Source organism: Populus alba, chromosome 19 (assembly GCF_005239225.2).
Source record: "Populus alba chromosome 19, ASM523922v2, whole genome shotgun sequence".
NCBI classification, from domain to species: Eukaryota; Viridiplantae; Streptophyta; class Magnoliopsida; order Malpighiales; family Salicaceae; genus Populus; species Populus alba.
The window spans coordinates 7307187-7450138 of record NC_133302.1 but is presented as its reverse complement, the minus strand read 5'-3'; the positions used below and the strand labels follow the sequence as shown (position 1 = coordinate 7450138).

Below are 142952 nucleotides of genomic sequence, written 5' to 3'. Positions count from 1 at the left end.
TTCATGATCATAGGTATAAAATTAGGATAATTTTATAGAAAGAAAAGCAAGAAAAAAAATTAAGGATAAAATTGAAATAAAAAAAGTCAACATATATTAACCTTTCAAACCTATGATTCTAGTCATAAACTCGAGATTAACCATATAGAAAGCAAACTATAAGAAATAAGAAAGCAAAACTCTAAGAAAAACAATAAGAAATAAGAAAACATGAGCTTAAAAAAAAAAAAACAAACTTCGGTGAACCTCCTAAACATTATATAATTTCTAAAACTCACAACCCATTAAATCTTACACCCAGGTTCATTTAAGAAACTTAATTCCCAACCAATTTAGTTTTGGATGATTAAATCATGAAAAAAATATCAATAAAAAAACTTGTCAAAGCAAAAAAGCAACAACAAAAAGAATGAGAGTAAAATTTGGTATGAAAAAAAAAAACTAAGAGAAGATGAAATTGTAAAAAAAAAAAAAACAATTTAACAAATGATCGAAAATAAAACAAATAGAAAAAAAAGACCAAATTTGAAAAACTAAAAAATAGTAAGGGTTAAATAAATAAAAATTATAATTTGATAGATTATTTATAGATTAAAAAATAGTAGGGTGAAATTGCAAAACATTTATAATTTTATAACTTATTAAAAAAAAATAGTAATAAAAATGATAAAGATCAAATGTGAAGGCAAAATAAATTGAAAGGGCTGGTCTTAATTTTTGAAGGGATGGTGTTGAGTTCGAGGATGGGAGAAAGAGAGAGAAGGAAAGGGGGGAAATGATCACCGATACCAAACCAGATGTGTGTCTAGTCAACATGCCACCACATCATGTAGAGGGTGTCGAGACCTTCTAAACACCACCCTGAAAAGTAGCTTTAGATTGTCGAATAACCTAGCATGCACCGCCCTTACAACACTAGGGCTATCCACATGTTGGCGTGTTCATAAATTTTTTTTAATAATATTTAATTTATGTCAAATACAGTAATGCCCCTAAGTAACCTTTAAATTTACAATAAAACCAATGTGAAATGACAAACAAAAAAAAGCTCTTGTGAGAGAGTTATGTTGATTTTGTTTTTAAAAGTATCAAAGTAATCACCATATTTTGAAAAAAGTTGAAAAGACCAACTTTTAATATTTTAAAGAAAATTTATTATAATAATAAGTGTAAATGAAAGGCTTTTCTAGAGGTGTTCATAAATATAATTGAGTCGAGTTTGGATCCATAATTATATTCAACTCAACTTTTGATATTTTACAAAATTATAGACTTGACCCATTTAAATTTTTTTATACTTGAAGGGGTTTGATATTTCAAGTTGGGCTAAGTTTTTCATGGTTATTACAAATATCCACGGGTTGGACTATTAGAACCAAGGTTGTCAAAATCGTATTTTTGATACGGTACGGAAAATGCAAAATAAACTCAGATCGTAAAAACAGATTGTAAAATTGTAAAATCGCAAGGAAATTTTTTTTTCATATAGAATAAAAGCACCTAAAAATACAGGGTTCAAATAAAAATTCATGCATAGTTCAAATACCTTAAAATACATGGTTCAAATATAAATTCATACATAATTTAAGCAACTTTTCATTAACTAATAATTAACATATTTAAAACAAACAATCTACTAGTGTTGAAGCAATTCAAGAACCAACCATTAAATATTTAATTATTTTTCAAAACCATTAAATATTTACAAAGAATCTTGAACAATTAAAATCATGAAAACTAGAAGTTGTATCTATATTATGTCTATTCTCCGTGTAATGTTTTTTACTAATTAATGAAAAAATTTATGATTCTTATAGGAAAATTTTATTTTGAGTTGGACATTTATTCTTAAAAAATAAGATACAATACATGTTTGATTATTTCCACACCAACCAAACATGTCCTATGTGTTCTTGTTCCAACAATCACACGGTGTGGTGACTGTGGTCTCCACCTAGTCAAAGAGAAAAAATAAAAGATCTAGAAAAGTCAAGACCATCATTCCCCGCCACCCATTACATAGGCTGTTGCTACTATTGAATGCGTTGCTAACTTGCTATTGGCTCAGTTGTTAGGACATAGACGAGACTAGGCTGCATCGAATGCCATGGTTGTTGTTCTCAAATAAGCAGTTATTGAAGACGGTGTTCGGGATTTACTTGTTAGCCCTGAGATAAGCATTTCTTTAGCTTCCTTCTTCGTGAACTGTGTATTTCTATTCTACATCTGGTTCAAGTTTTTTTGACAATCTCAGATATTACGGAGAAAAAAAAAACTCTTAAAAATCAAATCCATCGGCATCACCAAATTCCACACCATAAGATTCTGTATCAAACACCATGTCTGCAATTAAAAAAAACACCCACCAAAAGCTTCTCCTAACAACTCAACCCCTCAACCCATCCCAAATCTATTATTCTCTAGGTGACTGTTGCACGTCATTGGTGGTGGGTGGGTGCCCATGAACATGGGTGTTTTGTATACTGGAGGTCGCGAGACAAACAAGATGGAGAGGAGAGAACTGAGATGAGTTGGTAAATTTTGTTAATTTTGTCCAACTCGGTCCGAGTTTATCGAGTTTGATCAATTTTAACCGATTTTAAACAAGTTTATAGATTTTCGAGTTTTTTACCCAATTTAATATGTTATATTTGTGTTGACTCGTAAAATCATACAATTTTACGAGTCAGCTCGCAAGTTTGACAACCTTGATTAGAACTAAGTTTTAACAAACAATTTAGGCTTAATACACCAATGGAATAAATTAACTAAAATGGAGTAATTAATTGCTAAAGGAGGACCAACCATATAAAAACAAACTATGTTTATTGTTATAAGACTTACAAGTTGGATCAGGTTGTCCGGATTTTAAAAAATTATGACCCATCACCTGACCCGCGATATCAATTTAGTAGGTTTTTTGACTCGCTATCATTTGTGATATCTATATTATCTAATTTAGATGAATTGAGTCAGGTCAAATAATACCAATATCATAGATGTGTCGGTTTTTTTTCAACACCGCTTTCTAATTGAAAATGCATCAAAAATATTATATTTTTATATATTTTTTTTATTTTTTTATATTATCACATCAAAACCATAAAAAAAAATACTTGAAATGCATGAATGTGATTTTTTTCATACAAAAAGTAGTTTAAAAAGCACTTTTAAAAACAGGTTGAACCACATTACTAAACACAAAATTAGTATGGATGAGAAATTAGTAGGAAAACACACCTTGAATACAAGAGAGAAATATAAAAACTAGTGAGTTTTGCATATTATCAAAGTACTGTTTCTTCACATGACAAAGATTTCGAAACTTTTAATCAAAATTTTAATTTCCCATTTGAGGTTTATGAGGTGCCTTGGGTGTCAAGACTTTGTTTTATTTGAGTATTTTGTTACGTTCATCTCCATGTATCATGAAATGAGAGATTCAATCACTTAATTATTGCTTATAGCCGCTTTCCCTTGACATCCCAATTAACTTGTTATTGAAAATAGCAAATTTGTTTTAAAAAATTATATAATCATTTTAGGAAAAAAAAAGAAAAAGAAAAAGAAAAAGGAAACAGCTTCTTTAATGTCAAATTATTGGCAATGCAATCTTGCTTGCTTGCAAATTATTAGCACTGCAATACTTGTCAACGAACAAAGGTATCATGAAATGCATAAAGCGTTTGTGGCGAAGATATGTTTCTTGAGAACCCATTTGGAAAAGCGGCAGTTTTTTATTTTAGATATTTGTTAAGAGTATTTTTATTTTTAAAAAAATATTAAATTTAAGGTTTTTTTTTTAATTTTTTTCAATGATTTTAATAAGTTGATGTTAAAAAAATAATTAATTATTTTAATCTATTTTAAAACAAAATATATCATACACCGTAATATTAAACACGCACTTGGTAATTAAAATAAATAGGAAATTGTTGTTCTTGATACGGTAAGAAATTGGTTTTCAAGTTTGGTAATATTTGTTTTTCAAGATGTTTTTTTTGCTTGAAAAATATATTAAAATATTATTTTTTTTTATTTTAAAAAATTATTTTTATATAGCATATCAATTCAATTATTTTAAAAAAAAAATTATATTGAGCCCAGGATGGGCAAATTGCATGCCCTGCACAGGTCTGCACCAAGATGTTTTTCAAAATTAGCGAGTGTTAACTCATGGAGATGGCTGAAATGTTCGATGATAACTTCACTTATCATAACCACTGACACCATTCGAAATATTCAAAAATCTCAATTTGAAGATTCCATTTTCAAACCTCACTTTCACTCACAACCCTTCGAAGGATAAAATCAAATTTTATTTATAGATAAAATCAAAGATTACAAGAACTTTATCATAAAGAAAAATAATCATAATAGCTTAATCCTGTCAGGGCTATAAATCCCGATCTCAAAAGAATGAGAAGCAACCAAGCTCTTCGCAGAAAAACATTGTTCAACACTAAAATTAGAAACTCTGGATCAATATTTGATGGCAGTGAAATAGGCAGAGGCAACATGCTTTTCTTCCATTTACCTATAAAAAAGATCACCAAATAGTTAAAAGCCATGAAAAGATGAAGAGCCATCCAATTCCACATTAAATAAATAATAAATAAACAGAGGAATCAGTGAGAAAAACTAGTTTGAAGATTAAGAGAGGGAGGGAGGAGAAACACGATGGCTACCTGTAATTCAATATCATCTTCACGGTTTCAAAATGTACAAAGGATAGAAGGACATCCTTTGCGTTAGGATGCTCCCACTCCACTACTGTCTCCCACCATTCTTTTGGATGTATCTCAATTCTTCTAAGAGAAGGGGGAGGAGATGGCTGGCCATTTTCAAGCAACGGAAAACAAATTGGAATCCTCTTCAGCTTCTCACATGTGTCTACTTCAATTTCTTCAAGAGAATCGCAAATCACTCTTGCACCACAAAAGCTTTTCAATTCTGGTAAATATATCAATCTCAGAATTCTTAACTTTGGGAGGATGAATTCTGTGATCGGATTGGAGCTGCTGCTGCTGATTTCTTCATCTGTTGTTCCTATTATCTCCTCCATTTTCTCACATTCTCCAACTTCAAGATGTTCCAAGTTTTTGAGGTTTAGCAGCAAGACAAGAGGGAGCAACTTCTTCATATTCTTACACTTACAGAAATAAAACTCTTTAAGACCAGAAAATATACCATTGGAAGATGGCAATGGAAGTGGAGCAGAGCAGAACCTAGAAGATAAAACCAAGCTCTCCATGTTACTGCACTTCCGAATTTCGAGCTTCTCTAGTTTAGTTGCATACATTATCACCGATGAAATGTCGAATAAAGTTGTTGCATCAGTACACTTAATAATGGACAGTTCTTGAATGTCATTTGGGAACATGACCTGAAAATCTCTATCTCCGTCGATACTCAAGTTACTCAAAACAATGGTTTTCCTTCTGCTGCAAAATCTCCACATTGATAAATAAGGAACGTCAACATCGAGAAGCCCTACAAAGATTTTGTATTTGCTTAGTGATTTGGTTTGATATCTAAGAAACTCCACAAAGTCAGAGTGACCTTCAAAATGGCATTCCAAAGTCTCCAAGTTCCTTAAGCATCCTACTTCCTTTCCTTTAACCATTATCTGAGCACTAGATACAAACACTTGCAAGTGTAAGAGTTTAGGTAATATCCCACTGGAAAATTCCTTTTCACCAATTAAATGGAGTCTAAGATACTCGAGGTTGGATAAACATTCTATTCCTTGTGGCATCTTTCTAAGTTTAGTATTCAAGAGATCTAACCTCTTTAGTGCCCTGAGCTTTCTTAATGATGGTACATCCCTTAATTTAAGACAACCACAGAGCAATAATGCAGTGAGAGTCGCCAAATCGGAGATAGAGTCAGGCAATTTTTTAATTCCTGTGTAAGACAGATTGAGTACCTTGAGCCCATGTAACTGCATAAAAAATGAATCTGGAATAAATTGCAACCTTGCATTCTCACAAAGAAATAGAGTTGACAGATTGGGACACCTTGGTGAATGACTCGAGGGAATTTCTTCAATTTGATTACGCATTAGCGAAACTCTCACAAGATTATTTGTCCACTCCTCTGCATCCGGCAATTCTTTTAATTGCACGCCTGCTTTAACCATGACTTGAGAGTTCTCTTGCTGTATTTGGATGGCCATGTCCCTAATCAAGTCATGCATCTTGACACATCTACTACCACCATACATTTTAGCACTTTCCAATAGGCAGACATTTTCAAGTTTATTGAGTATTGTGTGGCCCTCGTCAAATGTTGCTTGACTGCTCCTCATTCTTTTCATTATTCCCTCATCGATCAAATAATTTATGAGTTCATCCCTTTCAATTTTATGATCTTCAGGAAATAATGCACAGTATAAAAGACAATGTTGTAGTGCTAGATCATCTAACTGATCATAACTAAACCTCAATAACCGGAATACCTCATCTTCCATGTCCTTAAATTTTGATTCTCTCAATTTATTCAATGTATTCCTCCACTCATGTAGGTCATCCACTCCCCTTAAGCTTCTTGCCACTATAATAATTCCCAATGGCAAACCAGCACATTCCCTTGCAACATCTACCGCAATTTGCTCAACTTCAGGAGAAAGTGCTTTGTCATCTCCAAGTTTCTCCATGAACAAAGTCCAAGCTTCCCCCTCACAAAGTGGCTTCAATTTGATTTTGTGTTGGCTATACATCTGGTTACAAACCTTTTCTAATCGAGTTGTCATAATCAACTTGCATCCTTCCAAATTGACAGGAATTCCCACTACGTGTAGCTCAAAAGAGTTCCACAAATCATCTAAGATGAGAATCCATTTTTGTTTCTTCACTAGTTCTTTTGACAATTTGACAGCTCTACGCAGATTATCATCTTCTCCTGAAAGATTTAAACCAAGGCATGTAGCAACAAGATTCTGCAATCTATTAATGCTGCAATCTCGAGACACGGTCACCCAGTAAACACGACAAGAAATGTCTCTTCTTTCTAGAAGCTCGTTATGAATATGTTGTAGCATTGTCGTTTTACCAACTCCCCCCATTCCATAAATGGCAATGGTTGAGAATTTATCATCCATTAACAGAGACCATATCACATTCTTATTCTCTTCAAATGCTCGACCCACTAACTTTGTAGAGCTAAGAGGAATTGGATCTCCTCTACTCCCACTTGTGTTGTATTTAAGGCCTCTAGAAGAGCTAGCTCCTGCGACAGGCTGCACCAACCTTCCTCTATTGTCCTCCACATCATCCTCCTCCTCCTCCATTGAAAAACCAGCTGATTGATTCACTAAATCAATTCCTTGTGTTGCTTCTCCTCTATTCTCATGTGCATCAACTGTGTGTCTCCCAAGAGAGAAACTCCTGTCAACATGCTGAATAGATCCTTCTTCACCAGTGTTTCCCATGCCATTTTCCGCTTCCAAATGTGAACAAATTCTGTCTTCCCCCTCACCTTGTTCCGTGCCCTGAACTCCCACTGGTATCCTTCCAGCATCCCCTGCCAAACTGTCATGTGCTGTCCTCGCTGTAACCATGTTCTGCACTTCATTCTTCATGACATCATTGTTTACTGCTGGTTCGGATGAATCTCCTTGAGGCTCACCAGCTTGATTAATTGATGTCCTCTCATGAGAGCTACCTCTCTCCAGATGCTGCACCATTTCTGTTCTCGGTACAGTCTCCAATGCATCATGCAGAAGCTCTTCAAGAGAACTACATCCCAACATAAGCTCGATCTCTTTATCAGTGATGTCATCAATCCAACATGCGAGCTCTCCAGGGGAAAGAGCTGCTTCATTATTGCTCGATCCTGCTTCATTTTTATTTCTTTTTTCTGGAGGGCCATCAATAGCTGCACGGGCTGCATCTTGAACTTCTTCAGGAACGTTCTCACATATTTTAACACCATGCCTTTTCACTCCTGACAAATGCCATTTGATCCTCGAAATGGAAGTATTCTGGGAAAATAAATGCCCACAAAATTTACACTTCATGCCACCATTACTCATATCTTCAACATCATTCCAGAATGGATCGGTTGATCGAACCATTTTTTCCTATTGAAAAAAAAAGTCACAGTATCGAATAAAAATTAATGGAAGTTACATTAATTGGAAAAAGAAGGATTAAAACAGAAAATAATTATATATATATATATATATATATTGAAAACTGAGAAAGATCGATTGATTTATTTTTTGAAACTATTGGCAGTGACAAAGCCAGAGTTTTTTAAATTAACAAGTACTATATTATATAGACATGTATTAGAAATTAATTCGAAACAAAAATACTAACTTATATAAAGCAAAATTAATTTAAAAGTACTTTTACAATGAAAAAACTTATATTATAATTATTCTTTTTGAGTTTTCATAATAACAAAATTCAATTGAGTTACATAATAATTGTAAATCTTCGATATGAAATTCATACTAAAATACATATTAATTCATCAAAATCCATTTCACACCCAATTACCATGTAACATGTTGTATATAATACACGGATATGGATCAGGATTGATAGTATAAATTTATCATGACAGATCATTTTTAAAAAAAAAAAAATTTTCTTTCCTTTTTTAAGAAAAAACCAACATGCACCGATTAAAATCAGGTTTGCACGCATGTGTTAACTCTTCTCCAGCAAAACACAAATTGTTTAACGAAAACAAAAAAAAAGAGAAAAAAACAAATAAAATATGAATTATTTAATTATCTGTCCTGATTATTTTATAGAAGGGCACAAGGAAATTAACATCATAAAAAGGACCAAACTCAAACTAAAACAATTTTAATTTTATAAATATCAATCTTTACTTGCTGACAACAATTTGAATGTTTGCTTGTTTATCTCGTGAAAAAGTTTAGTTTCATATCATAACTAATTCAATTAGAAATGATATAACCTTTAATTAATTCAAAACAATTAAATCAATGCCTATTGTTCAAAATCTTGTAGTCTAATCCACTACCATTCATCTTTAATTGATTCAAAATATTATATATATAAAAACCTCTAAATTATTATAAACCCTAACATTTTAAATAACTAATTATAAAAAAATAAAACTATAATAAAATAAATAAAAAAGATGAAAAAATTTACTTAAAGTTGCTTAACTGAATTTGAAAAAAAAAATTGTATAAGAAAGAGAGCAGCTAAAAACAATAGAAAAGCTCTTGAATAATTAACAGGAAAAAAGAAAGAAAAGGACAAAGTTTGGAGAAATGAGAAATGAGCTGGGATGCTGCATATATATTATATATATTATTTATTATATTAAAACACAAGTCAGTGTATCAACCCTCACCGTATTATTATATTAATATAAAAAATATAAAAAATATTTTAAAAAAATTAAGGGGCAATTGGACCTTTTGCTTTTGCTTTTACATGGCTCCGCCACTTACTACTAGTGATATTTGTCCTTTACTTAAAAAGATTCAAACAATAGTTGGAAGTGAAAAACAAAAAACACCAACAAGATGAAGTATAAATACATACCTGGATTCAAGATGTTCTGCAAGAGCTGATTTGCTGCCTGAGCAGTATTCAGACAAAAAGAGCAGAAAGCACGGGGAAGAGAAGAGTATATGTGGAAGAGGTTAGCGCAGAGAGAAGAGTATAAGGATCCATTAATGGAGAAACCCGTTGGATCAAAATTCCAAAGGCAATGTCAAAAGTCGTAAAGGAGAAGGAGTGGTAACTGATAATGACTCGAGGACTCAGAAACTAGAAACTATGTGGCTGTGATGTCCTAGTTGTGGTTTTTTTAAAAATATATTAAAATAATATTTTTTTATTTTTTTAAAATTGTTTTTTTATGTTAGTATATTAAAATAATTTAAAAATATAAAAAAAATATATTAATTTTTTAAAAAATACTGTTGATGATTTATACCAGTTAACTTGTTTCAGAAATTAAAATAAGAAATTTGTTCTGAGAAACGATAAAAGCATGTGTATCATGAGATTGCATAAAGCTTTTGCCGTGGAGATATGTATAATTTTGATAAGTTGATGTTAAAAATAAAAATAAAAATATTATTTTAATTTATTTTTAAATAAGAAGTACATTATAATACTAAACACTGGTAATTAAAATAAATAGGAAATTGTTGTTCTTGATATGGTAAAGAATTGTCGGAATTGGTGCATAGGTGAAGTCAAAAGTATGCTTTCTCGATCAGATTAGAATTAGTTTTTTTTATTTAGTTTAAATGTTTAATTATCTAGGATTTTATGTTTATAAATAAGCCTGTAATCAAAAGAACAATATGTTGAGAGGAATATAAACAAGAGAAAAACTTGCTTTCCTCTCAAATCTTCTTCTTAACATTGTTTCGCAATTGCTACAAGAACTGGACTGAAAGGGCACAGCTGAAGCAAACCTAACAGCAAAATGTATATTGAATAAGAGTGTTGCAGCAGGAAAAAAACTCTATGAACTAGAGATTTTCACTTGACAGTGGGGCGCCTGAACTTGGGAAACTTGCTGGTGAGCTTTGAGTCTTGAGATGAACCTGTTTGCTTTAATCTCCAGATGAAGTTACCTTGGCTCTTCATCCAGTTCAACAATTGCAGAGTGCTTTCCATTGCAATCTTTCATCTCGTGATTTTGCTTTCCTGGATCACTCTCAAGAACGGTTCCACAGTCCTCCTAGCCAGAAGTCTCTCCAATGTCTGACCCCAAATCATCACTCAATGATGAATGTACCTCTAGCGAAGTATATCTCATCCCAGATTAGATTAAGAGATTGAATTTAGCTTCCACGTTAATTCTGCATTTTAACTAAAATATTTCAACCTCCTTCCTCATCCTTGCAGGAGTGAACTCCATCAGTTGCCTTGAACTGCATTTAATACTTTCTATAGGAGATGTGGAGGTACAATATAACATCTTATAACTATGATTCAAACCAAAAGCATATGAGATTTCTAATTACTTAGAACAAATGCTCCTTCTCCACTTTCGATAAGATAAATTTTGTAACAGTGTTCTTAGTAATTTGCAATGTACAGATTGTTTTATATGCATTCACCAATATACCAAGCGTTACAAGCTAGCTGAAGATGTTTCAACATACCAATCACTGGTCGTCTATTGTAGGAAAGAAAACATCGCAAGGATCTCTGCAGGCACATTTCTCTCATTGCCTTGTTGCCTTTGCATTACCCTCGATGTTTTAATCAAGTTCAGTAATTCCAGGGCCTTCCGTATTATGCTCTCCCATTGCATGACTCTCTAGATCAGAATGACTGGAAAGGGAGGTCCCATCATCCCTCTTGCTAGAGGTCTCCTCATAGTCTGATCCCAAATCTTTATTCCACCATTCCAGTATTTCTAATGAAGTGTCTCCCTGATAAATCAAACATGTTAAATGATCAACATAAGAAAATGTAGCAGGTACTAAAGATATAGGCTTGCAGATGATTTGTTATGGAAGTTTTTTAACGAATAATCAAAGCAACTTACATGTTTCACCTCTTTAATCACGCATCCAATATGAGCAATGAACCAGTTATCCTTGCACATCTTGCAGCAATAAACAGGATGATTTGGGTTCCTTTTATCCTCGCAAATCTCACAGTAATATTCTCCAGAATCATCTTCGACTACATTTTCCATGAGAGTAAGAGGATCCAAATGATGGTCTTCTTGCTGAACTTTAAATGGCAATGGAATGCACTCAAGATGTCGATTAATGTTGCATTCAACACAACGATAGAAGGAGCCACTGCAATCATTTCCACAGGTCTCGCAACAAAAATTGCCTTTTGAAGGTTGTGGTTCTAGCGACTGGATAAAGCCCTGATCCCCTAGATCCGATGCTACGAAGGAATAGAGTGTGTGCTCACGGTGGAACTCATGTTTGAGAGTGGAAGTTAAGTAAGTAGCGCATGTAAAATGGAGAGCAAAACCGCAGATATCACAGTAATAGGCAATATCCCAAATTTGCAGATTGCAGGCTCTGCAGTTTTTTGGATTTCCATCAAAGTCCCGACCAAGAAGGGGGTGCTGCAGGTGATACTGGTGTTGTATTTCTTGTGGTGTTTCGAGGCAGGATTCATGGAGGAAGAAGTTGCAGTTAATGCAGCAATATGTTGCACCGGAGATACGGAGCTGACAGACCTTGCATTTCTCTTTAATTCCTCTTGCAGTACAGTTGGCTCTTGTTAATTTATGCTTGTGGCAAAAATATATAGTTTTGCTTTCTGTCTTCTTCAATTGCTCGCACTGATCATCAGGTAGAGAAGCACATTTCATATCAAGGAAGAAGTGGCACTCACGGCAATGATAAGTGGCAACATCATGGCAAAGATCTCTACAGCCATCGCATATAAAGTACTCAAAATAATGAGGATAAAACATAGTTAGGGTGTGCTGTGAGTGAAGAAAGTGTGTCTTTTGAGGGGGCGATTTAGCGCATGATATATGCCACTTTCCCGAACATTGTTGACAGATATAGCCTGGACCAAAAATCTTGCCATCGCACCAAGAACAGTAAGCTCTCCTTGCTTCTGATTCCTCATCGTCAGGGACCAGGATATGTTCATGCCTGAAACCTTTAAGCTGCATCTTAGAGAAAGAAGAGAATTAACAAACCAAACTTACACGTCTATTCAATATAATTGGAGGGTAAAACATTGTGAGCAGCTTTGAATGCATCAGTGCCTTCTCTTTCTATGTTGATTCAAGTAAATTGCTGTAGTATTCAAGTAATTAAACGCTCCAAAAATAGACCTCATAAATTTAGAGTAAGCATGTCATTCAGCCTAATAGCTGTTGAAATAATATTTAAAAAATAATATAAATCATATTTTAATATTTTATCTAATATTTTAAGCTTTTGGGTTGAATTAGTTCTTTGATATAGTATGAGAGCTTTTATGACCAAACGATCACAAGTTCGAATATTATCATCCTTATTTATTTGATAAAAATTAAACACAAGATAGTATTAACCTATGCTTCAAATGGCCTAACCTTAATTTGATTCTCAGGTGGGATAGCTGTGTACTTGACGAGAGCAAGGCACTTCGTATCACCCTTTACATCTCCACCATCAACCATCTTGGCAGAGGTACTCGCAGAGTTGAGCTCTGCTTTCATTAACTGTAAAACAACCCATGTTATCGCCTCCAGTGAAGTTTCTTCCACACGAAGAAAGTTCACCATGTCCACCAAATAAAACATGAGAATCATTACACCACAAACAAATGCAACTCAAAGCATGAAAGGACGAGTCCCGCATGAAGTTCAGAGCATTATGTCTGATTAAGAGATTTTGAATATGTATATATAGCAAAGCAAATTGAAGTTGCATGATACTAGTTGAAAATTAGACAATAATGCAAGCATGTTTTCACTTTTTTCCTCCATAAGGGCTTAAATTTGGCCTTACCTCCAACATCAGGCATTCAATATGAGCGAGATATGGATTGCGATCAGGGCATTGATCACAGTAGTAAACATGATACGTTGGATCCCTTTCTTTCTCACAAAGCTCACAGTAATACTGACCCGAGTCGTCTTCAACAAAGCAATCCTTGAGGGTGAGGTAATGGGAATAGTCGCGGGAGTGGCCATCATTCTCAACAACTCGCGGTAAAGGAATGCAGTCCAGATGAACATAGTATTTGCACTCTAAACAGATATAGTAAGAGCCCTTGCAAACCTTGCGGCAAGTGTTGCATAGAGAATACTCGTTGAAATAGCTCGCCGCAAAATAATAGAGATCGTGCTCATGGCCCTTGTATTTCAAGGAAGATGATACCTTTAGAGACCTGTTAGCACATAGAATATGCAGATTGAAGTCGCACTCAGAACATCGATAAAAAACCTTCCTAATTGGCATGTGACAGGCATCACATTCTGAACCATATTCAGCAACTTGAGCACGGAGAGGGTGCGGAGGGTGGTATGGATGTTGTATTTCCGATGGCATGTCTTTACATGATTCATGGAGGTAGAATTCACAGTCCAAGCAACCGTAGGCAGGGCCTGAAAGGATCAGTTGGCATCCAGTACAAGTTTTTTCAACTTCCTGCTTGGCATTGAAGGAAACTAGCAGGTGCTCATCACCGAAGTAGGGAATCTCGGTATCTTTCACACCTTTTCTTGATCTCAGATCCTCGCCGTCGGTTGAAATCGCACATTTGACATCAAGATTGAACCGGCATGCTTTGCAGTGGAAGGCAAAGCCAGGAGACATGTCTCTACATCCATCACAGACAAAGAACCCAGCAAGGCTAGGAGGTCTCACAATGAGGGTGAGAGAATGAATTGAGTGAAGAGAATGCTTCGTTAGCTGAGAGGGCAATTCAAAGCATGATTTGTGCAGCCAAAAGTCACCACAAATTTCACAAAAATAGGCTGGACCATGAATGGTTTCAAAGCAACCATAGCACAAGGGAGATCCAACCTCCTCCCCGGATAGCTTGGCAATCGTCTTGAGCTTCTCCTCACTCTCCTCATAAAAAGTCAACGCATGGCCATGGGACTCATGGCTGAACTGTTCATTCTCCATCTTAGAAAGAGAGAGAAATGCAAGTGATTTATCAAGATAGTATATTACAGAACATGACAGCACTACAACTGTTAAAGCAAAACTCGAGACCTTGGAGAGTAAAATAATGAAACAAACAATTAAAAATAAAGAAACTTGGAAAGTGATAGATAAGCATTAAAAAAATATTGTATTAAGGCAAGACAGGTAGATACCGTTGAACAATTAGAAGAAATAAAGAGAAATATAAAAATAAATAATTAGGAAACCTAATACAATTAAAATAATCAAAAGAAATAAGTTAAATCTAAAATACAAAGAGAAGAGATTATATATTGTTTAAACAAAAGAAAACTAAAAAGAAAATATAAATACTATTCTACATTTAATAAATAATAAAACAAAATAACTTTATATTTCTTAACATCTCCTTTTAAACACACGATGCAATAACTACAAGTATCGAGAGTCAATCATCGAGAGTTTAGCAGCTAGAAAACAAAAGTGAAAAATAAAATGCAACTTGATAAAGATATCTGTAATTTACAAAAAAGAATGAACAAAGAGCAAAGTAATGGTGTCATGCTTGAGATGATGACGAATAAGATGACAATCGATCTTAATGTACTTAGTTTGTTTATGTAAAACCGAGTTATGAGCAATCTGAATAGAGTTTTAATTGTCATAATACATAGAAGTGAGAAGAGAAAGAAACTTTTCATATATGCAAGTAACTAAACAATTTATTTGGTAATAAATGCCATAGTACAATAATGTTTATTCTTATTATTAAATAGTGGCGTAAAAGGTGGAAGGTCTAGAAGTAGAAATAATTTTCTTTTTTGAAATAAGACTAAAGACATTTTTTTTTCATTTAAAAACTCACTGGCAATTAAGTTAATAAAAAAAAATGAAGAACGATGAAAAATTAAACATCTAAATCCTTAATATCACTTCAAAGTATCGTTAAAAATTGTATCAATCGTTCTTGCTCTCTATGAGCAATATAGGACATCACATGCTTTTAATTCCATCAATTTTGTAACAACTAATTGATCTCAAATATATGTCATAGTATAATAAAACTTTTGAATACTTATATTTTTCTAGTGAATAACTCATATATCATTTTCTAATTGATAATGCTTTGTAAAATTTGATTGAGTAAATAATATTTGCAGATGATCTCAAACCTTTTTTGTTATCTCATACTTCACCAACTATGTACCTATAAAATATTCAACAGAATTAATCCAAACAATAATTTTTGCATTGTATGCTTCCTAGGCATTTATCAAGGCAACATAACCATTATTAGTATTTCTAGGTTCCATAGAAGTTCCACTAACATATCCACACATCCTTTTACCTTTAAAAAAAATTATCATCATATAATTCCAATACGAATAAGTTGTGTTTGAGATTAAGTTTCATCTCATAAAACCTAGCTCTGATACTATGTTAAACAATCCAAAAAAAATAAAAAGAAATACAAAAATAAGAAAGAAGGAAGGTAAGGTTTCATTAATATTGCATAAAGCAATCAAAATAATTAAAAGAAATAAGTTTAATATAAATATAAAAAACTATATATAGGCTAAATAAAGAAAACTGGAAAAAAAAATAAAGACTATTTTTACCTTTAATAAATAATAAAATAAAATAACTTTATATTTGTTAATAGATACATGCCTAGAACTTAGAAGAATATCAGTCTTTTACAACAAGAAGCTCTTTTACTTTCTTTTCCGTACAGGGGAGAAGCAGTGACAGCATATATATATATATATATATATATTGATTCTAAAACCGTAAATCTAATATATGTGCACTTAATTATTTTTTAAAATATAATATGTGAAATGTATATTTGAAATATTAAAAAATAATAGTATCAGTTAAAACTAGTTCAAAATATCATTATATATATAAAATATGACGTTAAAGGAAATCACCTGATTTTGAGTTAGTATTTAGGAGTGTGGCGATTGTTTTTAAATAAATTTTTAAAATAAATTTCATTTAGAAAATAGTGTTTTAATAGTTTTAAATATTTGATAATAAAAATTAAAAAAAATTATATTTTAACATATTTTTAAACTAACAATCATTTTAAAAATAACCTTTCACAACAATCATATGCTAGGCCAAAGTGAAGGATAAGAACTGCAGAGTCCAAAAGACTTCTTGTTGTAAAACCTCATTAAACCCGAACTGAGAAATTTGAAAAGCAAGCAAGGAAGAAAGGGAGAAGAAGATGTTGTTTCAAGTAGGAGGACAAGGGACACGACCCACCTTCTTCGAGATGGCTGCTGCTCAACAACTCCCTGCCAGTCTCCGTGCTGCCCTCACCTACTCCATCGGTGTAATTGCTTGCCCATATAATTGTTTTACATACCTGCATGTCCACATCTCTCGTTTTGCATTTAATTGTTTGCCCACCCACTTAATTTTTCAAGTTTTTAAGGGATGGGAAGCTGATATTTTTGTGACCCTCTTGAGATTTTCATCTGGGTTTCTCTTAATTCTCTCGTTTTTGTTTGAGTTTGTCAATTTCATGTGTTAATCAAGTCTCTTTTTTTAAATGTTTTTTTTATGTTCTTGGTAAGATGCAATTACTTGACTTACTTTTATTCAAAAGGTTGGCTTGTGCTTATGTTTCTTTGAATATTTGCATTATTGAATATTGTGGATTTGTCGTCTTGAAGGTATTGGCATTAAGAAGACCATTTCTGCATAAGGTGTTGGACCATGAAGATGAATTCTTTTCATTGCTTATGTTGGTCCTAGAGACTCATAGCTTGCGGACTACAGGTTTAGTTTCGTCTTTCTATGGCCTTGCTGTTTCTTTGATAATTCCATTTGCATTTTTTTATATAAATAACTTTAACTGCATTCTCGCATTAACTTTGGCTTATGTTGTTGCCATTGTTACCAAGTGAGTGAGTTTTCGATTGTGTTTTCTCTTGTTTTTTATTTGATTGGAGATTCTATCCTTCTAGTTTATATACTCATGTTTAGTGTCATTAACTGCTTCCTTTTTTATTCTTATCTATTTGATTTTTTGTCATACATTTAATATTGAACCGCTGCAACACACGATGATAATTTGTCTTTTGTTTCCCCATGCATCAAGAACTAAACGTATTTCCTTCCCCTTTGACATGTTATGTGCTCTGTGAATCAGGTAACTTGCTTAATCCCATTTGTTTGTCCCTCCCTGTATTAGTTGGAGTTTTAACCTCTCTTGGAGATATAGAAAGTAAATTTTAGAGATTCAATTTTTTTTTTTTTTCAAGAATAGATGATGAGGTTAATCCTCGTTTGGTTAAATGGGATCAAAGATGTTTCCAAATTGACATTGGAGGGTTGGTTGTGTGAAAGCAGTTAATAAGGCTTTGTTGGGAATGTGGTGGTGGTGATGGTTGGTTGGTTGTGTGAAAGCTGTTAATAAAGCTTTGTTGGGTACATGGTTGTGGTGATGGTTTGATTTAATTTTGTTTCTTAAATTGCTGCGCTGTGTCTCTAAATTTGAGCATGCTGTTTGTTTAAGTTGGACTACTAAGGTTGTTCCTTACTTGTTGCATAGGGCTCATTAATATGTATGTATATTCCTCTTCAGATGCTTCTTTTTCTGAATCCCTATATGGATTGCGAAGAAGGACAGTGAAGATAAGAGTAAAGAAGGAAGATGCGCGTCCAAACTCAGGGGATGGAATTCAGCACTCAGGGTTAGAAAAGCACCAAAGAACTCTTTCAGTTGTATTTTTGGTACCATCCCCTCCTTCCTTTAGCTGATATATTTTTCTTCCCTGAAGTTGTTTTCCTCGTAACATTGTGAAGGGTAGTTAAAACAAGTTTATAAACAGTAAATGTTACCTAGTTTCACTCTATATAAATGGTATCATAATAAGTTAATTACTTTCAAACCATTATGATGTAAGTTAATTACTTTTTTTATGCATCTCGCTAGGTTGTGTTGCCTTATTTTAAGTCAAAATTGTATTCAATATATAACAAAGAAAGGGAAGCCAGGCTTCAAGCAAGTTTGTGGGGAAATGGTGATGAAACAGTTGAAGATGCTGAATATTTTAGTGGAGGGGAGGCTTCTCTTGTTTCTAGAGAAACAACAATTAGAGCACGTTTGATGAAGAAAATTCAGAAAATTATGTTTGTTTGCTACCCATGGCTGCATGCTAGTAGTGAAGGTAAAGTTTTCATTTTGTCTGCATTCGAATAGTACTTGTTAATCTAGTCTTTCAAGTCAAATGTAAGAGCTTGCAATTGAGGAAAGTTGGGATGAGTTAATTCATAACATGATGATGTAAAGTTTACATGTCTGTATTCTTCATGGAACATAAACATCAATCATGAAGAAGTTGTATTCAAGTTTCATCTATTGCAATAACATTCAACATATTTCCTTATGCTCCTTTATGTATAGATACTAAATAATTTTAGAAGCACGAATGCCGTTGTAACTTTTTGTGTATTGTGAGGGAATTCTAATGTTTAGCAATCCAATTAGGGTATCTTCTGACAAATTTGTGACATGTTTCCAGTATTGGGTACTGAAGTTGTTCTATATTTTACTGGTCAATTGGAAGATCCTTTCCCTTAGCTACTTACTGAACCCCAAGCAAAGCTCTGGACCAACAATACAGCCTTTTTTAATCTAATCTAGAATATTACAATGCAGTACCCTGATCATTATTCTGAAACTTTTATAGCATGCTGTTGTGTGCCAAACCGGTTTCTGTCTTCATGTTTGGTTGGAAATAGTTTGTGTTTGTCAAAATGTCCAATCTGATCTGAAGTGTTGCAATGCAGGAATGTCATTTGCTTATCAGCTCTTATATTTGCTGGATGCTACTGGGTTCTATTCTTTAGGACTACATGCGCTTGGGATTCATGTTTGTCGAGCTACAGGGCAAGAGCTGGTACTAGATTTGAATAGAATAGAGAATTTACCCTTGTATTTTTATCAATAAGTATTCAGATATACATAAATTCAGAAATACAAATATTCAAATATAGCGCTTGCTGCTATTTTATTGTCCTTTGAAAAACCTCAGCAAATGATACATATCTTAGTGCTCTGTCCAATTGTTTTGATGTCAAGGTAGATGGACACTACTTCTAGAATTTCAAAGATACGAAGCAATGAACGTGAGAGACTTCATGGCCCCCCATGGTTGAAGGTATAATAATTTAAATTATTTAGTTGCTTGAGTAACTTGATGGGGAACCTTTTGCTATTCCGTATTTGTATGCAGAAATTGACAATATAGTTGTATAGCTGTTTTCCACTGTAGAATATTGACATACCATCATAAATGTGCAGACGTTACAAGGAGCATTGCTAAGCTGTGCGTATACAATGCTTGACTATGCACAAACTGGCTTAATTGCAGCAGTGTTCATCTTTAAAGTGAGTGGGGTTTACCTGCTTGGGGAGTTGTCCATTATCAAGTAATATTGTCTGCAAAAACTGTAGCTACTTGTAGATGTCATGTTGTTCTTGTTGTCGTTGTTTCTAATGCTAGCAATGCTCAATTCTCTTCCCCTTCCCAATCAACATTACCAGTGATCCTTTACAGTTGCAGGTTTTTACTATCCTTTGCTGAACAGTGCTTTTTGTTTAAAAAAAGTTTGACCTTTATAACCAAATGTGAACTGATTCCTTGTTACAAAATAATGGTAAAATGTTTTTGGCATCTAACCTATTTCAGCTGGACAGTATCAAATCTGACACTCCCTAAAGTTCCACTGTACTCATTTACATGCCTTTACTTGTCTTGAGACCCTAACCTCTCAGAACTAAGCTTATATCTTGTTATATCATGTTCATTTTAATGTCGAGATAGTAGACTTCATGCAGTAGCAATGATTTGATGGTCCTATTTATGTTTTTCATGCATTAATTTTCATTTCTCTTTTTACATCTTTGCTCTTTACAATAAATATAGACTGGCATTAACTTTTTGTTATTGTGAACCACGCAGATGATGGAATGGTGGTACCAATCTGCTGAGGAGAGAATGTCAGCTCCAACAGTGTATCCCCCACCTCCACCACCTCCAGCCCCAAAGGTGAGAAAGGAGCTTTTCAGTCTTGGATTTCATGACGGGGTACCCCCCCCCCCCACTCTCTCATCCTCTTGCAAACAAACTCACACATACTCGTGTTATATTAATGGTTTCCTTTTCCTATGTAAATCTATGAAAGCATCTACTTTAAATAATAGAAAATTATGCATGAGCACCTATATTTTTTATTTGGTCAATAGAGCTATGGTATTTTAATGATAGAGATGATGGAAAATATATTATGTCATGCTGTTGATAATGAAGTTTAATCATTACTTTTCATGTAACTGTCTCTCGCATGTCAAATTTCTACAATTATCAAATATTTTTCAGCTCTTCATGACCTTAGTATTAGGTTCTGTCAGACGTGAAAATCCAAAAGGTTCAAAGATACATAATGGTCTCCTTAATATTAAACAGGTTGCCAAAGAGGGGATTCCACTGCCACCCGATAGAACAATCTGCCCATTGTGCTCCCAAAAGCGTGCAAACCCTTCGGTTGTTACAATCTCAGGATTTGTTTTCTGTTATGCTTGCATATTCAAATATTTATCTCAGGTAAGGAATCTAGTTCCATTCTCTATCAATATCCATATTTCTGCTTCAAGCTTGGTTTTCCTCTCAATTCTCCCGCCCTACTTGGCCAAAATATACTTATTCCATGATCCCATTTTATTTCATTGCTGCAGTATAACCGCTGCCCAGTCACATTGATGCCAGCAAACGTTGATCAGATAAGGAGGTTGTTCCATGATATGTAGAGACGTGGAGATACTGTAGGAGATAAATCCACATAGTTTTATACAAAAGGTTCAGTGAAGCAGGCAAAGCCATTGCAAGCTAAGCAAAATAATGTACAATTTGCAGTCGTTCTAAACCCCCCCATTCATTTCAGCAGCAATCCATGTGACATATCCTACCAGGACCGTACTTGACCCCTCTATTTCTGCAGGCAAATAATAGAAGTCACCTATTTACAATTGTAAATTATCAAGGTCTTTTTCCCTTTCTCTCCTCTCTTTTTTTTCCTTTTTTTTCACTCTGGACATGTATCTCAGCAACTCAGTGCTAAATAAAGCTTGATTCTACGTCCATTGATTAAGTTTATAACTGTGTTGTTGGCCTTCATCCATATAATTTTGACACGGCTTTGTATCGTGTTGTCCGCCAGAAGCTAAAGCAGCATTGCTTATGCTTGCAAGACTACTGTTTCTCTAGTTACTACCACTTGAAAGTGTACCTTTTCTACAACTTTTTTTTGTACAAAAATGAGGCTTCCTTGTAAGCAGCAGCGTTTTCTTAACTGCAAAAGCTTGATTGTCTCCCTTAATCCAAACTGTGGCAAATTTGACTATCAATCGTCACAAGGCCAGATTTTCTCGAGGACTAGATTCGTTAGTGTATTCGAAGTTTCAAATTCGTTCTGTTCAGTTCAGCAGCTAATTGGAAACAGAGCAACTAGCATTCTTGCCATGCATTGACAGCCAATGTCCAGATATAGAAAATAGTATTCTGAATAATTTCTCGTCCTCGACAAAACTGTTACTGCAACAAAATCTCAGATTATTGCACACAGTGGGGGTGGAGAAAACGGATGTGTTTCCTCACTCAACCCTTTAAAGCCAACACTTGCTAGAGAAACTAGATGAAGAACTCATATAGCACAGGCCATCAAAGCAACACAAAAATTACAGAAGGCGTGCTCCACATCAACATTTGCCTTGCCTTCATGCTGCAATGTTCAGGCTGCTCTTCCTTTGGCTACTATCATCAACTGAGTTAGATTTTCTACTGGATTCCGATCAAAAACATCAAGCTGACTCCTAACTCGAGCGTTTCTATCGAACCCACTTACCTTCTTAGTTTCCTCCATTGGTGGAGATCCACATTTTGGCATTGGACTAGTCAATTCCTTGTCACCCAACCCAGCTCCATGCACTTGTTCTATTGAATCAAATGATAATGAAAACAATGACTCAGATGACTCTTCTTGTATCGAGACCTTAACATCATCATTTAAATCACTACCTTCCAAGTCTAAATCCACATCTTGATATCTGTTCTTTGGAGGATAAGATCCTGCATTTGATGTGACCACAGCAGAAACTGATTTGCTCACGTTTGATGGTTTTTCTTCTTCTTCTTCTTCTCTGTTTCCACACCCTCTCTCTCCTACATTGTTCTTCGCTACATTATTGGCAACTCCTTCCTCAGATGATAACCCCTCGAAGGTTTTGACATTCAAATCAAAAGTCACCTTCTTTTTCTCGTTGCAGCTCAATTGCTTCTCAAGCTTCTCTCTAAGAAATTAATGATTATTTAAGCTTCTATTAATTATTATATACAACCATAAAACTCAAACTTAATATCATATAAAAAAATAAATATCTTAATTCTAAATTTTTACCATTAAACCACCTATTAGATGATTATATTTAGGAGTCATATGTCTCCATTTCTCATTAGTGATTTTACTCTTGGTTATAGTGAACATCAACATTCAAGAATGAACTTCTTGTACGAGGTGTCTTGCTTGATCATCATCATTCAAGAATATGAGCCAAGAACAAGTGGCATGATCTTGTGTTGAGATTTTGAAATAAATAATTGCAAATTCACAACACAATGTAATATGAAAATCACAAAAATATATATTTATTAATTTAAATACTTAATAATCAACATCTAATAATAAGTGATAATGACGAGTCTCTTGATCATGGATTGGGTTCTCAAAGTAAATGAGAGCTTACACGCACCAAACACAATCAATTCTAAACAATGTTCTTTGATCCTAATCCAAATCTTTAAACTTTTTATACAAGATGGCATTTTGGATAAATAAAATTGTGTTAGCTCATTGATATTAATATTTGATTATAAAATATTTTTATAAAAGTATTTTTTAATCAAAAATATATTAAAATAATATTTTATTTATTTATTTTTAAGATTATCATATCAAAATCATTAAAAAAACACATACAAAACATTAATTTGATATTTTTCATGTGAATAACAGTTTGAAAAACACTTTAAGACGTTGTTTCTGCTTTTTTCATTGAACCCACTTATATATTTGTGTTTTAAACCTTAATTTTGTAAAAATTAAAATAATATATTTCTTATTCATTGAAACTTGCATTTTATTTATTCTACATGCAAAAATTCATCTTTTAATATTTTTAACTTAACAATTATTTTTTTTTAAAATCACAAATAAAAATATTTTTTAAAACTACAAATAAAAATTTATTTTTTAAAAAACAGCAAAATTAAATATTCTCTAAAAGAGCGCTTTTTAAGATGCAATGCTTAGAAACTACGATATTCTCCCAAGTATGCCATCTCTCAATAACTTTTTTCAATTTCTAACACTGTTATGATATATATATATATATATATATATATAATATAATATATATATATATATATATATCAGCCGACGGCCGACCACCTCGGTAAAGGCCTGTGAATCACTCTGGAAATGGCTAGAATCTCATCCCTAACCACCAACCATGCGGGCCCCTATTGTTTTACCTGATCAAAACAATCAACAGTCCAGATTAAAGAGGGAACACGGCTCTAAAATGCACATCACCACAGCTGTGCTTTGCTACAATGATGGCGACTTGCTTTGCTTTTCCAACAATTAAATCCAAACATATCTTTGTTGGCTTTCACTTAATAAAGTATTCTTTGCTTGTCAGGCACTTTAGTCTACACTTGATTTATGCTTTGGATTGCTCATTATACTTTACTCTCAATTACCCAATATTAACGTGTCTAAATTCACGACCATGAGGCTTTCTTGCAAATTGATGTAGATTTTGACTTAATAATTGAGGAAAATAATTTAGAAAATGTAATGAGGAGGAATTATAAAAATATATTAAAAATAATATTTTTTTTATTTTAAAAAAATTATTTTTAAAATCAGTGCATTAAAATGATCTAAAAATATAAAAAAATATATAAATTTGAAACAGAGAAAAAAATAAATATAATTTAATTTTTTTTAAAAAATGCTTTCAAAACGCAAAAATAAAAAGGACTTACTCAATTACTTTTTGATATTTGACTTGGAAGGTAAGTAATGGATTCCAATCTAAAAAAGTATAGAAATTTAGAAGTTAATAATATGTTATAAAGAAAATAAATTTAAAACTATATGTTTGAGAGTGTTGTGGATGTTGTTTTTCATTATTTAGAAATGCATCAAAAATATATATTTTTTATTTTTTAAAATTTATTTTTAATATCAGCACATCAAAATGATTTAAGAATATCTAAAAAAATAATTTGAAGCTTGAAAAAATTAGAATTTTTCAAAAGTATAATCCAACAGCAATTTCAAATTCTGGATATTATTTTATTCTAATTATTAAGATTTATAATTTTTATTGTGAGGTCTCAAATTTCAATCCTTAAAAAAATGGTAAATGTTAAAGATAAAAGATAACTATCTCATTGTTTTGTTTCGAGACTCATTAAGTGTATCAATTTCGCCTGTCATAAGTGATAAATGCATAACAATTTTATTTTTATTTTGTCAATAAAGCTCCCAATAAATTAATAGATAGCAACCTCCCCTAGAAACAACCCCCGCGCACACACACGAGAGAGAGAGAGAGAGAGAGAGAGAGTTTCATGAATATCTGCATCTTGAAATAAAGGGAGTGCAGCCCTTAGGTAGTGTTTGGGTCGAGGTAAAAGTTTTAGATGGAAAGGATATGTGTGTGTGTGTGAGAAGAAGAAGAAAAAATCCAAGATTATCACTATTTTTGGAATAAAATGAATGAAAAAGGGGTAAAAAATCCGTAGATTTTTTTGAAAAAAAAATTAAAATTTTAAGTTAGTCGAGTTGACCTTCTCGATCCATTATTTGAACTGTTTATTTAATCGACATCCAAGTTAAATTTTAAAACTATAATAATAATCGTCGTTTTTATCTATACATTGACTCGTGTCAAACTTTATTGACCCTTCTAACTTGTGACCCCGAGCCTTGAAAACTACAATAATAATAATTTTTATCTTTATATTGATCCTTTGAATCAGTGATCGAGGCTTTACCCTAAGTTAACCTCTAAATCAAGTGTTAAAACTATGATAATAATCATTTTTATTTTATATTGAACCGAGTCAACTCGAGTTGATCCTCCTAACACGTGTATTGGGCTTTATCCTGGGTTGACCCTCGAGTCGGGTTTTAAATATATGATAATAATTATTTTTGTTCTTATATTGACCTGGATCAATGGTTAACCTCACCCATGACTTGGGCCTTGGCCCGGATTGACATTCGAATTGAGTTTTAAAACCATGATAATAATTATTTTTATTCTTAATTTGACTCAAGTCAACCTGACCCGTGACCCGGGCCTTGATCAGTGATCCAGAATTTGTTCTAAATTGACCCTCAAGTTGGATTTTAAAACTATAATAATTATTATTTTTATTATTACATGTCTCCGTTGTAAAATTTTGGAATTTAGAGATTTTAACAAGGATATTTTAGAACTAAAAATAATAAATATTATCTCTTGAAACATATTTTCGCTATACCTCATATTTTAAAAATATAAAAAATCACTCTAAATTTTTTTTAAAAAACAGATTTATTTTTATACATTTATTTTTTACTCTACAACAAAATACATTTCTGTTTATATTGTCTCCCCGTTCTTTTTATTTCAAAATGGTAATCAAATATTATTTTAAAGTGACTAAAGACACTAAAATTAAATTATTTCATCTTTAGAATATGAATATATGATGAATTGAATTTTTAGGTAAAAAAAAGTTTGAAGTTGAATTTTGTGTTGATTTTTGTTTATCAATGATATTTTTATATAAAAAAAAAAACAGAAAATTTTAGTTTTTGAACAATCTCACAACCAGCATATTCTCGCCCACCAAATTTTATTTACTTTTCTTTCACTTATCATTTTCTATTTTTTTATAATAGTTTACTATATTAAGTTCGTATTTTTTTGTTATTTATGTTATAACTATATTAAGTGTATTTTTTTTTTGTTATTTATGTTATACAAAAATAATACAATGAATATATGCTTTTGTGTTTTATATTTGAATTATTTAAGAGTTAATTCATTATTTTTTTAATAATATTTTACTTTATATTTATATACTATCATATTATTAAATTAATATTGAACTAAATTATTTAATAAAAATAAAGTATACACTTATTATGTTTTTTTTTTTATATAATTGAATTTTATGAAAACAAATAGAACAAGTAAGAAAATATAAACACAAGTAAAAAATAAAAAATATGTATAATATAATAAAAATTAAAAACAAAATCCATATCCTAAGCATATAATACATAAGAGTATGCATAAAGGTAAATTAAATATTTTCTATATGTTTTTCCTGTCTCATTTTATATAACTAAACAAAGATGAAGATGAGAATTTATTTCCAAATCAAACACAAAATGATATTGCTATTTTCATTTTTTTATTATTATCACTTCCACACATATATATTTTTATTATTATTATGTAAATTATTTTTTAACTAAAAATATATTAAAAAAATTTAGATTTTTTTATTATCATTTCCGCATGTATTTTTTTTATATTATAATGCAAAATAATTTTTAAAAGTATTTTTTGATTGAAATATATTAAAATAATAATTTTTATTTTTTATATTAACACATTAAAATTATAAAAAAATATATTAATTTAATATTTAAAAAGAAACAATTTTAAAAATTAGTTATAACGCAAAAGCAAACATTGACAGCATCTACAACCTTTACCTCATGCTTCTCTCCCAAACACTACCTAGTACACTCCATCACTATCACCCAGCTCACCAACCACTAATCCACTAAATAATCATGCTTTAATCTTGCTCAACTCAACAACCCTGAATGATTAGTCCAAACTCCATATACTATATATTCTCTGTAATTCTTGGCATTTTAGATATTGACAGTTGTTGATGATCCATTATGATGATAATGGAGCTTTAAAACCTTGGTCCCACCATTCTATATATTCTACATTCACCAAATAATCCATGATGAGATACTTCTCTACTACCACTGCACTTGACAATGGCAGAAACTTGACCTAAGGAAGACACCACAATCACTTAAGTCAGCGTGAGTTAAAGGATGATGCCATGCCTCTGTGTTTCTGCAGAAACTGAAAAATGAGATTTTACTGGTTGGCTTCCCAACGTACTTTCTGATCACATACTGACAATTCTGGCACTTTCTTTTCTCTTTCGGCTTTGGTTGACAAAAAGGGTTTATTCTTTGATATTGTTTTTATTGGTAACAGATTAAATTGTGTGTTTTTGTCAACTCCTTGTAACGATTTAACGTTTGGGGATTTCTGGTCGGTTCTTGTGGATGTTTATCTGGTGGAAAACTGTCAAGCTTCGGAGTGGGAAGCCAGTGTTTTGTGTCAGCATAGTATGTGTCTGTGTGCATGGCATTTCTAATGGGATTTTAGCCCGGCTGTTAGTGCCTTTTTTCTGTTTTTCCTTTATTATACACACTGGCAATCTGTATTTCCATCAGATTTTTCAACAAAATGATGATTTCTTGATGGTTTCTGAGTTTTCCATGTTGGGTTTTGATTGTTTAATATTTATGTAAACTGTCTATTTCTCTGCCCAAATTTATGTTTTTTTTTTTTTCATATGTTTTTGTGTGAATTCTAATCAGATTTCTTTTTTATTTTGCAGTTGGAGGGACATGGAAGTGGACCACAAAATTTAGAAGAAATTATGGGACTGTAAAAAAAGAGTGGTTGAGGCTTGAGAGGGACAGTTCTTTGAACTTTGTTCTTTCTTTCCGTACTTTCAGATAAGCCATACTCAAGTTTTCTTGTACACGGAAAAAATCGAAGGAAAAGGAAACTTGGTATTTACACGAGCACGGAAAGTTTGGTTTGGGAGTACACTTTCATGTGAGTCATTGCTGGAAGTGGTTGGTTGTCATGCCACAAACTTAGAGCAAAGGTTTCAAGTATTCTTTAGGGCTTTCTAGTTTTGGGTTAAAAAAAACATGAATATGGAGCCATTGAACCAGAAATCGCTTGAGAGAATAGTGTCACAGAAAGCTTTGCAAATTGGTAGTTCATTTCCATGTCAAATTTGTGTGGTGGGTTTTCTCAGTGGAGTTTGCCTCACCTCTTTGTTTTTGGCTCTTCTTACTTCTCTGGGGACTTTTGAGTTTGGTGGCATTTCATTCTCTGCCATCTCTCAGGGAAATTCTCCATTGAATTCTTCAAGTTCTGGGTTTATCAGTGAGTATAAGCTACCAATGTTTGTTCTTCACTTGCTGTTTGTCTTTGGTACCTGTCCTGCAAGTTTTAACTGGTTTTGGATTGATGAACAGGGATTTTAGTCCAGACAAGTTTTGCTATTAAATTCACAAGTCTTAACTGGTAGTTGAGGTTGATCGGAGTAATTTTAAATTGGTTTTTGGTGAAGATAAGGCACAACCTCATGCATGCAAAGTAAGGCCAGGAATGATCAAAGGGTGCACTTGAAGCAACATAAACTTCAAGTGACTTGTTAGATACATTTGTTGGTTACTTCTCCAGAACTTCTAGATCACTGTTTACTAGTGCTTTACATAATCAGTCTATCCAAATTTTCTCTAATATACTTAGAATTGAAGCAGCCTATAACCCTACTGTTTTTGAGGTAGTAATCGATAAGATGATGCTTCAGAAAGAATTGTGGTCTTCAAAAATTAGCCTTCATGAAGAAAAGAAGTATCTAACTCAATTCTGCTGTAGTCAGTCTTTTAAGTAATCGCTGTCGAGTGCATCCCTTAGCTATAGCTGCTGTTGATTAGTTGTTGATGGATTGTTGATCACATGTAACTTAGTGCTTTAATTCTATACCTGAAAGCCCTTCGATGAATTGAATTGCAGATACAGTTGCAAATGTGGATTGCAGATTTAAAAGAAACGAAGTTGTTGCAGAGAGGGGGGTTGATTCAAAGAGAAGTAAAGATGGGACTGATGATGAGAGAGTTTTTTTATTGCATTCAGCTTGGAGTGCCTTGTTATCAGAATCAGTTGACGGAAAGAGTGCTTTCTGGCACCGTGCTGGACTTGACAAATCCGCCGTGCCAAATGCCCCTCATTTGGAGAACTGCAAATTGAGTGGACAAAAAAATGAACGTCTTGATATGCGAGCGGAAAATGAGAGGTTACCTCCTTGGACAACTTGGAAGGGATTGTTAGACACACACCCTGCATCCATGGCCAATGAGCAGCTCGAGTACTTCAGGCACCAAGCAATATCTGAAGGTTCTTATCCTCCCTGGGTATGTTCCTGGTGTACTTAAACGGAAAGTAATTATAGTTGTAGTTCCATTGTCGCATTTGGCACACACTTAATCTTGGAATTAGTTACTCAACACCATTTGGATTGACAGAGATGGAGCTAGGTGGAGTGGAGAGAATTTATAGCCTCTTTTTGTTGAAATAATTTGATGAGAAGAGAAGAGAATTTCAAGTTGCAACATGATTGTTTATACTAATTCCATGTAACCTTTCGAAATGTCAAACAAACTGGGCTATGATCATACTAAATATTGCCAAACATTACTTTCTTCTCACTTCGGTCATGATTTGTGATCTTTCATGTTGCATCTTGTTAGCATGATTTGTGATATGTAATATTGCATTTTGTTTCTATTTTTTAGCTTCCTTACTTATTGTTAAGGTTCCCAGATTACTGGATCGGATGAAGAAAACTATCCTCTTACTAGGAAAGTGCAGCGTGACATATGGCTACATCAGCATCCTGAGAACTGCAGGGATCCTAATGTAAGATTTCTGGTTGCTGACTGGGAGAGGTTACCTGGTTTCGGTATTGGAGCCCAGCTAGCTGGAATGTGCGGGCTTCTTGCGATTGCAATCAACGAGAAAAGAGTACTTGTCACCAGCTACTACAATAGAGCTGACCATGATGGTTGTAAAGGTATGATTGAAGAATGTTTCTTCTTACTGTTTACCTATTAATGGATAGCAGTTCTAATTGATTATTGTATTAAATGGATATGATGGCAAGTGTAAACATCATCCGATGTGTTCCTTGCATCAAAAGTTATGAACTCATCGCCACATTTTGTGTACCTTGTGTTTCAACATCTCAAGAATGCGTTAGTTGGTTTGAAGCCTTGGAGATAACTGCAGACAACACTTTGAAGAAAACCATGTTGTTACTGATAAACAACCATCGACTTTCTGCAGGTTCTTACAACTCCAGTTGGTCATGCTACTTCTTTCCAGAAACATCCCAAGAATGTCGAGATCGTGCATTTGAGCTATTGGGTAATAAAGAAGCATTGGAAAGGGGAATTATAACTACAAAAGACAGTTATAAATCAAAAGAAATATGGACTGGAAGGACTCCAAGGCAAGTGATCATTGCATGTGTAATCAGAATTAGCCCTTGTAGTTGTAGATAATTGTTGTCTTTGTTCCCAAATGACTGACACTATTTGTTAAACAGGGTATGGGGAGAACCCTGGAGATTTCTGCAACCAACAACAGAAATGAATGGGAGTTTGGTCGCTTTTCATCGTAAAATGGATCGAAGATGGTGGAGAGCACAGGTAAAACTTAAACTTAATCTAGAAAGGAGTGAGACTCACTTTCGTGCTGTTCCTTGGTATTGTTAACCTTCTCAGATTTTACTTTCTTGCCAACATTCCATCTCCCAAACATGGAGTTGCAAGTTGCCAGCATCTCTCTTTATCATATATTTGCGTCTAGAGGAAAGCTAGTTTATGATTTTAATCCAGATACAACCAAGATTAGTGAGAGATGATTAGCCATAGCCATATAGAAAAAGGAGTGCGAGCGTGATGGAGGCTGAGGGCAGTGAACAAACTTCCTCTATGTGGTGTCTTGCTTGTTTATTACAATGATATCGCTGTGGAATTAAAGCCTGTTGGCGTCCATGTTCTGCCACCCAAAACAACATGAGATTTGTTCCTTTTTTGCGATTGAGATATTGTTTATCTGTCATCAGGCAATAAGATACTTGATGAGATTCCAAACTCAGTATATGTGTGGCTTGATGAATATTGCCCGAAATGCTGCTTTTGGGAAGGAAGCCGCGAGGATGGTTCTTACAAGTCTCCGAACAGAATGGCCAAAGGTTCTGTTAATCCTTGATCTCAAGTGAACCCCAATTAACTACATTGGTAGACATTCACTATAATACCTGAAGTGAAATGATTCTTACAATGACACCACCCTCTTCTAACAGGATTTTCAGAAGCGCAGGTCAGACATTGAAGAATTCGTATGGTCCAGTCACAGACCATGGATTCCTAGGCCATTGTTGAGCATGCATGTAAGAATGGGAGACAAGGCATGTGAAATGAAGGTAGTTGAGTTTGAAGGTTACATGCATCTTGCTGACCGGATCAGACAGCATTTTCCTCACATCAAGACTGTTTGGCTGTCAACTGAAATGCAGGTTAGAGCTTCATACTCCATGCTTTCTTCGTAGTTCTTCGCGTTCTTAGTCATTTACTTCCACCCATCTCTCCTCTCGTCACTGCCGATGATCTAATGATATATTTTCAGGAAGTTGTCGACAAGTCAAAGCAATACACGAAATGGGATTTCTACTACACGAATGTAACACGACAAGTTGGGAACATGACAATGGCCACATATGAGGCAAGTCTGGGCAGGCAAACCAGTACAAACTATCCCCTTGTTAATTTCTTGATGGCAACAGAGGCCGACTTTTTCGTCGGAGCACTGGGTTCGACATGGTGCTATCTCATAGATGGTATGAGGAACACCGGAGGGAAAGTAATGGCTGGTTACTTGAGCGTTAACAAAGATCGGTTCTGGTAGGATATTATATGCCCTAAGAAGAAGATTTGTAAGTAAACAAAAGAGTGATATGGTCAGGGATTTCTCATCTGTAAATGAGTTTTAATTTTTGCTCCATAATGTTCCACTTGTGTATTCTCTGTATAAAAAGTAATAAATTTGATTCAATTGCCCTTGTTTTCTATAATATAATAATATAACGAAATGAAATGATATATTTGTTTAGGATTTAAATTTCTGCATTCCAATCAACTCAAGCACAAACATTGACTTGAAGAACGATGGGAAAGAGACAGTTCTATCTTAAACAATTGTTGAATGACAAGTAATTCAAGTTTCTAAGTGAGACAAACACTTGATGACTCTGAATTACGAGTCATTTAGGGCATTAACAAGTCACTTAAGAGTTAAAACCCAGAATCCTGCATGGATTACTTGAGCAAAATCAAATTCCTCCAGGTTGCTGCCTTCCTGGGACATGCATGTTACAGCTGTTGTCTGGCAGCAATGGCAATGGAATCCACAACGGTAGCGAAAGGTGCTGACTTTGAGACATGGAAGTGACTCTGGAGATGCAGAAAGCTCAGCTCAAAACTGCCTTTTTTTTCACACCATCCCCTCTCCAGTGGCCCTGAAATGATGATGACGATGACTGGAATTTCTTCGCATAATCAAGCTGTAAACCGATAATTCATGTCCGAAAGTAGTATCTTTTGCAGTGGTCGATTGGACTGATCATATATTCAGTAAGTATGATATCCAAAATGCCTTCACCCCATGAAAATTTATGAAAGCATGAATTTGGATAAATTGTTTATGGATGTATCGATTTGTTACTGAGAAATTACGAGAAATTTAAATATCCTTGCAGGAATCTAAGCTTGTCACCAAGCCACGATCCGTAATGTAGTAAGTTGATGGGAATATTAGATTCACACCGTAAATTACATAAATATATAAATAGAGACAATGTAGAATAGCATAACATGTTATTCTTTGATTGAAACTGAAACCATATAGGTCTATTTTATTATTTTATTTTATTTATTTAAATTATTTATGTTAAACAGATTTAATTGATGAGTTAAGTCCAATAATTTGATATTTTAAGGTTATGTTATTTATATATTTTTCTTTAATTTGTGAAATAATTTTTTTATGATTAAATAAAAATAACAAACTTTTTCCTTCCTGAATTCTTTTTTCTTCCTAGCTTTTTCCTTTATTTGCTTTTAATCCTTAGCTTATTTCTTTAAAGTTTCTTTCTCTTTTGCTTTAATTTTTTTTTGTTCATTGTTCTGCATCAATTTTGATATCAGAGCTTTGAATTTTTTAATTGTCAATTAATCAATCTAAACTACTTGATATTTTTTCCTTTAAACTCCCTGATGTTTTACCCTATATGCTTGACATTCAACATGCCATATATTTTGTTCATAACGCCACATTACCAAACTTGCCTCACTATAAGATAAACCTTAATGAACATGCTAAATTGCAAAGGCAAATATGTGAATTGTTACAAAAATAATTTATATAAGAGAGTTCGAGCTCATGTACATTACATGTCCTATTAACACCTATGAAAAATGAATTATAAAAAATGTGTGTAGATAGTCGAGCTATCAATAGAATTACAATCAAATATCATTTTCTCATTTCTCGATTGGATGACATGCTAGATATAATGGCAGTAGCTCAAATCTTCTCTTAGATTAACATGAAAAGTGGGTATCATCATATAAGAATCTGTTTAGGAGATGAATGTAAAATTGCATTTATATCTAGATAGATTATATAAGTGGCAAGTCATGCCTTTTAGCCTTTCCAATGCACCAAGCACTTTTACGAGATTAATGACACATGTGCTTAGGTCATTTATGGAAAAATTCTTAGTGGTGTAATTTAATGATATCCTTATTTATAGCAAAACAAAGAAAGAGCATTTAGATCACCTTATACAAGTTTGTATGACCTTATTCATTTGTTTTGAAACATAAATCTGGAATGGGGAATAAGGCAGCAAATGCCTTAAGTTGTCGAGTAACGTTGTTATCTATAATGAGTATTGAAGTTACTGGATTTGAGAGACTCAAAGAGAAGTATGAATCTTAACCAGAATTTGAAGAAATATACATGACTTTAAAAGATGAGAATAATTGTATTGTAGATGGTTATCACCTCCAAAGGGGTATTTATTTAGAAATAATAAGCTTTGTATCCTGAAGACATTAGTGCGTGAATTTTTTATATGAGAGATTCATGTTAGAGGTCTTTTGGGACACTTTGGAAGAAATAAAACCATTAAAAAGGTAGAAAGTCTATTTTATTTTTTATTTTTTTTGTCTAGTTTGAAAAGAGAAGTATCAATGTCAAACATGTCAACTAACTAAGCATGGAAAACATAATACTAGTCTTTACACCCCGTTGCATGTTCCCACTTGCCTTTGGTAAGATGTAAGTATAAATTTTATACTCAAGCTTCCACATACTACAAAGAAGCATATTTTTGTGGTTGTCGACCATTTCTTTAATATGATCCATTTTATCCCTTGTACTAAAACCATAGATGCTTCTAGAGTTGTGGAACTCTATTTTGACAAGATTGTCAAGTTGTATGGTCTTTTCCAAACCATAGCCTCGGATAGGGATATTATATTTATGAGTTATTTCTTGAAAATCCTTTGGGCATATGATGAGAACTAAGTTGAAGTTTTTTAGTGTCTAACACCCCCAAATTGATGATCAAAGTGAGGTAGTTAATAGGAATTTAGGCGACCTTTTGAGGTGTTCAGTGAGTGATCATAATAGGAATTGAATTGGTTCTTCCTACAGCTCAGTTTGATTATAATAGTTATTTCAATAGGTCAATAAGCATGAGAACCTTTGAAATTGTTTATAATTACAAGCCTAAGAAACCTTTAAACCTTCTTTCTATGTCTCTTCATGCTAGTGTATCTAAGTCAGTTGAGTCTTTTGTAGAATTCAGAATTTGCATATTGAAATCACTAAGCAGATCCATGCAAATAATGTGCAATATAACTTCAAGCTTATTTCCATAGGCGACATAATGAATTTAATATGGAAGATTATGTTATGATACAGATTAGATCCAAGCAATTTCCTTTAAGAACTAATCAAAAATTACATGCACGTAGTGCAAGACCATTCAGAGTGCTATAATGGGTTGTCCAAATGCTTATGTTCTTGATTTATCCCTTGATTTAGGCATTAGCTCTCCATTTAATATTAAAGATCTAGTTGCATACTAGAAACCGCATCATATTTCAAATAATCCATTTGAGATGCCACTTAACTCCCCTTTCTATTGATCCTATTGAAACCTCTACTCCTTTCACGTTAACCTTAACACAAGGATAATATTGAAGCTATTCTAGATGAACAAATTGTTTTTACCAAGAATGGTGGGGTTTAACTGTTTCTAGTTTGTTGGGTAATCCAACATGATTCAGATTGCATTTGGATCATTAGAAATGCTTTGCAATAGATTGATGCTTATCTTTAAGAGTATTATTAGAATTGCCCAGAGTCACACTCAACAGGATTGAGTTTCTCTAACCTCAGCAAAGTTAGTGGAGATATCAGACTCACACCGTAAATTACACAAGTATACACAGAGATGACATAGAATGGCTCAGCCTGTCATTATTTAGTTAGATGACTGAGCCCATTTGAGCCTATTTATTGTTTTATTTTATTTATTTGAGTTTTTCATGTTCAACAATTTTAATTGATGGATTGAACTCAATAATTGGATGTTTAAATATTATGTTATTTATATTATTCTTTTTCAGTTTGTGAGTTAGTTTTTCATGATTAAAATAAAAAATCCTTCCTAAATTCTCTTTTCTTCCTGGCTTTTCCATTTCTTTGTTTTTTAATTCTTAGCTTCTTTCTTTAAAACTTAGTTCTTTCTTGCTTTATTTTTATTTTTTTTTTTCCGTTGTTCCGCAACAAACAAGATAAAAATGAGCTCTTGAACTATTCAGTATATTCAACAGAGAAAAGAAAGACAGGTTATAGAAAGATATAATTACAGCAACGGCTTACATACTTGTTTCTTTTCTTCTTTAGCTCCCTCCAAAGTCCAACCTGTAAATAAGATGATGCGCTGTCTAGAAATCCCAAGTTGCTTTAAACTATTCCTGACTAAAAAATCTCCACCGAGTCAGTTCATAACCACATGCTAGATACAAGTAATTTGCTTTGACACTTCAAGCCTTTAAAGGTGTGTGAATCAACTAACTGTAAAAGTTTGCTTCAAAATTCTGGATAAAGAGTAGTTCAGTTGATGATCAAAGTTCAAATCACATGCAACCGCTAGTTATTCTCACAAGCAATGCAAGCCACAAACATTTTATAAAAGTCAAAATCATTATAGCTTTAAGAAACTGTCAATTTAACCAGGAGGGAAAGAATGACAATCACAAAAATGTAAACTTGGTAAGCGATAGCTTAGATACAAGGATTGATGTCTGGGGGGGAAGAAAGTGAGCTATTAAAGGGGGGAAAGGAGATTTTGTGCCTCCCCATTTTGACATCACACAAAAATAGACAGAAGAAGCAGCAGTCTTCCTAATGAAGTAATCGCCTAACAGATATCCTGTAAATCATCCACTGCTTCATTCCACGAAGATCCATCACAAGTCACAAGTGTATGTGCCAGCAGAGCCTTACCTCCCTTTCCTATGATGCAAAGGATTTTGAAGTGGCCAAGTACCTTGGACTACTTGTTTCTATTATTCTTCCACATCTTCACTCAAATGATGGGCCCGCCCATCCTCACCTCTTGCTGCAGCCTGTGATGCAGGATAACCTCTCCTATGTTTCTTGTTCCTAGCTTTCTTGGCTTTCATGCGGCGTTTCTTCGCATTGGCATCAACCCAAGTATAGTCTGATGGTATGAGGAAAGGGTCAATTTCATCCTTGTACCGGTGACTATCACTATCACTTGATTGTCCACCTCGACTCCCTTTCATCCATGAAATCCATGATGAAGCCCCCTCGGATTCCTTGGACTTTGCATCTTGGAAATGCGCTGGGCTGGAGAGAGGTGTTGAGAATTCTTCTGAAGGCTGTAGCTCCTCAAACTTTGTAAAAGTAATAAGCACCCGGACAGTTGGGACAATAGGGATGGCGACCTGCAGCAGTATCAAAGTACAGTGAATATCAGCTAACATATGGACACCATTATACTACCACAAGCTTACGTCCCAACTTCATCCTTCTACACATGGCTTGTGGTTTTTGGATGACAGTAAAAAATCATGAGAAAACAGACACTTTGATCAATTCTATGTGCAGCACGAATGATAAATGAGGCAACTTGAATGGCCAAATCAGAAATAGAAGTGCATAAAGTGATTTCTGAAATGTCAAAGGCAGCATGATAACCATCTTTGACCAAAGTTCACTTTCATACTGTTCGGAAACTTTCTGAATGAAAGCACGTAAGAGGAAATTTTATAACATACTAAAAAGACATGCAATACGCATACAACGAGAATAACATAATTGTTGATCATTATTAATTCTAATGGCCATACCACCAACAAGTAGAAACTAAGATGCACTAAAAAATGGAGGCATAACAAGTCTAACTGGTAGAATTTCTCACTCATTTTAATGAGAAATCAATGGAAACAATATAATACTTGACAATTAACATAAACTTCCGACAAAATGCATGATGCAGTAGAAGTATCATTGAAAGGCAAACCCCAACTAGGTAAGACCACCTGATGCATTCATGAATGAAGGAGATAAGAAAAGTGATGAAAAAGACAGTCATATAAAGGCCAAACAATGCAAAATGATTATTGGATTACTTCAATAACAAAACCATTCTCTTTTTCTGATTTCATAATCTGAATTAATTCATTCATCAATTCAAGGTTTGATCTCTCACAGTGGTCAGCTAGTTCTAACTTCCCCTGTACTACCTAAAAGTCATATTATCTCCAGTGTATTAAAAAAATCTTCATCGTGATAATGATAACTCATTAGTACTACCTCAGCCTCGAGCCACTTTTTCCAGTTCAAAAAACAAAAAACACATGCAGTGGCTTCCCTGAAAGATGCTCGTAGCCCATATTGTTTAATCACTCTGGCCCATGAACAAACATGATTGAGCTCAGTGAAAAAGTAAATCAGATGTGCCACTAAGGAGACGTTAAAACATGGAGAACAGTCCAAGATGCTTGAAGGAAAACCATTGGAGATTTTTCTGTGAGCCAAAAGCGACTATCCGCTAAGATTTCCACAAAAGAATGCCAAGCCCAATTAAAAGTTCCAACAATTGAGTCATTGAACAATGCTTTGGTGATATTCCTGTTAAACCCCAGAACAGAAGAACAGAAGGCATCCAAGAACCTTAAAAACCTATAGCTCAAAATTTTTAACTAATTATCTCCTCCTTCCCAGGAAAAAAAAGGGGGGGGGGTGTGGTTGAGGAAAGAAAGCACCAAAGATAAAAGAAAACCTCTTACTGTCGAAAACAAGAGCTGATTGCTTGGTATCACGACAAAAGCAGAAAATAACATAAGCAAATACTGGAGGAGAAACTGTAAATTGACCAAACTAAGATATAAAAAACAGAGCAGGCAGTGCAACCAATTAAATAATGCAAGAGATCTGAGGATCTGGTTTACCTTGACAGGAAATGTTCCAAGAGGAAGCTTTGTTGTCAAAAGCTCTCTGAGTCTCCTAATAGCCTTGACTTTATTGGCTAATATGTCAAGTAAAGGCAGGAGCTCCTCAGTTTTCAAAGGAAAATCTGGTGTGAGCCACAAGACAGGTCTCAAACCCTTCTTGTACTCACTCTCATGCTTAGATTCACTACTGGGCCCTTTCTTCTTTTTCTTCTTGCTGCTTTTATCTTTTCCTTTCTTGGCATCCCCCGTATCCTCCCTGGCAGATTCTGATGATTTTTGGTGATCGTCAGATTTCTGGGCACCACCTTCTGGGGCCAAATTTGAAAATTTTTTCAAGATCTTCGAGTCTTCAGGATCGTCATAAGTGTTCTTAGAACCTTTATTCTTCCAACCAAACCAACTCTTCTTCTCCTTAACAGCACCATTAGATTCACCATTTTCATATACACCTCCTGAGCCATTTTCTTGGTTATCAACAACACCAGGTTCCTCATCGTCACCAAGACCATCAGAGTTCCCAATACAAAGTGCAGATTCTAACTGTTTCCTCTCCTCAGGAGTCAACACGTCATCAAACTCATCATTTTCAGCAGCATTTCCTAATCTCTCTTCCTCATCCACTGCAAAAAGCTCTTCATCAGTCATAGCACCAGGAACCCGTCTTGACTTCACACTGACCATCACATGAAGCATGTCATAGACTTTGGCCTTCCAATTTCCAACCATTTCAGTCCTCTCTTGCCTTCTCCAATTCAAGTTTGGAATAAGCTCTGCCTGAGTGACATCAATGCCTGGCCTATACATATTAGTTTTAGACATCAAAGCCACTTCATGTGCAACTTCCGCTTCAGTTGGTTGGGCGCCAGCCCCCTCCAAAGCATTTGTCACCTCTTTTTCTTTATGAGCAAGAACAACCAAAGAACCTGGTGCCAAAGATATGTTGCCATCCTCTGAGGAGTATCCCTCCCCAAGAAATAGAAATGTTTGATCTGACCTCTGAATGCGAAAACCATCAAAGCCAGCAAGAGTCATATCAGCGCGGAGGTTAGAACCACGCTTCCAAATGCGGTAAGTATCTGATGGGGCAATGCGTCCAATAAATGGGATGACAGAACTCTCAAAATGAAAAGTGATCTCCATGTAAAAATCACGGATACGAGCTGCTGAAGCAACAATTCGCGGAAGCCTACGACACCATTTTGCCCAAGCAAGAGGTTGGTAGTGCCGAGCAATTACAATGGCAATTGACTCTTCTCTCGTGCAAACTGCTTCTTGAAGCGCACTCCAGCCATTCTCATTCTGCAGACTCCAATCAGCACCAGCCGCCATTAAAATCTCTGCTGCAATTGGATCCCGCAACCTGACAGCCAGATGCAAAGGAGTCTCTCGGCCAGGAACATCCCTGCGGTCAATGACAGCTGAGACAGCATCAGCCTGTTGCTCAGCAGCAAGAGACTCTTCTTCGGTATTAACTTCACCAGCCTTGGCAAGCAGTGGGAGAGTTGAGATAATTCCCTTAAGAGTAGCATAATCTCGGCATGCAACTGCCAAATGAGCAGGGCTATGGGCATACTTGGAAAAATCTTCCATTGATTTTCTCTCCAGCACTATTTCTCTTCCAATCTCTAGGCTACAAACTTTGTTCCATTTCAATCTCCATTTCTCTTCCACAAATTCTAGGTTTTCATTTCACCCGGCACAATTAGGGTTTTATACAGTTCAATCCTCTTCTTCTCCCTCAATAAACTTGTAACTCTATGAGGGAGAACCAAAATAAACCCAATCCAAAGAGATCAACAAATTATCAAAATCTAGTACAAAAAAATATAACCCTGGCTCATTTTTCTTGCCCAAATATCCTCCATTATCTCAACCTTCAAAACACTAATCCCGCTTCAATAAAGCTCCATTATACTGTAATCAAGCTTTCACAGAGCTCAAATCTGAAATAAATTAGAACAAAACAATTAGACCCCATAATTAATTCCCAAAAAATAACTTTCTAGGTTACCAGCTAAAAAAACTAAAAATTTTACTAAACATAAAAGATCACTATCCTATGTGTTTGGCTACCAACTACTTACCAAAAAAATATCCTTCCTTTTTTACTTTTTTTTTCTTTTGCTTACTTAAAAACTAAAAGCCTAACAAACCCAATCAAATATATAACTTTTTTTATCTAACTCAATTTTCTTTTCACTTTTCAACAGTAATACTAAAAAAATTAATAAAATTTCAAACACCCAAAAAAACCAGTCTTTTTTACTTTTCCTTCATTTTCCCAGCAGCCAAACAGTAAAACTACCATCTTTTCACAACCAAACAATATAATTACCAGAAAAACCCGAAACCACAACACAAGAATAACCGCAAAACCCGACCAGACCAGGCCCGACCGCTCCTTTGGATTATCCGCTTCAAATTATTTCCAATACGAACGGGGGGGGAGAGAGAGAGAGAGAGCGAGAGAGGAGGAAACGAAGAAGAACCGGACGATTGATATCGGCACGATCTAACGGTCAGGATCGACTCTAACAAACAGTGTTAACTCAGTACTTTGACGTGACCCTGACTCGGTCGCGGACTCAATTGGATCTCTCTCTCTGTTTCCTTTCTCTTTTGCTTTGGCTCTTTTAACTGTCTCTTTTCTCTGTCCGCAAAATTTTTTCTTCAGAAAGTTGGAGAATACGAAGATGCCCTTGGCTACTGAAATATTACAAGCATGCCATTATCCCCTTTTCTCCAATTGGCTAAACTGGTCCTTGCTGACTTGTAGGTGTAGCAGTGGGTGGCGCCTGGCCCCCTGGGTATCTTCAATAGTTTGGAATTTACTTATTTCTATGGTCAGGATCGACCGGATGTATTTACTCTTACAGTTCAATTTTTTTTTAAAATCAGTTGTAGTATTTACTCGAGAGTACCGTAGAAACTGTTTTAAAAATAATTTTTATTTAAAAATATATTAAAATAATTTTTTTATTTTTTTAAATTTATTTTTACTATTAGTATATCAAAATAATCAAAAAACATTTTAAAAAATAATTTAAAGCTAAAAAAACAATTCAAAAGTTTTTTAAAACATGGTTGGACTACAATGCCAAAATAAAATCTTAAATTTTTTTTAAAAAAATATTATTTTAATATATTTTTATTTAAAAAATATCTTTTTTTACTAAGCAGTATGTACTGCATTACTGAGCACATACTAACAATTTTGTGTTAATATTGATTGGTGAAAACCGTTCAACTTAATTTGGTTTTTAATGATCAAATTTACAAAAATAAAATAAAAATAATGTCATTTTAATATAAAAACTTAACATGAATTAACTGATTATCTAGAAAATGACTCAATAATCTACAAGCTGACCTTGTGATCCAATGATATAAGTATTTATTCAAGTTGGTCTTCAGATCACATCCAATAAGTATGATTTATACTTTTTTGAAGTAAGAATATGAATCTAATCTTGAAGTTTTGATAATTTATAATTTTTTTTGCCACTAGTCTAAGTTGGAAAGATCCATTTGATATTATGAAATGACTTCATTTTTAAAAATAAATAAATTTTTTTATATTTTTTTATTGTTTTGATATAATAATATTTAAAAACATTGTATAATATTTATGTTTAAGAGATAATGATGCTTGATTTTTTTTATTATTATTATTCTTATAGGTATCTTCGTATTCTTTTTAAAAAATAAGACTAGTTTTGTTTGGGGTTTCATAATTGCCCCTTCCTAATAAAGTGTATTTTTTAATAATTAAACTTGTATTTTTATTCTCATAATAATATGAACAATATCTTAACCGCTAGACTCAATACTTCATAATAGTTAATATTCTTGATTGTGCCCCTGCATTTTGAAGCAAAAACGCTAGTGAAAATGAAATTAATTTGTTTTTTTATTAAAATTACAAAATGAGAAATATCTTGTTTTGTATAAAATGAAAAAATAATCTATATATGGGATTTGAGAAGAGATTAATTATCCTTTAATAAATGCAACTAAAATCTAGAGATTTTGGGCTGCATTGTTGTCGTCGATATAAAGAAAGATTTTCTTCAAGATAATTTTATTCTTTTTATGGATTTTTTTTTTTAAAATCGTGAAGGCTTCCATTTAAATGGATGGATGTAATTATTTTTATGTATAAATGGCAAAGGATAACAAATGTTTTTAAGACATATTAAGTATCATTTAAATACATTTATTAGATTTTTTTTATTGGGTTAGGAAAAAAGAAATAAAAATTTAATATTCAAATAAAAAAAAAATTTTGTTAGGGGTTTCTAAAAACAAAGTTTAATTGATAAAGTGAAATGTTTTAATTCATATAATCAATAAATTAGGATTCATGGAATAGGATTTTACTCGATTATGAAATTGAAACATTTTATTTATATTAGTCAATGTATATCATAGAATACATGTTAGAAAAACCATATTAAATAATTACTATTTTATATGATAATTTTTTTAAAATATATATTAAATTGATACAAATGATGTATTTTAAAATCATTTAAAAAAAAGGAGGAAAAAAACAATTTAATTTTAATTTGATTTCTAAATTGACTAGAGGATATTCTTAATGATGAATAAAAAACAAAAGAAGGGTTATAATTACATTGTATATGTTATATTAGATATCTTTTTTCTCAAATATATTTATTTTGATCTTACCTTTTCTTTTACTAAAATATATAAAAAAAAGTATAAGTTTCGGCACACATTTTTAGTTGAAATGTAAAAAGAAAAATATAGTAATTCACGAAGTGGGATGAATAATTTTCTTAAAATTTAATAGACTTTGTTTCAATACATGAGTATTGATATAAGAATATATTAACTATTAAGACTTAAAAAAATAAAAAATCAAGCCTTGAGCATTAGTTGATAAAAAAAATCATATGAGATTGGAAATGCAATGATCATTTAATTAATTTTTGTGTTTTAAAAAAATTGCATAATCAAGGTCTAAAGTGAAAGATTGTTGATGAGCAGATATAACTATTTTTATCTAAATTGATAAATATTAATCCAAATTAACATGAATATATAGAAAAGTTTTAGACTTGACCGAATATAAATAGTAAAAAACTCAATCATGAATATCTAGTGTATTTTAGAATTCTAATACAATTTCATAAAAGTTTTGAAAATGTAGCATATGTTAGAAAAAATAACATAGTTTAAACACAATCATTATTAAATCAAAAACTCATGTCCCTCTCAATGTAATTGATATGTATAAAAAGTTAACCCTAAATTTTATAAAGATTCAATAGCTAATAAATGAGATTTAAGATCTAATAATCAAGAAAGAATGGGTTATTGGGGACACACTAAAGTTTCATTTTTGACACACCCATTACCGTTAGAAAAATTTCGACGGGACGATTATAACCACACTATGAAATACCATCAAATATTATTGTAGTTTATTAGGGGTTTTGTTCATAGTTAATTTATGGTTAATTCTGACCTTGTTTGGTGCTTTTCTAGTGTACAATTAGAATTTTCTCATCGAGTCTTTCTGACGGTATCGAGCATGTCAAAAATAAAGTCTCGATGTATTTCTAATAACCCATTCTTTCTTTTATTTTTCTTTCTCAATTTCTCTCTCCTTTCATATCACCTTATCTCTTTTTTTTTATCATAATTATTGGGTCTTAAATCTTGTTTTTTGACCATTACATTTTTATAAAAAAAAAATTATTGATTTTTGTTTAGGTTAATTAATTTGCAAAACAAGAATATTTTAAAACATTCATTAAATAATCGGTATTTAAAATAATAGTTATACAAAAAAAACATAATATGAGACGCAATCACTATTTCAAATAGTGATTGTGTATACAAATTATATTCTAAAATATAGTTTTGTTCAAACCGAGCTGTTTTCTAAATATATTTTTAATTTGTGTTCGTGTCCTCCACTTTTGGCAAACCATGCTATTTTTTAAAAAAAGAAATCTGAAAATCTATTAGTATCTCTCTAGGTGAATCATAGCCAGCCACCACCGCCAGCCAATCAAATGGTCCTCAAAAATTCAAGTGGCTAAGCCTGGCAGAGAGAGAGAGAGAGAGAGAGAGGAGGAGGTGGTGGAGGCAGGAGGGGAGGGGAAGACAGCATCATCAGCCTATTAGCTGCCACCTTAACCTCACGTGACTTCTGATTGGCCTTTGTACTTTTTAACAAAAAATATTCAAATAGGCATGTGAGGTCAGAGTATATACTTCCATTTATTTATTTAGATTTTTGTTTTAGATATAAATAAATAAAAGACATGAATGAGTTGTTGTATCCGAGAGATTTTCTTTTGTCTATCACTCACTCCCTTGTTTCTTGATCTTCGAAAAATAAAACAAAAAACTAAATTCCATAGAGATGCTTGTTTTGTATTTTTTTTTATATTTATACCCTTTTCCATAAATAATTAAATAAAAATAAAGGCAAATGTGATTTACTTTCTCTTGTCATATTTATTTTTTTAATAACCTCATTTAATTAACAAAAACTAATTGTGTTGTACGATTGACTAATGTGATTGTTGTCGTATGATATTTGATGTGGATTTGTATGGTGTATTTTTTTTGTTGATTTACTCTTTTTATATATATATTTTTAGTTGATTTGTTTTGTAATTGATCTTGTATTTTGTTTTCATTTTTCTCTTTGAGACCTTTTCATTGTTGGGTTTTGAAAAATTTGATAGATTTTTCATTTTCAAAAAGATTTGAACTAGCATAATTGAAATTAATACAAAGAAAAAATAAAGGTTGTAAGAAAAAAAAAAAGGATTTGTGAAATTCATTGGGAGGAGAAAAAAAAAAGTTATCAGCACCATGTTCATGGAGTGTTAACTTACATATGCCACCCTAGGCATAATACGGATGTCGAGATGATTCGAGTGATATAAAAAAAGTTTCTATTTGTAGGCAAAATAAGACCCCACGCGTTACCAGAATGTGAGGGCTCTTTCTACTCCGGCGCATAATTTGCTCGTGCTAGCATTTCTTTCCTCTTTTTGTTCACTTTGGTCCTTAATTCAATTGTACCACTTCAATTGAGTTTCAAATCTCATTTAATTCGTTCAATTTTTCACTAATAAATTTTCAATTAAGACCCAATCTCATTTAGTTTAATCTCTAATTTGATAATGACTCATTAATTAGGGTATGGATCTCACCCCACTGGATACAAAAGCCATCCTTTTCTTTTATTTTTTCAATTTAGCCCCGTATTCTCTATTAAATCTTCAATTGAATATTGATTTACACATGACCTAAACCCAAATAAGCCCATGCAACAATATAACAGGAAAAGGTAAAGGAAAGAGATAGTCGACTGACTAAATTAGTATATTATTATTATAGTCATGACTTAGGTCACATAATTGATATTTACTTTAATTGACTATGTGATATTTAATATCTTATTGTCTTAATATTAAAACAAAAAAAAATATCATTGTTTTTTCAGGTCTACCCATATTTTTCTCAATTGCCCAAGATAGCTTTGTACATGCCAAAAAAATATTTAAATAATTCACATTTTTAATTTTATGTTAGTATGGAGAAGCAATCAGATTGGGATTTTTTAAGGTTTGTTTTTTTGACCCAAATTTACTGACACTTACAATTTAATCCCATCTTGAAAAAAAAAATTATTGTTTTTAAACTGGACTTTAGAAATCAGGAAGAAAAGAAAAGGAGTGCTTTTATATTTTTGTGTCTTTAAAGCCGGTTCACGTGAGCAAGCGAAAACCCTGCACCAATAAGAACCAAACAACTGGCATCTTTTTGTAGCTTCGTAGTATTTTAAGACAGACCTTCAGGAGACCATAGACCCACACATGCTTTGCTCTCTAAACTAATGTCTTTGGTCCCCTCCCCCACCCACGTGCCCATGTCTCCCCGAAGTCACTACCTTTTTTGCTTGATGAATGCCTTAAAGCGAACATTCGACGGAATAACTTGAAACTCGAACAATTTAATCCAGGTTAATTTTTTAAAAAAGTCAACTTAAAAATAACTTGATTTGATAAAATCAATTTAATGGGTAAATCTACAACCCAGTCAATTTGATTAAAATTTAAAAATAATCTAATTTAATATGATTAACTTAAAAAATCAATCTACAACCACTCAATTTACTTAAAACTTAGTTTTATTATTTTTTCAAAACAATGCTATTTTGATATTTTTGATTGATCTCTGTTAATCTTGGTGAACTTATATAAATTCATAAACTAAATTAAAAATTTTCTTCAAAAATCAATCCATGATCTAGGTTTTGAATCAGGTTATAACATAAATACATACATATGTATACATAAATATCAATTTAATAAAAACTTGATTTGATTTTTTTATTTAAAAACGATATTGTTTTGATATTTTTAAATGATTAGTGTCAATTCTGATGAACCCACCTGAATTTATAAACTAAATTGAAATCTTCTTCAAAAATCAACTCATGATCTATCTAGGTTTTAAATTGTATCATGACAGTCTGGGTTCAATAACTTTGCTTTCTATTTATATAATATGGATAGTTGTTCAAATCTTTTAGAAATCTCATGTTCTACGAAGTCACTATCAAATTTTGTGGGCAATAGGACTGACTGAGGTAGATTGAGGTACAATTCTGGCAACTTTCACCATTGATGACGAGTATGCGTCCATGGAGAAAGATATGATTGTAGCAAGAACAACCCTTGTACGTGAGGCAACAAGCCATGATTGCAGCAGTTTCTTGAATTCTTGGAAAATGGGAACTCTTTTCTGATGAATCTGTTCTTGTGTTCGTAATGTTAATGATATATGGTTGTTCATAGCCATAATGGAAAACATGCTCTTGTCTTGACTCCAAAGAGTACTTGAGAGGAATAATGGTGGAAGATACATTAGAAGAAGCATGATAACTATATGATCATCTTCTTTCTCTATTTCATTTTGTTACTTTTATTTAAATCTCGCCAAACATTATCTTTTATTTATGTAGATATTGATCACTAAGATATAATAAGATATTGAGATGTTGGATGAGATTGTGAATTCAATTTATAGTTTAAATTATATAAATTACCATGATTAAATTGGGTTTGATGGGTTAATATGTGACTAAGCTCGGGTTCAGTTAAAAAAATAAAAACAAAAGGAAAATTGATATAATATAATCTAGTTAAAATGTTTTATGTTATAATCAAAACCCGAGGTAAGTTTTTAAATAAATTTTTTTAACATAATATTGTTTTGATTGATTGGACTAATTTCGGTAACACATAATCTAAACCTTGTGCAGAGCCATGAGTTAATCAAATGCCATTAAACTAATGACTCGGTTTTCACATAAATATCAAAGCCTTTACAAATACAAAGACAAACTTTAAATACCAAATTTAAAAGCCTTATCCTTGAAAACAAGTTAAAAATACATTTATGTGATGAAATATTTAGACATTGGTTTAGTAAATAATATATACAAGTTATTTTTTAATTGAAAATATATCAAAATTATTTCAGTTTTTTTTTTAAATTTTAACCTTAATACGTTAAAATTATCGAGAAACATCTGAAAAAACATTATACAAAAAACAAATTAAAAAAAATAATTTAAAAATAAAAACTAGTTGTAGAGCAGGACATCACATTAGAAAAAGGAAGACAAAATGAGTATCTCTAATAGTTTTTTTTTTTATATATATATAAAACAAAGCCTGTTGATCTCTGTACATGAAAAGAACTATTTGAAAATCTTTAACCTTAAAATTGTTGAGAAATAAAGAATATTTGAGAAATTATTCAACACATCTACTCATTTTTTCTCAACCTTCCAAGCAACGGGACACTTACAGGTGAACCCAAAAGAGTTTTTCCATGTGTTCTAGAAGAGTAGACAGATTTTCCTGTGTCAATAAGGTGCTGGGGAATCGTTTCAAGGTTCAAAGCTCTAAGAGCTATGATTCTCTTTGTTGTGAGTGTTCTGTCAATCATGCTTGTAGAATTCCATGAAGGACTGGCTAATCCATCGTCATCAAGTGTTGAGAGTGCAAATGGCGGCTCCTGCAAGCAAGAAATTATTCCATGGACCTAACTAATTATACCATCCAGACTCACAGCACTGACCAAAACGTTCAGCCTCTACTCTTATGCTCATCTTCCATTCCAAATCTCATTTTCAAATGGGGAGCACAGGAAAACGAAAAGACCAGAAAAATACTGCATGGTATGAGCTGCTTCTACAAAAATGATGACTCCATGTGTTATGACTACAGTCTAAGAAATGTCTGCATCTGTATCTCTGGGATTTTCACCTAATCCAAGTATGTCTCGCAAGAGAGACTCAGAAGCCGGGGAGGAAGCAACAGATAGTAAAATCCAGGAGCATATATGATTCCATCAAGCAGAGAAATGAGTGTGAATCCACTAACATATGCATCGAAAGATAGAGATCAATTGCATTGACAAAATAAAATGACTGTATTACATCTTGGTACAAAAAATTCAGACGAGCTTTAATGGCCTTTGAGCGATTATATCCCAGTTAATCAATAGAAGTCAATAACCCACATGATTGGTGGATTCAAAATTTCCGCGCAAATAGTTCACAAGTGATTATATTATTCATTGATGCTGCAGAGCTCCCAGAACCTAATACTGGAACGATGTTAAATATGGGTTCTTTCCCAATTTGAGCCGTCTGATCCATCTCAGCAAGTTCGTTCATTGCATTTTTGAATAAGAGTGACAACGTCTCCAGTTTAATGCTGCTGTTCGTTGGGAAGTAGATCCTTAAATTCTATAAAAGAAAACGACAGGGTAAGGCTATTATAGCAGAAGGACAAGAAAAACATAAAGGAAAATGAAAACAGCTCTGGTGTATGTGTGTGAAAGCATTTTGCGTTTTCTGCACAGTATTCACGTGTATATGCACAAGCATTCCCTGGTCATGATTCCAGGGAGCTTCAAAAAGTTTAAAATGTACAGCATCGTTGGAACATCAACAAGGTTTTGCAGCATATGATTGGATATAGTCAAGGGCCAAATATCAGAAGTGATCTGAATTTAAAAAAACAACTATAGTTAAAAAAAGATCAAGGAAACTCACCATTGTGTCTTCCCAAGAAAAACCATTTTCCATAATCCCTTTATCAAGAAGATAAACACAAAATCTTGATACTCTTTCCATATCCCCTTTTGCGACAGAATTATGATAATCCACATCTTTAACATTGACACCAAGGGACTCGGAACAGATCTTAGCAACATGATCTTCTGTGATAGATAAAATAACTGCACATATCTTCCCACTAACAACGCATTTCTGAATGCAAGAATCATGCCACTGTGCATGCTGAAATCCCCAACAATTAGCCACTGTAAAAGAGGTTGGGTTTTGAACACTTGTAACTGCTGTTTCTGTGTCCTCTGGGACAAAAAGGATGGGCTTAACTTCTACAAATGCCCTGAAAGTAACCAGAGGCAATGAAAAGCATGTCAACAGAGAAGCTCTTCCAATTAAATTTCGGCATGTATAATTTAATCTACATATTTATATGTACAAGTCATTATCTGCATGATATAGTATTGATTCATGTTAAATAACTGGTGTTGGAGTAAATGCGCCAAGCGTCACCTATGACATTCTTCAAAATACTTTGTAAAATGCTAAGATATTCTATATATAACTACGTTTAAATCCAATAAAAATATTCTTATTGGCATGCAGGAAATACCATTTAACACACAAATGGCAGGATATACAACATTCTATTTAATTGTTTTTATACCAGTTCCAAATACATTTAGCAAAGCCTTATCCAAACTTATTATACAAGCACCATTGCTTACTCAAATACACACAATTGAATCCTATACAAGTTATGTTAATTTATGTTTATAAAAAAGTATACCTGCAGTAGCTGATATGCTCTTTTATTTAAACTTTAGAGTGCTCTATTTTTCTCCAACTGTTTCAACGACCAAATTACTTAAATTTGAGTTGATAGCTCAGATCCTAATCACCATTGTTGTTTTTTACCGATTCCAATAGGTGGTCTCACAAATTTATACATATCTCTCAAATAACATTATCCAAGTTGATGTTGTTTGTTTCACCAATCTCATTAGGTACACTATTGAATTTACTATTATCTGTCCTTCTGTTTCTAAAATTATTTTTAATTTATGTTGAGTTGGTAAACATAGTTGGCAAACAAATATAAACAAGGGAAACATGTGCCTATAGGCTAATTTATTTGGTCAGGTTTTCAAACTCAAAGATATGAAATAACGTAACTATGAGATGGTCGATAGAGTCATAGAGATTCCTGCTTGGAAGGACATAGAGGAATATCATAGAGGTGTACAGAAGAAGTACCTTTTTGGCAGATCAGGCACAAGAACATATAGAAATATTGGATAAAGAACTTTGCACTTGCTTCCTTTTTCTAGTTGCAGCAGTCTCATTTGCTCTAGAAAAGAGTCCTGCTTCTCCTGAATCTTGAGTCTTTCAGGCAGTGGAGTATTTCTAGAACAGTAGATGGTAAAAACAATAGCAGAGATAGATATTGAGCAGTTAAAGACATTTGCCACTGCTTCACTATTTTCTAGTGCTTGTTCCATCTCAGCAGAGGGGCCTTCATTGCATAGAGTCATAGTGGCCGGGTCAAGCCCCAACTGTCCAGCCATGTGCAGTATCTCCTTATGCAAAGTTGCCTGAGAGCAAACAGTAAAATAAAATAAAAACATTCAAATCTCCATGTGATTATGCAAATATTTAAAGCAGGGTAATCGCAAAGGTACTCAAATATAATCATGCCCGTCAAGGGAAATGATAGACAGATACAGTCATCTTGTTCAAGACTAAGCAGAGCAATATCACCAATGCAATCATTTCCTAATCAGGAATTTTCAAGATCCGAGCAGAACAAACACAAGCAACCTCAAAAACTTAGTGTCAATAAATCATAAAATCCAATTCCCTGCAAAATATCTGTCTCGTATAATTGTTGTCTTGACATGAGCTCATCCAACATAGTCTTGGTAACTAAATAAATCTTACTGACAGAAACTGGAATCCTGTTTTTTTAAAAAGTTAAAATTTCCTTCTATATATTATTCAAACTTCTTTCATCACTATTTGGTAAAGAAAAACCAAATCAATGAGCAGGAAGCATAACACCACCAACAGAACCAAATAATTAATAAATGGATTCAAAACAAGTAATTTACAATACCTGGCTATATGGTCCAATGCAACTGGGTGCCCATGAGGAAATACTTTGCACATGCAACACATTTTTGCTGTTATCATTTGCCACAAGAACTTCAATATAAGCTCTCCCCAAACTCGCTTGCAACATAGGCAGTTCTATTGTACTGCGTGATGGAACACCAAAAGGGCACTTGTCCTGGGTAATGAATCTCACATAGGTCTCATTTACCGTAGCAAACTCATTCATATCAGCAATATAAAGATGAATATACAGGACATGCTCCCAACCAAAACCATATCCTGTAAGCTGTGATTCGATGTGCTTCAGAACAATTGCTAGATCTTCATGTGAACCTGCCAATAAAAACCGGTCCACAAACCTTGATACTTGTAGAGTAAAAAGGAAAAAGTAAATGAAAAGTGAAAGGTGCTTTGGGCATAGGTGAAGATATATACTTCTGGGGAATGATAGGGCAAATGCATCATTCTTCTAATGTTTACCTGCTGAATTTTTGCATGATTCTTGCAACCAGCAACAGATGGAAAATATATTGTCCTTCTTCGTTCTAGAGATGTAAATTCTATCATCGCTAACTTCAGCTAAATTAGTCCTTTCAGCATTGGACTGGCATGTAGCATCACTTCTTTGTGGGCAGTCTCCTTGAACTTCAAACACAGAACCATTTTTTCCCAGAGAGGAATAGTTGGTTTTATCATTATTACTTAATGAAATGGCTGTCTCCTTATTTTCCAAATGAAATGTCAAAGGATGAACGACCCCAACTGAAGCTATGGAGCCTGGAGAGTGTAGTACAATTTGAAATTCATCGAGCACAATTCTGGCATTCTGAGAATTGGAAACAGTTATATGGATGATAGAACTTAGAAGAAAAATAAATGAATGGACAATTCTGTTAAAAGTTAAAACACAAGCTACCTTAACCTTTCAGATAAAATATAACAAAAATACGATACATTGTACTATCAGGAATAACTTTTCCCATTGTATACAGAGATCATAAACCAGAAACTTTTATCTCCAGGGAGAAAGGATGAAAAATGAGTAAAGTATAACCAGAAGCACTCTGCACAGGGGCGGAACTACAGTATGCTTTGGGGGGAGCATGTCATCCCCAAAGTTTTAAAATAGTTTAATTTTGGTCCTTAAATTTTCAAATTTTTCATTATGTTATGCATTTGGCCCCTCCAAAGATAAAATATTTGCTCTCCAACCTTATAGTTTTTATGATGGCACCCCCATTTAAAACTTTCTACTTCCACCTGACTCCAGACCTCAATCTTCTTCATCACATACCATAAGATTACCAGGCAAGATGATGAAGACAAAAAGGATGGAGAGAATGAGATTAGGATTTAAGATTACAACTCGAAAATATAAGGTACACTTACAACAAAAAGTGGACAGTCAAGTGTCAGTGTTTCATATTCTCCTCCTTCACCACAAACATTTATCCCATACAGCCTACCAAAAGAAAGTCAAAATGAGTAATGTATGCAGTTGTGCTTAAACAACGTAAAAACACTACACAATAAAGGAAGAAGAAGAAAGAAAAAACAGACACATACTCTTTCAACTTATGCAGATGGGTGTTCAAGAATGCTATTTCTTTGCCCAAGTGCTTTGAAGGTTCTAAACCAATGGCTGCTACCTATGGCATTAGAAGACTATTAACCTTCATATTTTAGTCCACATTCCATCAATGTAACCTTGAAAAGATGTCTCACTTCATACCTTTACTGTAATAGCCAAAATCCCATTTGTTATCTGGTTGGACAGGAAACAAAATTATCCCACAAGAAGCTCAATTCAGATCTTGATTGACTACAACTCATATTGAGAAAATACAATTTACCATTTCTTGAAGGAGCAACGACTGATCTTGTTTCCACAAATATGCTAGAGAAACAAGCCCTAACCTTGAACATACACTTTCCACTCGTAACCTCTGATAATCAGATGCAATAGCGCCAGAAGATACAGCTGTGATAGAGGGAATCTGTCTTTTGACTTCATTCAGTAAAACAAACATATCTTCCACTTCATCACCTGGGGTTGTCTTGTAGTTAAGTGTTTGATGCCTATAATCCAAAGGACAGGAAGATAATATTCACATCTCTCTTTTTACCCCCAAAACATAATATGCCATAAATGTCATCAATTTTTTTTTGCACCTTTTAGTTTGGAAATTGTTTATCAATATAGGATAAAAATAGAATTTTCATATAACTTTAAATTTACCAAGAGCCTCCAAAGCCTTCATGGAGTTAATATATGGTAATGGATTTCACATTGCCTCAGAAGACATTAAATACAAGCCTAATTCTAAACAAACATTACCCAAAATAAAACAATTGCTTTTACCAATAACATCCTCTAAAAATGAGCTTGCCTTGTGGATCCTTGTATTCGCCTTCTGAATAACGGCAATCCCATGCATTCTGCATAGCTGACAATTATTTGGTGCCCAACCTGCAAAAAATTCAAGGATTTCAACCATACACTAGAATAAATAACACAACTTGCAAAAAAATGGAGGCAAATAAGCAATTAAACACAAGAAACCTTTCACTGAAAGACAAACATTGTTAACCAGAAAAACTTTAAAGTTTAGATCTTCAACAATGCTTCTGCCTCATTACAAATAAACCTTAAAATTCCATTAAAAAATCATCAAACCCAAAACCTTAAACCTTTAAACTATTATGTAACACACAAAAAAATTCTAAATCAAAATACATATACTTACAGTTTGATACATGAAGCTATCTAACTCATCAACTGAATCATCAGCAGGCATCAAATTTGCCAATGCAACAATCTATCAAAATTAGCAATTCAAAAAAAAAATCGCATTACAAAGACAAAAAAATAAAATAAAGGGTTGTGTTTTGAGGGTGATAAAGTGCAGTATTTTTCTCAGGAAACAAACAAAAGAAAGACAGAGAGACCTCATGGCCATATTGGATGCACTTCATCATAGCATAACAACTGTCCTTGCCGCCGCTTACTAGAGCCACCACCTTCATCTTCGTTTTCACTGCTAGGGCTTTAGAGGATGGTTGATGGCCAGTCTTGCTTCTTTGACTAGTGTTCTTAGTGAATAAACTCTAACCAGTTGGAGTCGCTACTCTTTCTCTCGGGGTGTTCGGCTCTTCTTCTGTCTTAAGAACCCGCGTTTCCTTTTCTTAGAAAAAAAGAGAGAAAATATTCCCTTCAATTATTATTATTATTATATAAATACATAAATATCATTAAATATCTCATAATTCAATATCACCTGAGGGAATAAATTTCCTTTGAATGAAACTAAAAAACAATAAAAGATAGGAAATTGAGGATGGATGGTCTATTTTTTATATATAAATAAATTATCTTATTAAAAGCAAATTAAAAATATAAGAAATGGATGAAAATACACTTTTCATTTCAAGAAAAATATACAAGAAGGTTTTTCTAAAAAATGTTTGAATAAAACCTGAACATTTAAAAATTAAATAATTGAGGCTAGTTAATTTTAAAATATTTAAAGTTATTAAATATATAATTAATTATTATTATATTAATATGTATAAAAATATATGTTTAAAGCTAATTAATTTTTAAATATTTAAGGTTATTTTCGTTTTTTAAAATAAAATAAACAGTTTTTCATCTAAAAAAGCTTCACTTTCATTAGGGATGGAAAATGGTATTATAATCTAATCGGTATCTGTCAAATTCGATGTGAATGGGTAGATTATTTTGTTAAAAATTAATTTTGATTATTATTTGGATAAAATCTGAAAAAATATTCGTTTTCGTGGCATTCAAACCAAAATCTAAACCATATCTATTATTATATTTATAAAGTATATTTAATTGCGAAATTATAATTATAAATAATTAATATAGTGTAATTATAATTTTACCATTACATATAATTTCTTGCACTCTAATTTGTTCTTAACATGATGTTGAAACAATTTTTGTTGTTGTTATGTTTGTTAGCTTTATAGCTACCTTATATTTTTTATTTTTTTTAACTTATTTGGTTATTATTAGTAAAATGTTTATATATTAATAATATTTTTGTCTGCATATGGTTAACAAAATTTATTAAAATTATTTATTATAAAAAAATTTAAAATTATTTATTAGATTAAAAAAATGGACAATGAATATTCAAAATCCTATGGTTTGAATGTTGTTATTCAAAATTCGAATTTGATGTGTAGTGTATATATTATGGTATTTGATTTTTTATTATTATTTGGAATTGGTTATGATTATATTATCATCTAAATCTATGAGTATCTATTATCCTTACTATGTTTTAGTATTTTAGAACACAAGAGACGAAGATAAAATTGTACTCGATAGTTATATGCAAGACATAATAATTATATTTATTTAATTAATGGTAGATAAAATAAAATAAAATATAAAAATATATTTTTTACTTTTAATATATATTATTTTTAAATTTATTTATTTTAAAATAATTAGAGATCATCTTTTTTTATATATATTAAGTGTTGAAATTAATAATAATATAATAGCTCTAATTATCAAACCCAAAATAACTTAGTTGGTTGATCCAGGGCCTAAGTTAGTTTCAAATTTAAGAAAAAAATAAGAAAAAGATTAACCTAGTCAAAACTGATTGATTTTTTTATGAAAAAACTTTCTATCAAAACAACATGGGTTTGATCGTTTCTTTAAAAAAAAAATGAATCAACCTAGGTCAGGCTCTTTCAATGTCCCAGATTGACTCCTAGATCAAAAATTAAAACTATAACAATTATTATTTTTATCTTCACATCTTAGTTAGATAATTTTAAAATTTAAAAGTTTTTTACATAGATATTTTAAAAATAAAAAATATCTCTAAATACCTATCTTCCATGTACTTTTTATTTTTTGAAAGTATAAAACTAGCACTGGAATAGTCAAAGAGACATTTATTTCTATACTTTTTTAAATAACTATCTCTATTGTATTTGTATTTTTTTTTCCGGAACAACAACCGAACACCACTTAAAACTTTTAAATCTTAATCATCCGCAAGGCAATAAAAGCTATACAAATAGATGACCGAAAAGGTTTGAAATATAGATTTAAATTTCATTCGCACCTTTAGAAAAATAAGAAAATAACTTTTACTTCAAATTTCTATTTTTTCCATTCAATAATGTCTACCTCTTTCATTGGTCAAAAGCAATGTAGATAAAAAGAAATCTGCATCTCCTAGAGTAGCTGGTAGATTTCGAATCCTGCACATTTCACCCTCTCAAACGAAAGCTCCAGTTTAGAATGAAGACCTTGAGGCTGGGACATGGTTTACTCTCACATGATTAGACCATCCATCCTTTTAATTTTTTTTATCTAATTCAAGTAAGAACCGGGTTAACCCAACCCGGGTTATTCTGCCCAGCCAAGTTAAACAGCTATGCTTTTATTAGTTCTTATAGTAGCAAATCAAATTTGCATTACCTCATGTTTCAGTCCGTAATACTTCTGATCGACCAACTCAGCTCAGATCTGCGACGGAGAATCCTAGTTGATTCGGGATCAAGAATCTGATAGGCAGTTATATTCATCGTCAGATTTGTAGTTCTACTGACTTTGATGCTTATAATCAGATCTTCGCTATGCTTCACACATCTTAACCAACATACTTCCTAGAGATAAGAATTCTAAAAACGCAATGAACTGCACAAGCACTCGAAGTCCTAGCATGGAGTTCATAAAAGAAGAATAATCTGGAAATTAGCAGTCATCAGTCATCAATCGAGAACGACGAGCCTGACAAAAGAGGATTGAGGGGATGGAGAGATGGTGTGTGAGTTTTCCACACGGACAGCTTTCCATGTGTTGTGAAATGCCAGGGAAACTACAAGGTACATCTGAGGGTTCAAAGTTCTCGATCTAAGAAACTCAATTGAGAAAATTAAGTTTTTCATAAAGACAAACACAAAGCTACATTTTGTGTACACGAAGTGGAAAAACTAGGAATATAGTAACAGATAAATGACAATCCAAAAATTGACAAAGACAAAGGAAGCCTACCCAGCACCCAATAGATTACCGTACAGAAAACATATCAAAAGAACCGACTGCTAAATTAGAAGACGTCGACATAGATTATATCTTACAGATTGATAAATAAAAAATGCAGTAAATGTTCTGAGCTACTCAACCTGGACTTGATTAATCAACTCTTGGATACTACCTCTCCTTTACAGGAAGTTCAACTTCATGAACCACTGCTCTAGTGTAATGCTCCTTGGTTTTCGTCAAATTATGCACACAAAAGCTTGAATATGTCCCCTGCTGGCACATGAAAAAAATGCATTCCATCCTGCCAAGCCTGGACTGTCTCTTTAGAAAGGTAAAAACTGTTGCACACTCCTTAAAAGAATGATCCCTTTGAGTTTACTGTTTTCATGTCTCATGGCCTCTGTAGAAGAAGAAGCTGGAGCTTTTTGTGCGAGCACCTTCAGCAAAAGCAAACTCGTAAATATCAAGTAGAAATTCAAACACAAAACTAGACCCTGAAAAAAAATGAGAAAGAAAAATGCTTCATTTATTGAGGTCCTTGTTAAATCTCCATTCCACAGCACAAGTGCACGGGCCAGAACAAGAATAAAAAGCACAACACAACAAACATAACCAGCAACACAAAAACTGAAGTGGCTTACCTAATTAAACTCAGAAAGGAGCCTCTAGTGATTCATCCCAAACTTCTGCACTGCCATTAGAAGCATCTTCAACATCTTCTTCCATTGAAAGCCTAATATATTCTCTATGCGCAAAGCGATCCCAGTCTGTCAGTGTTGGATTCTCACGCTCCTGTTTCATTGCAATGCTTTTTATTAGCGATGCTAGGTTCACTTTTCATATTGAGCATTGAACATAAATTAGGAGCTACATTACCTGACGAATGAGAAATGGATCACGGGTTTCAAAAGCCATAAATTTATTAAGGTTGAAAAGGATGTTGAAAACGCTTCCTGAAAGTTTACAACCTTTGAGGTCACGAAGGGTGATATAGCTCTCATCCTGCAGCAAGAAAAGTTGAACAGTAAAAAACCCAAAACATCTCTAGATGGTGGCGTGCAGGGAGTCACAGATAAGTAACTGGTCATGTTTTCTTAAGCTATCCCATTGGGAGTAGCTAATTTGTTAGAGACAGGTACTGAAGAAGGTGGCAAAAATTTCAGAGCATCTTAAAATGTAGTTGTCCTTGAACATGCTTCCATGTGCACTTCAAATAGATTTAAGGAGAGAGGAACTACCAGCAAGATTACAGAAGAGCAAAGGGCAAACCTCTGGTCCAATCATATCAATTATCTGGCATAATATATCTTCAAAAAGCACAGGCTCCTGAGCCATGCATTCCATCCTATGCAACTGCTCCTCATAAAAGAACTGCATCTCATTCCGTGTCAGGATTCCATTTCCATCCAAATCTATGCATTTGAACCTAAGAAAGAAATTGAACATCACAACGCATAGGCAGTTGATTAATAAAACCAAAACACTGCATCACCATCACTGCTTGAAAGACAAGTGTTTGTAGGTCTGTACAATGTAAACTCCCTAGAGAAGCACTCAAGAATCATTATATGATATATTCTACAACAATGAAATGAAAACAAGTTTTATTTTTATCTGCTTCACTAGCATAGCCAACATGGAATAATGGCCAGTAATTGACTGGAAATTTCTCCAACATTCAGGGCCCACATATCACTCTCCCTTATCAATCATGTTTTAGAAGTTTCACCATTTCAGAAAAAATTTCCCTGGTGATTTTAAGTCTTTCCAGTTCCAGTTGGGCTACGTGTTCTGTTCATGCACTAGTTAGTATTTTCAGCTTGAACAAAAGCACACCACCTATGTAACTTATTGAACAAGGAATATATTCAAAAAACTTAACAATGGTTTGTTATTCATGGTTACACTAGCGTAACTTGTGGAGGAAGCATCTAACAAATGAAACAAATATAAAATGAATATTTCCATAATATTTCATAAGTGCACAATTGTAGTTCAACTCCTTCACTCTACAGGATGATAAATGTACACATACCAATACTCAAGACTTGGCTCAGATGACTTGTCTTCCTCTGACAAAATGAAATACACAAAATCTTCATATCCCATCTTTCCTTCAGTCTTGCTAGTAAATTTTCTAGCAACCTGCAAGGTATTTACATCATAAAAACATGACAGTTCAGGTCTTTGACTAGCAAAGAAAAATTTCTTGCTGTAAAATTGTAGGTAAATTGACCCAAAACACAAAAGCATCATTCAACAGCCACAAACCTGGGAAAATACTCTATCAACAATCCGGTAGGTAAGCGCATGGTTCCCATATCTAATAAGGTTCTCTTTGTCGATAAGAAAATCATGATCTGTGTCCAGCTCCCAAAACTTGCAGTATATCACATAAAAGTGCTCATAAGAGAAGTACCTGCACATGAAATCATAAGCAAAATAATTAGGATCATTCAAAATTTGATACAAAACTTTACAAGCCTAAATTTCATTCCAATTACATAAAACTAATTCTGATTATCTGAAATATTAATGTTTCATATTTTTACAAGTTTATGATAGGCACAATGTTCCTTCGAGGAAAATTCATGTTGCATCTTCACAGCAATACTTACCTCAAAACTTTATTTATGTCCTCTTCTTCATCTGCATGTTGCATTGCATCAATTAAGTTCCCACGCTTCAGCTCCCTGAGGGTAAGATTACCATTCCCAGATCTATTTATGTAGTAAAAAATTCTGTATATTACAGTTTCAGCTGCCAATTGCAAAGGAAAATTCATGTTAGGAAATCACACGACATTAAATGCATAGCAACTATCACAAAGCAAGAGGAGCCTCTTATGGCTTATTCAGGCTGTCAGCCTCCAGCTATACTCCTCACCCAGACAGTATAAACAGCCAATCAAACAGGCAAAAGAACTTATGGCTAAACACACTGACTTAACCAGAAAAAAACCAATTCAATTGAACTGTCCATCAATTACAGGCCACTCTCGAATGAACACCACACCAATCAACCAAAGGAAAAAATCTGGCAGAGTTTACACATCACAACATTACAAAAGTTTCCATCTTTTCTGTACTTATAAGGTCATGCTTTCCACACAATGAGAAACCAGTTGAGAGTTTATAAGAATATAAAGAGCAGAACTTTACTTCTTACTCATATGACATAGCTTTTAATAACTCTGTGCCTTCCTATAAGAATGGACATAATGTGCAATGGGTGCCCAAATCCATAAGGGCTGGTCAGATGTCTGCATGACTCAATACATTGTATGAGCTATTCTCACACCAGATAATTTCACCACTAAAAAGCACATGCATCGTGCATGAACTTTTCTGTTAGTTTTACTTTCAAAAACACATTTTTCTTTTTGCAATAAACCAAATGTCACTAATTTTAGGGTGCCTTTTAGGCCCATAAATACTGAACTGTGCCATCTGATCTTATTAGAACTCATCATTCAAATGGAGCCATCTATAGTTTGGCAATTTTGAAACACGTTGCTCCAGGAATAAAGAATACCAGCATTCTTGAAACTACAAAGAGTAGCTTTAGAAATGCTTGGCGTCAGGTTCAAGAGAGAAGCTTGATAATTGCTCCATTCAACAACATAATACAAAAATCCTCTATAAATTTTTAATGATAGATTCCATTTTCAAGGGAGGGACAATCACACCATAAATGGATTCTCTTCAAAGTACCCCCAAATTCAAGTTTAGATGCTTTGCTATAGCTTGTTAACCAGCAAAAAGCACCTCATTCATTTGAGGAATGATAAAGCTATACATGTAGTTCTCATCAGAATGAAACACGTTTACGAATATTTAAAGAAACGAATCAATTCAGATGATTTCAACACCATCAGTAATAAGTGATAAATTTTACCAATAATCAAGCATGTATTATAATGGACAATGCATCTTGCAAAGTTAAGGAATCAGAAATATGAATAATTGCTTTGAATTAGAAACAACCAAAAGTTGATAAAAAGGCTGATAACGAACCATATCTTTCCTGAAACTCGGGTGTGCTCTGTAAGAACTCCAATCCTGGATGAGTTGCCAGTAGTTCTTGAAGCACAGGTTTAAAGTCTTCCTGTTATCAATATGAAAATCATTTTAGAAATGAGTGAAACAATAATTTCACTAATGAATCATACATGAAAAAGCAGCAATCCATTGATAACAAGACCCAGAAATGATTATCCTTATACACAAACACCCCTACCTGGGTGAGGTATTTGAGATCTGGTTGTTTCAAAATTGTGAAAATTTGGGTAGCTATATCCAATGTCAACATGTTGCCATTTATCCAATAATCAAGAAAAGCATCCCTGCACATAGATTAGGAAGAAGTTATGCAACCAAATAACGCAAACATTTTTTTGTGCGGGCAACAGCAACTAAATTGCAACATCATGTATCCTTGAACTACTCTATCAAACTTAAAATGTTGATTTGTTTCTTAAAATGTAGCTTATTTTTATTTTCTTTCATAGTTTCAAATAACAGCAGCAAGCAGCCGGAAATGTCCCTTGTGCTAAGCTAAAGGGTGTACTATTTACACATCTGTAGAGGCCTGTATAAACCAATATCCATAGCAGCCATTAAAGCAGTTACAGACAATCCACCCCTTCTTAGTTCCCCCACTGGAAGAGTGGAACTGCAATCTTCATCATCTCCTTTTGCTTTTCCACCAACACTGAATCTCCTCATTTCCGCTTCTATAACAAAATGCACCACACTGAATTTAAGTGACAATTGCTATTTTCATACCCCAAAACAGCTACATCAAGAGAAAAGAACCTTGAATTCTAGAGATCCATTCCAAACAACATATAGCATAGCACCTGTCCTCAGAATCTTATAACCCTCCTCCAAAAATCCACAAAATGCATCAAGAACAAGTCCACTCTACTTGGCAAATTCCACTGTTACCACATATAGCAAAAAAAAACATGTTCCACCTATCCTAGAGCCCCACTCTATCTCCAAACACCATAAAAGATAGCACCTCTCCTCAAAATCTTATAATCCTTCCTCGCTAAATCTACCAAATGCATCAAGAAGCAGTCCATCCTAATTGGCAATATCCACTGTATGCCACAAACAGGAAAAAGCATGGTCCGCTAAGGTAACAAAAAGCATCAAGAGTTAAAGGTAAATATTCTCAAAGTTGAGAAATTATCAATTACTGAATATAAAAATCCTCCCCTTTTGATTGATTTTTCTAAACTGTTCACCAAGACAAATTCCTTAAAAGACTAGAAAATTTCATCCATGCCATGACTGCAACTTAAAAACCATATTTGTTTTACAAATACCAATCCACCTTAAACAAACCAGTTTCTAACAGTCAAAGCCTAACGCTTTTGAGAGAGAGAGAGAGCTGCAAATGAATTTTGACTTTGAAGCCACAATCCCAAAAGGTTTAAGCTAAAAAAAAGCTACAGAAATTCACATACTAAAAATCCAAATAACAAATTCTTGGTTACCAGTCCAATTGGCAGTGTACAAAATGTATGGCAGTCATTCTTGTTAACTGGCATATAAATGTTAAACTGGCTCATAACTACAATTGTTGTTGTTAGTGTGTGTGCATGGGGGGGGGGGGGGTTGCAAATCAAGGGAGGAACACTAAACAACACAATCCAGAATTCCTTGCATGGCGACTTTGTAAATCCAAGCGATACATAGCAAGAGCAAGGCCTTGATCTGTGAAAATCAAGGAGCTTAATTCTAGGTTTACTGTAAAACTAGAAACAATGATAGTTAGTAGAGTAGGGCACTTTATTTCTATAGCTGTCTCTGATCCTAGAAATAGGAGAGTGTGATAGAAAACCCAACGTCTATTTCTTCAAGTTTCTACCATAAACTCTCAAATCACCACTCAAACTGACAACCACTCTCCCATCATTCTATTTGCCCGAGCATTCATAACAATCCAGACAACCATGTTTTAAGTCCTAAAATTATTGTTCCAAAGTTAATGAAAATAGTTAAAAAAAAAAAAGATGTGATAGAAATTTCCAGATGTGGTAGAGAGTCATCGGGTATCGAAGAGAAATCTTGAAATAATGATAACCGAATCAGGTAAACAATTTTAAAGTATTTACAGCTTGAACACCAGGAGAATTATTTTCATAGGTCCAATAAACTACCTAAGACAAGAAGTACATACCTTGTCACGAAATCGGTGCTATTAACATCAATCCTTCTAAATAGAACCGTGGAGAAGAATGATGGCAGCTTGCATACTTCCTTTGTGACCGATTTGAACTCTAAAAACAAAAGAAATAACAAACAGATTAGTTCATCAAGTATCACAGAATTTGATATATAATCATTGACCTCACCATGTATTTGCAATCCATCCAAGCGGCCATAGAAAAAGTGATTGATCCGAATCAAGCATTGTTCTTTTAGTTCATTTGGTGTGGGGCGGCCATTTTGAAAATAAAACTACAGGCATCACAAGTATACATATTAAAAAATATATAATCCATGTCACTCAACAAAAATTTCGTAGATAAAAACATGAAGAAAAGAGTAGAAGAAAAAAATGGTGGATCAGAGAAATTTCTTGTTTCAGTTATGCTTTAGTTTCGCTATCTCTTTTCAGAGAAAATGAAAGGAAATAGTTGCCACTGCAACATAAATTTCATCCTTTTGTTTTGTGTGTAACAAGAAAAAACATTGGGGTTTTGTTAAACCTGTGGTATCAACTCCTTTACTGGCTCACTGACTACTTTCAAAGGCGAGCCTAAATTAGATGGGCCAGGCCTTTGCTTTGTCACACGAGGGGAGCCAGTTGAACTTCTGGGAGAAAGAGGCGGTGTGCTTCCCGCAGGAAACATGGAAGGTAAGGAATTAACAGTGGCAGCATTTGCACTAGAAGAGTTTCCAGAGACATTCAATGGAGCACCTGTCTTGGCATCATTAACAAGGGATGTCACCTGGACAAATATGAAGAGAGAAGAGAAATAAGCAATCATATTATATAAACAATTTTACTCAAAGGAACATCACCTATAAGAACTTACAAAAGAAGTGATCGGCAAAATAAAAATCATGAAAGAAAGAATTTTAAAACTTCTCTTCTATAACCACATAAAAGAAAAGGTCTCTCTAAAAATAAACCATCAGTTGTGTTTCCTTTCAACAGAAAGTACACAAAAAATGTTACGATGACATTGTCATCCAAGCCATGGAACAATGTTCAGACACAAATATTACAAAAAAGCAATACTGGCAATAAAATGCATTATGGGCAATGAACATAAATTCAAAGAGAAGGGGAATTAAAAAAGAAAACAAAAAACTAAATCAATTCCCTGTTCAAATTTACACATGCAGACTAACAATTCTACAAGACTCGGACTTCTGCGTTGATGCCAAACCCATAGGTATCAAGCATCACCGTTGAACTGCTCTCCTTAACCTTAAACAGGAAAAAAAAATCTCTCTAAAAATACAACGTATACACAAACATTTATATGACCATAACAACAAAGCAAAGCAACTCTATCAGCATCGAAATGTTAATAAAAATGAACTAATCCATGAGTTTTCAACCTAGCACAGCACTAATTCGAAGCATTAGCATGTTAATTAATTATATTATTTTAAGAGTTATTTGGGTGTCAAAAACCCATTTTTTCCGTAGCACTAAAAAAGAAAAGGCATCAAGTTAACCCATAATTAATTCATCAAATAGCAAATCAACCGCAAGTGTGTTTCCATATCTATCACACGCACTCCACAATTCAAAATAAAAATAATTGGGATAATAATTTATTAAACTAAAAAGTAAAAAAATGAATCGAAATGAACACAAAACTGCAAAAGAAATAGGAAGAGATATCGAAAACGGCACCAGCTTATTGGGATCGGGAAGAGAGAGCCACTGATCGAAGAGTGTTTGGGGAAAGTGAGGGTAAGATTTGAAAGCTAAAGGCGAAATCTCTGGTAGCTGAAGCAACTCCGCATCTAACATGACAACATCGCTCGTCGTTGTTTCCATAATTACTAAAATCAAAACAAAACATAGATCGCCAAACCCTAGATTCTAATTATTGCTATTGAATCGAACCACGCCTTCTTCAATTCAATTTATTTCTGAATCTTTCGATTCGTCCAATTATCAAGCAAGCATGGATCTTTTGAGGAGAAGAATTTTTTTTTCTTTTTGAGTGAGGAAAATGGATGCGATTCAAGGGGGGGTGAAAAAAATTTGCAGAGAGAGAGAAAAATAGAGAGAGGGAGAGAGATTTTTTTGGGAGAAAGTTGGAAAAGGAGAGTTGCAGATTATTTTTAAATAAACTTTTGAAAAAAATAAAACAAAGAAATATAATCACAACCTTGACTTTAGTTGTCAAACCGGTTCGGGTCTGACTCGATTTCGAGCTTGGATCGTGATTTTCATAACAAATAGTGAATCACCGAGTGAATATTTTGTTTTTTTCTCAAAATACAATTCTTAGTTTTGACTGATTGTTGGCAGTAGCGTCCTTTTCAAAAAACAATTATTAGAATTATACTGAAATAATATTATTTTAATTTTTTATATTAATATATTTAAATAAATTTTTTAAAATAAAATATTTTTTTCAAAACTATTTTTTTAAATATAAAAATAAATATATTCTAAGTTAAACCGAGAGCAAGCTATGTTAAATAACTTTTCTTTAACCTATTTTTTATATCAATTTTATCTTTAATACTTAAAGAATTCTATTTACAGATGAAAAAAAATCTAGATAAAATTAAAAATATATATATAAAAATTATTTTAAATAAAATAAATAATAAAAAAATGAAAATCAAATCTCATAGATAAAAATAATTAATTTAAAAAATTAATAATAAAAATAATAAGAATGAAAGTTGATATAAAAATTAAAACTTAAAAAATCAAAATAAAATATATAACAATAAAAAAATTAATAATTAAATATGTTATAATCCATTAATAAATGATATTTTTTATTTTTCTACAACTTCTGTAAAGATCCATGAGAGAAACAGGGCATAAGAATCCGTCGGATGCATATTGGGACGAGAATAATCTTGAAAGTGAGGTCATGAAGCACAGCAAGTCTCCTGTATTGCTAAGCTGTGATTTTGGGACTGCATCAAATTCCAGGTATTTCTCTCTTTCTGCTCCCTCAATTTTATATAGATATATTTGTGCATCTGTTGTGTTTCCATTCATTTAAATCATTCTCAATCTGTTGCTTAGTTTTACCATGAACCCATGATCGCGATGCTTGTTCCTTGTATTTGCATGCAGGGAGTTAAGAAGCAGCATATGACTATGCTGTTGGAGTGTGTTTGTCAACCGCGTTCGCACAAAATTCAAATTTTTTTTTTATTTTATTAAAATTTAATATGATTTGTATATTTTATATTGTTTTGATGTATTGATATTAAAAACAATTTTTAAAAAAAAAAAAAAAACATTATTAGCATGTATTTCGACACGAAAAGGTATTTGAAAAACAACCGCTACAATACTGTCAAATATACTTGAACTTCTGTCGTCAGCCCTTCTCCTTCCTTCCATGCTCTCCCAAAAGCTATTCTTTCCTGTTCTTAATATGTTGATGCTTTTATTGTTTATGCTTTTGAATGTCCCCCAAGATATATATATATATATATATATATATATATATATATATATATATATATATATATATATATACACACTTCAAAACCCAATTCTTATGGATGTATGAACAAATTGGCAGGTGGCGGGTGATCAAGATGATTGCTGGAAAATGTTCAGCTTTGCGAGACATCGTGGGGAAAGAATCTGAGCTAGTGGAGAAGATATAGAGCTGAGGTTTAAATCACAGTATAAATTCGTGAAGCATATATATATCTTCCCATGATGACACTTGATAGGGCTTGAGAACCATATTTGCTGCCTTCTGTTTGTTTGTATCTCTGCTGGTGATCATCAAACTAATGATTTTTGGAACACAACCTTTGATGAGATATCCCCTAAACTGTATATGTGACGAGGAATGCACAAAATTGGGTGTGGTGCTCTTAATATGGTTTCCTGCTCGCTTGTTTTGCAGAGATAGAAAAAATGAATTATCGTGCATGGAATCACCGCTGCTGGTTAGTTTCGTACATGACGAGACAATACTCACGTTGTATCTGTTAAATAATATTTATATAGTCTTATTTATTAAGGGTAGAATAGTATTTTCAGTTTAACTAATATATATTTTATTTGTATTTAGATTAAGTCAATGAAGTTATAATATACAGATTATTTAGAATTCTAATTTTTTTTTTTGTGTTTGATCTTAATTATTTCAATATGGTATCAATACTTTTAGAATTTTTGAGCCAACCTCACCTGTTAAACGTGCATTGTAATATTGTATATATGCTAGCCTTCATACGTTAGATTATAACGAGAGTAAACTATCTTGGCTTTTTTCTGCCTTTTGATCAGTTTCCTTGATATGCTAGATTTCGAAAAAATCAATTTGTAGTAATTTTACGTGTTTTCGTACATGACTAGACAGTATCCTACGTTGTATCCGTTAAATAGTCTTAAGTCTTATTTATTAAAGATAGAATATTATTTTCAGTTTAATATATATATATATATATATATATATATATTATTTGTATTTAAGTTAAGTTAATAAACTTATAATATATAGATTATTCAGAATTTTAATTTTTTTTTGTGTTTAATCTTAATTATTTCAACATGGTATTAATGTTTTTAGAATTTTTGAGCCAACCTTACCCTGTTAAACATACCTTGTAATATATACTTTATTAAAAATAAAATAATATTTTCAGTTTAACTTATATATATTTTATTTGTATTTAAGTTAAATCAATAAAATCATAATATATAGATTATTTAGAATTCTAGTCTTTCTTTCTGTATTTGATCTTAATTATTTTAACATGGAATCTATGCTTCTAGAATTTTTGAGCCAACCTCACCTGTTAAACGTGCATTGTAATATTGTATATATGCTAGCCTTCATACGTTAGATTATAACGAGAGTAAACTATCTTGGCTTTTTTCTGCCTTTTGATCAGTTTCCTTGATATGCTAGATTTCGAAAAAATCAATTTGTAGTTATTTTACGTGTTTTCTTTAGCTATATATGAATCCTCCTTGTCTGCAGGTGCTGCATGAGTTGAAGAAATCCAGAACTTGGCTGACAATTCTTGCTCTCATTGTCGCACTGTGAGTTTTGATGTCATACTTTTGACTTGATTGAAGAGGTCAGAAGAAAGAAAAACCACTGAGAAGGCGAAGAAACAAAATGGGAAAGGAGGGATAAAAAAAGATGGAATCCAATACCTATAATTTGGAGAAAAAATGTAGACATTTCTTGATGAGTTCAGCGGCTGATGCTCGTGATCAGGGAGGAGCACTGCCATAAATAAGAAGATGAAACGTCTGGTGACAATGATGAAATTTGTCGAATCTGGCAGGAACAACGTTTCTGCACACTGTTCATCAGCCAATGCTCTTCATTTTCTGAGGGCTTGCGTGCTCTGTTTTTGTGTATCTGGTGCATTTATGATCATATACTGCTAATTCCTGGTATCTTTCCAAATACAGCAGCTCATCACTAACACAACATTGGGCCACATGCTTAAGAAATCCATTACTGATGCATCTGTTCTAGTTGTTTTATCGATCCTTTCTTAATCCCCAGCAGCGAAACAAGATTTCCAGTTTCTGCAACAATCTTTGATGGTTCCCGACGAAGGTTGTCAATTCCGTTTTGATAGGTATTTTGTTTTTTCAATTGGAATGAAATGTTTCAGTTTTGAAGTGTTTCGACGTGCCGTTTCGGGGTTGTACTGTTCATATATATATATATATTCAACAAATATAATTCAAATTTAAGATAAATTAATTATAAATTATGCAATACAAACATAATACCAAACAAATATAATTTTAAAATTTAAAATATTTCTAAATAGTCAAGATTAAATAGATCTTTAACTTAAAGTAATTCAACTTAAACAAAATATCAAAATATTATGAAAGTAAAATGTTTTAACAAAAATATTTTAAATATAAAGTTAGGTCAATATTATAAAGACTAATGGAATCTAAAGCATCTATTATTTTGTTCAAATTCTTACAAAGTATAAACATGAAAAAAAAAATGAATATAAACTATATATATTAGTGATAAATTTAATTTTAAAAAATTAATAGCATTGTTAATGAAAATAGTAATAATAAATTTCAATATTATTATTAATATCATTGTTATCGAAAATAGTAATAAAAAAAAACTTTTTATAATTAAGTGGTTTAATTAATTAAATTAAATAAGGTTTAATTTAATTCAATGGCTTTTTAAGAGCAGAACGGAACATATGAAATGAAATCAAAATGTTCTAGATAGAATTTAACTGAAAATTTTAAAACAGGTCTAGATTTAAAATAAAATGAAATTTATTCTCTTTTGTTTATTTTTTTAAACTAATATTTCAATTATTCTAGACAAAACGGAAGAGAATGGACAACCATCTTCCTAACACCAGTGGTCAACTTTCTGCCGCCCTTCACTTGTACCTGCTTATACTTTATTTTCTATCTTTTACAGGCTCTGTGGCTTCATCGTCTCCTTGTGTTGGATAGGGCATTTCACAACTAATCTCAGTGATACATCCAACCATGCTGTCTGTAAATCCAGCTTAAATGCTGACCTTGTTACCTTGTGATGAGCAAATTTGATTTGGTTCAATTTTTATAAAAAAAAATAATTAAATTGAAATTTTTTATAAAAAAAACCAAAATTAGTTCAAACTGTCTTGTTTCGATTCAGTTCGGTTTTTTAGGGAAAAAATCAATTCAAACCGGTTTGGCTTGGTTTTTTCAGTTTTGGCTCGGTTTTTTCCGGTTTTGGCTCGGTTCTTTTTTGTTTTTTTGTTCGGTTTGGTTTTTTTAGTTTTAAGCTTATAAAACCGATACCGAACCGGTTGGTTTTTTCAAAATTTTAATCGATTTTTTTCACGGTTCGGTTTTTTTGATTATTTTTTTATTGGTTTCTCAGTTTTTTTACTCACCCCTGCATTCAAGCACAGGCAATACATATTCTGAAGACCATGCTGAACATGGCATGTCCTCAAAGATCTTCTCTTTGAAGCTTCAATAGGGTTTGAAAGAGATCATAACTCGCTAGATAAATCTCTTATACAGCCATGAAATTTCAAATCAATTGAAATATAAAAAGATTTAGAAAAACAACCAGAATCAATCATATAAAAATACATACAGAATAAATTTTGTTCAACAACCTAAACCTAGTACTCCATAAAAATTTAAAGTAGAAGTTTTACAAGGTTTCACACAAAATTACTTTCTCATTCAAAATAACAAAGTAACTCAACTTTTTAACCCTCATAAATATGTTTTTTAACCCTAAAATATTACAACTTTAGCTTTTTATATATAGATTAATTACATGTTTTGTTTTTTCAAGACACAATTTAAAACAATCCAAACATGTTTCTACCATATTATAAATGTTGCCTGGATGGTATACTTTCAGCTTTTTATGGAGAAATACCTTGAGAACAAGAAAAAAGTAACCATGAAGCAGTCACTCAAGAGGGGACGTGAATCCAAGTTCTAGCCCCTTTTGCTTTACAAGTCTATTGGGATGTAGCATTTGAATCCTCAGGGCTCAAAGCGTCGTGTCTGTCCTGTCCTGTCGACCTAGCAACTTTAGGGGAAAGCTTACCTATGGTAGGCCGGTGCCTGACGGGATATTGGAGAAGTGTTTTTTATTAAAAAACTATTTAAATAATTTTTTTCAATATATTTGATATTAAAATAATCTAAAAAATTAATTTTAAAAAAAATCAAATTTTTATATAAATCAGGATGAATCACACCAAAACAAGTTGAAAAAATAAATTATATAAAAGTTGATTTAATGTAATTCGACTGATTTAATAAGTTTAAAAGCATCTTGAAAAACCAATAAAAACATAGATTACTAGAAAAAATTCAATCCGACATCATTTTATTTAACATTGAGACTACAATATATTGGATTAATTCAGATTAACTTGAGTTAATTTATCAAATTTACAACTCTGGGTTATAAAATTATAATAACCTCTTATAAAGCAAATCAAAATAAATTCTGAAGGTTAATATTAAATCAATCTAATATTAAATGATGAAATTAAAAATAAAACCAGTTAAAAAAAACTTAACTTGAGTTAACCTGTCAAATCTACGACATAAGTTATAAGACTAGGATAAATCCAAAATGATTGAAATAAATTATAAAACTTAATTCTCAATCAATCTAATGTTAAAATAAAAAATAAAAAAATCAATTAAAAAATAATAATAAAATAATCTGATTTGACTCGGGTTATTCACCAAACTTATGATTCCAGTAATGATACTCGAATAACCTAAAAAAAAACCAAAAAAAAATAATATGGGTCAACCTAGGTTACTTTGTCAAACTTGTAACTCAAGTCATGAGACTTGTATAACTTTAGGTAAAATAAATTGAAACAAATTACGAGTCACAATTCTCAATCAGCCAAATGTTGAAGAATAAATTAGGAAAAAAAATCAATCTATAAAAAGATAATAAAACAACCATAGTCAACTAAAGTTAATCTGCAAAACTCTTGATTCGAATCATGAGACTATAATAACCTAATAGAAAATAAATCAAAACAAATAATAAATATCAATTGCTAATTAACTTAATATTAAAATGATGTATTTTTTTAAAAAATATCAATTAAAAAAAACTTAAATTAACTGCGTTAATCTGCTAAATTCACATCATGGATCATGAAATTAAAATAACTTTTAATAAATTAAATGTTAAAAAATAAAATTAAAAATTAAAAGTAAAAAAACAAAAATATTATTATAATAAATAATGTATTATGAGGTGTTGCAGCCTCTTCTTTTTTTTTTTTTTTATGCCTACAGCACTCAAGCGACATGTCACGTGCAGCAAACTTTAAACGACATGCATCTTCCATTTCTCTAAACACCATGACCATCACTTAAACCACCATGAAACAAGCTATCTGTGGGGCTTTAGTGATGTCCAAGACCAAATATCCTAAAGACCTTGTATGCTGTGTCCCTTATCCATATCGCATGCACTGTGATCCGATTGGCTGACTCCAAACACTTGCTTTTTTCCTTTGAAATTGCTCCACAAGACTCAATATGTTCAAAAACAATCTCTAAAACACTACAAACAATTCCCAAATTTTCAAGTTTCTCTCCTTTTCCCTGCAAATTTACAGGTACTCTCTTTACTTCTTCGGCTATGGCTGGTTCTTTTGTAAAATGATAATCCATGAACATTGAACGATAACAAAGCCATTAACATGACAGTGTTTTCCACTGAGTTTATCTCTCATAGTTATAGCTTTCCCTTCACTAGCAAACATTTTAAACTCTCTTTACATTCACTTCAAAGCAATGTAGTTAGCTGCATAAACCCTACTAATAATGACACTAACAGTAACCTTGGAAACCCACCAAAATTAAGGAGGATTTTACCCGAAACAAAACCAACCCATGTTTTATCTTATGGTTTCAGAGAAACCCATTTGATGAAGCTGCTTAACAGGTCTTGTAAAGCAGGCAAGTGTAATGAGTCACTCTACTTTCTTGAATGCATGGTTGCAAAAGGTTATCAGCCTGATGTTATTACGTGTACTAAGCTCATTAAAGGGTTTTTTAATTCAAGAAATATAGAGAAGGCTACTAGGGTGATGGAGATTTTGGAGAAGCATGGTGAACCTGATGTTTTTGCTTATAATGCAGTGATTAGTGGGTTTTGTAAGGCTAATCGGATTGAAAGTGCAAAAAAAATGCTTGATAGGATGAAAAGAAAGGGATTTTCGCAGGATGTTGTTACTTACAATATAATGATTGGGACTTTTTGTAGCAAGGGAAAGATTGATTTGGCTTTAAAGGTTTTTGAAGAGTTGTTGAAAGATAATAATTGCAAGCCAACTCTTATTACCTACACGATTTTGATAGAGGCACAAATTCTTGAAGGTGGGATTGATGAAGGTTTGAAGCTTTTGGATGAGATGTTGTCAAGAGGGCTTGAACCAGATACATTTACTTATAATGTAATTGTTAGGGGGTTGGGCAAAGAGGGGAAGGTTAATCAAGCTTTTGAGCTTGTTAGGACCTTGAATTCTAGGGGTTGTAAACCAGATGTGATTACATATAATATATTGTTACGAGCGTTGTTGGATCAAGGGAAATGGTATGAAGGGGAGAAACTGATGAATGAGATGTTTTCGAGGGGTTGCGAGCCTAATGTGGTTACATATAGCATTTTGATCAGCTCACTGTGTCGTGATGGGAAAATTGAGGAATCGGTGAACTTAGTGAAGGTTATGAAGGAAAAGGGGTTGACTCCGGATGCTTACTGTTATGATCCATTGATTGCTGCTTTTTGTAGAGAGGGAAAACTGGATATGGCAATCAAGTTTTTGGATTACATGATCTCTGATGGTTTTTTGCCAGATATAGTCAACTATAATACAATAATGGCCGCTCTTTGTAAGAATGGAAATAGTGATCATGCTGTGGAAATATTTGGAAAGCTAGAGGAAGTGGGTTGTCCCCCAAATGTCAGTTCTTATAACACAATGTTAAGTGCGTTGTGGGGTTCTGGAGACAGATACAGAGCCTTAGGAATGATATCGCAGATGCTTAGCAAAGGAATTGATCCAGATGGAATTACTTATAATTCACTTATTTCATGTTTGTGCAGAGATGGAATGGTGGATGAAGCTATTGGGCTATTGGCAGACATGCTAAGTGGTAGGTTCCAGCCAAACATAGTCAGCTATAATATCGTTCTTCTTGGTTTATGCAAAGTACATAGAATTGATGATGCTATTGAAGTGCTGACAGCAATGATTGAAAATGGTTGCCAGCCAAATGAAACTACTTATACGCTGTTGATTGAAGGTATTGGTTTCTCGGGATCAAGAGCTCAAGCTATGGAGTTGGCTAATTCTCTTTATAGTATGAACGCTATTTCTGAAGATTCATACAAACGTTTGAACAAGGTCTTCCCTTTGCTTGATGTTTACAAAGACCTCACTGTCTTTGGACACTAAGAACTAGTTTTTGCTGTTCTTGGATGTGTAATGACCATATCAGATGCTCTGATCTGGGCTGTCTGTTCTTTGTATGGCCTTAAAACTTACAAGAAACAAAAGAGAGCAAGGAATTATCTGCCCGAGACTCCTGATATGTAGTATATTTCATGGTATTTTGAGTAAAAAGCATTTCACTCGGTTGTTGAGAGTCCACAATCGAAGAAGCAACCTATCAGGCACAACCTAAGAGCTTGAACCTTGAGGTGATTTTCTATGTCCTTTGGACTAACCTGCCACATTCTATCTTTAATGTCAGTAATATGGAGAGGAGATTCATGTCTTGAGTCTTGACGAAAGATTACAATAGAGCAACGTCATAGTTCTGTAAATAGCAATATGTGTAGATCCATCTTTCTGTACTAACCGGGGATTTTTACAGAATGAGATGGTAACAAGCTTTTGTGTTTGAACTTTGAACATGTGCCCAAGTTTTCTTTCATTCGGCTGTTTCTTTTTTGGAGAGGAATACCTGAATTTTCTTATTATCTTATCAGGATGAAACTCAATAGAATCCAAGTCTTTGTTTCTATTTTTTATCCAGTCAATAGCTCATTACCTTCACGTTGGTTTAGTTTATTTATTTGGACTAGAACTGCATGGATTAAATTGGTTCTTCTGATCACTGATGGAGAACAACTTATTTAAAGGAATTGCATTGTCAATAAAGGCTACATTTCATGAGATCCGAAGCCTAAAATTCCCGGGCCTTGCTTGATAAAAATGAACTCTCAACAAAGCAGACATTCAATTGGATTGCTAGGGCAATGCAAAACAGTGACATTCAGTCAATGTTACGGTTGACATTGCTGCCAAACCGGCGTTTTGACAAAATTCAAAATTTTTTTTTTTTGCTAAAATTGAGTTACGGTTGTACTTTTTGGATCGTTTTGATGTGCTGATATCAAAAATGATTTTTAAAAAATGAAAAAACATCATTTGCATGTATTTCGGCATGAAAAGCTATTTGAAAAGACTGCCAAACACGCTTTAGAAGATAATTGTTGCTTCTCCTCCTCTGGCTGTTCGTTTGCTAAATATAAGATCGATCATTCATGGTAAAATGGACAGATCTTCAGAACATATGGGTGCTTGCTCATTGGATTTTGTCCGTCTTTGTTTTTTTTCCAGTATTGTTCTACTGGCAGAATTTAAATCTTGAATTTGACTAGAAGCTAGGAAAGACTTAGGATTGTGGTAGTAAATACAGATTAATTTTTTTATTTATTTAAAAAAAATATTAAAAAATAATTTTTTATATATTTTAAAAATTACTTTTAATATTAGAATATTAAAAACACAAAAAAATTAAATTTTTTAAAAAATATAATTTCAACCATGTTAAATTTTACTCCATTTGGCCCTGCATATGAAATATCTTTTTCAGAACCATTGATCTGACAGCAAAAAATGCAGGACGAAATATAAAACAGCTAGTAAAGAAAGGTTCAGTTTGAATTACACGAACAAGTTTCAACACATCTAAATCTCCACAAAAAACAAGCAGCAGTAAGTTGACTTCAGAATAAAGTACAACAAAGCCACCTAATTTGATAAATCTACTACTTGCCTTACAAGGGAAACATATGCAACATAAAACCTTATCCCATTTCAGCCACCGATGTTTCCAAGTGATCATACATCATCACTCCTGAAAGAATCCGTGCCATGAGAAAACTGATCGGAAAACCAACTCAATATGACATTAAGGCACCGAGCTTCCATTATGTGTCTTCTGTATACTTTGCCGTGAAATAGCTGGCTATCTCATTTTGCCAGAAAGAACTAGCACGAGTTTTAAATCTTCCATGCAATCATGGTTTGTCCAATATGGTTCTAAGAACCTTTCTTTCTATCAACTTCTGATGCAATTCATCTGCCTCTTCAACCATACCAGCATCAGCAACACTTTTAATTAAAGTAGAATAAATCTCTTCATCTGGCTTGTATCGACCCGAGATCATCATTTCCAGAACTTGTATTGCAATATCTACCCTCTTATTTCTACATAGTCCATTGATTACCAATCTGTAAGCACTACTATTGATCCTGTGGTCTCTTTCTCCCATCTCCCTCAATATCTCCACAGCATCCTCAACTTGATCCATCCAGCAAAACCCCCAAACCAAAGAACGATGGGTGATACCATCAGGAGCTATCCCTTTTTCTATCATTTGATTGTATAATTTCAATGCTTCATCCATATAGCCCCTTCTAGTCAATCCATCAATCACAGTGTTGTAAGTTATTAACCCAGGAGAACAGTTGCTATCACTCAAGAGGACAAATACTTGAAGGGCCTCATCCACCATTCCCTCTTTGCATAGAGCGGTAAGGAGAGTATTGTAAGTTATAATGTCAGGAGAACAATTTTCAGAAACCATTTGATCGAAAAAGTTAATTGCCCGCTCCACAAGTCCACATTTGCACAACCCATTAATCAGAATGTTGTATGTAACCACAGTTGGAGGATGGGAAGTTTTTTTCATGATTGCAAGGATCTCATCTACTTCATCCCATAATCCACAGCTACAAAGAGAATGAAGAAGACTGTTATAAGTTATGGCATTGGGCTCCATCCCATGAGACAGAATGTTGTATATAATCAAAGCTGCATCCTCATACTTTCCCTCTTTACTAGCAAAATTAACCAATGAATTGTAGGTAACGAGATCTGGATAACAACCCTCAATAGCCATATCTTCCAATACTTCCAAGGCCCGCACAGTTCCACAATGCTTCCAGACTAGCTCGATGAGTATCGTGTAAGGTATTAGATAAGGAAGACAACCCCTCCTTAATTGCCCCCTCCAGAATTCCACAGCCTGATCAAATTTTCCGTTATCAAACAGGCTGCGGATTATTGTATTGTAAGTGATCACATCTGGGGGACAACCACTCAAGCTCATGTCTTCCAGCAGATCAATGGCAGATCTTAATTGTCTTCTCTTACAGAAACCTCCTACCATCATGTTGTATGTAATAACATCCGGAACCAAACCAGACATGACCATAGTTTTAAGAACCCTTGAAGCTCTTTCTATCCGACCAATTCTGATAAGGCCCCTTATTAAGTTCGTGGAACAAGTGGAGTTGGGAATTTGGTTTACACGTGACATAATATCTATCAGCTTTGTTGCTTCCATCAAGCTCCCCTTTTTGCACAAATTCTGAAGAATTTCATTGTTGGTTTCCTCATCATTTTCAACAAGGGGTCCATCGGCAAACAAAATTGAAGATCCATGATTCCTTGTGGTCATTTCCACTCTAAAATCCCTCCCAGAACCTGATACATGACTTCCTATGCTCCAGTCATCCTGATCATTTTCATCGACTCTATCAACGCTGACACTTTGCACTCCTCTACACTGCAAAGAAAACAAAGTTCTTCCAGACCTGAGAAATTCTTTCCCATGCCAATACAACTGATTTCTGTAACTGCAATTTATTGAACAATTTAGATAAAAAGTTGACCCCTTCAATGCTGAGCAACTAACTACACCGAAACTCGGCCCAGCTTGATTAGAGCACCTTTGCAAGCCTTGCAAACAATGAACCTCAACTATAGAGTTCTGCGGGGAAACTGTAAAACCCATCTTGTTCAACCCGCTTAATAAAATTATCTTTGTGATTTTGCAAGGACATACAAAATAAGCATCCAGTAACTAGCACCTTCTTTTTAATAGTTCATCAAAGAGAAGGGGCTTGGTTTCTCGCAAAAAAAGGACAGTTGATCAGTTGCTTTACACATTCATCAACAGGGGACTTTCTCCAAGATTTTCTTGCCTGCATTAGTTCAGCAGTAAAAGTCAGCATTACTAGCAACAAATCAAGAATCTCAAACATAATAAAAGAATACAAGGAAGGTAAACCAAAAATCCAACAATAAATAAATAAATACAAGAAAATGGAAGTACAATCAGAATGAAAATTCATCATACACTTGAAAGAAACAAAAAGCTTAAAAATCCATTTACTAGATCAAACTCGCAACCATATCTGTTTTCATAAAGATTATATCAAACACTAAGCTAAGTCGAAACCAACTTCAATCATAGAGCAGTCATTAAACATCAAGCCCGTTAAGGCCTAGAAAAGCATGTCTTGCCTCATGAACATATCGAATTCTTAACCTTCACATTAGAAAAAAGATATAAATGGATTATTTACACCATAAATAAGAATTAACAAGCAGCCCCAGAACATGAAATCCCCCAAGCTCCTTGAACTCTGATAATTCTAAAAACCAGTTCACAGAATGTCAAACCAGAATCATAATCATTTCGAGTTCAGTGCCAATACAACTTAACTACACATCAAAACTGAAACAAAAAGCCATAACACACAAGCATACCGAGAGAGAGAGCCTTAACCACTAAAACCCCACAAAATGTAAGAACCCATTACAGAACAGTAGCTTAAAAACCATTAAAGCTTAAAAATTTGATTGAATTTATCACATAAATCATAAACAAACCTTAAAAAACTTAGTTTTGTGGTCTCCTTGTTGTAAGCTGTGACAGAAAGAGGCTTTCTTGTTCAGTTCAGTTTTGTGATGATGTAGTCGGAACAAAAATAACGTTACTACCTAGGGTTTAATAGTAATTGAAATTACAATTCGGTACTTTCTGTAGATAACATGTTCATGTTAGTCCCTCGAATGAGTGGAAATTGCAAAATGACTGGTTATTTGCTTTTCTTTGTTACCCTTGTCGACATAATATATATAACACACATCTAATTTACTTTTTTTTTCTTCATCATCATTTTCAAAATTATGATTATTTTTTTTAGTATCCATTATATTATTATCTTTTTTTATTAAAAAATTATATAAATCATATCTTAAAATCTTACCTAATATTTTAAACTTTTAGGTTAAAATAGTTATTTGATAGAGTATTAAAATCTAATTAATCAAGTAATCACAAATTTAAAATAACATCAATTTAAATATATATAAATTTTAAGTTCAAAGGAGTTTTCACATCAAGTTAAAAAACATATTAAAAAATTATATAAATTATATTTTATAATTTAAATTACTAGATTAAGTTTTAAAATTAAAAAAGTTCTTTAATATTTATTAGTATATTTCTTTTCAACTTCCTGATAATTACTTTTTTAACATATCATCAATATTATTGAGTTGACAAGCTCATTAATTATGCAATAACATAGAGAAAACAAATTATTTTTAAGAGTCTATAAGTATTTTAATACTAGATTTAACTAATAGTTTTATTAAATAATAAGCTAAAGGGTATAGGGAATTTACTGTTATATCTACACATCAACACACTGTGGATTGCAATAGTAATTCATAGTGGATTCCTTCTTCTTTTTTTACTTTTGTTTCCTTTTTTTGTTTTTTTTTTCTAAAATTATTTTTATCAATTTTACGTTTTTAGCTGGTTAAAAAATTTGTTTTGTGATTTTTTTTCCTTAAAATGCTATGGATTGCTATGATATTTTTCCACATGGTTTTTCTATTTAATTTTTTTATTTTCTAAAATTATATTTGTCGATTTTTTTTTAATATTGAGCTAATTGAGAATTTAATTTTGTAATTTTTTTCTTTAAAACATTGTTGATTGCTACAGTGTTTCTCCACATGGTTTTTTTGTTTTTTTTATGATTTTCTCCAAAATTATCCTTTTCAATTTATTAATAATGAGCTGGTTAAGAATTATAGTTATAATATATGAGGGAAACACTATAACTTTCCTCGCAAATTATTGTGGATTGTTGCAGCCTATAGTGTTTTTTCTCACATAGTTTTTTATGTTTTTTTTCTAAATTTTTCTTTGTCAATTTTATTTTTTTAATGTTAAGCTGGTTAAGAATTACAATTACAAGTAAATACAAGTAAGACTAAATCATGTGAGGAAAACACTGTAACTTTCCTCACAAAACACTATGAATTGATACAGTTTTTCCTCGCATGGTTTTTTTTTTTAGTTTTTTTTATGTTTTCTTTTTTTGTAATATTTTTTTTCAAAATTATATTTGTCAATATTTGTTTTTGATATTGAAGCTAGTTAGAATTTAACTTTGTAATAAAGCTTGATTATGTGGGGATAACACTGTAGCTCTCCACACAAACATTATAAATTGCTACAATGTCTCTCCATATATTTTTTTTTTATATAATTTTTTCAAAATTATCTTTATCAATTTTATTTTTTTAACATTGAACTGGTTAAGAATTACAATTATAAATCATTACAAATATGGCTAAATCATATAGGGAGACACTATAACTTTCATCATAAAACACAGTGAATTGCTACAGTGTTTCGAGCATAGTTTTTTTGTCTCTATTTTTTTGTTTTTTTTAAAAAAAATTGTCTTTGTCAATTTTATTTTTTTTAATATTAAGTTGATTGAGAATTTAGTTTTGTGATTTTTCTCTTTAAAACAATGTGAATTACTGCAGTATTTTTCCATATGATTTTTTTTATATATAATTTATTTCAAAATTATATTTGTCGGTTTTTTTTAATATTGAGTTGGTTAGAAATTATAATTACAATAAAACTAAATCATATAGGAAATCGTTGTTACTTTCCTCACAAAACACTGTAAAATGCTAGAGTATTTCTCTAAATGATTTTTTTTTTTATGATTCTTTCTAAAATTATCTCTTGTCGATTGTATTGGGAAAAATACTATAGTTTTCCTCATAAAACATTATCAATTGCTACTACGTTTTTTCTCATGGGTTTTTTTTTTTCCTTTAAAAATTATCTTTGTCGATTTTTTTTAATATTAAGTTAATAAATAATTTAGTTTTGTGATTTTTTCTGTTTTTTATTAACAAAAAAGCTAAATCATGTGGCAAAAGTATTGTATTTTTCCTCACAAAACAGTGTGGATTATTACAAATTATTTTGTTCAGTCTCTAAGTTTTTGATCACCAATACAATTTTTTTTTCCATCATGAAATATTACCTCCATCATAATTTTAGTTTTTATTATTTATCTAGTGCTGGTTTATAATTATAATATTATTAAATATATTTATTTTATAAATCGCAAAACACACGAACATGCCTATCTTGTTAAATTTGAAAATTATAGATTTGGGTTTCTGAGTTTATTTTCATATTAGTGCTCGTTTGAAACTGCGGCAGCAACAATGACAAGAAGCAAAAGCTGAATGAAAGTGTTTGGTTAATGGAAACTATATATTTTTTTCACATGGGTCCCACCTAATAACTGAGGTCGAACCTCAACTCAAGAGAAGTCATTTTTATTTGCTTCTCCTGTGTTTTTCTCCTGCCTACGTCTTGCGTTCTTCTTCTATGGAGAGTGAATTAAATTCACTATCCACCGTTCACATGAACAGTGGAGACCAAACCCGGTTCAAAGCTATAAAAATACATTAAACCGGGTCTGACTCAGTAATTTTTTTTTTAATTTTTAATTGTGTTTTATTCAAAAAATTAGTATTTCACATTATCCAATAACACTATATAAATTAGAAGGAGATCACCTGATGACGTAACATCTATAGAATTTGATCCTAATCCCAATTTTATTTATGATGATATTTTACTTGATGTTGTTGCGCGCTTACGAAACTAATAAAACTGTAGTCCTTGTCGGATGTATTTCATACGTGATAGAATTGTAGATAGTTTAATGGAACAATATAAAATATTTTATATAAAGTATTATTTATTTTATGATGTAATAATAATAATTAAATCTATAGTATTTAAATTAAAAACCATCAATATATATTAATTATTTTATAACCTCAATTTGAAAAGTATTTTTTTAATCAAACACATTAAACTACTTTTTGCTCAACCTCAATTTAAACCATAATTTTAACCAAATATATATTTTTCCAAACCAACCTAAGTTAAAAATACCTTTTATAAAATAATTTTTTTCAAATTATAAACAAAAAAAAAAAAAACTGCAATATCAAACATATTCTTTTGATTCTTGAGTTTATTTCTGTCCTGAATGGGAGGGGAAAAAAAAACAGAGAGCTATTTTCTAAAAGAGGTTGAAGGATAAAATTGTAATTCTGATTACATGCGAAAAAAATCGGTGTGGAGATAATAATTTCTAGCGTGCTCGTAACATTTTCCGGTATACATAACAGACAAACAACACACCTCACTCCTCCCTTCAAATTTCCACATCTCCGCCACCGCCACCGCCTCCTCCTCCTCCTCCTGCATTTTTAACGGAAAGCAGAAAACAGAGCAAAAAACCTCAACTATTCTAAATAATCAAACTCCCAAACCACTGTTAAGCCAATCTTCTCTTGTTAAATCTGTTACTGCCTTCTTAAATGATGCAGCAGCAACAGCAGACAGGGGACGGCATCCCCGATCTGGCACAACTCCAGTCCACCATGCACGCCATTGAGCTCGCCTGCTCTTCTATCCAGGTCCTCTCCTTTTTTCATTCTCCTGTTTACTGAGAATCTGCAAGAAAATAGCACCTCAAATCAAAACAACGCTGTCGTTTTAAAAACTTAACACAAGGATTTTTTTAAGAAGAAATATAAATAGGTTTAATCAGGTTTTTGTTTAATATCTGACTGAACGCCGTCGTTTTTAGTGATAGGTATCAACAACTTAACCGGCGATTAACACTAGTTGTTGTTGATGTCAATCAGTGATTTTAATCTAATAGTAACGGTTTCTGTTTGAATTATTTGCTGTTAGGCATTTGCATAAACACGTGAATCGTGTGGATGGCGTTTGTTAACTGTTTACCTTTTATGTATGTATGTATGGCAGATGCATATAAATCCAGCGGCAGCTGAGGCGACCATTCTGTCGCTAAATCAGTCGCCTCAGCCTTACAAGGCATGTCAATTTATTCTTGGTAAGTGTGCTGCAGTAGTTTTTGATTTTTATCTTGTTGATGGTTTCGGAAGGTATATGAATGGATGATTGGTATTATTAGAGTTTCTATACGAAAATCAGATGTGATGTTCTTGATGATTTTAACTTCTATGTATCAGAGAATTCTCAAATGGGAATGGCAAAGTTTCAAGCAGCTTCTGCGATTCGCGATGCAGCTATTAGGGAATGGAGTCTGCTTACGAGTGATGACAAGAGAAGCTTGATAAGGTAATTCTGCAATATTGAAAAGTTATGCGACTTGGTTGAATTTTCTTTTAGATATTAAGTCTGTGGATGCATGTGTTAATACGGGATTGCAATTTTTCTGGTGCACACTACACTTTTATGTGGAAATTTTGATATATCTTGGCTTGCTTACACGAGTATTTTATCTTTGGTCGGTGATCATGGTTTTGATGAGTGTGTTGTGCTTGCAGTTTCTGTTTGTGCTATGTTATGCAACATGCTGGTTCGCCAGAGGGCTATGTCCTAGCAAAGGTTTCTTCCGTGGCTGCTCAATTGATGAAAAGGGGCTGGTAAAGTTGCATGTTTTCATCTTTAAATGCTGAATAGAAATTATGTAATGTGTGCAGATGGACACTTAAGTGGCAACAAGTGTATTTTACTTGTGATATTGATGCTCCATGTTTCATAATCATAGACCACGAGAATTGTCATGGAAAGTTCACGTGCCATGGAATGCTATGCATTAACAGTGTGGTTTGGGCGTTAGTTTTATGGTTTGTAGGGCAATCTGCTCTATCTTGCCTGTGATATTACTGCCTAACATTTCATTGACATGGGCAATAACCTGGACAAATATTGAAGATGACATGGCTTGTTCGTGAGTGATGTGGTACATGAAATATAAAGTTTGTGATTTTCAAGACGTTGTTGCCAACCAGTCTCAGTAACATAGCAGAGCAATATAAAATTATTTATGTTTGTCTTGAATGAACGCAGATCCAATCAATGTGAGTGGATAATTAGCCTTTGGCAGAGTAATGGCACATTTGTTCATTTGCCAATTATTTTGAAAAATAAAACAAAGATGGTGGAGGAATCCACTGTCTGGGAGTGGTATTTGGTTTTGGAGAATAGTGAAGCATTCCTATTATCTTAATGACTGGTGAGGTGGTGGATGTGTTAGCAGAAATCATGGTTAAGGTGATAGTGAAAGTAATGATGTTAAATTGTACTTACTGATGACTCCGGTGATGTGGCAGCAGAAATCATGGTTAAGGTGACAGTGAAAGTAATGGTGTTAATTTGTACTTACTGAAGAAGGATGGATGATATGTCAAAGCAGAATTCAAATTTTACTTCCATAAAGAGTGTGTTTTCGAAGATGCTTAAAATTTGAGGCTGAGCAATGTTGAAAAGATAGCATCTGTTAGTTCCATACTACTCATTTCTAGGACAAGTGTTGTGGTCCGTCATTATGGTTTGGTGTTGGTAGCTTTCATTTCTAGTTTTACTGAGATTTTAGGGCCTTTGAAATTTTATTTCTAGTGTTGTACTTCAGTGGTGCTGTGATTTATAAATGAATTTCTTACAAGTTTTGATGTATTAATATCATCTATTCTTATGTTACTAGATCACTTGTGTAACTTATTGCAAACTTTTACTTGGGTTGTAACTGTTCTTTTCCTTGTTTGTGCTTGGTGCTAGTTTGATGTGGATTTGAAGAAAATTTTGTGAAGCTTAGGTTTAATAGGTCCCTAATAAAGTGAAGCACATGTCAAGAATTTTGCCAATTTATGTTGTGAGGAGTTGATGGTCTTTATTAATTAATCATTATGTTCTTTTTGATTGTGGACAAGTTAATATCTTGGGAGTAATGATGGAAAATAATTTGTATACAGGATCGATTTTACAGCTGCTGAGAAGGAGACCTTTTTTTATCAGGTATTGCAGCTGTTTAATATTCTTCTCTTGAAAACTTGTTTAGTATCACATGCTTCATTTTGGTCAGCCTTGCCTGACTATTTTTTCCTTGCTGGTTTGAGGAAATACTCATTGTTGCTTTACGCCTCTCTTTGTGCCAACAAGATTTTTCCTTTTTTCACGGAAATAACCTGCTCTTCGTATATGTGCTCTTCATATTGAACATCATCTCGAAATGTTAGGTGCATTCGTACAGATGAGAAATTTTATATTCCGAAGGCATCTAATTTTTCTTATTTGTCATCGAACTGTAACATTACTGAAATTCATCTCCTACAGTGTAATATTATACTAGATTGTTCTGCTATTAATTAACAATAAGATAAGTAAGGGTTGTCTCTATGGGCTTATGAAATGACGAGTTCCCATTGGTGACTGTCAATTTTGCAATAGGTTAATTAATTAGCAACTGAACTCAACAGAAGAGGAAATGCATGTTCATGGACACATTAAATCTGTTATTCATAACATATTAAAATTAAAGGAGGATACCTTTTCTGACCATTTCCATTGCCCATATACCAGCATAAGCCATTCATTGATTCACCCTAGATATTAGCAAAACCAATGTTTTCTTTTGCTGTTATCTTTATGCTTAATCATTTTGAACTGTGAACAGTATTACTTTTGGTGATGTCGAAATTTTCTTCTGTGGCATACCAGTTGTTGCAAGCACACCCACTCCAGCATGCAGATACACATTTAAATTGAGTGCATGCTCATAGATATTCCGCATGCTTGTCTAACAATTTTTCACCTGCAGATAAACCAGGCTATTCTTGGCATTCATGGTGTAGATGTGCAGTTCTCTGGAGTCAATTTTCTAGAATCTTTGGTATGTACTTTTCTCAAGTTATTTCATTATGAGCATGTTTTTTCTGACTGGAATCTACTTTATTTTATTAACATGTTGCTAAAATATGGGACTAATAATTCCACCATTGCAGGTATCAGAATTCTCACCTTCTACTTCAACTGCCATGGGCCTTCCCAGGGAATTTCATGAGCAATGCCGTATGTTGTTAGAAAAAGACTATGTCAAGGTTCTCCCTATCCTGCTTAATTCTATGATATTCTTCTATCTATTAACTGTGGAGTTTTCCCTGATACAATGATATTTGATATTTGTGCATATGATTCTTTCTTCTCACTGTCTTCCCTGTTCAGACATATTTAATTGTTGTTTTGCTACCTTTTGAATCATAGACATTCTATTGCTGGGCACAAAATGCTGCTGCAAGTGTCACAAGGAGAATAACTGACTCCAATACTGAAGTACCCGAGGTTAAGGTTTGTACTGCAGCACTGCGTCTCATGCTTCAAATCCTGAACTGGGATTTCCGGTACAACACAACTGGCACAAAAGGTGGAAGAAATGCCTTTTTACCTGGAGTTAGAGGTCACAGTTCACCCAAGAAGTCTGACTGCACCATAGTGCAGGTAACAAATTTATTATCTTAAAGTTTCCATGGTTAGTGATGTTTTGTTTTGTTCTTGTTTATATTATGGAAAAACTTGGGTGCAAAACTCATGCTTTGAATCTATCATTAGGGTCATATCTATTAAGATCACATTTAATTGATTCATTGATTGTCAATCTATACTTGTAGCCAGGTCCTGCATGGCGTGATGTTCTGATTTCAAGTGGCCATGTTGGGTGGCTCCTGGGTTTATATGCAACTCTAAGGGAGAAGTTTTCTCGTGGTGGCTACTGGCTTGATTGTCCTCTTGCAGTCTCTGCTCGAAAACTTATCATACAGTTCTGCTCCTTGACAGGAACTATATTCCTTTCTGGTTAGTATTATTTCTCTTAACTTTACCTTTTTTATTAGATGATTTCATTCTATGATGCTAATAATCTCTTGATGTTTGCTTTGGTTTAATTAGTAACTATGAGGTTCCTATGCTAAAAATGGTAAGCATATTGCTAATTGTTGAGTTTTTTCTTTAGTTACTGTTCTTACCGAAGAACTTGTTAACAAGAGGTTTAAGATGGAAATTTTGATGCATGCCTTTTCCTCTTACTCCTCCAAATAAAGCTAATTCCTCTGGTCTGTCCAGATAACTACCTCTATTCAACATTCACCATGCTTCTTGAGCCAATGACCACGGGGAAATTTTCAATTAAAATGTAGCTCCAGCCCCATAAGCGACCTCTATCCCAAAATTGTACTACCCTGAACTTTAAATAGATTCTCCATCTTTGTTGACACAGAAGCAGATTGCCATGCCTGTAGCTGCTCTAACATTGCATGTAAATCCAAAGTTTAAATGGATTTCTAAAACTTTTAGATGGTCTACTGGTGTGATCTTTAGTTTTGGAAATGAAACAGTAGATTTGTGATTATGATAATTGTTTCTGTAGTTGGGTGATTTCAACAATGAAAGTTGGACTTTGTTGGAAAGTTTTTCAATGATGGTAACAGGAATTATTATTAGAAAAGTATTGAAATTAGATTGAGAAAAAAATTGGAGTTTATTCATGAGATTGAATGGGGTAAAAGCTGCAAACGTTTTCACAGTTGGATATGTGTGCAATACCAGCATTGACTACTGGACTGTCAGAACAAATAAAATTGCTTGCACATTCAATTTTTTTTTATTTCGCAACACCTTGAAATTTTTGATCGGAGAGCAACTCTTTGTTCTTTCCTACTGAGGAATGGACTGATCCATTAATAGACATGCTAAGTATTCTGTTCAATAGTGCAGATGATGGACAAATGCAAGAGCATCATTTGCTACAACTGCTTTCTGGGATAATTCAGTGGATTGATCCTCCTGATGCCGTTTCACAAGCAATTGAAGATGGGAAAAGTGAAAGGTCATATTCCTACATATTATACACTTTCAATCACCTGTTTTGCTTCCTGCAAAGTGTCATATTTATTCTGTTTGTTTCAGTGAGTTGCTTGATGGATGCCGTGCACTTTTATCTATCGCAACTGTCACAAACCCTATTGTGTTAGACAATCTGTTAAAATCCATAAGGTTAGTGGGAGAATATATCCTGTATTAGCACTTCCACTTTTTAGATCTCTTTTGAATTGGAGATATGCTATTTCTGTTTTGTGTTTTGTATATTTGGCAAGCATTGCATCATGCCATATAGTCTTTAAATAATTGATTTTTTTTTGGCTCGATGTTCAGGCCCTTTGGCACTCTTGCCTTTTTATCCACCTTGATGTGTCAAGTTATCAAAGTCCTTTTGACTAAAAACTGTGAGGAGGGGACATGGAGCTGGGAGGCACGTGATATCCTGCTAGATACCTGGACCACCTTACTTGTGGTATTTACACGTTAGTTTGTTCTTGTGAAATTATGTGTGTGATTAAAGGATCACCTTTGTCATTCATTAATTCATTCATCATTGCTTTATTGATAATTGCATGTTTAGGTTTGTTATGGTTCCAAATTTTATGTATAGTTTGCTTTTGCTTGCCGTGGTTACTTCTATTTTTTAGCAGAATGTATTTTTATCCTTTTAAAATTGTTTGTACTTGCCATCAGATTTAGCATTAGTCTTGTCTTGTTATTCTTCTTAGGATAGTACTGGTGGGACAGAGTTGCTTCCACCTGAAGGGATCAATGCTGCAGCCAGCCTTTTTGCCTTGATTGTAGACTCTGAGCTAAGAGGTAAGAATGGAGCTTTTTAATGATTGTCTTACTGATTTATTGACTTTTTGATTCATTCATCTTTTTTAGAACTGGTTTAAATAACTATCTTTGCCTGCACAGTGGCTTCTACATCAGCGATGAGGGATGATGATGATGATGATGACTTGTATTACCTTCAAGCATCTATTACTGGTATGGGAAAAGGTTTCTAAATTTTAAGTGTGTGGATTCACTTTAAATTAATCATCATTTTGGTTACTATTGAAATGCTTGTTTTATATTTTTCATTTTAGCACCTTGATTGATGCCCTCCTGTCTTTGTTACATGTCATACAGCCATGGATGAGAGGTTAAATTCTTATGCGTTTATTGCAAGAGCAGCAATTGATGTTGCGATTCCTTTGCTCACGAGGCTGTTTTCGGAGCGCTTTGCTGCATTGCATCAGGTACTCTTGATTATTATCTTTGAAGAATATTTTTGAAGGAACCTTTTTTTTGTGTGCATCATTGGGAGGAATGATGAGTTTCTTTTGAACTTACAATATATCATTTTCCATTAGCCATCACTTATTTGCATTGCACTCAACTGGTCCACTTACGGATTGAATGTTTCTGATAGATCACCAGGACTTGGACTTTTAAAACATTGGAATCTTTAACCCAGGCTTATACTGACCGACTTTTGTTCTTTCAAAGCTTGTCAAGATTTGATAAAATGAAACTGCATCAATTTATTTGTCAATACAATGTATTTTTCTTCATCAAGTTATAATTGGTGGATTTCTTTGATTTGAGATTTAAAAATGAAAATTTATACTTTTTTAGCATGTAGCACTGAAAAATATTTTCAGAGGCAGGATGTACAGAAAAAAGAGCAATAATTTCTTCTTTAGTTATTAATGATGTTTGCTTACATCTCATGTTCTTTATTTTGTAGGGCAGGGGTATTGTTGATCCAACTCCAACTTTGGAGGAACTTTACTCATTGTTGTTAATAACTGGGCATGTACTTGCAGATGAAGGAGAGGGAGAAACACCCCTGGTACTTGGTTACTTGTGCTTAGTTCTAGGCTTTGTTTAGCATATATGAGTAATATGATGCTTCACATGTAGCATGTTTTTCCCCCTTAAATACTCTGAAGTTTACATTAAGGTGCTTGCACTCCCAACATGGATCTCATTTTGCATTATCTTCTTACTTCCTTGCCTTGATTGCTTATTTTAAGAGATGAGAGATTGCTATACTATGTCTAATCTGTAATCTTGATTAAGTAAACTTTTGATGAGAAAATAAATACATAAATTAACATAATAAGCTAGTATGAATTTTCCAATATGAGCTTCATTCTTCCAAAGCTAAAATATGGGATGAGGCTCCTTGGTCCCAATCAAAAGATATTCAATCATGGAAGTGTGCCTTTGTCTATTTTGATACAGAAAGATATCACTGTTTACTTGTTTAAGAGAGAAGTGCCATTGGATATCTCTTTTCTTATCCTCTTTATTTATAAGGATATTTGTGTTAGTATCACAACTTTTTAAGTAAAATAGTTTCCAGGCCACTTTTGAAATATTGTCTCTGTGTGTGTCTGTTAGTTGGTATGCTAGACTTGTTAAAGTTGTTTGTATTACAAACCAATCTTGTGACTTAACATTCTAATTATGGGGCATATTGTTTTGTGTTAATTAGGTGCCTAACACAATACAGACTCATTTTCTGGACACGGTGGAAGCAGATAAGCATCCTGTTGTGGTACTCTCCATGTAAGTTTTTTACTTTGCATTCATGAAAAAGTACTGGATATGCCAAATCTAAGTAGAATATGAGTTCAAAACTGTTCCTTCAAAAAATTCTGCAATTTTGGTTTGCAAGAAGGAAACTAAGAAGAGGAAGAGGAACTGCTTACTGTTGCCTGAATGCATGCCCTGTAGCTTATTTTACAAATTTCTTGCTAAATCTTTTCCTCTCTGCAATTGAATCATGCAACACATTCACTGTTTTGCTTAATGCAGTTCAATCATAAATTTTGCCCAGCAAAGTTTAGGTCCAGAAATGAGAGCTTCAGTTTTCAGTCCCCGGCTCATGGAGGTAGTGAGGTTCATTTTGTCTGAAGTTACTTTCAGCTTTCTGTTTTTTGGACTTTAGTTCCTTTATGCATTATCGGTATAGGTGTGAATACATTGTACTGCTTTCTGAATGTTATAGTTAGTTGTAGTAAAGATCTGTCTGTAATGATGTATGGATTGTAGTCATGAGAACTTAAAGAGTGGTATTTTTAAGGTGCAAGATGCATGTACTCCTTGAGTTGTTTTTGGCCAACTATTTCTGTTTCTAGCTTTGTCAACTTGGGCATGTTCCTAGTATCTGGTCAGCATACATTTTTAACCATAGGCATTTAATTGGCCTATGCCCTCTGTGCCTTTTTTGTTTATAACAAAGATCAGATTGTTGTGCTTCACTGCTTTGATACCCTGGTTTCTTTATTGACGCAGAGTATAGCGAAGATAAAACTAGGGTTCTCAAGCCCTAAGGTTTCAAGCTAAACTATAGAGAAATCTAGAGAAAATTCTCTAGTATCTTTATTGAATATGAATAATAGTCATGATCTCCATAAAATAAACTAGACATCTCTATTTATTGTAGCACTAAAATCCTTCATAGGAAATGATTCCTAATTAAAACTTACCTAGCTAATATAATCCATCAACCATTAGGATTTCTAAATAATAAAACACTAGTTCAATTAGAAGTCCTAAGCTAAGTAGGAAATAAATAATTAAAATCCAAAATTAATTAAGAAAATAATTAAAATAGGAAAACATTAACTTTAGGCTTTATATCAGCTGTTTTCGGGTTTCTTTGTGGACTTCTTTTTAGACTTGGTCTTGTCAATATAGTCCATAAACTCCTGAGATAATTGTTTTGTGTCAGTCTTCCCTACTTTAGAAAAACTCGTCCTCGAGTTATCTGTCAGAAATTGAACCTTTCCACTCCAAATGAACAACTACTTCAAATATATTATTGTAGCTAGCTTGCTTGCAAAGTAGCATGTTTTTGACATGTGAACTTCAAAATTTAATTTATAGTGCGTGTATAATAAGGAAAAATCAATATTTGATATTATACTTTCTATTCCTATGAAGTCCACTTGTAGATTCTTCCCACATTTTTCTACTTCAAACTTGAGCTCATCATCATCTGTCCAATACTTCAACTGTTGTATTTAAAGGAATCCCAAAATAATCTTTCATAGTATCTCTACAAGACTTGTTAGAAATTATTGATCCTTTATGTCCTTGTTTGCATGATCATCATCATATAAACATTCTTCATCATCTATAAAACATCCTCACCATTGTAAGATTCTTGCTCCTACTGACCTTTAATCACGTTAATCAATTTATGTCTTTTGGGTTGTGGTTGTTTGTCTTGATTTGACAAGGTCTCGAGGTCTTCATTAAATTTATCGTCACCAACACCCTTCACAAAGACAAGTGGTTGTGTAGATAGAATTTTAGGAATAGGTCTAAAGTTAAGTCTCCGAACGCATTCCTCTCCTCTTTGAAATTCCTGTTTATGCTTCCTATAAGCCAAAATAGATATTCTTCATCATATGAATACCTATAGTCATATTGACCATGAGGATTTGCATGGACTCGTTCAATGACAAGTTGGCAATAAGCGTCATCCCCGACACATGCCTCTCTTCTTCCTCTGTGCATGTGTGCGTGCAACCCTAGTGCCTCAAGCTTAGTTGTAAGGTCATCAACTCTAGTATTAATGTCGTCAAACCTAGTTTGCATTTGCCCCTCTAAAGCTGCTATCACAGAGATGTTTGCCACCAGCTACTCCACGATTCTCTTCACGGTTTGCTATCGATCTGGATGTTGACCCTCTTTGATACCACCTGAAGCGGCGTATAACAAAGATAAAATTAGGGTTTTCAAGCCGTAAGGTTACAGACCAAACCGAAGAGAAATCTAGAGAAAATTCTTTGATATCTTTATTGAATATGAATACTAGTCTTGATTTTATAAAATAAACTAGACATTTCTATTTATATTAGTACTAAAATCCTTTATAGGAAATGATTTCTAATTAAAACTTATCTAATTAATAGAATCCATCTAGTATTAGGATTTCTAAATTGTAAAATACTAGTTAAATTAAAAGTCCCAAGTTAAGTAGGAAACAAATAATTAAAATTCAAAATTAACTAGGAAAATAATTAAAAGAGAAAAACAATAACTTCATGCTCTATATTAGATGTTACCAAGTTTTTTTGTGGACTTCTTATTAGGCTTGGTCATATCAATATGGTCCATAAATTCCTGGGATAATTGTTCCCCGTCACTTATTATCCTAAGAGTTTTTTGATTGTGCATCTTACAATGAGTAGATGTGAGCGAACTTTTACTTTCTGTAATTGTCTCCCCCCATCATGATCTAGGATTAACTATTTTAGCTGATATTTTGTGTAGGCTGTTATATGGTTTCTTGCAAGATGGTCTCGTACATATCTATTGTCAGAAGAAATTAGAGACAGCACCCTCAATTCAGGGTATCAGCAGCAGCAGCAACACTCCAGAAAAGCTTTGCTCAGCTTTTTTGGAGAAACTTATCAGGGAAAATTTGTGCTTGACATTATTGTTCGTATCTCAGTGACAACTCTCTTGTCTTATCCTGGGGAGAAGGATTTGCAGGTACAAGTTATGGGAATTTTATGGTTTGACATTTGTGCTTGTTCTACATTCCTTGATCTTAACTCCCTTGCATTTATTTATTTTTTCTCAACTTCCACAATCTACAATCTAACAGCGTAGCCATTTTTCCATCTCCTACGCTTGAGTAGTTGCCAAGCCAAGCTTCATCTTTGGATACTAGTTCCCAAGTTATTACAAACTGGACATAGTGTATTGTCTGTTGTTTATTTGGTACTTTTTATTACTGGAAATACAATTTTGTATCCAAATCATAGATTGAACTTCTTATTGGTGATTGTATTCAAATTATGTTTTGCTCCATGAAAACATTGTTAACTTTTTCTTAGTGTACTTGCCAAACTGATCTGTATATGGCTTCTGATTCTGCGAACAAAATCCTACATCCACAACTTAGGGCGCACTCATATGCACTCAGATTCTTGTAAATTGTTATATTTTATCTAATGTAGAAATTGTTGTGCTCAAAATAATAATTCAAATAATGATTATATAATTTGAGATATTCTTGGTTGATTTCTGCTTAAGAGTTCTTGAATTCATTGTCTTTTTATAACTACATATTGGGATTAGGTAAGAGCATAGAAGGCCGTTGAGTTATATTTTCTCATAATCTTCTTAGAATAAAACTGGCAATATTTGTAAAGGTTTTGAACTCTGGATGAATTCATCCTAGCTAATGTAAACTTATCTAGTAGAAATCCTTATTTCCATTTCCATCCTTTTGGTTACCTGAAGAATCACATTGACATATTAACAGCATTAGGAACCTCTCCCCTGTAGTTTCAGCCCTTTGATAATCCATGGGCCATGTTAGGTCTGCTGTTCCTTAATAATGCTCTTTGTTCACATGCAACAGGAGTTAACTTGCTCCAAACTACTCCATGCTCTTGTTCGGCGAAAAAATATTTGTGGTCAACTTGTTCAACTGGTAAGTGACATGCGTTTACAATATTTTGACTAGCTTAAATATCAATATCGATCATAGTGGTCTCTTTTAATGATATTCAGCCTCGTAACTATAGGCTGGCTCCCTTCATACATTTTTCTGGCTGCATTTTTTCCTTTATTAGTATTATCTATGAATCATGATAAATGATCAGAAAGGTACTTATATCGATAATATGACATTCTTTTGGAAATCTTGAAGTAAATTCCTGAATTACTTTATGGTAGAATAGGATGCAATGTATTGGAGGGTTTTTTTTTATTTTTTTATTTTATTTTCTAACAGCATTTAATTACTGTTATTTGATCTGTTTCATTTTAAAAAAATAATTTTATAGGACTCATGGCGTGAACTAGCAAATGCATTTGCAAATGAACAAACATTTTTCGTGTTAAATTCTTCTAATCAGGTGAGTTTCAAATGTTGTCATCTGCTATTATATTCTTGCTGTCTCCAGTTTTAACTATAAGTTATTTTTCTTGTTTAGCGTTCACTGGCTCAAACACTGGTTCTTTCTGCTTCTGGAATGGGTAATTTAGGAGCTTCAAATCAGTGAGTCTTCTGTGTGCGCGCGCACACACACATATTTTATTATTATTATTATTATTTTCTGATGTCTGCGTATCCTTTTATTAAAGATATGTAAGGAACCTTATGGGTCATATGACAAAGTATCTGGTGGAACTATCTAACAAGAGGGACCTCAAAAATGTTGCTCAACAACCAGATGTCATCCTACAAGTAAACATTGAGTCTTTCTGTTCACTAATTTTTTTTTTTACTAGAAGGATAATCATTTTCTGATAACATTAGGTGAGTTGCTTGTTGGAGCGACTACGTGGAGCTGCCAGTGCCTCTGAACCTCGAACACAGAGAGCTCTTTATGAGATGGGACTCTCTGTGATGAACCCGATTTTGGTTCTTCTTGAAGTGTACAAACATGAGGTACCATAACATATCAGTCTAATGACTGCGTATTCTCTTCCAAAAGCTCAAATTGAAAACACATTTTTATATCTCCTAGTATCCAATTCCTAGTTTCACCTCCTTAGTTACCTTAAACTTTATTTCTTAAAGTGCAGAATTTTTAGGGAAAGACGTTGATTGACTGACTGACTGTTCTGTGCATCCCATCCTCAGTCGGTCACAAACTTTGTTTGATGAATATAGCACATTGTTCATATTGGATTTACTTTTAAGGAACATGTTGCTTATTCCGTTTTGGTTTTCTTACATGATGTTCATCGTTACCTGTTGTAATTTCTTGGCACTAATCTCAGTTTATATTTTAGTCTGCAGTTGTTTATCTGCTACTTAAATTTGTTGTTGATTTGGTGGATGGCCAAATTTCCTACCTGGAATCCCAAGAAACTGCTGTCTTTGTTGATTTCTGCATGCGTTTGCTTCAGCTTTACTCATCTCACAATATTGGCAAGGTACTTTTCGTGACTGCCTGGTGCCGATTAAGGTTATTCATGCTAATCCAGAAAAAATAATGGTGGAAGAATCTTGCCCTTGCATTTTCATAGAAATGACTGTTTTCTCATAAAACTGCCATCAACTTGCCTCTTGACATCCAAGGCTGTGGTAGAACATTACTTTCATAGGATGCTTTTGGTTGGATTCTTGTATGAAAGATGTTCTCTGGCTTTGGTTGAAAGCTTTAGACCATGTTCATCTACATAAACAAATGGAACAGCAATTTATTCTCTTGCTCCTTTTCTTTTTCTTTTTGGTTGGCTCTCTTCTGGCTTGGGCATGGCCCTTGTGCTGTTCCCATTAAATACTTAACATCTATGCTTTTATAAATCAAAGTTGAAGACAGAGTCAACTCATCCCTAATGCAGACTTTTTTGCCATTTGTGCTTGGGCTATGGATCCACTCCAAGTCCAACAATACTTATATTTTGGACCTAACTTATATAGCAATTTACCTACTCCAGGACAAGGACATGTAATGGGTTAAGTGTAAATCTTTGTGCATTCATGATAATTTGCTAATTAGTTAATAACGGTGTTAGTGCTGTGCTATTTAATGATATTGTTGAAAATCTGCAATATAGAATAAGAGGTCCACCTTTCATGACTTGCTACCATAATGACAAAATTGTTCTTGATACTGCAACTGCAATTCAAACTTTGGAATGGATTTGATTCTTGGTAACAAAATTGAATTGCCATCTAAGTAATGAATAGTGCCATACCCCCCCCCCACCCCCCCCCCCCCCGGAAGAGATCTTGGATTCCAACCTAAAAATTGGAAAAGAATTTTACTTGTAAATGCTAAAATTTGCTAGCTTTATTTTGTTGCTCACGTAAGAGAGGCTGAACTTAGACTCTGCGCACACCATGTCTCATAAAATCATTCATGTAGCTGAAATCTCCTATTTTCAAATTTAAAAGTAAACTATCTAGAGGTAGCAGACATGTTTTCTTATTAATGCTTAACTGTGTTTTATGGGATTTTTGAACTCTCTGATCTAATTTGTTCTGAATTCTTATACCCATCCATCGGTATATAGTTCTGCCGCATGCTTCTTCTTATTCTTTTAATATAACATTCGTAATTCATTATGGATAAGATGCAGTTTTTCTTTTTGATTACCCCCCAACTCACTTCACTGTTTTGCAGATATCGTTGAGTCTTTCAAGTAGTTTGCTTAGTGAGGCAAAAACTGAGCAGTATAAAGATTTACGTGCTCTTCTTCAGCTTCTTTCAAGTCTTTGTTCAAAAGATCTGGTACCTTTTCTTCTTCATTTTTTTGATTGGGATGAAAATTTAGACCATTTCATAGCTTATTGAGAATTTATGAATATTTCAGGTTGACTTTTCATCAGATTCAGTTGAGACACCAGGGACAAATATATCTGAGGTAAGCTTGTCCAGCAGTTGGAGTATAAATATCATGTACTTGGTTTCTCATGCATTGGTCTTGCAGGTGGTCTACTTCGGACTTCACATAGTTACCCCTCTGATCTCTTTGGAGTTGCTGAAGTACCCGAAGCTTTGCCATGATGTAAGAGTTTTATAGATCATGAGATATAAAGCTCCATTTTGATCATTGGTAACTTAAGATGGTCCATGACTGTGCAGTACTTCTCGCTACTGTCGCATTTGTTGGAGGTGTATCCCGAAACAGTTGCCCAACTGAACAATGAAGCTTTTGGCCATGTGCTTGGGACCCTTGATTTTGGTCTTCGCCATCAGGTAACTAATGATCCTCTTTTTCTTTTTCTTTTTTGTGCTCTTGATGTAGAACTAGGATGGAATAGAAAAGGGATAGAAAACATAGGACCCACTAGGCTAGACCCTTGAAATCCATAAGGGATACTTCTTGAAAACATAAGAAACTACCCTGTTGAATCTACAATAACAACAGATTCTGAAACTCAACTTTATTCTGTCAGAGAATATGTGTGCTTACATAGGCACACCAAAGCCATAAATGTACTGAACTAAAAGTGGGAATAAAATGATAGTAAACACAAGTCCTTGTAGTGAAAAAAAAATACTTGATTGCAATATTATGAATTACAAACAGAAAGCTTCCAAAAAAAATGACAACAATGCGCAGTTGATGAATCTACAAATAACTTGAAAATAGCAATGCCTCTCATCAGCTCCAGTTCTCCATTTGGGATAACAAGTGCTTGTTTTTGTTGCATATTGTGTCCATATGTTGTCAAGTCCTTTACTTTAAATAGTTTGGTGCATCCTGTTGGAATATGACACAAATTGGATTGGCATAGAACCTGAATGTAAATAGACTTCATTACTCAGTTTTGCTCTACAATTGTGTTTGTGTGAATTTGCACAATATGTCTTGTATGCAAAGCCAACAAGTTTCTTACTAACTGATGACAAGGTATAGCCTTCACAGCCTCCACCCACCTACTTTTTGTACCAGGAAATTCTTCCTAAATCTTCAAAGCCATAACTTTTCCATTGGTGGTACAGGACACGGAAGTAGTTAATATGTGCCTGAGCGCTCTGAAAGCTCTTGCTTCCTACCACTATAAGGAGACAGGTGCTGGCAAAACAGGCTTGGGCTCACATGCCAGTGGTGTGGAAGATTCAAGTGGGAATATGCAGGAAGGCATTTTGAGTAGATTCCTTCAATTGTTAATGCAATTACTCCTTTTTGAGGATTACAGGTAATTGGCTAGCTTAATGTGCAATGTTGAGGGGAAAAAGTAGTTTGTGTTGCATTTAATAAAAGAAATAGGTCAGAATCGTCAACACTTGCAAAACATGTTTGACAATCATTTTACTTGCAATGCTTGATATCATAGTCTGAAGCTCTTCTGTTTGTGTTTCCAGTCCGGATCTGGTTGGTCCTGCAGCGGATGCTCTGTTTCCGTTGATTCTTTGTGAACAAGTTCTTTACCAGGTATTTTTCCCTAAGCTTGTATATAATTTGGACACTATGTTAATGTTCCATTTCATTATGACACAAACGGCTATCACATTCCAGCAAGCATTACCACAATTATGTCTTTCAGTAACGAGTGGGTGGCATTTTCATTTCGTAGTCCTCCTTATACTTGCTACACATGAGTCTCTTATCTTGATAATACTTGAACTATTTTCTCTTTAGTGGATGGAAAGATTAGAAGGCGATTTACTTGCTTATAATTATGAAATACTAGATCAAATAGTCTTGACTTGGTGATATTACAGCAAGTCTTTACTTGTGATATTACAGCAATAGTACTTTGTGGTTGACTGCATCGGTAACTTTTGGGAAATAGCAGCTCATGTCTCAGAGGAAAGTGAATGTTGCAAAATTATCCCCACTCAAGAATCTCCTTCACGTGAACAATTTAATGGAAGGCAAAATTATAATCTCATCACTCCAAAATGTTTTAGATCCCCCTTTCCACCCTGTTAACACTTGCAGACAAACACAGATTTATGTCTGGGGATGTCTGTGGTTGCAAGGAGAAGGGGAGAGACTACAACGAGTGTGCACATTTGGTTAAATGTTGTTGGAATTTCTGTCTAAAAATTTAAGAGTCTTTAACACCTTTTCCTTAATGGTAGTTAAACTCGGAATGCATACACACGAACTTTTCATGAAATGTTAGTCAGACAACTCCTTTTCTGTTATTTAATATGGGGCATGTAATGTCTGAAAGAGCTGGATAAGTAGTAGCTTCACATGGTAAATAATGCTTCTTTCTGATCGAAGGACATATCTGCAGGGGGCGTGTTTAGTTTGAGGAATTGTTTGTAGAAGTAAAGTTCGCTAGTTTTTAAAATATTAAGTTCATTAAATATTTCACAGAATGGTAATAGAACAATGATTAATCGCATCCTTTGCACCCCTTCCCCCAAAGAACAAACAAGTTTTGAATCGGCGTATTTGATTAATGTGTTATGATGCATTTTTGGTTGCAGAAATTAGCCAATGAGCTTATAGAGAGGCAAACAAATCCAACATTGAGATCAAGGATGGCAAGCGCATTGCAGTCCCTCACAAGTGCCAATCAGCTTTCATCCACTCTAGATCGCATGAATTACCAAAGATTCAGGAAGAACATGAACAACTTTTTGATTGAAGTTCGCGGATTCCTGCGGACAATCTGATTTGTGGCCCCGCTCTGTAAATGTAAGCAAAATATCTTGGTTTTCTTATTCTTTGCATTGTTTTCACATGAACTAGGTTTTGGAATCAAAAGGAAAATCCCAGTTTCAACGCACAGTATAGTCAGTTTCTGGTTGTTAGCAGAGTGAAAGTTAAAACTGTTTGTGATGAATGAAATTGAAGTCGAAACTTTGGCACAAGCACAAGGGAGTGAAAACGATGGGTTCTGAGTGAAAGGCGCCTTTTCCATACAAGGTTCTGTCTTTTGTGCTTTCAAGATCTATTTCCTTTAGGGTAAGTTGCTTTTCTAATTGTTTTTCACCTGAAAAGCATCTAATCGATGTGTTTTTTTAGGTGGTTCTGATAGTTTTAATATGCTAATATTAAAATTAAAAAAAGAATATTTTAATGTATTTTCAATTGAATAATATTTTTCAAAAATCTTTTTGTGCGGAATTTTAAAAAAAAATTAATTTTTTTTTATCTCTTATATTAAAAATAATTTTTTAAAGATAAAATAAATTATTTTAATATATTTCCAAATAAAATAAAATACCATCCCTACTACTATCTCAAATATACCCCAGCTTAGATATTGCCATTTTAAAGAAAGGTTGATCCAATAACAAACAAACATGGTGGATTCGTTCTGACAAGCCTGCTTTCAAGGCCTCGTTCTGCACTTCCATTGCAAACAAATAAAAAGATTAAGAGAAAAAATGACGGCGAGGGACAGGCTCAAAACACCTGAGAAGCTAGAGAAATTCCCATTATTGCGATTTAATTGTTTAGAATATAACATAAATGTATCACATAATTTTACGACTGCTAGGTTTTATCCCCAGCACAAAGGAGGGGCTAAAAGAAGCAAATTAGCAGCACACATCCGAAGGTGGCATGGCATGCTGTTTCTGGCATCTCACCTAGATGTCATCACAAGGCTGGAACTTTCTTACGCTTACTTGTGCAATACACTCTTCTTTGGAAGCTTCGGTTTCCTTTGACTCTGGTTCTGAAAGGTCATAGAAACAGATTTTCAGCTCGAGAGAATGGAAGAAGAAGATGATTTGATTGGGCAAAAAAAACAAGATGTACCTTTTGTCTTTCTAAAGCTCCGTAATCTGTCCTCTCCCTCCAGTTGCTCTTCCGTAACTTGATAGGCCGGTTTCCGACATATTTACCTGAAATCAAGGTCAAGGAAAAGAATTAACACACTAAAACAGCTCAGAAGAGGGGGAAGCTCTGAATGAAGGTACGAATTTTTTTTAAATTAAATTCGTCACTGGGTAAAGGGAATTAAAATATCAACCGAAGATCCAATCAAAATCTATGAGTTCAATAGCCAAGAGTGGACAATGCCTAGTGCCCTTTAATTAAAACATTAGCTACTTTCTCCTCTTCTAATTATCGGCCATTCAGCCACCTTGTTATATTAAAAGAGAAATGATACAGCCACAGAGGTCAGAGTCTCAAAAACAGGGCCCAAACATTTGTTCCCGCCCTTCTCTCCCTCGTAACAGAAACAGTCAACAGCTGCTCATAACAGAACAGCACAACAAAGCAGAGAGATTAGAGCTGACTCACCATTCATCTCCTTAAGTGCAGCAGCAAGGTCAGTAGGGTTGGCAAAGCTAACAAATCCATAGCCCTTGGTCTTTCCAGTTCGATTATCCCTGACAACCTATTATGTGAGGAAGGACAGCATAAGCATATACAATAACCATTGAAGCTTCCAATAAAAAACAAAAAAAACACCAGGAAAGGGAAAGAAATACAAACAGCAAAAACATAATAGCAAATTCATTCCATGTGCCGATGAACAGGCACAATAGAAAAAACATGTGTTATCGACATGATCACAGCCCACTCTCCCAGCCACCCACACATTGAATATGAGGTACCAAGGACCAAACTCAAACTACCAGAGACGGAGCGTCATGGTCAAATCCCCAAAAACAAGATTAAAATTTGTACCTTATTTCAACAATTAATCTTCTATGAAAAAAAACTCCCTTTTAGACTCACATACCACAAGGCAATTTCAGAAAACGTAAAGTGAAAAAACCCTTATGGAGATTATTCCAACCAAATACAAAAAATCTAAATTGAATTAAAAGGCCTAGTTTAACCCAGATAATGCTCATTCAAGGTGAATCTTTAAAGGATTTGTTAGATTACTCCATCATACTAATAAAACAAAATAAATTCATCACATGCCTGTCCAAGAAAAAATATTGAAGATTATAAATGTTGCTCGGTCCACGAACTGAACCAATACCATCAAACCCAAGCATTATGGAGAGCCTAATATATTGACTCTCAAATTTTATAATGTAAAAAAAAAAAAAAAAAAGAGCAGTGAATTAGATTATGACATCAATTTGCAATTTGAAAGTTATTCACATGATCAAGATGTCCAGGCAATATGTAGATTGTAGACAAAGCCTACCTTAGTACACAGAAAAACACTGCTCTGTGCGCTTCAAAGAAAAATCTGAACAGGAAATGTAGAAGTTTCACAGACTAGGCAAACAATTATTCATACAAAAGAAATCAAGAGATGCGAGTGAAACATCAACTTACTCTGGCCAAGTTAAAAGAAGGAAACCTTGAAAATGCTTTTGAAAGAACATCATCATTCACCTCATTACCAAGATCACCACAAAATACGCGGTAGTCATCTGCAACAGCACAGTGTGAACTCCTTAGATGAGAAATACAGTGATGAATGACCAAAATCAATATCAACAAAAGAACTGTTTCCATGGTCAATCCAACATTATTATATAGAACAGCTCAAAAGAAAAACAAAATTGCATCAGAGAAGCAACATACTTTCAGGCCATTCTGCAAGAATTGGATCCTCCCATGTCTGGCCAGCAGCTTTACGAGGAATTGCTTTCCTTTTAGTCTCTGCTTTATGTTCAACCTCACTATTTGCAAGGGCTGCTTTCACACTCTCAAGTGCTTCAGGCGTGATCGTTTGTGCATCCCTCTGAAACAACTGGTGCGCCTGTTCAAACACACCACAAAATCATTCACCCATCAATAGTGGAAATAAGATTAAATGAAAAATAAAACAAAGACAATAGTGGAAACATAAAAAGACCCATCAAATTATCATTATCAAATAAAGTAGAACTAAAAACAATCCAAATCAAAGTAGCCAAATTTCACAACCAAATTAGACTGACTATCCAATTTATGCCCATTACATTTACTTCAAAAAAAAAATCCAATATTAACCAGACCCATTCTGAAACATTTTTTTAAAAATCTATCTCATAATCACAAATTCACAATCAATTTTCACATCACCAAAAAAAAAAAAAAAGCCAATCAAAAACCCAAATAAACCACCACAAAAACAAAATGAACAAACTAACTAACAATCTCACAATTGTCATTTTCCTAATATTAATCAGTTTTGAATCAATAAAAATAATTCATCTCATAATTACAAATTTACAACTCGATTTTCACATCACCACAAAAACACTCAATTAAACCGTAAAATCAATCCATTTCCCCAAAACCCACTTCACAAAATACAAAAAGGACCAAACTTCACATAAATTTTTCGCAATTATAACAAAATCATCCAAAATAAAAAGCCTAACAAACAAAATTAAAAAAAAAAAAAACTGAAATTCAACAGACAAATGTAGAATTGCTGACCTGTTGGTACTGTGGAAGGGAGTAAACGGGTCCAATCGGGGCAGGCGGATAAACGGGCGCCATGACGGTAGGAGGTGGAGCGACATAGGGTTTGGGGTAAGTTTCCGATTGCTGGAGGTGAAATGGGGTAGGGAAATACGCGCCGTTTGCTACTGTTGCTGACGTCGATGCTGCGTAAGTGAATTGCTGCGATGTTGAAGAAGATGGAGGGATCGACATGGGTTTTAGGGTTTGATTGAACGACTAGTCGTTCGTGTGTATTGGTGAGAATTGCAGGCTGGATTGGATTTGAAGAAAAGAGAGTCGAATGTTCTGGAGGTTTCGTGGGATATATTGTTGTCTAGTTGTATTTATTAGGATGATATGTTCTTTCCAATTTTAACTTCTAGACGACTGCTAATTTTTTTCTTATGAAGTGTCGTTATTTATTTTAATTTTCTTAAACTTCTAGTTCATGGCTCGGTTTTAAAAGGTTATTTAATCTGTCTTTTAAAGTATGTTTTAGTTTTTTTTATTGTATGTTAAAATATTATAGTGGAAAGAGTTCTTAAGAAAAGATTTTATATTGATTAAAATTATTAAAAAACTTTAAAGAAAAATTATGCGAAACACATTTTTAAAATACATTAAAAAACTTATCGTTCTTTCAAATATTGTTTCAATTATTTTTAAATAATTTTAATTTATTAATATCAAAAATTAATTTAAAATAAAAATAAAATAAAACATGGCGTGCCATAAAAATAAATAGACTCCTTTTAAAATTTTGTGCTTCTATTTTTTTGTCATTAATATCATGATATATAAAATATTTGAAAATGTGATTTTTTTTTATATAAAAAAAATTTTAAAATATATTTTTTATTTTTTGAATTGTTTTGATGTGATGATATCAAAAATAATTTTTAAAAATAAAAAACATAATTTTCATACATTTCGATAAAAAACACTTAAAAAAAATCACAATTATACTCTCAAACTATCGTGAAATTATGAAGCAAGTTCATACATGAGATTACAAAACTAAAAAGAATTACTCCAGTTTGATTAAAATTACATTTGTTTATTAAATTTTAAAGAATTATAGTTTACATGCTAATGAGTATAAAATAGAATAAACTATAGAATGACTTGGAACATAAACTAATATGTATATAGTAAAATTCAGATTACAAAGTTTAATTTTTTAAAATTTAATAGATAAGTTTAATTTTGATTAAACTAAAGAATAATAGGGTAATTTTTTTAAAAAAGTAAATTAAAAATCAAAATTAGCTAAGAAAATTCAAGATTGTTTAAAGGTTTGAAACAATGGATTGAGCATCCATGGCATGCAAATTAAATGCATAATGGAAATGATATATTTGTCTATTGAGATAGGAAAAATTAGCACAATTTACAAGCCATATGCCCAAAAGGCAGATAGATTTTTGTTATACTCTCTCTCTCTCTCTCTCTCTCTATCAATATTCCATGAGAGGAAAAAAAGACTCAGCGTGACAGCTTGTTTGTTAATTTGTATACCTACGTAAATTTACACTTTAATGTAACACCATTTTGTTACACGAGTGGAAGAAAGAATATCCACTATGTCATAAAAAATCTTGGGCAGCTAGGTCTAATGGTAAAGAATTATGCTCTAGTTGTTAATTTGCGATATTGAAACTTTGTGACAAGAAGACAAGTATTCAGAGAAATTTATTTGTTTCTACGCACCACTTGATGAAAAATGTAAGTTATTTGACGTGGCGATGAAAGGAATTTGTTTGTTTTTTTTTTTTTATTGTATATAGATTCAAATTTTATTGTATATACCTGTTACCTTCGCGGTGTTTTACATACTTATTAGATTTGCAGGCATAGTTTTGAAACCCGACCCGATCATTGACCCGGTCAAGTGATTAGGTCACGGGTCAGATGGGTTGACCCGGATCAACCCAAAAAAACCTTTATATATATATATATATATATTTTAAAGAACACAACTAACATATATTAAAAAAAACAAAAAATAGTACTAGATCTATAATTAAGTTTGAACTTTGAATTCTATAATTAAGTCTGAAGTCTGAATCTAGAAATGGAAAGGAAATTAGCCTCTGCTATTACAGTGCATGATTTGTGGATTCATTAAAAATTAAAACCTGAACACACTATAAAACTAATCAAAAGATCACCTTCAGTATGTGACGACAAGGTACAAGATCATGTTTATCAAACACCATACAATCAACCAGTAGGTTCATCAAAATGCATGGCAGAAGAAAGAATTCAAATAGAAAATCACTTCCTTGAAACCTTTATAAAGGAGAAAACTCGAAGCCTTTTCACATCGAATTCCTCCTGTGCAGTACATTGCAACTTTCTGAGGCATTTTCTCATTTGGGCTCTTTGTTTCTTTATCAGTGCTTCCACCAGAACAGTTCACCACTGTTATACTCTCCTGCAATTTCAATAGAGGAAAGAAGATGAAACAGAGTATAATGAAAGGTGAAAGAAGAAAGAAACAAGTAAAAACTCATCTAATCTTATGCTCAGAATTGAAACGGCGATCAAGAATTCAAAAGTCTTCTGCTCATCTGCTTTTCTTCCACTGAGAGTGAAATGGGTTTGACAAATTCTTGAAATTATTCTCACTTCTCTGCTCTGCAATGCATTCATCCCTCTGCTCTTGTCGTTTCGGGCATGAGGATATATAAAAAAATAAACCGGGCAGGTCGACCGGGTCTAGCCGAGCCAATTCCCAGCCTGTTTTTTGCTTAGACTTGGGTCGGCCGGGTCCCGAGTCGACCCGCTAGGCCGGGTCTTAAAAACACCGCTTGCAGAATGTTCAGTAGGTCCTAGGGATTAGTTGTGGTGTACGCAAGTTGGCCTGGACACCCCGAGTTACCAAAAAAAAATGTAAGTTATTTATTTACATTAATATATTAAAATTATTAAAAAATATTTGATGTTTTTTTAAATAAAATACATCCAAAAATAAAAATTACTGCAAGTCCAAATACTCATTGATTATCAATTTGAAAATGTAACAACCTGTATTTTAAAATAAAATTTTAGAATAATATTATGATTTTTTTAGAAACATATTCTTTAAGATTGATTGAAAACAAAACTCGAGCCTCAATTAACATACAAAAAATGTCTCTTACAAGCAAATAGAAAAGGAATATCAAACAAAAAATGTTTGACCTTCCTTGTCTGATGAATTCTGATGCGGGGAAACCAGGTGGATACCAAACTTCTTCACTTGAAAACAAGAAGGCAAAATTACGGAACATGCCACGGAATCACCAGCTTCTAACTTGCAACTAAGCGTCCAATGGCTTAACCACAACATGTCCTCATTGGCTTCAGGAACTCCAAAGATTTCTGGGGTATACTCCAAGATTTGACCTTTGGCTTCGATTCTTATTTTGGCACTGCTAGAACTTTCAAAATTACCCCTCGGGTCAGAGCATGTATACACAGCACATATGTTGAAACCACAGATATCAAAACTAGAACTTGAAGGTACGCAATAACATGCATGGCGTGCTCCTGTCGCGTGACAGAGCCAATCTGGAATCTCATGCACTCGCAGATATATGTTGCTTATGCCACCGTCTTGAAATACCTGTTGCAGCATGGTCATAATTCACAAAATGCACTAGAGTATGTACACCAAAAGCTTGGCATAAAGACAGTAAATGGATAGAATGACAGGAACTGCAAAGGGACCTGCATTTAGAGATTCCTTTCTTGAATGTCAAATTTAAAAAATATGTAAAGTATTTAAGAAAATGTCAGTTTAGGACTGTTGGAATGCACATGTGACAATGAACACATGAAATAAGAAAAAGGTAAGAGTGGACCTGGATGGTAGTCTTTCCTTGTGTTGTCATTGCAACAAAATTAGTGTTGTCTTGAGTGATTCTCATGGATTCTGATTTCTGCATACCAACATTATAGATCATCTCCATGTCAAAGTTCAGCAATTGTTCTAACTTGAACAGGCCTTGAAGCTTGTCTAGTTCTTGGCGACCAAACATGTAGATATCCAGTGGTCCCAATAGGGGTCCAAAATTGCTTATAAGTAAGCTCTCTAAACTACTTGGTAGGCTTGGAAGTGATTGGAGACTTGTGCATCCTTGTAACCAAAGAGTTTCAAGCCTTGTCAGGAAACTAATGCTATCAGGTAGATGCTGAAATGGATTTCCACTTAGATCCAAATGTTCCAAACAAGGCAAGGAACTAAGAATATTAGGCATCATATCATCCCTTATATTGCTGTTTGCAAGACTTAAATTTACCAAAGAAGATGGCAAGCAATCGATAGAACGCTTGGTTGATAATGTGCCGTTTCTCATTAACCAGGACCACATTCTTGAAGCCCACTTTTGAAACTGACTCATGAGAGGTCCATCTGCACGAATCACTCCCAAGAATTTCATTTTTTCCAACTGACTCGGTATCTCACTATCAAGTTTAGAGCAACCAGACAATATTAGAGTTTGAAGTGATGTCAACTTGCACATTTCATCTGGAAGTCTCTTGAGATTTATGCAGTCCTTAAAACTTGAAAAGGAAAGATTTTGTAGGTTTCCAATGGACTTGTGAACCTCAGCCAAATTCGTGCATTCTTCAAGTATCAATATTTCAAGACAAAGGAGTCCTGAGAAGTCTGGAGTTCTACCTAGACCATGACAACGACTGAGATTAAGGATCTTCAACCCTGGAAAACACTATATGAAATTACAAGAAAATAATTAGTAGTTTTCACCAATTGATGAGAGAAATCAGAGAAGATATAGATTATTAACGTACCCGGATTCCATGCCAAACATGCCTTAGACTGCTGTTGCATAGGTCAAGAACGATAAGATCCTCGAGATAAAAATCGACTGGTATATGATCCCAAGGGGCGTGATGCCAACACAGCCACACTAATCCTTTTGGAAAATTTTCATACCCTCCTTTAAGCCTCAAATTATTGAGGTGGATTAGTTTTAGATTGCTCATGCTTGCAAAAGCATCAGTGTTTAAGTCCAAACATTTTGAGGCTATGTTTACTTGTTCCCAGTCAAGGATGAAGCTCTTAACAGACCTGGAGCCCTGCTAAGAAACAAATATATATATATATATAAAAATATATGCATGCAAACCGGTAAATCAAATAAATGCAAAAAGTAAGCTTCTCACAGTTTTTTTTCTCAAAATCTTAAATGAATCACCATGACGCCAAATTCTGCTACGCTCTCCATGATTCTCAGGTGATTCTTGACGGACAATTTCGCATCCCATTTCCCTAAGCAATTGATGCATTGCCAGTTTATTGTCCTTATCAATGGATATCAGATTCTTGTCAATGAGTTCTTGAATTCCAACATTCCGATAGAAATCACAGCTTTCTACAATTCTCTCCACAAAGGTTATGTCTTCTCCAATGAAGAAACAAGCTATATCAAGAAACAAATTCTTGTCACGATCATCTTGAAGAGAGTCATAACTTACTCGAAGAATCTCATGAATTTTACCACCATCAAGGGCTTCTGGTTCTTTTATTGCTCTTTTCCACGAATCCCCAGTTCGACCAGACAAAGAAACGCCGATTACTTCGAGCGCAAGTGGCAGCCCTCCACAATAACGCACTATATTTTTAGAGTCTTGCAAGTAATCTTCAGAAGGCTGTGATTGTCTAAATGCATGCCAACTAAAGAGTTGAAGGGATTCACTGTCATCAAGAGGCATAATTCTAAACTCTTTACAAGGTTGATCATGAAAACTTTGCAAGCGACCATGTCTGGTTGTTATGATGATTTTACTTCCCTTGTAAAGCCATTTCCCCACTTCAAGAATTGATTTGAGTTGGTCAACATCATCAAGAACAATAAGTACTTTTTTGAACCGTGTGGCATATCTGATTTGGATAATTCCTTCATCTACGTTGTTTATCTTCTGGAATCCCCCCTTTGACAAATCAGAAAGAAGTTGCATCTGTAATTGAACCAAACCATTATATTGCTTTGATGTTTTTCTGACATCTTTTAGAAAGCTCCAACAGTCAAATTGTTCGAAATTGAGGTTGCAAACATTCTTGGCAATTGTTGTCTTACCAACACCAGCAATTCCATGTATTACTGCTATATTAACATCTTCAGGCCTGTCTCGTATCCAGTTGTTAATGTCTTTCACCTGAGCATCAACTCCAACTAAATAAGAGGGCACATGCAGTATTGTGCGTTTCAACATTTCTCTAACCTTTTTGACAATATCTTGTATGAATCCTGCCTCAGGTCTGCAGATAGAAAAAATAAAAATAAAATAGAAAACCCATATTTAAAAAGACATGGTTTGTCACTGCCTCGTTGCTCTTCTTTTTCTCTTTTGCCAATGCCTCATTTCTTATCCCAGTTGCCTTACATTTTTTCATTTCTCTTTCCATATTGAAGACATTAATTTTCCCTAGATAGGCCACACGGGAAATCAAATCTTCAGAAACCTAGTTGTAGTACTTTAAGTCCTAAAAGCAAAAGATCAATCCCTTAGAAACATCTACTTATCCTAACTCACAAGTTTATGAATTCCATTAGGAAACTATTCTATTCATTTAATTGTAATTAAACTCCTCATTTTAAAGCCAATTATTAATTAACTCATGGAATTTGTTAGATTCAGGGCATTATGAAAACATTTATTTAGTCACCAAAGAGTATTCCGATCGAGACATTTGGTCAATGGGATATTCACATTTTCTAATTTCTCCACGTATACTTCATCAGCTCAGTTTTCTTTCCCTTAAGTTATAGTTCCACAGCAATGGAGTTTTGGCAACCACTGATGTGTTGATTTGATAACTACTAAAAGGTTTTTAGCAACCCTGTTCTGCAATTTCCTTAATCTGAGCTAATGTAGGATTAACGATTTATAACAAAAGTAGCTAAATGATGACCAAGTAACATTCACTACGTACTAATCAATGGAGTTTTCAATTTTAACATGAAGTATAGAAACTAATTACCTTTTGTGTAGAACCATTCCTGCCAGATTAGTGACCTTGCAAAGAGCTGACCTCCATCCCTCGATCTTCTCATCCTTGAAGCGCTTTCCATGTCCAGAAAATGCTTCTGCCAAATCACCTGTTTGCTTTTGGACTTCTGATGGATCGACGTCATAAAATACAGGAAGAACATTGTGCCCAGAATGATGCTTCTTATGTTCCATAATCATTGCAACCTCATCTAGGCACCAGCTTGAAGAAGCAAAATCACTCGAGAAGACAATCAACGACATTTTTGACTGTCGTATTGCCTTTTCAACTTCACATTCTATGTCTGCACCTCTCTCAATTGCATCGTCATCTCTAAATACATGAATTCCTGCCCACTTCAAAGCGGTATACAGATGGTCGGTGAAACTCTTGCGGGTGTCCTCTCCCCTAAAGCTTAAAAACACATGATAAGGAAATTCACACATTGAGGAGCTTGATTCCTCGTTATTAACAGCAGCCATCAAGTTGGTTGGAGGATATCTACCAGCAGTAACAATCAGAAGATGCCAGCAATCTGAAAAAACAGAAAGTACTATTTAAAATGATGGGACAATAAAAAATACCCATGTTACTAAAACTCAATTCCAAAAAGAAAACATGGAGTTGTTATTTTGCAAATACTTTGATATTAGTAACAGTCATCATGGTGGATGAAGGAGTATATCTACCACCAGTAACAGTCAGAAGATATCACTAATCTGGAAAAAACAACAAGAACTGCATAAAATGATGAGAAAATAAAATTAACCCTCTAATTAAATAGGGTTATTCTAATCAATTTGCAACTAAATTAAACATCTTATGAGTGTCCCAAAAAACTTTTGATATTTTAATTGCTCATTTAAAGCATATCAATCATGAAGTAGTTCAACTGATGTTCGTGCCCTAACTTCTATCTATTAAACAAGAAAATACTACCACCATGCAAAATAATATTCCATGTCGTGAAAACAAAAGCAAGAGAGAGGATATAAACACCATGAATTAATTCTTCATTCTGTTGAGATTTCTATCTGCACCACTGTAACTATAGAAATCTCAACATTAAAATACCCTACATTAATTTTTTATTCCGTTAATATTTATACGGTTATTGTCGTGCTACACACAAACCATACAAATCTCAACGGAATAAATAATTAATATAAGGTATTTCAATGTTGAGATTTCTATAATTATTGCCATATTCTCCCCTAGCTTGAAAAGGCATATATATATATATATATATATATAGCTTGAATTATTGCCGTGTTCTCTCCTCCATGTTCTCCCCCCTAGCTTGAAGAGGCACATACTTGATAGCTTGATAGCTTGAAGAGGTTATTGAAGAGGTTATATTAGCTTGATAGCTTGAAGAGGTTATTGAGGAGGTTATATATAGCTTCAATTATTGTCGTGTTTTATATATATGTGCCTCTTCAAGTTAGGGGGGAGATTCAAGCATATATATATATATATATATGCTTGAATCTCCCCCCTAACTTGAAGAGGCGCGCGCACACACACAATATATATATATAACTTGAATTATTGTCGTGTTCTATATATATATATGCCTCTCCAAGCTAGGAGGAGAATACGGCAATAATTATAGAAATCTCAACATTAAAAATTCAAGCTATATATAACCTCTTCAAGCTATACATATATATGCCTCTTCAAGCTATATAATTATAGAATTTTCAACATTGAAATACCCTATATTAATTCTTTATTCCGTTGAGATTTCTACGGTTACTATCTTGTCACAGACACACATGCCTCTTCAAGCTAAGGGGAAACACGACAATAATAATAGAAATCTCAACATTGAAGTACCCTACATTAATTCTTTATTCCGTTAAGATTTCTACGGTTACTGTCGTGCCACATACACACATGCTATAATATGTCTCTTCATGCTAGGAGGGAGAACACGACAATAATTATAGAAATCTCAAAATTAAAATACTCTATATTAATTTTTTATTTCGTTGAGATTTCTACTGTTATTGTCGTGCGGGGGACACGATAATAATTATAAAAATCTCAACATTGGCGGATAAACGGGTGCCATGACGGTAGGAGGTGGAGCGACATAGGGTTTGGGGTAAGTTTCCGATTGCTGGAGGTGAAATGGGGTAGGGAAATACGCGCCGTTTGCTACTGTTGCTGACGTCGATGCTGCGTAAGTGAATTGCTGCGATGTTGAAGAAGATGGAGGGATCGACATGGGTTAGGGTTTGATTGAACGACTAGTCGTTCGTATTGAGAATTGCAGGCTGGATTGGATTTGAAGAAAAGAGAGTCGAATGTTCTGGAGGTTTCGTGGGATATAATGTTGTCTACTTGTATTTATTAGGATGATATGTTCTTTCCAATTTTAACTTCTAGACGACTGCTAATTACTATTTTTTTTGTTTTTTTTATTCTAATCTTGATTTGTTTTTCAATTGTTTCCCTTATCATTTTACTTCATTTAACTTTTATATTCAGTTTTAGTCTTTATTTATTTTAATTTTCTTAAACTTCTAGTTCATGGCTCGGTTTTAAAAGGTTATTTAATCTGTTTTTTAAAGTATGTTTTAGTTTTTTTTTTATTGTATGTTAAATATTATAGTGGAAAGAGTTCTTAAGAAAATATTTTATTAAAAAATATATTAAAATTATTTTTTTAATTTTTAATATCAATACATTAAAATTATTAAAAAACTTTAAAGAAAAATAAGGTGAAACACACTTTTAAAATACACTCAAAAACTTATCATTCTTTCAAATATTGTTTCAATTATTTTTTAATAATTTTAATATATTAATATAAAAAAATCAATTTAAAATAAAAATAAAATAAAACATGGTGTGGCCATAAAAATAAATAGACTCTTTTGAAAATTTTGTGCTTGTATTTTTGTTGTTGTTAACATCATGACATAGAAAATGTTTGGAAACGTGATTGTATTTGTATTTTTTTAAAAATTTAATTTTTATTAAAAATTAAAATTGTTTTTATTTTTTGAATCATTTTAGTATCCGGGTATGTTCATTTGAAAATAAATATACAAGGTGATTGCACATGTGTTTTTAAATGAAATTTTAGAATCCATTTAATATTATAATGGCGTTATTTTTAAGAAATATATTCTTTAAAATCGATTGAAAACAAAACTCGAGCCTCAATTAACATTGAAAAAAAGTCTCTTACAAGCAAATAGAAAAGGAACAAATCAACTGTCATCAAAAATTGCGCAGAGAATGTTTGAGTGAAATTATGCCAACGGGAGGTATTGAATGCTATAACCTTCCTTGTCTGCTGGATTCTGACGAGGAGAAACTAGGTGGATGCCAAACTTCTTCACTTGAAAACAAGCAGGAAAAATTACGGAACATGCCACTGAATCACCAGCTTCTAACCTGCAACTAAGCTTCCAATGGCTTAACCACAACATGTCCTCATTGGCTTCAGGAACTCCAAAGATTTCTGGGCTATACTCCAAGATTTGACCTTTGGCTTCGATTCTTATTTTGGCACTGCTAGAACTTTCAAAATTACCCCTCGGGTCAGAGCATGTATACACAACACATATGTTGAAACCACAGATATCAAAACTAGAACTTGAAGGTACGCAAGCGTGACAGTACCAATCTGGAATCTCATGCACTCGCAGATATATGTTGCTTATGCCACCGTCTTGAAGTACCTGTTGCAGCATCGTCATAATTCACAAAATGCACACACCAAAAGCTTCGTATAAAGACAGTAAATGGATAGAATGACAGGAACTGCAAAGGGACATGCATTTAGAGATTCCTTTCTTGAATGTCAAATTTAAAAAATATGTCGAGTATTTAAGAAAATGTCAGTTTAGGACCATTAGAATGAACATGTGCCAATGAACACATGAAATAAGAAAAAGGTAAGAGTGGACCTGGATGGTGGTCTTTCCTTGTGTTGTCATTGCATCAAAATTAGTGTTGTCTTGAGTGATTCTCATGGATTCTGATTTCTGCAAACCAACATTATAGATCATCTCCATGTCAAAGTTCAGCAATTGTTCTAACTTGAACAGGCCTTGAAGCTTGTCTAGATCTAGGCGACCAAACATGTAGATATCCAGTGGTCCCAATAGGGGTCCAAAATTGCTTGTTTGTAATATCCCTAAACTACTTGGTAGGCTTGGAAGTGATTGGAGACTTGTGCATCCTTGTAACCCAAGAGTTTCAAGCCTTGTCAGCCTACAAAGGCTTTCAGGTAGATGCTGAAAGGTGAAAAAACCCTTACGGAGATTATTCCAACCAAATACAAAAAATCTACATTGAATTAACAGGCCTAGTTTAACCCAGATAATGCTCATTCAAGGTGAATCTTTAAAGGATTTATTAGATTACTCCATCATACTAATAAAACAAAATAAATTCATCACATGCACAACCAAGAAAAAATATTGAAGATTATAAATGTTGCTCGGTCCACGAACTGAAGCAATACCATCAAGCCCAATCATTATGGAGGGTCTATTCAGATCTAACAACAGTGCCAGACCTTAAATTTTCATTTGTACAACCCATCAAGGTCACTCAAACCGGAAAACATCTAGGAAAAAGCAACTATGCGCTTAGAGGTTATGGAAAATTTCGACGAGAGCAAAGGATCCCTGAACTCAGGTTTCTAAAGAAATCGACACGTAGAACCCACTTGTTCAATCAAGACAAATAGTAACATGACTCACTTAGTCTGAGAGTTATGTGAAATATAACATACACAAACTCCAGATGTCAATTCCAGCAGCCATAACCAATATTAAACGATCTAACCTGACCAAGTCTATCCCCATTATGTCACATCTAGAAAACAAATATGTCAAAAGAGACTGCTTTAAAATCCTTGCTATAGAACCCAGATAAATGTTGCAGCATATAGCCAAATATATTGACTCTCAAATTTTATAATGATAAAAAAAAGAGCGGTGAATTAGATCATACATCAATTTGCAATTTGAAAGTTATTCACATGATCAAGATGTCCAGGCAATTTGTAGATTGTAGACAAAGCCTAACTTAGTACACAGAAAAACACTGCTCTGTGCGCTTCAAAGATAAATCTGAACAGGAAATGTAGAAGTTTCACAGAATAGGCAAACAATTATTCATACATAAGAAATCAAGAGATGCGAGTGAAACATCAACTTACTCTGGGCAAGTTAAAACCTAGCTTTGCAAGTGATCTCAACAAGCAAATTTCCTCTGGAAGTGTCCTGAGATTTATGCAGCCCTTCAAACTTGCATCGGTAAGCTTTTGAAGGTTTCCAATGGACTCGTGAACCTCAACCAAATCCGGGCATTCTTCAAGTTTCAGTATTTCAAGAGCGGTGAGTCCTGAGAAGTCTGGAGTTCTAACTAGACCGTGGCAGTGACTGAGAGTAAGGATTTTCAACTCAGGAAAACTCTGATTGAAATTACAAGAAAGTTATTAGTAGTTTTCACCAATTAATGAGAGAAAGTAGAGAAAGATATAGATTGTTAAAGTACCCGGGTTCCATGCCAAACATGTCTTAGACTGCTGTTGCATAGTTCAAGAACAATAAGATCCTCGAGATAAAATTTTGTTGGTATATAATCCCAAGGGACGTGATGCCAACACAGCCACACTAATCCTTTAGGAAAATTTTCATACCCCCCTTTAAGCCTCAAACTATTGAGACGGATTAGTTTTAGATTGCCCATACTTGCAAAAGCATCAGTGTTTAAGTCCACCAATCGTTTTGAGGCCATGTTTACTTGTTCCCAGTCAAGGATGAAGCTCTTAACACACCTGGAGCCCTGCTATGAAACAATTATATTATATATGTGCGTGTGTGCAGAGGATACAGAAATCACAATATATGCATGCAAACTGGTAATTCAAGCAAATGAAAAACATAAGCTTCTTACAGTTTTTTTTCTCAATATTTTAAATGAATCATCATGACGCCAAATTCGGCTACGCTCTCCATGATTTTCAGGTGATTCTTGACGGACAATTTCCCTTCCCATATCCCTAAGCAATTGATGCATTGCCAGTTTATTGTCCTTATCAATGGATATCAGATCCCTGTCAATAAGTTCTTCAATTCCAACATTCCGATAGGAATCACAGCTTTCTACAAGTGTCTCCACGAAGGTTAATTCTTCTCCAATGAAGAAACAAGCTATATCAAGAAACAAATTCTTGTCACGATCATCTTGAAGAGAGTCATAACTTACTGGAAGAATCTCGTGAATTTTACCACCATCAAGGGCTTCTGGTTCTCTTATTGCTCTTTTCCATGAATCCCCAGTTCGACCAGACAAAGAAAAGCCAATTACTTCGAGAGCAAGTGGCAGCCCTCCACAATAACGCACTATATTTTTAGAGTCTTGCAAGTAATATTCAGAAGGCTGTGATTGTCTAAATGCATGCCAACTAAAGAGTTGAAGGGATTCACTGTCATCAAGAGGCATAATTCTAAACTCTTTACAAGGTTGATCATGAAAACTTTGCAAGCGACCATGTCTGGTTGTTATGATGATTTTACTTCCCTTGTAAAGCCATTTCCCCACTTCAAGAATTGATTTGAGTTGGTCAACATCATCAACATCATCGAGAACAATAAGTACTTTTTTGAACCGCGTGGCATATCTGATTTGGATAATTCCTTCATCTACGTTGTTTATCTTCTGGAATCCCCCCTTTGACAAATCAGAAAGAAGTTGCATCTGTAATTGAACCAAACCATTATATTGCTTTGATGTTTTTCTGACATCTTTTAGAAAGCTCCAACAGTCAAATTGTTCGAAATTGAGGTTGCAAACATTCTTGGCAATTGTTGTCTTACCAACACCGGGAATTCCATGTATTACTGCTATATTAACATCTTCAGGCCTGTCTTGTATCCAGTTGTTAATGTCTTTCACCTGAGCATCAACTCCAACTAAATAAGAGGGCACATGCAGTATTGTGCATTTCAACATTTCTCTAACCTTTTTGACAATATCTTGTATGAATCCTGCCTCAGGTCTGCAGATAGAAAAAATAAAAATAAAATAGAAAACCCATATTTAAAAAGACATGGTTTGTCACTGCCTCGTTGCTCTTCTTTTTCTCTTTTGCCAATGCCTCATTTCTTATCCCAGTTGCCTTACATTTTTTCATTTCTCTTTCCATATCGAAGACATTAATTTTCCCTAGATAGGCCACACGGGAAATCAAATCTTCAGAAACCTAGTTGTAGTACTTTAAGTCTTAAAAGCAAAAGATCAATCCCTTAGAAACATCTACTTATGCTAACTGACAAGTTTATGAATTCCATTAGGAAACTATTCTATTCAATTAATTGTAATTAAACTCCTCATTTTAAAGCCAATTATTAATTAACTCATGGAATTTGTTAGATTCAGGGCATTATGAAAACATTTATTTAGTCACCAAAGAGTATTCCGATCGAGACATTTGCTCAATGGGATATTCACATTTTCTAATTTCTCCACGTATACTTCATCAGCTCAGTTTTCTTTCCCTTAAGTTATAGTTCCGCAGCAATGGAGTTTTGGCAACCACTGATGTGTTGATTTGATAACTACTAAAAGGTTTTTAGCAACCCTGTTCTGCAATTTCCTTAATCTGAACTAATGTAGGATTAACGATTTATAACAAAAGTAGCTAAATGATGACCAAGTAACATTCACTACGTACTAATCAATGGAGTTTTCAATTTTAACATGAAGTATAGAAACTAATTACCTTTTGTGTAGAACCATTCCTGCCAGATTAGTGACCTTGCAAAGAGCTGACCTCCATCCCTCGATCTTCTCATCCTTGAAGCGCTTTCCATCTCCAGAAAATGCTTCTGCCAAATCACCTGTTTGCTTTTGGACTTCTGATGGATCGACGTCATAAAATACAGGAAGAACATTGTGCCCAGAATGATGCTTCTTATGTTCCATAATCACTGCAACCTCATCTAGGCACCAGCTTGAAGAAGCAAAATCACTCGAGAAGACAATCAATGACATTTTTGAGTGTCGTATTGCCTTTTCAACTTCACATTCTATGTCTGCACCTCTCTCAATTGCATCGTCATCTCTAAATACATGAATTCCTGCCCCCTTCAAAGCTGTATACAGATGGTCGGTGAAATTCTTGCGGGTGTCCTCTCCCCTAAAGCTTAAAAACACATGATAAGGAAATTCACACATTGAGGAGCTTGATTCCTCGTTGTTAACAGCAGCCATCAAATTGGTTGGAGGATATCTACCAGCAGTAACAATCAGAAGATGCCAGCAATCTGAAAAAACAGCAAGTACAATTTAAAATGATGGGACAATAAAAAAATACCCATGTTACTAAAACTCAATTCCAAAAAGAAAACATGGAGTTATTTTGCAAATACTTTGATATTAGTAGCAGTCATCATGGTGGATGAAGGAGTATATCTTATCTACCACCATTAACAGTCAGAAGATATCACTAATCTGGAAAAAACAACAAGAACTGCATAAAATGATGAGAAAATAAAATTAACCCTCTAATTAAACAGGGTTATTCTAATCAATTTGCAACTAAATTAAACATCCTATGAGTGTCCCACAAATCCTTTGATATTTTAATTGCTCATTTAAAGCATATCAATAGTTCAACTGACGTTCGTACTCGAACTTCTATCTATTAAACAAGAAAATACTACCACCATGCAAAATAATATTCCATATCGTGAAAACAAAAGCAAGAGAGAGGATATACATACCCTACATTAATTCTTTATTCCGTTAAGATTTCTACGGTTACTGTTGTGCAGGCAGACGGGAAACACAGCAATAATGATAGAAATCTCAACATTGAAATAACCTACATTAATTCTTTATTCCGTTGAGATTTATATAGTTATTGTCGTGCTACACACACACAAACCATAGAAATCTCAATGGAATAAAAAATTAATATAAGGTATTTCAATGTTGAGATTTCTATAATTATTGTAATGTTCTCTCCTCCTAGCTTGAAGAGGCATATATATATATATATATATAACTTGAATTATTGCCATGTTCTCCCCCCTAGCTTGAAATATATATATATCTATATATACATGCCTCTTCAAGCTAGGGGGGAGAACACGACAATAATTATAGAAATCTCAACATTGAAAATTCAAGCTATATATAACCTCTTCAAACTATACATATATATATGCCTCTTCAAGCTATATAATTATAGAATTTTCAACATTGAAATACCTTACATTAATTCTTTATTTTGTTGAGATTTCTATGGTTACTGTTGTATCGCACACACATATATGCCTCTTCAAGCTAGGGGGGAACACGACAATAATGATAGAAATCTCAACATTGAAATACCCTACATTAATTCTTTATTTTGTTGAGATTTCTATGGTTATTTTCGTGCCCCACACACACACACATATGCTATAATATGCCTCTTCAAGCTAGGGGGAGAACACGACAATAATTATAGAAATCTCAAAATTGAAATACCCTACATTAATTCTTTATTCCGTTAAGATTTCTACGACTGTCATGCCCCCCCCCCCCACACACACACACACACACACATATATATATATATGTGCCTCTTCAAGTTATGGGGAGAACACGACAATAATTATAGAAATCTCAACATTGAAATACCCTACATTAATTCTTTATTTCGTTGAGATTTCTATGGTTATTGTCGTGCCACACACACACACATGCTATAATATGCCTCTTCAAGCTAGGGGGAGAACACGACAATAATTATAGAAATTTCAACATTGAAATACCCTACATTAATTCTTTATTCCGTTAAGATTTCTACGACTGTCATGCCCCCCCCCCACACACACACACACACACACATATATATATATATATATATATATATATGTATGTGCCTCTTCAAGTTATGGGGAGAACACGACAATAATTATAGAAATCTCAACATTGAAATACCCTACATTAATTCTTTATTCCGTTGAGATTTCTACTGCTACTGTCGTGCCACACACACACACATATACATGCTATACATTTTATAATATGTCTCTTCAAGTTAAGGGTGGAGGATCGACCCGAAGCTTGCATCGAAAAGCAGTAAAAGACGCAGTAAAAAGCGGTTTGGTGAAGACATCTGGAAATTGATCCTGAGAGGGAATAAACTGAATTTGAATCTTTTTCTTCATAGCCCAGTCATGGACAAAGTGATAATCTACTTTAACATGCTTAGTACGAGCATGAAAAATAGAATTCGCTGAGAGATAGTTGGTGCCAAGGTTATTACACCAAATGGTAGGTGATTAGTACTTAAAAGTGCATATTTATCAAGGTTTTATATCATCATTTTGCACTTAAAGTATCAATAACTCCTTAACTAAAGCATGTTTTATAATAACAAGTCTAATACTATAAAATGCCCTAATATATGGTAAATGTTCATCTTAAATGCAGGCCTATCATATAAATCAAAGGATTGATTGATGAATTCAACTACTGAAATTTATGAAGATAAAGAGAGGGTGAAACTTAGAAAAGAGATGTTGGTGCAGTCCAAACTGAAATACTGTTCGGTAATTGGGTCATATCTCGAGTTCTAGATATTCAAATGATCTCAAATTTTTACATAGATTCAGTAAGACATAGGCCTACAACTTTCATGTTTTCATCAAGATCTAAAAAGGTCGTTTTCAAGTCCAAATTATAGCAACAACAGAGAAGTCTGAATCTGTCCTGCAGCACGAACATTGTTCCGTGTTTGGCCTATATTTGGAATTCTAGAAGTCCAAATGACCTCAATTTTTTACACAGATTTGTTAAGAAAATTTCCTGCAACTTTCATGTTTTCAAGTGGACCCAGTTCTGATGCTAGCATTTTCATTTTATTCAGACAAGAAGATAAAGATTTTCACAAAGTCAAGAGTTGGCCACCCACTCAACAATTAGTCATCAAATCAATAATTCCGAATTTTGGCCTATAAAAGGAGGGATTTGCCATGTATTTGGGGGCTTGGTTGTTCAGATCAAGTTCATGCTCTTTATTTTCTCTCTTTATATTTTGTTTTGTAATTTTTAAGTTTTGCTTTCATTAATATCTTATTTATGCTTTTCATTTCCTTTCCTTTACTTAGTTAACTTGTATTTTCTTTATGTTCTTGTTTTGTTTATTTATGTTTCTCTTCTTTATTATGTTTAGCTAAGTTTATTATGTCAAGGTGAAAAGGTTACACTAATGGTGTAAGAATAATTATAGTGTAAACTCAACATGGACCTTAATGTTTAATATTAACATGTCTTATCTTTTTATCTTACTAATTCTTAATACCTTGCTTGTTAAATGGTTAATCTAGATTTGTATTGTATAACACTTGGTACAATAAATGTTTGGCACTCTCATAGCCCAACCGTATGGTATTACCTACACCTGGGCTATGAAAGGAACTTGATTTGTTGTTAACATCAGTTAACATCATGAATTCTTGACAATATTTAAAAGTTTGGTGTCATGTAAATAAGGTAATTAATATGATCATGTTAATAATTTATAATGAGCTATTAATAACAAATCATCTGATTGGAACCTCCTTCATGTGTGGTTTCCAAATTGAGTAATAAGAGTTTATATTATACTTGTTTGAAATACCATTGGTGGATCCTCTAACCTTGACATTTGTTTTTATCATTGTTTAATCCTTAAATTAATCTTTCATCTCAAAGTTCTCATTAATTTCTTCATCTTTTTCTTTTACTACTACTACTACTACCACTACTATTATTACTATTATTATTATTATTATTATTATTTACATTCTGTTTATATTATATAATATATCTCTTTGATCTTTTCATAAACTCAGTATATAGGCTGGAAACCTATGACCCAATCTTTTAGATCATTCTCAGGTATAACAACGCCACATACTGAGTATTATTATTATTATTATTGTTATTACTATTACTATTATTATTACTATTACTATTATTGCTATTATTGTTATTATTGTTGTTGTTGTTGTTGTTGTTGTTGTTGTCTTGTTATTTATAATTTATACAATTAACCTCTCTATGGTTCGACCCTGGTCTTGCCGGGTTATTTATTACTTTGACACTCCTACACTTGGAAGAAGACATCAATCTTTTGGTCGTGTCAGTAGGAGTAGAGACGGGGGGAACCTGCAGATATGTTAACAAGTATTGAAGCCAAATGATCTCAGCAGTACCATCTGCTAAGGCTTTATACTCAGCCTTAGTAGAGGAGCGAGCAACTGTGCGTTGCTTGCCGAATTTTCATGAAATTGGTGTCTGACCAAAGAAGACAAGGTAGCTATTCGTAGACTTGCGATCATCAATACTACCAGCCCAATCTACATATGTAAAACCATATAGAGCAAATGAGGAACCTTGAGTGATAAGGAAACTATAAGATGTTGTACATTTAAGGTAGTGTAGAATATGTTTGACGACGACCCAATAAGAATCTGTAGGAGCATGTATAAACTGACAGACTTTGTTAACAGTAAAACAAATATCTGGGCGGGTGAAGGTAAGATACTAAAGAGAACCCACGATATGATGAAATCATGTAGGATCAGAAAATGAATTATCCTACAGTATAGTAACTTTTGAAGGAGAGAATGGAGTATCAACGGGTTTGCGGGAAGTCATACATGTGAAAACCTGATAAATTATAATCTAAGTAAAATAATAAAATGTTGAATAGATTAAGGGCTTATCGCTATCCTTATTATCAGAAGTCAAAAAATAAAAAGATTATTGAGGATTATTGGAGTTGGTAACTAACCAACCTAGTTAAAATCCATTTTCCTAACTATTAAAGTCTACATCTTGATCCTAAAAAAAGATTGGAAAAAGAGTTTTGACATGTTGATCAAATCTTAATGGATAATCATAAACTGGTTACCATATCCATTTTTAATTTTCAAAACACGAGAAAGATGCAATCTTTTAATGAAAATATGCTTGGAAAATTTTTAGGATTTAGCCGCATGCATGAAAACAAAATATTTTTTTTAAAAGAGGAAATTAATGGAAAAGTTTTTGAGAATTTTTTTTTGAAATATTTTAGAGAAAACTGGGTATTTTAATACCGGATTTGTATTTTATAGTGTAAATATACAACCCGATATTATGCAAAATTGGTAGAAAACTATTTGAGAAAATCACAATTTTTTTGAAATGATTTTTGAATTTGTTTTGGATTTTTTTGTTTATTTTTTAAAAATAAATATATAATATTATATTATATATTGATTAAATATTATTAAACATGTGGGTCGGGCCGACCTAGATAATGGAGGGAACCACCTAAGGTGCTGAGGGTCTATGATCATACTGGGATGTTTGGCCAGTGGCTCAGGAGGCTTTGACTGAGGTGATGGTGGCCGGTGGCAGAGGAAGTAGAGAAGAAGAAAATGGGAGTAGCTGTAGAGAGGAGAGAGAAAGGTTCATGGTGGCTCTAGATGGTCGGTAGGTGGCTTCCTAAGGTGGAGCCAATGTTGGGAAAACCGGTGATGAGGGTGGTGGTGGCTGAAGGCCACGGCAGAGAAAGAAAAAAGAGAGAAGACTCGTTGCAGGAAACAAAACTAGAGAGAAGATGGTTTTTTTTTTTTTTTTTGTGATTTTTGGACCCAATTTTCTCCTCTTTCAAGCCATCAACTCCGCCTCTATTTATAAGCGGTGGAAGGGGGCAATCTCGTCTATACCGGGGTAAAATTGCAGCCCTTGATTCAGTTGGGAAGGATCCCAACCGTTGGCTATAAGTAGGCATGGTGCACTGTCAAATCTGAAGAAAAAGCTGCCTGACTTATCATGTTTAAGTCGGCGCTGGCGTTGATGGATTGTCATTCAGATTGATCTATTCACATGGCGCTGTAGAGAAACTGTAGAGGATCATTTTCGTGCAAGTTTGGTTAAATTTGGTGGATATTAGGTGCATTAAATGCACCTGTAAATTGGTACCCATGTAGTTTTTTTCGGGTAAAAGAAGAAGACAATGAATAGTGACCAGACGACGCGACGTTTGGTCTTCATTTTTTTTTAATACTCAAAACGGCGTTGTTTTGCGTTTGAATAGGGATTTTGCCGAAGTTTAATGATGTCCTCTGTTTTAATGAAACCCCTAATTGACCTAAAATTTGGAATTAATGCAATTAAGCCCCTAATGAACTTTAATTGAAACCCCAAAGTTACACGCCTATTGCAATAATGTAACAACCCCAATAAATTTTCCAGCAATATATTAAGAAAATTCATGATGATTTTTTTTTTTCAAAAATTTTGGCAGAGTTTTCCCTAATTTAGCTTGTCTCAAGTTATCGACAAAATCAACATTAGTCCCTATTCAACCATTTCCACAATTCAATGTTCTTATTATACTCCAACATATCTTAATCAACAATATTTCACTTTCTCTAACATATCAACTCAATGAACAATTATTTTGCTAAAATGAAGAAATAATTATCTTAACCATGAAACACAAACCATAGATTATGGATTTAATATAATCTTTTAAGTACAGTTTATCACAAATGATATTAACTACATGCTTTTTATATATATCACCATCATAATTAGAAAATATTTATATAATAGAGTACAAGTTAAATAAGCTAGTCCATTTAAATTCATACATACCCAACATTGTAATCTTCAAAATATACAGATAGTAATGTTATTATCAATAATTTACATATCCAAAAAATTTACTGGTAAAAGAAGTAAACTCTAAAACTACTAGGAGGCGTGATATTGAGATGAATCTGCATAATGATTTAAAAGATAATCATGATTAATTAGAGCATTTACATTTGTAATAACATATAAATATATGCATTATTTACTCACAAAATTTCCACATTTACTATCATCTTCCAAGTACTATTCTCAAATCAATAATCCAAAATTTAAATATGTCCACATTATAGAACTTCAGTTCCAAACCAGTACAGCTGGACTACCAGCACTAGTTCCATACCAGGATACCTGGTCCACCAGCTGCCCATTCACAAGGCACCAATTTCATACCAGGATAATTGGTCATCAACTGCCCATTCACAGGGCACCAGTTCCATACCAGGATAACTGGTCATCAACTGCCCATTAACAGGGCACCAGTATTCCATTTTAAAATAATTTATCGTGGGAAAATCTACTAGCATTCCACATAAAATTTCATTGATCGAGAGAAAATTTAAATATCTAAAGTTCAGAGAAAGAAAAAATATTCGAAATATTAAACACCTATCTGGTGTTTGCGTCCTGCTAGCTGAACCTGTCTCCTGAGTGGTTCCTGTAGCCTCGTCTACTCCTGCATGTTCATTTCATTACCAATTAAAATTTATTTCAACAAAATCAACTTGTCATCAATTTAATTATTTCATCAATAACATCACCACATAACCACTTTATTTATCAAACCAGCAAAACAACTCATTGCTAATTTAATTATTTCATCAACACTTCACCACAAAATTCATTTAATTTTCAACAATAATATCAACTCATCACTAACATAATTTTTTTATCATCAATATTACCTCATGACTCATTTAATTATCACTCAACAATATTAACTCATCACTAATATAATTTCTTCATCATCAATATTATCACATAATTTATTTAACTATAAAACAACAATATTAGCTCATCACTCATATAATTTCTTCATCATCAATATTATCACATAATTCATTTAACTATCAAACAACTAACATCACTAATATAATTTCTTCATCATCAATATTATCACATAATTTATTTATCTATTAAACAACAATATTAACTCATCACTAATATAATTCCTTCCTCATCAATATTACCACATAACTCATTTAATTATCATTCAACAATATTAACTCATCACTAATATTATTTCTTCATCATCAATATTATCACATAATTCATTTAATTATCACTCAACAATATTAACTCATCCCTAATATAACTCCTTCATCATCAATATTACCACATAACTCAACAATTAATTATTGATCCAACATTTTCTTTCTCTTGGCCGAAACCTTTCCTCAAAAGAACCCATAATGATTTTTTCTTCAATTTCACAAATTGAAACATTACCCACTATTATTTCATTTATTAAAACATTAATTCATCATAATTTCATAAGTTAACCCATTAAACCTCACAACTCATACCATAATTATACACTAATACAATTGAATAAAATCTTAACATACTAAATATATCAATTTAATTGAGAGGAAGAGATTTGTTACCTTTTAATTCAAAGAAATAAGAGATGGAAAGCTTGAAATCACCACACAAATTTCTTTCCTCCTTCCCCCCTTATTTTCCTCTCAATGCCTCCCCTCTTTAAAAAAAAAAATCTTTTGTTTCCCTTTTGAAATTTTCTTGTTCAAACCCTTCCTAACTTTGATAAATTTCACTCAATTCTTTTCCCTCTCAAGCCCTAACATAGCCGGCCACTCCCCTCTTAAAACCACTCCCCACTTGTTTTTATATTTACAAGTTTTCCCCCCTTTTCATTTAAGTCCTTCATTGTTTTGTTTTAAACCATTTGGCCCAAAAGTTTGACTTATTCAATTTAAATCCTTGTCCACATTCACATTATTAGATAATAATTTCCACTCCATTATATATATAAAAATATTTCCCCCCCTTCTTTATTATTTTTTTTAAATAAAAAATACAGGAATTTACCCAGGAGTTACAAATATGCTCCTTGGTCTCGGATTTTTTCAATTTAACCCCTAATTGACCATTAAACTTTCAATTTCTTCAATTTGCCCCCAGTTTTGTCAATTAAGCCCCTAAAGTGTGGCGCCTTTTGCAGATTGGTCATCGACTGCGAATTTCTTTAATTTAACTCCTAATTGACCCCAAAACTTCAATTTTTTTGCCATTTGGCTCATAATTTCAATCAATTAACTTGGTAAAAACTAAATTTGGTCTCTTAAAATTCAAATCTTCTCAATTAAGCCCAAATTAGGCTCCAAAACTTAATTTTTCACTAATTAAACCCCAATTAAAATTAACTTGACCCATTTAAAGTATAATTAAATTCTTATACTTAATTAAATCCTTTAATTGGAACTAAATTAATTCTTAAACATAATTAAAATTTAATTTGGCTCATGATTAAATCATATTAGCTTATTAAAAAATTAATTATGTCCTTAGACTTAATTTTTATGCAAATTCATCCAGCATTCATTTAATTTGACCTTGAATTTGTATTTTTTCTCCATTATTGGGTATAATAGGGTACAATTAGGCCTTGAATTTCCTCTAAAAACTACAGCTTGATTTCCCAGCCTGGTTTCTCCACGTTGCTAGCCTTTATTATTATTTTTTGATTTTTTATTTTGGAAAAAAATTAAATTTTGGGGAATAACCTATAATTATGTTATGACAATTGGATTGTCTAATTATAAAAAAGAATTATTGTTGATGCTCTTTCTAGGAATCTGAGGAAACGACCATTAGGGAATTATAGAAAGTTACAACTCCCTTAATAGGTTACGTAAAAAGTATGAAGAAAAGCTACACTAAATACCCTGAAATCCAAACCATCCTATAATAATTAAAAAGGGATGCATTAGAGGTCTTGAGGCATCAATTAAAAGGTGGCCTATTATTGTATAAACATGTCCCCTTAAGACTAAGATCATGCGTTACATACATAACAACCTTGCAGTAGGTCATTCAGGGTATGAAAAGACACCAAGAAGAGCTAGGGGAGGGTTTTTTTAGATATACATGAAATTTGAAGTAAAGTAGTATATTAGATAGTATGAAGTGTGTCTAAAGGTCAAGCTTAGGAACACTAAGCTTCGAGGTAATTAGAGCCCCTTCATACCTTAAAAAAAATCATGGTCATTCATTTTCATGGACTGCACCTTTCTTAAATGTACTATATGATCTTAGTAATGGTGGATAGATTCTCCAAATATGCCCACTTTATGGCATTGGCTCGTTTATATACAGTTTCTATAATGGCCTAGACTTATTCTCAACAGGTTATAAAATCATATGGGATGCCTGAAAATATAATGATTGGTAGATTCTTTTTTCACCAATAAGTCCTCACATGTTGATGACCAATCATTCATAGACAGACAACAAACATAAATCACTAACAAAATCCTAGATTTTTATTTTATTTTACAAGTGATACCCTAAAAGCTAGTATAATTGGCTAACAATAGTCGAATGGTGGTATAATATCAATTACCACTCATCCCTACAAACTATCTCTATTCTAGGCACTATATGGGTGCATTACACGTAGCCTAATTAGTAAAATTCCAAGGTTATCTTTTAATCAAGCAGTAAAAGAACATCGAATGATAGATCCACTATATTAAAAAAAATATTAAATTTAATATATTAAGAACACAAAGCATGCAAAAATCATAGCCAATAAGAAAAGAAAATAGTAAGAATTTAAAAAAGAAGATTGTGTTTACCTCAAACTCTAGTCATACTACTAGGTAAGCATGAGATGGAGGGAAAAATAAAGTCAAATTATTATTAAATCTATTTCAAGATATGATAGGGAAGGTGGCTTACCATTTAAACCTTATAAAAGGATAGCAGGTGCATCCCACCTTTCATGCATCTCAATTGAATAGAAAAATTGGAAAAACAAGGCAATTGGTTTTAGAATTACCTTATTTTTAGGAATGCTTACCTAATTCAGAGCTAAAGAAAATCCTGAAGCATAAAAAATGAGTCACCGTATGAGGATGTAAGAAGGAACACCTTTGATGATTCTAAGGTCAACCAAACAAAGAAGCTATATGGGTTATAAAATAATGGATTGAAAAGACCTATCCCCACTTTAAGGACAAGGTGTTTTTATGAAAAGGGGAAAAGGTGTAACATAGCTACTTTTGTGGTTAATTTTAGGTTATAATCATAGATTTGGCTGAGAAAATGAAAGGGAGTAGAAGAAAATAAAGAGATAAAAACTTTAGAAAAGTGAGAAGTCTTATATGAGATATCTAGTTTTTTATCAAATGATGCATGAGCTTTAAAGACAGGACGATGATGTATGGCAAAGGAATGCGATACAACCAATATTCATTCTGTATGCAAGAAACAACAACATATGAAGCATAAGCGAATTGATCCATAACAACCCAACATGGTCTATCTGTACAATTCCATTCAAATTCAAACTTTAATTTCAAGAGTGCTAGGTTGAGAGTATTTTAAAGGAACCAAGATTATGCCAAGGTGAAGAAAGATCTTATCGACTTTAGACTCGGGTCATTGAAAGGCTAGATCACCTTGAATTAGTTCACCAAATTAATTTTTCTTAAACTTAGTTCTTGTTATTTAACTTTTCATTATTTTATTAAATAAATCTTGTTAAATTCTTCTTTTTGCATTGATTGATTATGATTATAATATAGTGCATGATAAAAAGGAAAATAATTTTATTTATCTTATCTAATTCAATCATCAAATCAAAACTGAGATTTGGAACATGACCAAACATGTTTCCTTAGGAACAAAAGAGGATTCAAATATGATGTTCTTAACACCTAATATATTTTTTTAAAAACATCAACTAGTAATGTTAAATATTAAAAAAAATATATAGTAAGAAAAATCCAGCAATACATAGAACATTGGATTAGTGAACACATGTTGGTTTTTTAGACTTGCTTTTGTTTCTCTGAATAATAGATTTATTGTGGTTTTGATAATGTAATGTATAATATTTTTCAAATTTTATTTTTAATTAAAAACGTAATAAAATGATTTTTTTTTCATATTTTCTTTTAATTTTTACATAAGCACTTTAAAATTGTAAAAATCTAAAAAACATCAATTTGTTTTTTTTTAAATATTAAAAAATATATATAAAAAAATATTTTAATATCTTTTAAAGCAAAAACTATTTTTATAAAGCACTATATACCACAATAAAATGACTATATATATATATATATATATATATATATATATATATAAAAGAATTAATCTCCATCCTGACCCGGATTCATCTTAAGATTAACGGTTAACCCAAAATATAATTTGATTTGTTTTGAAATATTAGTTCAAATTAAAAGCTAATTGAAGTTAGATTTTAAAATTATTTAATATCATGGTAGTAGTTGCTTTTTAAAATGTCTTTCACTTAGAAATGCATTAAAATAATATCTTTTTATTTTTAAAAATTTATTTTTAATATCAACACATTAAAATTATCTCAAAATATAAAAAAAATTAATTTTTTCTTAAAAAAAATTTAAAATATAAAATACAACTGAATTCTTAGACGGATTATCTAGTCAACCGAGTACTATAATTTTATAACTATATAAAAAACAAGAAAAAGAAAGCGCGTAGTTTTTCTCCCAATAGCCACAGTAATACATAACCCCATTAGTGAACAGATCTAAAAGGATCAAAAAGTCGTATATGTGTAGCATCATGCTTTTACCCCGGAATTGATTAATTTAGAAATAAATTTGTGAATTGAACTACAAAAGTTTTTCCCTCCCATTGTGTGGGAGTATATTGGGAGTCATAAGCCCTAACCTTGATTAAAAAAAATTAGTACACCTTTTTTGTTGATTAACTTTTTTTTAATGTTGTTGTATTCATTTAATTAAATTATTTTTAATAATACTGATGATGTTGTAATTAAAGTTTTAATATTTTTCTGAGATTTTTTTCTCTGCTTTCTTCGCCTATTTAATATTTTTTATGAATATCATTATTCTACATAGTAATGAGTTATAAAAGTCGTTTTTTTCAATTGTAACATGTACAAATTATATTATCTTGTTAATTCTTTTTTCAATTGTGTCATTTAACTAACATTTTTTTAACATATGTTTAAAACCTAAAATAGCATGATTAGAAGGCTAAGATGATACCGATATCTCATATCAATTATGAGCATAATTTTCAAACCCAACTCGAGATCTAACCTAGTTAGAAATTGGGTCAATAAGTTATTGAGGCAATCTATGAGTCATCAAGTCATACCGAAGTCAATCATTTTATTTAAAAATAATATCATTTTAGTTATTAAAAAAACAAAAACTTCCTAGAAAGACCCCACCAGCTATCACTAATGTTTACGTGGGATCAATCTTTCATTTTTATGTGCTTTTTAAAAGTATATTTGCTTTGAAAAGATATTAAATCCGATTTTTTAGAGCTTTTTAATGATTTTGTTGTATTAGAGTTAAAAATATAAAAAATATTTTTGTAAAGCAATATATACCACAATAAAATGACTAGATTAATATAGTTTTGTAATGTTTCACAACCCCTGCGCGCATGCACACATGCGCAAGAATCAATTTTCACCCGACCCAAATTTAAATAGTGGATTCATCTTGAGATTAGTTGTCAACCCAAGATATAATTTGAAATTTTTTTGAAATTTTAGTTCAAATTATAAGCTACTCAAAGTTAGATTTTAAAACTTAATTTGATATTATAGTAGCGATTGCTTTTCAAAGTATTTTCACTTGAAAATACATCGAAATAATATCTTTTTATTTTTTAAAATTTATTTTTGACACCAATACATCAAAATTATATGAAAGCATAAAAAATATTAATTTAAAATAAAAAACATATTTTTAAAACATAAAAATAAATAAATTTTTAAATAGATTAACCACTATATAAACCGAATTCTATAATTTATAACTATAAAAAAACAAGAAAAAGAAAGCGCGTGATTCCCCCCCCCCCACTATCCACAGTAATGCATTACCCCATTGGTGAACTCCATATAAAAAGATAAAAAAGTTGTGTGTGTGTTATTACTGTATTATTTTTGTCGTCGTATGACATATATATATTGTACTATTTTGTTAATATTTTTTTTAATTATGTTATTTTATTAATATTTCTTAAAAACATGCTAAAAATAAAAAATATTAAAGAACTCTAAAAAAAAGCACTGTAGCTTCCCCACGCCTTTTAATTATACTTTAATTATATTATAATATAATTTTTTTCTCCTTCGTAGTGTTTTTTTTTTTTTTGTAATTTTTTTTTTTTTTTTTTTTTTTCTGGAGCTTTTTTTTTTCTCACTTTTGTTTCTTCTTTATTTTTTTTACATGTTTTTTTTTTTTTTTTTTTACCCAAAATTGACTTTTTTTTTTTCTTTTTTTTTTTTTTCAAAAATTATCTTTACTAATTTTTTAAAATATTGAGCTGGTTGAAAATTTAACTATGTAACTTTTTTCTTTAAAAAATTGCTATAATGTTCTTATACATTGTTTTTTTTTTATGATTTTTTTTTTTTAAATAAGATTTTATCATAACTAAAAGGTTGTGAAGATACCACTATCTTATGACTCAACTCAAAATCTAATCTAATTAGAAACCGAGTCAATAAATCATCAACTCAATTTAGGAGCTACCACGTATATCAAGTCAATTATTTTATTTAAAATAATATTATTTTAGTAATTTTAAAAAAACCTCCGACGAAAGACCCAACCAGATATCACTACAAAACTAACCAACCAGGTTAATGTTCAAAACAATTGACCTGGTCTAGGTAATAGCTATAACTAACAGTCCGAGTTTCTAAGCAGATTGTAAATTCTAGTTACCATACCTTCGTAAGAAAACGTCTTTAGGGACTATAAACTTGAACGGGTAATAATATCCTTTAAAAAACTACGATCCAAAGACTACAAATCAAAACATCTTGACCGTTCATAGAAAACTGCCGATAGCTTAACGGAGGGCGCCTGTTGATTCTCTTGCCAACACGCCTCTGGCGGTGTGGCCTTCTTTTGTCTTTTTTTTTTTTTTAATTATTATTATTATAAATATCCGGTTAGCTTACACACATTTCAATTAATTCTACGAATCTTAAAATTAATGACCATATAAGTTTCTAGTGGCTATCATATTAACAATCACAGTATTAAAATCTAAAATCACATAGAAAACAAACTTCTTAATCCCAAATTCTTATCATAAATATATTTGTATCTCGGTATTGTATTTTATTAAATTTTATTATTATTTTAAAAATTAATTTTTTATATTTTTTATTATTTTGATAAGTTATAGTATTAATAATATTTTTTTAAAAAATAAAAAATAATTTTGATACATTAAAAAAAATAATGAATACTACATTCCAAAACACTGCATAATAATAATCATGGGACACCGTGGCACGCAATAAAAGTTGAAACCAAGCCCACATTGGACCAGTTGGCAACGAGCCACGGGCCAACCCGGATCTTAAAAAATATCGTCAATTTCTCATCCTCTTTCAACTACTCTTCCCAAACAAAGAATAAACTCTCAACCTCCCATAAATGATAAATCCTAATTGACAACTAAGGACTGTTTGGTGCATTTCACATGGTTTCCAATTGCACTTCAGTTGCAGCTGTGGTTCTTTCAGCAGTTCAGCTATTTTTAAAAATATTTTTTATATTAAAAAAATATTAAATTAATATTTTTAAATGTTATTTTTATTATTTTAATGTGATAATCTCAAAAATAAAATTAAAAATTTAAAAATCATTCTAATATATTTTTAATTGAAAAATTTTTTTTATATAAAAACATCCTCCAACGCATTATCAAACATACTTGTAATGCAAACTATTTTGGATATAAAAAGTTTGTTTGACATTGTGTTTACAAGTTACTTTTTAAAATGTATTTTGCTTGGAAATACAATAAAATAATAATATTATATTAATTTTTTTTATAATTAAAAAAAATAAAATTTTTTAAAAATATAAATTATAATTTTTTCATAACAAAAGTTTTGAAAAAGAGTTTTAAGTAGAACAATGTTAAATTATAATATATATTGATTAACTAAAATTTTTTGATACCACAGGATTAAAATAAAACACAAAATTTTAATTGTTTAGACACCATTTTAAAACACGATGTAAATTTTATGTGCCGATAAAAATAATATTTAAAAAATAAAAAAATATATTATTTAATATATTTTAATAAAAAAATAATTTAAAAATCAATTACAACCATTCTCTAAAAAAAAAACTCATCATATTACCAAAGGAACACCCGTAGAGCAGTCCTATCCTATCCAATCTCATCTAAATCCATCAATCTAATTTCATTTGCCCACCAAACACACATTTATTTTTATTGCTAGATCCCTTGTGCTTTTGAGATTTAAAAAATAATCTTAAAATTACACTTAACTTGCCCATGATGAAAACAACACCCTCTTGATTATCATTAAAGCACATAAAGCTTCAAAACAATAATTAAAAAAAAGGTACCCAATTTCTTTCTTCAACACGTAGAATTCTTGTTCTTGTGTTAGGTTCATATAATCTTTCAAATGCATGTTTTTATTTATTTTTTTAGAAAGTTTTTTACATAAGCCAAAAAATAGAAAAATTATCTTCCGTATTTACCCTTATCCACACTTGTTACTTCAATTAATACTTGATTTTTTTTCTTTTTTTAAAACATATTAATTTTGTTTTGATGGATTGATTGATCTAAGCCTTCCTTGAAACTGAAAGCTGAAAGAAGGACCGAAGGCGTGTTTGTGTGGTGGGTCTTGCTTGCAATTTTCTGATCTGCATACCCATTTAATAATTAATAAATTTCTGCTGATTAAAATACGAAAAAAATAAAATAAAAACGCGTGACTTGCTTTTATTTCATCGGTTTCTAGGGTTTAGGGTTAGGGTTAGATCTGTTGTTACAAATCAGTTTGTGATTTTCTGTTTCTTCTTTTTTCAAGTTTAGTTTTTTTTTTCTAATGATTTTGACTTTCGGTTTGGAAACTCGGCTGTAGTGTGTGTGTGTGGAGTTTTCAGCTGCTTTGACTGAATTGGGAATTACAGATTCTGGATCAGGAACATGTAAGCCCTGACTTGATTTTTTTTTTTTTTTATCCACTTATTTTTTTTCGTACTATTTTTTTTTTTGCTTGAATTGAGTATTTCAGGAATTTGTTTTAGTAATTTTTGTGATGGTTATTTAGTTTGAATTTTATTAATGATTTTATGGATTTGGTATTACATGTTTTCTTACAGTAAATTGTGATTTAGGGTTTTTCTTATTTAAAAAAATTCTAATTTGATCATGTTATGATGGTTTTTGTAGTGGAATTGAGAAGGGGAAATTGAGGGTTCTATGTTTAAGGTATTTAATGCTTAGAGCGAATGATATGATTGTCGAGAAATATGAATTGGATCATGTAGATTAAGTTTGAGAGATTATGATTTTGTGATTAAGGTTTTGGATATTGTTTGCTACATGCCTTTGAGAATGTAAGTTAGGTGTTTGAATGGAAAGGATCACCGATAACATGAATTGCATGATGTTTTTTAACAAGATACTATAAGTGAATCTTTTTCTGGCTAATGGGACAATTTAATGCAATGAAATTAGGCTATTATCAAATTGGACTTTTTGGTTGTTGGCTGTCCATAACATGGCTTGTGATTAATAGTGTTGATTTTATTTTTGTTTACAGTAATGATGGGAACTGAACTCATTAGAGTTCGTGTTAAGGAGGAGAATGATGATATCCCATCAGTTCCACCTGGTTTTGAGTCATTTGCAGCTTTCAACTTTAACAGGGTGCAAGATGGTGAAAAACAAGAAAGTAATGTAATCAGTTGTTCAGCCACTGCGAGCGCTTCTGAATCATTGCCAGTCAAGATGGAGACGGGGTTTGAGGATGAAGCAAAAGTTACAAGGTCCCTCCGGCGTAGACCCTGGATAAAGTATGGACATTTGGATGGTTTTTCAGAGGACGAGTCTGATTCTGCAAAGCTTAATCAAGTTAGTTCATAGTATCATTGCCATCATTATCTTTGAATTTGAAATGATGTGCAAAGTTATACATATCCAGCTTCTGAATCTCTGTTTTCACGCGCAAGTCCTATATGTCAACTGTGGATGCCTTATAATCCATTTATATTGCAGAATCTCTCCTCGAGGTCTCAACTTCCCAAGGGAGTGATCCGTGGATGTCCACAATGCAGTAATTGCCAAAAGGTTATTTATTTCTTCTTCTTCTTCTTTTCCTGCATTCTTGGATTAGCCTTTCATGCAGTCTGGTTCTATTAGCTCCATTCCTCAATAACATTTTTTAACCCATGTTATTGTCTAGACAGCCATCATCACATAGATCCACAGACATTTCATTTTGAATGTAATGATTGGCACTGTACCACATATTTAGCTCCACTACTAAAGGGTGGGTTCGTACTATGATGTAGCTTCCTGTGTTCGCTGGTTGTAAGTGTCCTAGAGGATTGGAACTGTGTGTCTGGCATTGTATTTTGATATACTCCTTTGTGTCTTTTATCCTCTGTTCCAATGTTATTTGGTTGATAATTGAATGTCTGGTACAGGTCAGTGCAAGATGGCGACCAGAATATGCTCGCAAGCCTGACATTGAGGATGCTCCTGTATTCTACCCCACTGAAGAGGTCTACAATGTTGCTTGTTATATTTTGTTTGTCTGAATTTCAAAAAAAAAAAAAAAAAAACTCCACATCCTTGTTTGTGATGTATTAAAGTGTGTTCCATGTAAAGACCTCTGAATTTTTATGTTATCTTTTTTCCAGGAGTTTGAAGATACATTGAAATATATTGCTAGTATACGGCCTAAAGCTGAACAATATGGAATCTGTCGCATTGTTCCTCCTCCTTCTTGGAAACCTCCATGTCCTCTTAAGGAAGAAACTGTTTGGAAGGGCTCTACATTTGCAACTCGTGTCCAGAGGGTTGACAAACTGCAGAACCGGGATTCTATGAGAAAGATGTCAACGATGTCTAACCATACCAGGAAGAAAAGGAGAAGATGCATGAGGATGGCAATAGATTGTGGGGCAGATATTGGAAGTATCTCAAGGTCTAATGATACTGGAGTTTGTGAAGCTGAGAGTTTTGGGTTTGAACCTGGTCCTCTGTTTACTTTGGATAAATTTCAGAAATATGCTGATGATTTCATGGCCCAGTACTTCAGGAAGGATGAGAATACTATTAATAAAGGAGGCAGCATGACAATGCTTCAGGAGAACCGCGAACCAACATTGGATAGTATTGAGGGTGAATATTGGCGAATTGTAGAGAAAGCAACTGAAGAAATTGAGGTGTGTTTCGTGAGTAGATGTGCTATATGAATGTTCATTGTCTTTTTGTTAAATAATTTACTTAATCATGCTGCCTTTCTTTACAGTCCCAGTTGTCTCCCTTGTTTGCAACCTGAATTACAGAATGAACTAGAGTCCTTATATTTGTGTTGGCTTATGTAGGTCCTATATGGAGCTGATCTGGAAACAGGGGTTTTTGGCAGTGGATTTCCAAAAACATCCAGTGAAGTTGGTTCTGCTACCAATGATCGTTATACAAAATCAGGCTGGAACTTGAATAACTTTCCGAGGCTTCCTGGATCTGTTCTTTCCTTTGAAAGTGGTGATATATCTGGTGTTTTGGTGCCATGGCTGTATATAGGGATGTGCTTCTCCTCCTTCTGTTGGGTAAGACCTCGAGTCTACTTTTTTTAGATAGACAAAATGCTTAGCTCCAGTCCAAAATAAACAAATAATCATAAATCAACAAATATATTGGGCTGTTATGCTTCTTGATGAATGTGTTCGGAGTGTACTTTTTATTTTTGACTTGTATTAGTTATGTGTTATGTGCATGTGCATGCATTATTAATACTAGGTTTGGTGTGGATAGCCTCTTTACTGCTTCTCCTGGAATAAATTAATATGCAATATGATTGAGAGGCGAGTAATTTTAGGATTTTGGATAAACAGAGTTATGAATTTTTTTCTTGCCAAATGATATAAGAAAGCCATAACCAAGCCTTGAACTCTTCATCTCCAATGATGGATACTGAGTTCAATTTTATGGCTAACAACTTTCATTTTTCAATTTTTTATGAATAGTTCTTAATTTGTCCTATAAGCAGGTGTAGAGCCATGCTCATGCATTTATTTTGGAGCCTAATTACTTATTTTTCTCATTCCTTTTTCGTTCACATAATTGAGAACAGCATGTTGAAGATCATCACCTATATTCACTGAATTACATGCATTGGGGCGCGCAAAAAATATGGTATGGTGTCCCCGGGAAGGATGCTGTTAAATTGGAAGAGGCAATGAGAATGTATTTACCCGATCTGTTTGAAGAACAACCTGATTTGCTCCATAAGCTGGTGAGTAAAAGTTCCTATACCGTGTTACCATGTTGGATGCGCATAAAATTATGCTCTTTAAGCTTTTGTTTGGGCATGCCATTTGTTGACTCACCTGCAAATCCTGGTCTTTATTAACATTATTATATTATGGAATTCTTCTCCTCTTGGATTCATAAACTTGAACTACAATGGTTAGCTCAATTTCTCTGAATCTTTCAAGGATTGTGTTGATCTTCCTCTTATGGTTCTTTTATGTGCTAAATGTGATATATGTTGTCATTGTTCTGTGATAATTTGTTTCCGAAAGTGGATATCTTCTGAAAGAATGAAGTTAAACATAATTCAGCTTAGGCCCTATTTGTTTCACGGAAAGTATTTTTCTGGAAACCATTTTCCAAACTTTTCTGTGTTTGTTTGCCATTAGAAAAATAGGTTAACAGAAAATACTTTCCAGTTAGAGAAAAATTTGGCTAGGTTTCCAGGAAAGTGTTTTCCTTTTATTTTGGACGGAAAACATTTTTTAGAAGTTGTGAAAAATTTAGGAATATCATATTATTTGCTGATTATATCAAATTTGGTCCTCAAAGTTTTGATTGCTATATATTTTTGTCTTGATTTTTTTTTTTTCAATTTTATCCCTTAAAATTTGATTTAATTTGATTTTTATATTAACTCTAGTCCTTATTTTTATGATTGTTATTTGCTTTTCTCGTATTATTTTTTTTAATTAAAAATTTTTATCTATCAAATTTGGTCCTCATTCTTTTGATTGTTACTTATTTTTATTTGAAATACTTTATGGAATTGTAATTTTAATATCATCTTTCAATTTTTTTATCTGTTAGATTTGATCTTTATTATTTTGATTATTATTTATTTTATTTGAGATAATTTATGAAATGAGATTTTTGTTTTCAATTTCATTCTCATTCAACATTTTAATTTGTAAGATTTGTTTCTCGTTATTTTAATAAACTTGAAAAAAAAATTATGAAGTTATTTTTCAGGTCATTTTTCATGACATAACTAAACACTGGAAAGTGTTTTCCAACTTATTTTCTATGACTACCAAATATCGGAAAATAATTCACTTTCTAAAGAAACCATTTTCTAAAAAAAAACTACTTTCCAACAAACAAATGGGGTTTTAGTAAATCCTTATGATGTGATTTAATCTCAAGTGATATAGAACAAAGCACGGGAATTTAAGTATTGAAATGCTCTATTTCCTGGAACGTCCTTTGTTTTGTTTCGCCATCAATGATCCTTCTTTGGGTGTTCTTTATCTTTTGATTTCTAGTTGTAACTTCTTTCTGGTTTGTTTCTCTTTGATTTTATATTCCTTTTATTTTAAGGTTCTTTGATTTTTCTAATGAGTTTTTTGGACTTAGGATAGCATGGATAAAAATGATTATTAACATACGGTCTTTTACCCTACCCTACTGCTTTCTTCTTATATCTACAAGAAAACCATGCCCTGAACTCGCTTTTGCCTTTCAGGTGACTCAGCTCTCCCCCAACATACTAAAATCCATAGGAGTGCCTGTCTATCGGTGTGTTCAGAATTCTGGAGAATTTGTGCTAACCTTTCCTCGAGCATATCATTCGGGGTTTAATTGCGGTTTCAATTGTGCGGAGGCAGTGAATGTAGCTCCTGTTGACTGGTTGCCCCATGGACAGACTGCTATAGAGCTATACCGTGAGCAGGGACGGAGGACTTCCATCTCCCATGATAAATTGTTGCTTGGGGCAGCAAGGGAAGCAGTGAGAGCACATTGGGAACTGAATTTACTTAAGAGGAATAAATTGAATAACTTAAGATGGAAAGACATGTGTGGAAAAGATGGGATATTAGCAAAAGCATTCAAGGTAATCTTTGATTTGTTCTATGAGACTATCGGGCTGATTTTCATACTGGAAATCTAGTGTTTGAAATTTATTCTGTCTCATTGCAGTGTTTTCAACTCATTTAAAATTTAGCTTGGCTTGCCATGGATCAAATTAGTAATTCAAATATGCCATTAGAAAATATTGGAGTCCTAGGATGCTGTCATTAGATTGGTATTTGCATATTTAGATCGTGATGCTTGGACTCAGCCTCAAGATGCCATCTCAACTCTATTGTTGGTAAAACGTTTTTACACAATTTGGCTGTGTACTGTTTGCGGAACAGGCAGATGATTTTGATTCCCATTTCTTATAATGAATTGGGGAGTACTGTTCTACTTTTCAGTCTTTGCTATTTTTTTTCTTTATGCTTTATGGTTTGTGCTACCGGTATCTTATCATTGAGTTATTAATATTCCCTTCCAGAAATCCTGGATGATAGTTTGAAACTGGAAAGTGTGTCATTATGCTAGCAATGAAAGTTATCACTGGCAGACTTCATTGTTATTCTATTCCCCTCTTGACTTTGGATTTTTTTTTTTTTTGTTAAGGAACGTGTGGAGACAGAGCATGTGAGGAGACAATTTCTCTGCAACTCTTCCCCAGCATTGAAGATGGAGAGTGATTTTGATGCCACAAGTGAGAGGGAATGCAGTGTTTGTCTTTTTGATTTGCACCTGTCTGCAGTGGGGTGTCATTGTTCTCCAGACAAGTATACATGCCTGAATCATGCAAAGCAGCTGTGTTCATGTGTTTCGGGTGCCAGATTTTTCCTGTTTCGCTATGACATTAGTGAATTAAATATCCTTGTGGAGGCTTTGGAA

At 33.1% G+C, this 142952-nt stretch overlaps 13 protein-coding genes across 29 annotated transcripts in view; 5 read left to right on the top strand and 8 right to left on the bottom strand.

Annotated features, from left to right (window-relative positions):
* Positions 1 to 4304: 4304 nt before the first annotated feature.
* On the bottom strand, positions 4305 to 9749 carry LOC118050655 (probable disease resistance protein At4g27220). Its single transcript, XM_035061065.2, has 3 exons — positions 9537 to 9749; positions 4689 to 8083; positions 4305 to 4537 (listed from the first exon to the last, which is right to left on the bottom strand). Exons 2-3 carry the CDS (start codon positions 8075 to 8077, stop codon positions 4534 to 4536), a joined length of 3393 nt encoding a protein of 1130 aa, XP_034916956.1. The 5' UTR covers positions 8078 to 8083; positions 9537 to 9749; the 3' UTR covers positions 4305 to 4533.
* A 499-nt stretch (positions 9750 to 10248) lies between these two features.
* LOC118050638 (uncharacterized) lies at positions 10249 to 14659 on the bottom strand. Of its 2 annotated transcripts, none has more exons than XM_073406781.1 (4): positions 13439 to 14659; positions 13021 to 13149; positions 11509 to 12606; positions 10249 to 11392 (listed from the first exon to the last, which is right to left on the bottom strand). In XM_073406781.1, exons 1-4 carry the CDS (start codon positions 14561 to 14563, stop codon positions 11219 to 11221), a joined length of 2526 nt encoding a protein of 841 aa, XP_073262882.1. In that variant the 5' UTR covers positions 14564 to 14659; the 3' UTR covers positions 10249 to 11218. The 2 variants fall into 2 exon arrangements, with proteins under 2 accessions (XP_073262882.1, XP_034916921.1); XM_035061030.2 differs by having other exon boundaries at positions 10252 to 11392; positions 11518 to 12606; positions 13439 to 14656.
* A 2018-nt stretch (positions 14660 to 16677) lies between these two features.
* Positions 16678 to 21641, top strand: LOC118050637 (peroxisome biogenesis protein 12). Its single transcript, XM_035061029.2, has 10 exons — positions 16678 to 16907; positions 17251 to 17356; positions 18165 to 18313; positions 18516 to 18750; positions 19373 to 19482; positions 19669 to 19743; positions 19887 to 19973; positions 20548 to 20634; positions 21052 to 21189; positions 21321 to 21641. The coding sequence occupies exons 1-10, from the start codon at positions 16800 to 16802 to the stop codon at positions 21390 to 21392; spliced, it is 1167 nt and encodes a 388-aa protein (XP_034916920.1). The 5' UTR covers positions 16678 to 16799; the 3' UTR covers positions 21393 to 21641.
* A 5874-nt stretch (positions 21642 to 27515) lies between these two features.
* LOC118050652 (uncharacterized) lies at positions 27516 to 32666 on the top strand. Of its 5 annotated transcripts, none has more exons than XM_035061060.2 (9): positions 27516 to 27775; positions 28366 to 28928; positions 29565 to 29962; positions 30372 to 30621; positions 30894 to 31059; positions 31156 to 31258; positions 31678 to 31806; positions 31918 to 32130; positions 32241 to 32666. In XM_035061060.2, the coding sequence occupies exons 2-9, from the start codon at positions 28688 to 28690 to the stop codon at positions 32517 to 32519; spliced, it is 1779 nt and encodes a 592-aa protein (XP_034916951.1). In that variant the 5' UTR covers positions 27516 to 27775; positions 28366 to 28687; the 3' UTR covers positions 32520 to 32666. The 5 variants fall into 5 exon arrangements, with proteins under 5 accessions (XP_034916951.1, XP_034916949.1, XP_034916950.1 ...); XM_035061058.2 differs by having other exon boundaries at positions 27516 to 27839; XM_035061059.2 differs by having other exon boundaries at positions 27516 to 27853.
* A 4208-nt stretch (positions 32667 to 36874) lies between these two features.
* On the bottom strand, positions 36875 to 41818 carry LOC118050651 (uncharacterized). Its single transcript, XM_035061056.2, has 3 exons — positions 41508 to 41818; positions 39170 to 41115; positions 36875 to 37660 (listed from the first exon to the last, which is right to left on the bottom strand). Exons 2-3 carry the CDS (start codon positions 40760 to 40762, stop codon positions 37259 to 37261), a joined length of 1995 nt encoding a protein of 664 aa, XP_034916947.1. The 5' UTR covers positions 40763 to 41115; positions 41508 to 41818; the 3' UTR covers positions 36875 to 37258.
* A 7805-nt stretch (positions 41819 to 49623) lies between these two features.
* On the bottom strand, positions 49624 to 55612 carry LOC118050649 (diphthine--ammonia ligase). 2 transcript variants are annotated; one of them, XM_035061051.2, is made up of 12 exons: positions 55377 to 55612; positions 55175 to 55246; positions 54818 to 54897; positions 54281 to 54506; positions 54160 to 54192; positions 53994 to 54076; positions 53817 to 53889; positions 52908 to 53253; positions 52429 to 52760; positions 51570 to 51907; positions 50298 to 50655; positions 49624 to 49988 (listed from the first exon to the last, which is right to left on the bottom strand). In XM_035061051.2, exons 1-12 carry the CDS (start codon positions 55452 to 55454, stop codon positions 49773 to 49775), a joined length of 2235 nt encoding a protein of 744 aa, XP_034916942.1. In that variant the 5' UTR covers positions 55455 to 55612; the 3' UTR covers positions 49624 to 49772. The 2 variants fall into 2 exon arrangements, with proteins under 2 accessions (XP_034916942.1, XP_034916943.1); XM_035061052.2 differs by having other exon boundaries at positions 54790 to 54897; positions 55377 to 55445.
* A 2736-nt stretch (positions 55613 to 58348) lies between these two features.
* Positions 58349 to 66794, bottom strand: LOC118050650 (serine/threonine protein phosphatase 2A regulatory subunit B''beta). 2 transcript variants are annotated; one of them, XM_035061053.2, is made up of 13 exons: positions 66355 to 66791; positions 65192 to 65434; positions 64835 to 64940; positions 64660 to 64759; positions 62707 to 62812; positions 62484 to 62574; positions 61086 to 61227; positions 60739 to 60886; positions 60503 to 60612; positions 59737 to 59893; positions 59344 to 59469; positions 59109 to 59259; positions 58349 to 58904 (listed from the first exon to the last, which is right to left on the bottom strand). In XM_035061053.2, the coding sequence occupies exons 1-12, from the start codon at positions 66499 to 66501 to the stop codon at positions 59119 to 59121; spliced, it is 1617 nt and encodes a 538-aa protein (XP_034916944.1). In that variant the 5' UTR covers positions 66502 to 66791; the 3' UTR covers positions 58349 to 58904; positions 59109 to 59118. The 2 variants fall into 2 exon arrangements, with proteins under 2 accessions (XP_034916944.1, XP_034916945.1); XM_035061054.2 differs by lacking the exons at positions 58349 to 58904; positions 59109 to 59259 and having other exon boundaries at positions 59706 to 59893; positions 66355 to 66794.
* A 6774-nt stretch (positions 66795 to 73568) lies between these two features.
* Positions 73569 to 76210, top strand: LOC118050636 (uncharacterized). The gene has a single exon (XM_035061028.2). It carries the CDS (start codon positions 73872 to 73874, stop codon positions 75630 to 75632), a length of 1761 nt encoding a protein of 586 aa, XP_034916919.1. The 5' UTR covers positions 73569 to 73871; the 3' UTR covers positions 75633 to 76210.
* Positions 76211 to 77082: 872 nt separating this feature from the next.
* Positions 77083 to 80258, bottom strand: LOC118050633 (uncharacterized). The gene is made up of 2 exons (XM_035061023.2): positions 80149 to 80258; positions 77083 to 79457 (listed from the first exon to the last, which is right to left on the bottom strand). Exon 2 carries the CDS (start codon positions 79265 to 79267, stop codon positions 77486 to 77488), a length of 1782 nt encoding a protein of 593 aa, XP_034916914.1. The 5' UTR covers positions 79268 to 79457; positions 80149 to 80258; the 3' UTR covers positions 77083 to 77485.
* A 3548-nt stretch (positions 80259 to 83806) lies between these two features.
* LOC118050648 (uncharacterized) lies at positions 83807 to 101577 on the top strand. Its single transcript, XM_035061050.2, has 32 exons — positions 83807 to 84084; positions 84440 to 84527; positions 84667 to 84775; positions 84985 to 85083; positions 86413 to 86455; positions 87258 to 87329; positions 87442 to 87537; positions 87701 to 87934; positions 88105 to 88288; positions 89207 to 89318; positions 89399 to 89485; positions 89645 to 89783; positions 90040 to 90130; positions 90233 to 90304; positions 90449 to 90558; positions 91050 to 91154; positions 91803 to 91876; positions 92126 to 92201; positions 94595 to 94816; positions 95694 to 95765; positions 96121 to 96192; positions 96271 to 96335; positions 96422 to 96524; positions 96597 to 96728; positions 97076 to 97219; positions 98416 to 98523; positions 98606 to 98656; positions 98723 to 98800; positions 98878 to 98991; positions 99742 to 99938; positions 100105 to 100174; positions 101185 to 101577. Exons 1-32 carry the CDS (start codon positions 83986 to 83988, stop codon positions 101371 to 101373), a joined length of 3507 nt encoding a protein of 1168 aa, XP_034916941.1. The 5' UTR covers positions 83807 to 83985; the 3' UTR covers positions 101374 to 101577.
* A 529-nt stretch (positions 101578 to 102106) lies between these two features.
* Positions 102107 to 105445, bottom strand: LOC118050647 (uncharacterized). Of its 2 annotated transcripts, none has more exons than XM_035061049.2 (6): positions 105050 to 105445; positions 104207 to 104384; positions 103955 to 104052; positions 102956 to 103052; positions 102467 to 102552; positions 102107 to 102383 (listed from the first exon to the last, which is right to left on the bottom strand). In XM_035061049.2, exons 1-6 carry the CDS (start codon positions 105266 to 105268, stop codon positions 102330 to 102332), a joined length of 732 nt encoding a protein of 243 aa, XP_034916940.1. In that variant the 5' UTR covers positions 105269 to 105445; the 3' UTR covers positions 102107 to 102329. The 2 variants fall into 2 exon arrangements, 1 of the variants encoding a protein (XP_034916940.1); XR_004687902.2 differs by lacking the exon at positions 102107 to 102383 and adding an exon at positions 103821 to 103865 and having other exon boundaries at positions 102510 to 102552; positions 105050 to 105444.
* Positions 105446 to 108002: 2557 nt separating this feature from the next.
* Positions 108003 to 120812, bottom strand: LOC118050646 (TMV resistance protein N). Of its 4 annotated transcripts, none has more exons than XM_073406756.1 (6): positions 120464 to 120812; positions 112050 to 112593; positions 110231 to 111326; positions 109856 to 110143; positions 108904 to 109773; positions 108005 to 108665 (listed from the first exon to the last, which is right to left on the bottom strand). In XM_073406756.1, exons 2-6 carry the CDS (start codon positions 112538 to 112540, stop codon positions 108222 to 108224), a joined length of 3189 nt encoding a protein of 1062 aa, XP_073262857.1. In that variant the 5' UTR covers positions 112541 to 112593; positions 120464 to 120812; the 3' UTR covers positions 108005 to 108221. The 4 variants fall into 4 exon arrangements, with proteins under 4 accessions (XP_073262855.1, XP_073262857.1, XP_034916939.1 ...); XM_035061048.2 differs by lacking the exon at positions 120464 to 120812 and adding an exon at positions 112701 to 113048; XM_073406754.1 differs by lacking the exons at positions 110231 to 111326; positions 112050 to 112593; positions 120464 to 120812 and adding exons at positions 117987 to 119091; positions 119815 to 120446 and having other exon boundaries at positions 108003 to 108665.
* A 15366-nt stretch (positions 120813 to 136178) lies between these two features.
* The window catches only part of LOC118050645 (putative lysine-specific demethylase JMJ16), an 11356-nt gene continuing 4582 nt past the window's right edge, over positions 136179 to 142952 (top strand). The window contains exons 1-10 of one of the 6 annotated variants that reach the window (XM_073406723.1): positions 136179 to 136339; positions 136874 to 136939; positions 137557 to 137867; positions 138012 to 138083; positions 138443 to 138520; positions 138659 to 139186; positions 139349 to 139573; positions 140098 to 140259; positions 141742 to 142110; positions 142680 to 142952. The exon at positions 142680 to 142952 is cut by the window's right edge and continues 1162 nt beyond it. In XM_073406723.1, the coding sequence (XP_073262824.1) occupies positions 137559 to 137867; positions 138012 to 138083; positions 138443 to 138520; positions 138659 to 139186; positions 139349 to 139573; positions 140098 to 140259; positions 141742 to 142110; positions 142680 to 142952 (2016 nt within the window). In that variant the 5' untranslated portion in view covers positions 136179 to 136339; positions 136874 to 136939; positions 137557 to 137558. The other 5 variants (XM_035061044.2, XM_035061047.2, XM_035061046.2 and 2 more) reach the window with 5 other exon arrangements.

Excerpts from the sequence above, each read along its gene's own strand:
- LOC118050651 (XM_035061056.2), bottom strand. The coding sequence starts at position 40,762 with ATGGAAGATTTTTCCAAGTATGCCCATAGCCCTGCTCATTTGGCAGTT. Across the intron at positions 37,661-39,169 it reads TTGGAACATTTCCTGTCAAG|GTCGCCATCCCTATTGTCCC; the intron begins GTAAACCAGATC and ends ATACTGCTGCAG.
- LOC118050636 (XM_035061028.2), top strand. The coding sequence starts at position 73,872 with ATGACAGTGTTTTCCACTGAGTTTATCTCTCATAGTTATAGCTTTCCC.
- LOC118050650 (XM_035061053.2), bottom strand. The coding sequence starts at position 66,501 with ATGGAAACAACGACGAGCGATGTTGTCATGTTAGATGCGGAGTTGCTT. Across the intron at positions 65,435-66,354 it reads TTCCCGATCCCAATAAGCTG|GTGACATCCCTTGTTAATGA; the intron begins GTGCCGTTTTCG and ends ATATTTGTCCAG. Across the intron at positions 60,613-60,738 it reads TTGATAGAGTATTTTCCCAG|GTTGCTAGAAAATTTACTAG; the intron begins GTTTGTGGCTGT and ends AATACCTTGCAG.
- LOC118050647 (XM_035061049.2), bottom strand. The coding sequence starts at position 105,268 with ATGTCGATCCCTCCATCTTCTTCAACATCGCAGCAATTCACTTACGCA. Across the intron at positions 104,385-105,049 it reads CCCTTCCACAGTACCAACAG|GCGCACCAGTTGTTTCAGAG; the intron begins GTCAGCAATTCT and ends GTGTTTGAACAG. Across the intron at positions 104,053-104,206 it reads TCTTGCAGAATGGCCTGAAA|ATGACTACCGCGTATTTTGT; the intron begins GTATGTTGCTTC and ends GTGCTGTTGCAG.
- LOC118050648 (XM_035061050.2), top strand. The coding sequence starts at position 83,986 with ATGATGCAGCAGCAACAGCAGACAGGGGACGGCATCCCCGATCTGGCA. Across the intron at positions 85,084-86,412 it reads CAATTGATGAAAAGGGGCTG|GATCGATTTTACAGCTGCTG; the intron begins GTAAAGTTGCAT and ends ATTTGTATACAG. Across the intron at positions 88,289-89,206 it reads AGGAACTATATTCCTTTCTG|ATGATGGACAAATGCAAGAG; the intron begins GTTAGTATTATT and ends TCAATAGTGCAG.
- LOC118050649 (XM_035061051.2), bottom strand. The coding sequence starts at position 55,454 with ATGAAGGTGGTGGCTCTAGTAAGCGGCGGCAAGGACAGTTGTTATGCT. Across the intron at positions 52,761-52,907 it reads ATCATGCAAAAATTCAGCAG|GTTCACATGAAGATCTAGCA; the intron begins GTAAACATTAGA and ends TTTTATTGGCAG. Across the intron at positions 49,989-50,297 it reads TTTCTTGGGAAGACACAATG|AATTTAAGGATCTACTTCCC; the intron begins GTGAGTTTCCTT and ends TTTCTTTTATAG.
- LOC118050646 (XM_073406754.1), bottom strand. The coding sequence starts at position 120,305 with ATGGCTGCTGTTAACAACGAGGAATCAAGCTCCTCAATGTGTGAATTT. Across the intron at positions 110,144-117,986 it reads AAATATTGAGAAAAAAAACT|GGCTCCAGGTCTGTTAAGAG; the intron begins GTAAGAAGCTTA and ends GTTTCTTAGCAG. Across the intron at positions 108,666-108,903 it reads AAGGAAAGACTACCATCCAG|GTATTTCAAGACGGTGGCAT; the intron begins GTCCACTCTTAC and ends ATGCTGCAACAG.
- LOC118050637 (XM_035061029.2), top strand. The coding sequence starts at position 16,800 with ATGTTGTTTCAAGTAGGAGGACAAGGGACACGACCCACCTTCTTCGAG. Across the intron at positions 18,751-19,372 it reads GCTGCATGCTAGTAGTGAAG|GAATGTCATTTGCTTATCAG; the intron begins GTAAAGTTTTCA and ends GTTGCAATGCAG. Across the intron at positions 19,483-19,668 it reads GAGCTACAGGGCAAGAGCTG|ATGGACACTACTTCTAGAAT; the intron begins GTACTAGATTTG and ends ATGTCAAGGTAG.
- LOC118050633 (XM_035061023.2), bottom strand. The coding sequence starts at position 79,267 with ATGGGTTTTACAGTTTCCCCGCAGAACTCTATAGTTGAGGTTCATTGT.
- LOC118050655 (XM_035061065.2), bottom strand. The coding sequence starts at position 8,077 with ATGGTTCGATCAACCGATCCATTCTGGAATGATGTTGAAGATATGAGT.
- LOC118050652 (XM_035061060.2), top strand. The coding sequence starts at position 28,688 with ATGAATATGGAGCCATTGAACCAGAAATCGCTTGAGAGAATAGTGTCA. Across the intron at positions 29,963-30,371 it reads AAGGTTCTTATCCTCCCTGG|ATTACTGGATCGGATGAAGA; the intron begins GTATGTTCCTGG and ends TAAGGTTCCCAG. Across the intron at positions 31,807-31,917 it reads TCCGAACAGAATGGCCAAAG|GATTTTCAGAAGCGCAGGTC; the intron begins GTTCTGTTAATC and ends CTCTTCTAACAG.
- LOC118050638 (XM_073406781.1), bottom strand. The coding sequence starts at position 14,563 with ATGGAGAATGAACAGTTCAGCCATGAGTCCCATGGCCATGCGTTGACT. Across the intron at positions 13,150-13,438 it reads TTGAATGCCTGATGTTGGAG|TTAATGAAAGCAGAGCTCAA; the intron begins GTAAGGCCAAAT and ends GTTGTTTTACAG. Across the intron at positions 11,393-11,508 it reads TGATTAAAGAGGTGAAACAT|GGAGACACTTCATTAGAAAT; the intron begins GTAAGTTGCTTT and ends TTGATTTATCAG.